Source organism: Labeo rohita, chromosome 24, assembly GCF_022985175.1.
Source record: "Labeo rohita strain BAU-BD-2019 chromosome 24, IGBB_LRoh.1.0, whole genome shotgun sequence".
Lineage (NCBI taxonomy): Eukaryota > Metazoa > Chordata > Actinopteri > Cypriniformes > Cyprinidae > Labeo > Labeo rohita.
The window spans coordinates 5,137,668-5,281,846 of record NC_066892.1 but is presented as its reverse complement, the minus strand read 5'-3'; the positions used below and the strand labels follow the sequence as shown (position 1 = coordinate 5,281,846).

The window sequence follows — 144,179 nt, the reverse complement described above, 5'->3', positions numbered from 1 at the left end:
CACCTCTACCTCCACCAAAACTTTGTCCACTCTCAGTTTAAAAGCAACGGACTGCCAACCCCTGGCGCTTCCTGGTCCCTTGGAGGACCTATCACCCGACAGCATCGATGCCCAGACCTTTGACTTTGAAACCATTGGGCACCCCAATATGGATCCTGTATTACAGCAAGGCTCGTTGGACTTGGACTCGCTAGCAGAAAGTCCCGAGTCGGACTTCATGTCAGCAGTAAACGAGTTTGTTATTGAGGAGAACTTGATGTCACCTAATCCCATCAGTGATCCCACAAGCCCAGAGATGATGGTGGAGTCTCTTTACTCTTCCGTTATTAATGCAATCGATAGCAAGCGCATACAGGACACTACTACACTTGAGAAGGAGAATTCAAAGATTGCAGTGCTCAAGCTGTCAGCGGACAGGTATCGTTCTGCTGCGGAAGAGTCCCAAAACAATTTGAGAAAAGTTAAAGATGACCTTTACCACTTTCGAGGTCTTGTTTTGAAGGAGCAACGAGACTTTGGATTCGCCCTGAAAACAATGACTATTGAGGTTCGAAATGCTCTCAACAGTGTCAGATACTGTCATGAGGAGGAGCTGAGAGAAACTCAACAAACCAGTCTACAGAGTTTGAAGGACGATCATGAAAAACAGATACAAACTCTTACGGAAGAGCTGGAAGGCAATCGGAAGATTGTTCGAGACGTCCAGCGAGCAATGCTGGAGTTGGAGGGGCTCGTAGAGCGCAAGGAGAAGGAAATATCCCAGCTGGAGAGTGAGAGGGAACGCTCTATGCAAGAACTTCAAGATCTTCACAAGCAAACCACGCAGGATCTTGAAGAGAAGATCTTGAAGCAAAGCGAAGAGCTGAAAGCTGCGTTGCTGGCCAAGGACGAACTCACTGGGCAGCTGGAGAACCTGCACTTTGAAATCGAGCAAAGCCAGCAAAAAATCAGACAGGAGATGGAGAAGGCAGAGAAGGTGCACCTTCAGGAACTGGAGGAGCGGTTAAAACAACACCATCAAGCTGAGCTTGAATCTCTCAGATTGGAAAAAGAAAGTGCACTTGACAAACTTGTCCAGGAGAACCTGGTGAAGCTAAGAGATCTGATGGATTCCCATTCTGCCGAGCTCAAGGAACGCGATGGACGCTCGAAAGACTTGGAGGCTCGCATTACAGAACTTGCGGACGCCCGCTGCAAACTGGAAGTTGAGATGGCTCTTAAAGAGGCTGAAATGGAGGACATGAGACTCCAGTACGAGGAGGCTAAAAGCACCCAGGAGGAGGTGTTGAAAGCGGAGCTTGCTAGTCAGACAACCACCTTGCAGAGGCAAATCGACACGTTAAATCAGCAGCTCCAGCAGAAGAATGAAGACTACGAAGTCGGCCTGGCCGAGCTCCGAGCGCTCATGAGGTTAGAAAAAGACCACTGCATCTCTGAACTCGTGGATCGCCACGAAGAGGAGAGCACCTTGCTCCGCCAAGAGTTTTCAACTCTCAAGCAAAAGTCGCAGGATGCAGAGAAAGACTGCGAGGAACGGGTCCAGAAGATTCAACGCGATCACCAGGATAAGCTTGATGCCTTACAGAGGAAAAAGAAGGATGAGGAGAAGACTTTCCAGGAGAAAGAGCTAGAGCTAAAGACTGATATCGGAGACTTGCAGGCGGAAAATGCACTACTGTCGGGAAGACTGGAGCAGGAGCGAGTGGAGGCAATGGAGAGGGCGGAGAAGGAGAAAGAGGAGGCAGTCAAAACTGCTTTACAAGAGGCCTTAAGAGACTTTCAACTGCAAAAAGAGGAGATTGAGACAAGACTGTTAAGACAAATTGATCTACTTGAAAATCAGCTCAAAGACAGACAATCCACTGACATGTAAGTAAATGCAACTTTTCTAATCAGATCTTCCGATGAAAATCATTCTAAGATTCTAATTTAAAGCACATAGCTGTTCATTTATAAATGGTGCTTATACTTAAAGGGGTGGTTCACCCAAAAATGGAAACTACCCCATGATTTACTCTCCCTCAAGCCACCCTAGGCGTATATGACTTTCTTCTTTCAGAAGAATACAATCTGCGTTATATTTAAAAATGCCCTGGCTCTTCTAAGCTTTATAATGGCAGTGAATGAGTGTTGAAATTTTGAAGCCCAAAAAAGTGCATCCATCCATCATAAAAAGTACTCCACATGACTCAGAAAGGTCAATAAAGGTCTTTTGAAACAAATCGATGCGTCTGAATAAGAAAAACATTCTTATTTAAAACTTTATAAACTGTAGTCTCTAGTTTCCGCTAATTATCATACAAGCATTCATGGCATTCCAGCAGGATAACTTAGGATGTAGGCATAGAGTAAGAAAAATGCTTTTCTTTTGAACTCTTTATTCATCAAAGAATCCAAAAAATTATCACAGTTATCTGTTTTTCAACATTGATAATAAGAAATGTTTCTTGAGCATCAAATCAGCATATTACATTTTTTTCTGAAGGACAGTGAAGACTGGAATAATGACGCTGAAAGCATTGCATCACAGGAATAAATTGCATTTTAAAAAATTTATTTAACCATTCATTTATTTATTCATTCACCGTACTGTTATAAATGTATTCACTGTAAGTTTTATTTCATACTGAACAAAAATCCATTTCTTTGAAAAATTAAAATCTTTTTGACGCCAAACTGGTGAATTTTTGGATGGGCTCTTTTGACCCAGAACACCGAATCACATAGCAAACATCCACAATCTTAGCATTATTTCAGTAAGTTTTGCAGAATCAAACACGCCACACATTTTGTTTAAAAAATTTAAAAATAAAAGTTTTTAACATGGATTTGTTATTTCTGTTGGTTTGTTTGATAATAACCCCAGCTTCTTATTGGTTTAGTCATGAAAAACTCAATAAATCTTGCACTTTTGTTTGAGGAAAGCATCTGCCGAGGACACAAATGAAATGACATTGAAACAATGCCACTCTAGTCCATTAAAACGAAAGCTTCTACCTCTAACTTCACTGTTAATTAAAAACAGCAAACACACACAAGCTACATGCATTCACTTACTCTTTTCTGATTTCATTCACTCTTGTGAATAATTAGCACATCAAAAAGAACCAACAAAAACTGTGAACCGTTTCATTAAAACATTTCTTAAGTAGAAATTAGCAAGAAATGTGATAACCCTGTTACATGTGCCAATAAAATAGGGATTAATTAAAAACAGAAAACAGATTTGTGTTCAAGTCTTAAACCAATCCCAGCAAATTGGAGGTTTTTGAATATTTATTTATTTATTCTGGCGACTAATGTTTTACCAGCAAGAAACACTTTAAAAAAAGTGGTTGTCGCCAAGTGGTTAAAGCTCTAAGCTAGTAATAAAAGGTTGTAGGTTCAAACCCTGCACAAAGCAAACAATGACCACCTTTAGAGCTCTAGAAAGAGACTAAGTTGTTACTATTTGCCTCATTTGCACGTTAATGTCTTATTGTCAATAATTCATCATTGCACAACATGCAAAAAAAGGTTGTTCAGAATACAACGAGGAGATAAATGTTGATCTCCTGTAAAATAGGGTGAATTCTCACTCCTGCTTCTGTATTTCAGAGTGGCATCTACTGTAGAAAAGACAGAGACTGGTATGGAGACCAGCGCTGCATTGTCATTGGACAGTGGCCAGTGGAATGAAGAAAGGGCATCGCTTTTGGCCAAACTAGAGATCCTGGAACGCACAAAGAACGAGGAGATGCAGAACCTAAAGACCTCTCTCATTGCTGAACAGCAGGTTAGCAATATTAGAACTGAAATAAGCTGACATCAAACCAAATGTTGCATTTTAAGTAATATTTAAGTTGGGTAGGAAGCTTGTGGTAGATATTTTAATTTTAGTAAACTCAGGTTTTAATTACTTGATGACTGTTTAACATAAGGCAGTATGAGGGAGTTTTCAGGCCAGTTGGTGATACCATTGGGTTGTCTTTTTATGTCTTTTTATACTTCTTAATATTTAATAATTCAGTTAAATGTCAGTTAAATTGTTGATTTAAATGTCACCAAGATAAGATTGTCATTAAATTAGTGGCTGACATTTATAATAATACAAGGGATGAGAACACTGGATGAGAAATTAAAATTAAAACAGTAATTTCCAGCAAAAGTGTGTATTTAATTTAGCTGTCATGGACTTGCATAATTCAAATGAATAGAATTGCTTAATAGCTGTATATTTTCCAGCTATTATTAAAAAGAACCTATTAATTTGTTCGCAAATAAATGTTTAATGAAAATTTGTAGCTGAAAATAATTTATTTCTTAGTAAAAAATTGTCAGGACAAGTTTAAAAAAAATCCTAAACTAAAAAAAGGTCACAGTTTATTTTAGGGTACAATTCTTACTATTAAAGAAGTAGTTCACTTCTGGAACAAAGTTTTAACGATAATTTACTCACCCCTTGTCATCCAAGATGTTCATGTCTTTCTTTCTTCAGTCGTAAGTTTTTGAGGAAAACATTTAATGATTTCTCTCCATATAATAGGGCTCTAATCCCTCTAAAAAGGGTCTTATCTAGCAAAACGATTGGTTTTCTACCAAAAATTTACAATTTGTATACTTTTTAACCTCAAACTGTTGTCTTGTCTAGCTCTGCGTGAACTCTGTGTATTCTGGTTCATGACAGGGTATGTCGAAAAACTCCCATCTCGTTTTCTCCTCCAACTTCAAAATCCTCCTACATCGCTGCAGAAGAACCGACCCAGTGTTTACAAAGTGAATATGCAAAGAAGATCAAACGCTCTTTACAAAAAAACAGCGATGTAGGACGATTTTGAAGTTGGAGGAGAAAATGAGATTGGAGTTTTTCAACATACCCTAACTTTCATGAACAAGAAAATAACAGAGTTAACGCAGGGCTAGAAGAAATAAACGTTTGAGGTTAAAAAGTATATAAATTATAATTTTATTTAAAAAATACCTAATCATTTCGCTAGATAAGACCCTTCTTACTTGGCTGGGATTATTTAGAGCCCTTTGAAGTTGCATTTAAACTACATTTTGGAAGTTCAAACTCGCAGGCGATTACTCGCATTCAAAATAAGTTTTTGTTTACATAATATATGGGTGTGTACTGTGTATATTTATTATGTATATCTAAATACACACACATGCATGGATATATTTGAGAAAATATGTTAAATTTATATAAATATAAATATACATGTAAATACATGTAAATATTTTCAAAATATATACTTTATGTGTGTCTTTATATATACATAATAAATATACACAGTATACACACATATATTATGTACACAAAAAACCTTTATTGTGGATGTGATTAATCATGATTAATCGTTTGAACAGCACTATTAATAGCGATTAATCGTTTGAACAGCGCAATTAATTGTTTGAACAGCACTATTAATAGTGATTTAATCGTTTGAACAGCACTGTTAATCGCGATTTAATCGTTTAAACAGCGCGATTAATCGTTTGAACAGCACTATTGATAGCAATTAATCGTTTGAACAGCACTGTTAATCGCGATTAATCGTTTGAACAGTGCGATTAATTGTTTGAACAGCACTATTAATAGCGATTAATCGCTTTAACAGTTCTTTTAATCGTGATTAATCGTTTGTACAGCACTATTAGGGATGTATAATATGGTTATGCAGAATATGTGCTATATAAGTACTAATAAACAGCCAATATGTTAATAATAGGCATGCTAATAAGCAACTAGTTAATAGTGAGAATTGGTCCCTATACTAAAGTGTTGCCAAAAACAAATCACAACAGGCTGAAATTGTAGGTATTGTGACATTTTTTTTTATTTAAAAACCTATTAGAATGTTGTTAATTTATTCTAAATGTACCCTAAAATTGCTTGTTTTAATTTACTGTTCACTTCTAGACAAATTTCAATACTGTTCTGACCCGGGAAAAACTAAAGAAAGAACAAATCATCAATGATCTCTCTGAGAAGCTCAAAAACTTGACGCAGCAACAAGAGAAAGATAAAGGTATAAAAACCATTTTATTTTATCATATAATTTTCACTGTGATCAATAAATGTTAAAAAAATGACCACTCATGATCCTCTGTTTTGTTGTTTTAATCAAGGCCTGATTGAAACGCTCTCCGAGGACCGTGCCTCCATTCTTCAGGAGAAGAAGAAGATGGAGGAGGAACTAAACCGTCTGCGAAGCACCGTCCTTGTATCTTCATCCTTCTTTCCGCCCAATCCAATCCCGGTCATCACGGAAGCTCACGGCGCCTGCGGCCCCGTCCACGCGGAAGCGCTCTCGCCATCCACCCCTGATCCAGAGAGACTGGCGTCCATGGCTGCGTTCAAGGATGAGGAGAGAGTAGAGTCAGCTGTGGAGGCCAGCATGATGACAGTGCAGTAAGCATCTGGGCTGAAGTTCACATGCCCCATATTTATGCTAGAGCTACATTAATAAACCCTAAAAAAGTCAGCAGCATGCTGAGGGCATGTCTTTATTCAGAAGATGTTTTGAAATGACTGAATTTATTCTAGCAGTACAACAAACTGTTGTTGGCCTGTGTTTGCACTCAGCAGCATTCATTACTGTAAAATAATAACCTGAACAGCCAGCTTGAGTATATAATGAAGTGCTAAAAATACTGTGTGACATAGCTGAATGAGCTGTAACAATACACTTGATTTCACATGCTCTTGTAGCAACAAAGTCAAAGTTTTGAAGTTTGTCTCAGTTGAAAAGTTCAGGAGTAGTTATAAAGTTAGTTATAAAGTTTCCCAAAATACACACATTTACATGTCAAAAACTTCTGTTTATTTTCCTCAGTTAATTTTTTCCCTGAAATATCTTGTTACAAGAGAAGTAAAACAAAATTTATTGTGCTAGATTTAATAATTTCATAAGTTTTTTTAGTTTGTAGTTTCTGAACAGAATTAGTGGTTAATAAGCTTTTTGTAGTCAAACATCTATAAATTTATTATAGATTTATTGATGTATATCTACAGACAGACTCTACAGACAGACTTATTCGAAAAATTATATATTATATAATTTAAAAAGCAAAACATTTTCAATAATAAGAATTAAGCAGTTATATAGTTTGTAGTTTTTGAACAAAATTAGTGATTTACATCTATGAATTAATAGTCATACATCTATAAATTTATTATAGATTTATAGATGATATCTACAGACAGACTTTAAAAAACATTTATAAAAAATAGCAAAAAAATTCTATAAAATAACTATACATCTATACAAAAAAAGCAAAATATTTTTAATAATAATAAGAGTTAATAAGTTATATAGTTTGTAGTTTTTGAACAAAATTAGAGATTTACATGCTTTTTGTAGTCAAACATCTATAAATGTATTATAGGTTTATTGATGTATATCTACAGACAGAATCTACAGACAGACTTATTTGAAAAATTATATATTATATAATTAAAAAAGCAAAATATTTTTAATAAGAATTAAGCAGTCATATAGTTTGTAGTTTTTGAACAAAATTAGTGATTTACATCTATGAATTAATAGTCATACATCTATAAATTTATTATAGATTTATAGATGATATCTACAGACTGACTTAAAAAAATAGCAAAAAAAATTCTATAAAAATATCTATACATGTATAAAAAATAGCAAAATATTATATAGAGTTGTATAGAGTTAATAAGTTATATAGTTTGTAGTTTTTGAACAAAATTAGTGGTTTACATGCTTTTTGTCAAACATCTATAAATTTATTATAGATTTAGAGATGGATATGTACAGACAGACTTATTTGAAAAATTATTCTATAATTATAATATATAATAATATATAATTAAAATAGTAAAACTTTTTAATAGTAATAAGTTAATAAGTTATATAGTTTGTAGTTTTTGAACAAAATTAGTGATTTATGTGCTTTTTATAGTCAAAAATCTACAAATTATAGATTTATAGATGTATATCTACAAACAGACTTATTTGAAAAATTATATGTTATGTAATAATTATATTAAAACATTTTTTATTGATAACAGATTGGAGTTAACTTATATCGTTTGTAGTTTTTGAACAGAATTAATGATTTATTTGCTTTTTGTAGTTAAAAATCTACAAATGTATTATAGATTTATAGATGTATATCTACAGACAGACTTTTTTGAAAATTATATATTATATAATTATTATATTAAAACTTTAATAATAACAACAGAGCGAAGTTAATAAATTATATAGTTTGTGGGTTTTTTTTAACAGAAATAGTTATTTATATGCTTTTTGTAGTTGAAAATCTACAAATTTATTAGATTTATAGATGTGTATATATACAGACTTATTTGAAATATTATATATTTATTATATTAAAACATTTCTTTAATAATAATAATAATAATAACAGAGTGGAGTTAATAATTATATAGTTTGTAGTTTGTTGAACAGAATTAGTGATTTATAAGCATTTTGTAGTCACATCTACAAATTTATTATAGATTTATAGATGTATATCTGCAGACACATTTGAAAAATGGTATGTTATATGATTATTAAAACATTTTTAAATAATAATAACAGTGGAGTTAATGAGTTACATAGTTTGTAGTTTTTGAACAGAATTAGTGATTTGCTTTTTGTAATTAAAAATCTACAGATTTATTATAACATCTACAGACAGACTTTTTTTGAAAATTATATATTATATAATTGTTATATTAAAAACTTTTTGAATAATAATGATAATAATAACAGAGTGAAGTTATATAGTTTGTAGTTTGTGAACAGAATTAGTGATTTATAAGCTTTTTGTAGTCAAATCTACAAATATATTATAGATTTACAGATGTATATCTACAGACAGACGTATTTGAAAAATGATATATTATATAATTATTATATTAAAACATTTTTAAATAATAATAACAGTAAAGTTAATAAGTTATATAGTTTACAGTTTTTAAAAAAAAACGAATAACAGTGAAGTTAAGCAGTTTTTGAGCAGAATTAGTGATTTATTTTCTCCTTGCAGGCAAAAATCTACACATTTATTATTGATAAACACACACACACACACACACATATCATTTTATTATTAGTCATTTTTAATATACATGTCTAACAGAATGCCAGCAGTTGTTAGAAAAAAAATCATTTTTACAAGGAGGATCTGTTTGTGGAGAAAGACAAGATCATGTTTCGTAGATCTTGTTTCTTTAAAGAAGCTAAATTGATGTATTTGTGACCGAAAAGCAGAGTAGATCAGATAGAAGAGTCAAGCACGTGCTGTAGGTGAGCAGTCTACAGCAATTTCCTTTTATGAACAAGAAATGTTGTTTTCGGTCTTGTCACATTAATGAAGTTCACAGCTCTGTGTTTTTATTGCCTTTTAGAAAATTGTCCTTTTAAAGCTTTGCTGAGTGTGGTTTGTGACATTTATTTTCTGTACTTCAACAGCTGCAGCGACAACCCTATGCTGTCTGAGGAGAAACAGCGCATACTGATTTTGGAAAGGGTAATTTCATTTTCACATACACTTAGATGTTTATATTGAATTGTAATTCATAAATATTTCTTAAATATATTTTTCTGTGAATTATTTACTGTTTCAGACCTTACATATGAAGGAAGAAGAAAACAAAAGACTTAGTCAAAGATTGGTAAATATATTTTAGCTTACTTGTACATGAATGTGTGTGTGGTTACAGTTTCAGCTCTTATATTTCATCTAAATAAGTGTTAATTGCATGAGAACGCCATTTAACATCGTTTAAATTGATCGTCTGCATTTGTGTCCCTCGTGCTTGATCTCGGTTTATAATAGACCACTTGAACGGTCAATTAAAAGCAGTAATTAGTGATGGTAAATAGAACAATACACTCAATTAATGCAGGGTCAGCGACTGACACGGAAACGTTAAAGGCATGCGTGTCATTTTGAAAACAAAACAATCTTGTGATATAATAGTTTTTAATATCTATAAGCAAAATACTGTAGATATCACTGTAGTTCGTATACATTACAATCCTGTTGTTACGACAGTAACAACTCGCACATTATCAGCAGTTAATTAAAACATGAGACTGATATAATTTAATTACATTTCCCCTGAGACTATTTCTGCAAATAGGTTTAATCTCTTTAGCAAAATTACAATCGCCGTCTTATTGGCCGCGAGACGCATCTTATGAGACGCGTAACCCACACTTTAGAGTCCTGACAGCTTGGGGCAGATTCACAAGATGAATTTAGTCTGAAAAACAGCTCTGAAATGTGCCCGGGTAATTAAGCTAGGACTGAATTTCAGCTCTTTTACACACAAGCCTGACTCAGAGTGTTTAAATCCAACGTTCTGTATTTATTTATGTCTGTTACAATTTTTTTTTTTAGATACTTTAGATTGTTTTCTGCTCCTATTGTGTTTATCAATGCATGCTGTTTAGGAGACGGTCCTACTCCTTACCACTAGATGGCACACATACATTTGTTTTAGGTACAAAGCGATGAGATTGCAAGAGGCATTTGTGAGATTCAACAGTGATAAGCAAAACTGATTTTTGCAATACAGCATATGCAGTTAAAATTTTTATAACGGTTGCAGAAAGTGCACGCAAGCAATATATACCAGTGTTAATATCGTTAGGATCATCTAACAATTTGTTTTACAGATGTCACAGAGTATGTCGTCTGTCTCGTCACGGCACTCTGAGAAAATCGCCATTCGAGAGTAAGTATTCTGGCATTATATTAGCATTAATGATTTGAGCTGCTATTTCAGCCCTTATTTGAAAACCCCTCCTTTTGTAGTTTTCAGGTGGGCGACTTGGTTCTCATAATCCTGGACGAGAGGCACGATAATTACGTTCTCTTCACCGTTGGTCCCACCCTTTATTTCCTGCACTCAGAGTCCCTGACAGCACTGGACCTCAAACCAGGTCAGTCACATGCATGACAGGAATACTTATTAAATATATATCGCATATTTTTTCTTCAAGATCCTTTTGCATTTTTTTTGTCGCTCGTTCCCATGCATGTGTGTACTTATTTCAGTATTCTTATTTATTAATTGTATTTATTAATGCGTTTGTAAAATGAACTAGACAAAAAAAAGAATGCATTTTACTCCTTATAAAGCATGTGTAGTATATTTAAAAAATATATTTTTTATTTTTTAGCATCAGGAGCGACAAGACGGCCGTGGGTTCTAGGAAAAGTCATGGAGAAGGAATATTGCCAAGCCAAAAAGGTAAGCGTTATTCCCGTTATCATTCTATTATTATTAATGCGACTGCTCTAATGGAGTGTTTTTGTACAATTTCAGTAAATAATTTTGACTCTCACTCTCATTATATAACATCATTGATGACTAAACACTAGCTTATTTTTCCTCAAATTTACGAATCTATTTTTGGTTAATGTTGGTTATGTTTGAGACACAAATAGACACTTTTCCTTTAAAACTTTTTAATTAAGCATGAGAACATTGATTTAAAATAACACATTTAATTCAGTTTTGGATCTTAAAGTTAATTTGAGCAGAATCAATCAGCTGCTAATCATTACTTCAGGCACCTAAATGATCTATTTATTTATTTTTATGAGATATTCAGTTTTTTTTTTTTTAAACGTGTCTCTTTTGTCATTATCTGTCTCCAGGCTCAAAACCGGTTCAAAGTTCCTCTCGGCACCAAATTCTACAGAGTAAAGGCCGTGCCATGGAACAAGAAAGTGTAACCGTGTACAAATTGATCATATTGTAATAAGCTCAGTATGTTTTTATTGCTTTTTTTAAGCAAACTCGCTCATGCCTGATTGTTTTGTTGACATCGGAAGACATAATTTTTCCCTTTTTTCACCTCTGTTGCAAACCATTTTATCTCCCGTTTTTTATTACACAGAGGATTTGTAAATGTGGACCAAATGATTCTAACTTTGCGGCGTTGCCTCCACGTCCGACGGCTCCGTCGCAACAAGTCTGTAAAATGAACAAAATGTATTTGGATGTTACATATTAGTTCATCATTAATATTATGCTCGGGTTGGGGAAGGGGGAGGGGGGGCAAGCACTATCACGATCAGCTTACTTATTTCAGGAGGTTATGAAAATATAAATTTATTGTAAATGTTACCAGAGGAATGGTCATGGCATGCATATAGATAATATTTTCTTTAATTTACTTGTCTGGATATGCGTTGTAGTCGGAGGTATCGTATCAGGTAAAAACCTGCTGATTGTTACTCGCAGCACAGTACGACCCGCCTGTTTATTATGACGTACATTTGGACGGCCCGCCGCAAAGGGGCCTCGCAATCCTTCAGATGCACTTTCGGAAAAAAAAGAAAAAAAAAAAAGACGAAGCTTTCGTCAAAAGGGAGGTTTGTGCTGTGTAAAAAAGCAAGCGTCAGAAGAAAAAGCAGCACATATCTTCCCTCAGTTGTAGGATGTTGAAATATAGAAAGTAATATTTCATGTTTGTGAATGTGTGTCTTTATTGAATTTAACGACGACATTGTATATTATTCATCAGATCACAAAGTAACAAAAAATGACTGTATTGTAAAAGAATTTAGAGTTTTCAAAACAATAAAGGTTTGATCCCAAAGTCCTTGCAGTGGATTGAATTACCCACAGCGTTGGTTGCTTTTTATTGTTTTGCTTTTTTATTTGCCATACGTTTGGAAACAGATGCATCTTCGATGCATTTTAAAGCTGATGCTTGAAGATGTTTCCCATTAACAGCCGTTCTCCGGTTGAGTTGGGTTCCAGTTGCGTGTCATTTCAAAGAGCTTTCTGAGTGGGAAATACACTCTGAAAGGGTTTTTCTCGTTCAAAGATTTTAGACCCAAAAATATGCCCCCGATTCTGTCTCTCCTCCTATGCAAACGCACGCACCGCTATGATTGTAAGTACTTGTTTACATAAGTTTTGCAATCATCGCCTATTGATGCTCTTGAGTCATTGGCAACACTTCCAACCGAGCAGAACGGAAGATTTTAAAAGAATTACGCCTCTATTGTGTCAACTAAACTAATGAATAGCAAACAAGCCCATACATGTCAGGAATTAATGGGATCCATTTTATTGCTATTGTCTATCGCTTACGTAACGCGTTCCGTCTAAAATTAACCGAGTGCCGAGGTACGTCGGTTGAGGGAATTATTCCCAACTTAGACGTTTTTCTCTTTCAGCTCGGTCCTTGTCGAATGTTGGCTTTTGTGGGGGCATTAGCTACTGTCGTGTGCTAGCGTTGGCACGCTGTCGCACGCAACAGACTTCAAAAGGGCTTCGATCGGGGCCCGGGAACGGTATTACCCTCTTGGAGGAGCACGGCGCACCAACATCACTTTCCCAGTTCACAGCGGGGAGCATAGCAGCTCTCCGCCGAGCCTTCGGTACCATGTGGGCCTAGGGGTGTTTCGGCAATGTTTTGCTTTATTTGCTCCGTTTAGCATAAGTCGGCTGTCACATTTGGATGGCGTTTTCATAAATTGATGGTGTGATTCGTAGTATCTCGGGACAGGCCTGAATGACTAAACGCGAGATGCTGAGGTTGCTGGTGAAGGAGAACCATGTGGAATGGACAGCCTCTCAGTGTAAATGTTTACAGCCCCCTACTGTGGAGCCGGGACTTACCCGTGCTAGACACGACGGAGCTCGGCGCTGGTGTGACATCGTTCCAAACGGTGTTTGCTTCACCAAAAAGCTGATAATATACTGAATTAACAGTCGGATGACAATGCACGTGGCTTGTAATATTTTATTATTTGTGCTTTTTTCCACTTTTATTTGTGCAGATAGCCAGCAGAGGTAGTCGTTTTTAAACTGCACTTTTAAAAATAAAGGTTCTTCTTTGGAATGGATGATTCCATGAGGCACCTTTAACATTCATGGAATCTTTCCATTCTACATTCTTTTTTAAAGGTTATTAAAATGGGTATTTTAAGGACTGTTTAATGAAAGTGAACCAAAAATGTGACCCTGAACCACAAAACCAGTCATAAGGTTTAGTTTTTTAAAATTAAGATTTACAGATCATCTCAAAGCCATTGATGTATAGTTTGTAAGGACAGGACGATATTTGGCCGAGATAAAACTATTTGAAAATCTGGAATCTGAGGGTGCAAAAAAAATCAAAATATTCAGAAATTTGCCTTAAACGTTGTCCAAATTAAGTTTTTAGCAATGCATATTACTAATTAAAAATTAAATTTTTATATATTTACGGTAGGAAATGTACAAAATATCTTCATGGAACATGATCTTTACTTAATATCCTAATGATTTTTGGCATAAAAGAAAAATCAATACAGTGTAATTTTGGCTATTGCTACAAATATACCCATGCTACTTAAGACTGGTTTTGTGGTCCCGTGTCACAAATAGGCTTTAGCTTTATTAATTGTAATTTATTTTTTTTATTTATTTTATTTTTTATTTTTTTTTTTGCACAGAATGGAAGAACTGAAGTTAGTAATTTCAATGTTTGTTTACATTAAGACTAAAAATAAAATTTTGATATTTTCAAGCCACGTTTATATATTATAAAACATTTATTATTATTATTTTATTAATATTATTATTTTATTAAACAGTATGCAGTGATTTAAATGGAGCTTTTTTTGTAACTAGTATTACAAAACAGTTTATCCAATCCATTGCTCTTATTTCCCCTCCCAAATGATGTCACTTGCTGTTTCATAATGACTGACTTTTGTAATCTAAAGGTATTTTACAAAAAACAAACAAGATGGAAAGTGATATCCAGGAACACTTAATCAAGAATCATTAATTAAGTCAATATTTTAAAAATGTGACCCTGGAACACAAAACCGCTCATAAGTATCATGAGTATATTTGTAGCAATAGCCAACAATATGGGTCAAAATTATTGTTTTTTTCCTTCACGCCAAAAATCATTAGGACATTAAGTAAAGCTCATGTTCCAAGGAGATATTTGTAAATTTCCTACTGTAAAAATATCAAAACTTAATTTTTGATTAGTAATATGCATTGCTAAGAAGTTAATTTGGACAACCTTAAAGGTGATTTTCTCAATATTTTGATTTTTTTTTTTTTTTTGCACCCTCAGATTCCTGATTTTCAAATAGTTGTATCTCGGCCAAATATTATCCTATTTTAACAAACCATACATCAATGGAAAGCTTATTTATTCAGCTTTAGATAATCTATAAATCTCAATTTAAAAAAAAAAAAAGACCCTTATGACCCTTTGGTTTTGTGGTCCAGAGTCACAAATTAAACAAAAAAAAAAATTGATCAATTTAAAAATGTGATTGCAAAAACATTGAATATTTCTTAATAAATTTCTAGTTTTTTATATTAGAAAAGTAGCATCTGAGGGAAAAAAAACAACGTGCCATCAAACCAAAAGGTAAGCCCTTATGCTTATTTTACTGTGATATTGTAATAGCAGTAAACTAATGTGATTTCCATCATTTACTATTGTGGGTTTAATTTTTTTTAATCCAGTATGTATGTATATGTAAAATGTATGATGTATGATGGGGAAATGAAAATACTCTGCATAATAGAAAAAGATCCACTAACAGGACATCGGCTGAGAAGAACTCAAACTTGTGATGCCCATGTGAGCACCACAGCATGAACCGCTAAGCCAAGGCAAGTACATTGCTGAATTGATGCAATGACTTCTATGATTTATTAAGACACAATATGATGCGCCATGCAGTTATCATCTAAACTAACGCAGCAACTACGGCATGATTGATTTGATATCAGTATCACACTGTTTTCACTAAATCTGAGCATAGTTGAGTCAAACACATTTGTCACAGGACACATCATAGTCTATGAGACATAAATTCAGTCATAATTTAATTTTAAACTATTTTTCTGCGTATTGGTGAATTTGCATGTTGTTGACATTTTTGCCACTTTTTACAATTGCATAAACCGATGCATCTTTGTAATCAATTTTACAACAGATGTTGTGTTACGAAGTAACTACATTAAACCCAAATTATTCAGTGGTGAAAAGAATCTTTAAAACGTGTTAAATAGGGTCCGTTTTGACTGACTTTAAAGCAGATTAGGTTATATTTGGTATCTTAGTAATGAACCAAGTATAAAAATATTATCATCATTCATATTTTGCCTTTTATAAATGTCAATTGGCAACTCTGCTGTCAGAGTAGATTTGAAATGTCTGACTTCTGCAATCTTGCCCTGTTTAAGGTCTATAATCATGCCTATTACAAAACTACATAAAACAGCTGTCGACTAATATCCCGCCATTGCTGGTCGATAATAGAGATGGAGCTTTTAGGGGTTTGAGTGGAAAATGATCTGGGCTCAGTGTGTCAACACATCAAAATGAAGAAATTAAACAACATTTTATTCTTTACATAAGAGATGAGACCTGGAAATAGCTATAATTCCATCAAATTTCCTTCTTTGTGTGTGGAAATTGAGCAACAGATTTTGGCTCTGTAATATACAGCCCCTCAAAAGATTCTTTTATTGCCGCGCACATTCAAAATGATCATTAAACAGACATGTTTCATTCGCCTCGAGTGCCTCTACTCAAGATGGAGGATTGTACGTTCCCCGGTAAGAGATAAACGTTAAAGAGCAAGTGTCATGGGTTACTGAGAAAAGAAGCTTGTTTGTTTGATCATACAGTAGCCTGTGTGATATTCAGCTCTGTTAAATTGTGTATCAGAGCTATGCAAACACCTTTTTTCATCTTTAAATTATGTTTCAGATGAACCGCAAGAATCTGCGATTAATCCAAGGAATTCAGGAATTCAGATCTATATAAACTTGGACCTAATCCCCTTAGATGTTTATTACAATTATTATAAATTTCAAATAAATCTCACGCAAAATGAAGTGCTTGATTTCTATACTACTAGCCTTGTATTGCTAAAATAAATTATGGAACTGTTATCAAACAAGTTTCCTAAACATTCCCGACGTCTGCCATTGGTCAGTCTATAGATAGCCACGCCCCCAGGCTCTCGTCATTGGTTGATAGTTATTCTGCGCTGGTTAGAAAACATAGGTAAACTCAACGGGCTTATAAAACATTACTGAAAGAAATTATATGACCTTTATACAGTGCATGCCATTGTAAAGACTGTAAGTCTATCCTCACAGCCTCGATTTCATCTGTGCTAAATTGAAAATGGCCTCACTAAGGTCTCTTAACCTTTAAAAAATATAACATGTAAAAGATCCAGTTAATACATATGCCTACTTTTGAAAAGGATACCAGTAAATTTGCTAACAAATCAAGAACAATTAGACAACATTTTGACAATATATCGCGACATTTGGCTATCTGCGAATTCCGTCGAAACGAGCTCATCCGGGTAACTGAAATTGGCGCCACTTTCATTTCCTTCATAATTTGCGCAACCGCCAATATTGCGTTTCATTTATGGATTGTGGTAAAAAAAAATGACCTCAGAGGACTTCAGTAGTAATAATGCCTGTCATAATACACTGTTACGGACTATATTTTTCTCTCAGTGGAAGCTTGAGGATATTATAAAAGAAAGATTATAAAATACGACATGAACTCAATCAATCCATCGCAAAATAAACTCCTTCAGGGAGTTACGAGACAAATTCTATCTGCTTCTGGATGTTTCTCAACCACCCTGTTGTGGTTTATTTTGCAGTTTAGTGTATTCTTATAGTTTAAAGTCTAATGAAGTTAAAAGTCATCGAGTGCGTCGTTATATGTTAACCGCAACAGGATGAACCGCTGCTGGTCGCATAAACGCCACATGATTCTCACCTTTTGCGTCTTGTGTGAACGTGGCTTGTGTCCACATGATGACAGAAGGTGTAATGCCTCAGCTTGTAATAATATATCATTACAGCGTGCTCGTCAAACGCTGCAATATGTGCCGCAAATATTTATACATTTGCAAGTTAAACGTTCTATTTCAAAAGCGGCATTCACGGAGTTTATATTAAGATACTTTTCATGTCGCAGACAAAGATCATTGTGCGTGTTTGTGTGTGTGTGTCAGCCAGATTGACAGACCGTAGGATATAGCGTGATATTCGGTGCCATGGAAGAGAATAGAATATGTATTCACACCACACCAGATGATTCAGTTGATCAAACTCTGGAAAAAAGCTCGTCGTTTTGATTGGCAGCCAAAGAGAGTTTCATTTGAGTACATTCTGTACATGTTCTGTATATGCATGTTATGGCCAAGAATGTAATGTGTAAAGTTAAATAGGCGAATTGCAGATGTTTTTAGCCATGAAGCAAATAAATATTTTCAAACTAACGAGGAAAAAGGGATTAGAGTGAACTTGGCAAAAACATCTCATGTTTCATCTGTCATCATCGCTCAAGTTGCAGATATCTGCTGGTGGTATCTGGCGAAGGAAAATGGACGCTAGCTTCCCGCGTTTTTGCAGCCGCAGCGCCTGTGCGGAAGGAATGACACCAGCTTTGATGGACTGTATAGCTTTTTTGAGATGAGCCTCTTTATGCCGCTTGCAGTTCCATTATGGCTTTGTTGGAAAGCTTGTTTACCTGCTGATAACATACACTGGTGGATTGAGGAGCAGCGATCCAGAGCTCGCTGCCAGAGTCACTCAAGTCTCATTGTATGGCGGGAAGAGAAGAATGCCGTGTTTACGCGAGGGGGGGCCGCACATGCTAAATGTGAAATCAAACTATAGGACCAATAAGAGATGTGCACAACTTTGCCAAGTTTTTATTTTTAGCCGGCGGGTTGCAGCGGAAGCTTACGAGCGCTGAGGTGGATGCGTACCTCCAGTCGCCCTCGTTTTACGGTCGTTTAATCTGTACATGTCGACAGATTTTCAGGCTTTTCAGTTTTCTAATTGAAAACGTGGAAAAATTGCAAATGTGATTAAAACGCACACTAGCAATCGTTGTTCTCGGTTGTGTTTTAATAAAAATTGCCGAGGCCGGGATGATTTCAAAGCACAGTCCTACGTGACATGTTTTGTCCTCGGTAACATGCGGTGTATCACCCTTGGCAGGAAACGGAATCCAGTAGTCGTGGATGAAATGCGCTCACGAGGATTTCAAGTGCACAAAGTTGCCACTATTTTGGATTTTGGAAAAAAAATAAAAAGCATGGAACAGGCCCACAAGCAGTTTTAATTTGTAATGTGACACATTTGAAGTGAAACTAGAAATTTGTATGTAGGACAAGACTGGATTTTAAGCGTTTGGAATGAGTTGGATTGTGATTATGTGGTTGGGGGAGGAGTTTAACATAAGAGGGCTTGATGACATCATCCAAAATAGAAAGTCGTTTCTGAGGGTGTTAAGTTTTTATTGAACGATCAAAATTTTTCTCTGATACATTGTTCCCAATAAGACTAGGACTGTAGTAATTAAAGTAATTTTGGGGACAAAATGCTTTTATGTGGATTTTACATGCCAATTTTTTTTTTATAAGTAAATTTTTTACATGAAATGACACCCACAAGCGATTTGCGACACATTAAAACCAAAAATGGATTTGGTTGTATCTACTTGGAGTGAATTGGATCATGAAAATTTGGGGGAGGAGTTAAAACAAAAGGGCTTGGTGACATCATCAGAAAAGAAAGTTGTTTTGGAGGCGGAGCAAGTTGTTATATTTTAATGAGAAATTGTTTTTTTCTTACAATTAATTGTTCATAATAAGACCTAGAAAGTGTGTTAATACAGAAAATGAGGTAAATTGGGGCGCTTGGAAAAAATGTGCTTATGTGGATTTTATATACATTACGTCCTAAACACAATTTTGAAATGCATTAAAAAAAGTAACCCAAAAAGCATGAAATGACACCTACAAGCAATTTTGTTTTTCTAATGTGACACATTCACATTGAAATTCAAAATGTAAATGAAAGAAATGTAGGATAGGATTTGATTATACATATTTGGAGTAAATTGTATCTTGAACATTTGGGGGAGGAGTTAAAACAAAAAGGGCTTGGTGACATCATTAGAAAAAAAAATTGTTTTGGAGGCGGAGCAAGTTGTTATATTTTGATGAGAAATTTGTTTTTTTTTTCCTAATTAATTGTTCATAATAAGACCTGGAAAGTGTGTTAATGTAGAAAACGAGGTAAATTGGAAGACTTGTAAAAAAATATATATATGCTCATGTGGAAGTCACAACCACAATTTTGGATTACATTTTTCAAACAATCTAACCCAAAAAAGTCTACATAGAAAGGATTTGTAACACATTACTTTTTCAAAATGGCATATTTTCAAGTGAAACGGGCAGAAATTACTATCAGTTAGAGCACAAATATGTATTAAAAGGCCAATTTTGGATTTTAGGTGTAATTTTGAATTACATTAAAACAATGTACCCTAAAAAGCATGAAACTGCACCCACAAGCAATTTTATTTTTCTGAAATCATACTTTTTCATTCAATTAAAAAAAAATTTGGGGCAGGGCTTGATGTTAACTACTAACGATGAATTGGATTGTGAAAATGTGGTTGTGGGAGCAGTTAAAAATAAGAGGGCTTGATGACATCATTTGATAGGAAAGTCGTTTCTGAGGCGGAGCTGTTGTTACATTTTAATGAACAGTTTAATATTTTTTCCCCAATGAACTGTTCACAATAAGACCAGGAAAGTGTGCTAATGTAAATAAGGTAAATTGGGGGGCAAAATGTGTTCGTGTGGATTTAATATGCACAAACACAAAGCCATAACCACAATTTGGAATTACATTTTTCAAACAATATAACCCAAAAAGTGTTTGAAGTCAACATAAAAAGAATTCGCAACACGTATTACTTCCCTAAAATTACATATTTTCAAGTGAAACAGATAGAAATCACTCTCAATAAAAGCCTGAATGTGTATTAAGAAAGAAAAAAAGGCCAATTTTGGATTTTATGTTTAATCTCTGAACTTACCATTTTTGGATTATATTTTCAAAAAATTTAGGCGGAAAAATGTCTAACTACTCAATTTTGGATTAGCAGATCTTTCCAATAAGAAAGCACGTTGTTGTTCACTAAAGTGAGGCCTAAACACAAATTATAATTTAAATGTAGTTTTCTGATTATGACAAACCCTTAAAAAAGTGGTGAAGGCCGACCTGTGGCTTTATCAGTCACATGAGAGCAGTGGAGGAAGCAAACATGTTTTAGGGGTGTGTGTGTGTGTGTGAGTGCGAGAGAGAGTGTGAGTGTGGGGCTGTTGATGGCAGCTGCTAGTGCTTTGGATGTAGAAGCGGACAGATTGTGCGTTGTGTTGGTACAGCCAGTTCGCCACCTGGCACACTGTTTCTTGTTAGAACTTCTTGCTGTTTCTGTTCTGCTCAGAGAGACGCGGATGCAAGCGATGACAACTTTCGTCACACACCATGTTCAAACCGCCACCACAATTAAGGCCAAAGGGATTGTGTACAAAAAACGATTTGCATTGGATTATTTCAACTTCCACTGCCGAGACGAATTAACAGGCGATCCTTTTGACATTAGACGCTGTTATGGAACTAGATTGTCTTGTTAATTGTTGAAATGTTGGTTTAAACCTGTATATTCACAAAAATGGATGCCCAATACTGGACAAGAAGTCCTAGCAGATGAATATAGAAAGTCTGTGGATAGTTGATGTTTTTTTGCCAAGGCTTACATTCTTAGGAATAAAGGTTCCAAAAGGGGGTTTATCAGTGATGCCACTGAAGAATCATTTCAAGTTTCCCTTTCAGTTCTTAAAAGATCTATTTTGTCTTAACGTCAATAACGTTTTAATAATCTAAATAACCTTGTTCCACTATAAAGAACCTTTTGTGGAATGGAAAGGTTCTGATGTTTCAAGTTTCTTCATGGATCCATAGATGCCAATAAAGATCCTTTATTTTTCAGAGTGTATACTCTTAAAAAATAAAGGTTCCTTATTTGCATCAATGGTTCCATAAAGAACCTTTAACATCCATGGAACCTTTTTAAATGCAGAAAAATTTCTTTAGAGTGGAAAAAAGGTTCTTTAGATTTTTAAAATGTTCTTCAAAATGATTCATTTAAGAACTGTTCACTGAAAGGTTGTTCTATGGCATGACTGCAAAAACACACCTTTGGAGCCTTTTTTTTTTTTTTTAAAGTACAGTTTTAGATTTGGACCTAATTTTTAAACTTTGGTGCATAGCTTTGTGCTGTGGAAGTGAATAAAATAATGTGTCTTGTTGAGGATAAGTGGATTATTATTTTTCAAAGCAACTAAAATTACGATTTTTAAACAGGGAGTTTTGCAGCAATGCCATAGAATAACTATTTTTGGTTTCCCAAAGAACCTTTCAGTGAACTGTTCTTAAATGAACCATTTTGTCTTAGCATGAAGAACATTTTAATAAAAGAACCTTCTTCCAATGTAAAGGATCTTTTGTGGAATGGAAAGGTTTCAAGGTTCTTCATGGAACCATAGATGCCAACAAAGAACCTTTATTTTTAGAGTGTACTATCATAGTTACAGTTCTAGATTTGGACAAAACCTTGGTTTTAAACTTTGGTGCATATAGCTTTGTGCTTTGAAAAAGAATAAAATAAATGTGGCTTGTTGAGGGAAAGTGGATTATTACTTTTCAAAGCAACCAAAATTCCAATTTCTAAACAGGTGGAGGAAAACGATGAAAAAGTTCCAAAATAAAGATTCCAAAAAGGGCCTTTCACTGTGATGCCATAAAAGAAAAATTTTGGTTCCTCAAAGAACCTTTCAGTGAACCGTTCTTAAAATAACCATTTTGTCTTAGTGAAGAACATTCTAGTAATCTAAAGAATCTTCTTCCACTATAAAGAACCTTTTGTGGAATGGAAAGATTCCAAAGTTTCAAGGTCAATAAAGAACCTTTATTTTAAGAGTGTACTATCATAGTTACTGTTGTAGATTCGGACAAAACCTACGTTTTAAAATTTGGTGCGTAGCTTTGTGCTTTGGAAAAGAATAAAGTAATGTGGCTTGTTGAGGGAAAGTGGATTATTACTTTTCAAAGCAACTAAAATTATGATTTTTAAACAGGAGGAAGATAAAACTGTGAAAAAGTTCCGAAATAAAGGTTCCAAAAGGGGTGTTTTCACAGTGATGTCATAGAAGAACCATTTTTGGCTCCGCCAAAGAATCTTTCAGTGTTTTATTACTAAAGGGACCATTTGTCTTAGTGTGAAGAACATTTTAATAATCCAAAAAATCTTCTTCTACTATAAAGAACTTTTTGTAGAATCCAAAGGTTCCAAGGTTTCAAGGCTTTTCATGGAACCATAGATGGCAATAAACAGCCTTTATTTTTCATGTGTGTAAGAGGTTTAAACCTCAGTGCATAGCTTTGTGCTGTGGAAGTGAATAAAATAATGTGGCTTGTTGAGGAAAAGTGGATTATTACTTTTCAATGCAACCAAAATTTGAATTTTTAAGCAGGCAAAAGCTAAAACAGTGAAAAAGTTTTCGCAGTGATGCCATAGAAGAACTATATTTGGTCCCATTTTCTCTTAGTGTGAAGAATATTTTAATAATCTAAAGAACCTTGCAAATCCAAAGGTTCCATGAATGTTCTTTATGGAACTATTGAAACAAATAAAGAACATTTATTTTAAAAAGTGTACAGTTCTAGATTTGGACTAAACTTAATGGCTTTGTGCTGTGGAAGTAAATAAAACAATGTGGTTTGTTGAAGAAAAGTGGATTATTACTTTTTAAAGCAACCAAAATTAAGATTTTTAAACAGGCAGAATATAAAACGATGAAAAAGTTCCAAAATAAAGGTTCCAAAGGGGTTTTTCATGGTGGTAGAAGAACCATTTGTGGTTCCCTAAAGAACCTTTTAGTAATCAGTTCCTTAAAGAACCATTATGTTGTAGCGTCAAGAACATTTTAATAATCTTAAAAACCCTCTTCCTCTATAAAGAACTTTTTGTGGAATGGAAAGGCTCCAAGGTTCTTCATGGAACCATTGATGCAAATAAAGAACATTTATTTTTAAGAGTGTACTATCATACTTGGGCTTCCAGATTTGGTCAAACCCTAAGTTGTAAACATGCAAAGGTGCATAGCTTTGTGCTGTGGAAGTAACTAAAATAATGTGTCTTGTTGAGGAAAAGTGGATTATTACTTTTAAAAGCAACCAAAACGATTTTTAAACAGGAGGAAGATAAAAAGGTGAAACAGTTAGAAAATAAAGATTCCAAAAGGGCGTCTTCAAAGTGATGCCACAGGAGAACCATTTTTGGTTCCCCAAAGAACCTTTTAGTGAGCAGATTAAAAATAAAGGTTCTTTCTTGGTATCAGTAGTTCCTTGAAGAACTTTTAACAACCATGGAACCATTCCATTGCGCTGAAGGTTCTTTAAAGTGAACAGTTCTTAAAGTAACTTCTTGAAAAGAAAAAAAAAATCTAAGATATACTATAAAGAACCATTTGTGGAATGAAAAGCTTCCATGGATGTTAAATGTGCTTAATGGAACCATCAATACCAATGGAGAACTGTTATTTTTAGGAGTGTATACTTGTACTGAAGTAGAATCCTGAGCTGCATATGGGGTCCAGAATATAACATAGACTAGCAACGATCTAACAACCACCCTAGCATCATTTTTAAAGGTAAGTGCTCATGTTTTCTTAGTTCAGAAATTATAACCGTTTTCTAATCAGCCAGCTTGTTTGAGAATGCCAAAATGAGTGTGATCTTGACAATTCTGGTCTTTGTGCAAATGATAATTGTTTAGACACCCCCCCACCCCAGACCAGCCCACCCTAACCCAGCCCCCGCATCCCGCCATGTGATTGACAGCCAGAGTGCTAATGCCTCTCTCCGCTAACAGACCGACGCATCCTTCTTATTAGTTAGTCATTCCACACTATCGCACCCAGAATCTCTATCTGTCATTTCACAATTTAGCCCCCCGATGCATATGCACAGCGCCCAGACCGGCGCTCTCATCTCCTACATTTATACAACAGCAGAAATTAACAAATGTATTCCTGTCTTCTCTCTTCCCCTTCTTTTATTAGTATTACTTTATCCCGTGTGTTATTTTGTCTTTTCCGGCGTGGTGTGTCATGATGCATTTGCATAGAGGATGCTTTGGGATTTTAGCTTGGGGGGGAAAATATATTTACATGTTATGACCTGAATTCAGTTTATTTTTATTCTATAGTGTGACTTTTTATGAGAAAGTATGATTTGAAATAACTAAGAGCAACTAGTAGGAACTGAGTATTAGTGCAAGAGACAAATATGTGACCCTGGACCACAAAACCAGTCATAAGGGTCAATTTTTTGAAATTGAGATTTAAACTATTGTTAGGATTGTTATTGTTAGGACAGGACAATATTTGGCCAAGATACAATTTGAATCTCAGGAATCTGATGGTGCAAAAAAAAATCTAAATATTGAGAAATTCGCCTTTAAAGTTGTCCAAATGAAGTTCTTAGCAATGCATATTACTAATCAAAAATTAAGTTTTGATATAATTACAGTAGGAAATTTACAAAATATCTTCACGGAACATGATCTTTACTTAATATCCTAATGACTCATACAATGTATTTTTGGCTATATAAAATAAATAAATATACCCATGCTACTTAAGACTGGTTTTGTGGTCCAGAGTCACATATATGATTATGAAGCCCTAACTAAATAATACTATACAATACCATTCAAAAGTTTGGGGTTGTATTTTTTTTTTTTTTTTGAATGAAATCTCTTATGCTCACCAAAGCTGCATTTATTTGATCAAAAATGCAGTTAATATAGGAATATTGTGAAATTTTATTACAATTCAAAATCACTATTTTCTATTTTAACATATTTTAAAATATAATTTATTCCTGTGATGCAAAGCTGAATTTTCAGCATCATTGCTCCAGTCTTCATTGTCACATGATCCTTCAGAAATCATTCTAATATGCTGATCTGCTGCTCAAAAACATTTCTTATCATTATCAATGTTGAAAACTATTGTGCTGCCTAATATTTTTATGTAAACCATGATTTTTTTTAAATGCATTTTTGTTCAATAGAAGAATTATTTATTTATGTTTGTATAAAAATCTTTCTGACCCCAAACATTTAAATGGTAGTGCATAAGTTAATATGTTAAAGATCATATGACCTGCATGAACCTATGAATAGTGTGATGTCAAGTAAAACAATTTTTACTTACATGATGACCAAAAGTACAAGTATTGTTATAACAGACTAATATTAGTGTTAGATATGCTTTAACACTTACCCAGCTTTTTTTGCATGAATAGGACTAAACTGAATGTCAAGTCAATCAAGTTTTTTTCCCCCATAGCGGTTTATATGGACAGTGCAATGCATAGAAGAAAATGTGTGAATTTTTTTATGCAAATGACTAAGCAAATGTCAAACCAAAACGTCATCTGAATCTAAGCCACAATTTTTATCTTTGGTTAACATTTTAAGAGAATTATGAAAAAACTTGGACTTGGAATGAGCAGAAATTGAGTTGAATTGCGTTACATTTTCAGTGTGAGTTTAAAAATATATTTTAACCAGTAAACTTGACTCTTTCAGGAGACAACAGGCCCTCTATATCGGCTATAACGGAGCGGAAGCAGAAGCCGAGGAACGGCAGCTGTTCGAATCAAAAGCACAACTGTACAAGTTTGAAGGGGAAAAAAAACTAGTTGCAGAAGAAGACAAACTTCTGGAGGATGACAACGGCACAAAAGTTGCACTGTTGGGGGTGAGTGGTGTGGTGTCGCCCGGTGCCAGTGCGCCTGTGCCCTCAGAGCTGTTATGAGGGCACTGATGGTAGTCAGGCACACGGCCCCCACTGTTCCCCTGGCCGATTTGAATGGACAGCGTTTTCCATTGTGTTCTCCATCAAAACAGAGGACAAAGTTAGTCAGCAAGTTACATAGCTCTTCCCCGCATTCAGATTCCTCAAGCCTGTTTTGTATGACGCTCGACAATGCGTTTCGCTGGACCTGGAGGTACGTAAGCCGCCGTGTTTTTATCCTTCGCAGACGCTAATAATTCGATCATTAGCCACGTGTAGCGAGTACGGCTTTTATCTGATCTCTCCGACTAAAGTGCTTCCTTGCGAATCCCTGGCACTTTCGTGAAATTACCTGAAGGCAAACGGTACAGATTTATACAAGTTATTTACAACAGGAGCCCAGCCGCTGCTCCGGAAACTAGGCTGCAGATCAAAGGATTGTTTTGATGTCTGCTTAGCATATTTGTTTAACCTAGCCAGTGATTCTGCAAAGTGCACAAGCTTTTTGGTGATATGCAGAGTACCCTTTATCCCTCTTTCTCTTGTGTTAGCTCCGGATTTAAGTACTTTCTGTATTTAGGAGACAACTGGATTTGCCAGCTTTTGAAATTTAGTTGCCCACTGCTTGCAGTCTTGGCACTCCGAAATAGATAACTAGGTATGTAGCAGAGCTAATCCTGATCGGCCTTGTAATAGTATTTGTGGACTACACGGCACCCAATTAGGGCATAATGTGTTATTTTTGTTTCTGCTAAGTTGGATTAAATATGAAAATGTGGTTGTTTTTCCCTCTCTTGGAGAATGTTTACTTTTTAATCTGCATATTTATTTTTCCCGCTCCCCCCGCACCCCCCTTCCCGTCCTCGTTTTTTCGTTCCCGGCCAAATTCGGGCAAGCTGCATTCAGTTAGCCGAGCGTCAATCGAGATGGCGTAAGTGGGAAAGCGCTCTATGACAAATAGCCACGGAGAAGGGGAAAAGAAAAAAAAAAATACGCGCGCACAATCGCGTAATTCTCCGTTACTCCAGGTTGGCGAGATGAGCGTAGGTTTAGTGGAAGCGGAAAGAGAAAAGGGGTAGATGGCTCACAAGAGGGATAAACCTGGAGAGTCATGCTGCAAATGTGTTTTACAGAAACACAATGAAAAGAGGGGACAAAGCCATTGTGCCAAACTCCTTTGGAAAATGGCAAAGCAGCTCTCCAAGGTCCAGGACCATGGAGAAGCCGGATGAGCCTTCGGAAGCGGCAGAGGAGGCGAGTCTTTCCAATTGCACCTGCCCAAGAAAGGCACGGAGTGACCGCCGTAACCCACCTTTTCCTGCCGCTTCCTTGCCGTTATTGACCGTGACATGTTTTTTGGATGTGTTCGGAGGCCCGTTTCTCTTGCTAAACACACAAACAGCATTGTTAGCGGCGAGAATTCCTTTTGAAAGAAAGTGTTTCCCTAATGATAGGGCCTTGCCAACAAAAAAAAAACGAAAACGAGAGAGGCAGAGAGAGAGAGAGAGAGAGACAAAGCCTGAAAAAAATGGGAAAGCACAAAAACAGTCACAGGTGCTTGGGAAAAGAGAAAACATAGTGAATGGTCACTGAAGTCCCCCAGGAGGCCTTTCAGCGGAAGCCAGTGCGGTGGGTGGACTTTGTGACAAGGACGTTTGTCGTGAGCCAGGTGGAGCAGTTTACCGCGCGCGCTTCTGTAAGCCGCATTCACATGTTAATGCAGCTGCGATGTAACTTTTATTTGTCTCAGCCTGGTGCCGAGAGCAATAATTATAGAGCACTTTTGCCAGCGTTAAGACCGACAACAGAGGATCAAGCGAATGTATCATTCCCAAATGGATGAATATGGATGTTATGAATATAAGAGTGTGCTTGCTGTTGATGATATATTTTAGAGCTGTTTATGAGGAAACATTTATTCAGCCAGCACCGCTGTTTACCACTTTGCCTTCATTTGAGTAGTATTGTATTAACGTCGGCTAGCGTCGCGTTAACGTCAGCTCCAACGCCAGTTGGCAAGTGTCAAATAGTTTAGCATTGGCTAAAGCTAACAATGAGAGTGTGCGTGTGTGCCGATCAAATCGGTGAATACACCTTGCAAAAACACCTGGCAAAATGTGTGTGGTTATGATGCCTCAATAGTCTTTTACTTGTAAGGGTCCCGAAGTCATAAATAATTGTATTGTATATGCAGATTTTTTGGAGGCATCTAGTTTTAATCATGAATAAATTAAGGCATACTGCTATAAACATAACTGTTAACACTTAGGGAACACTATTTAATATTAGGAAGATGGTTCTCTCAAAAATTAAAATTCTGTCATTACTCACCCTTAAGTCGTTGCAAACCCGTAAGACCTTCGTTAATCTTTGGAGCACCTTGACACGTTCAAGGCTTAGAAAGGTAATAAGGACATCATTAAATTAGTTCATGTGACATCAGTGGTACAACCGAAACTATGAGAATACTTCAATCCAAAATATCGTTCTAGACGTTCTACATCAGCAGCACCACATGCATGATACTCTTTATGAAAGCACGTCGAAGCAAATGTAATTATTTGCATGAGTAGATTACATACAATGTCGATGCAATTACGTGAATAGATGCAAATTGTGCAGGGCAACGTGAATTGCAAGAAAACGTGCGATATCGCATCTTCCGCACAAGTTGAAAGCAGAAAATTTGCATGACGCGCAAAGCCAATCAGCGAAAAACTTACTGACACATCCAGTTTGACACATCCGGTTGTATCAGAAAATGGAGGAAAGCATTAGACGATGATTTTATTCACACGAGTGACACAAAAAAACACGCAGGATGTAATCTAGAGTAATAACGCAATTAATAAAGTCATTATTTTTGTTTGCTTTGTATGCAAAAGTATTCTTGTAGCTTCGTAAAATTTAAAGTGGACTATTTTAACGATGTCCTTACTACCTTTCTGGGCCTTGAACGTGGTAGTTGTGTCATTGTCTATGCAGGGTCAGAAAGCTTTCGGATTTCATCATAAATGTCTTCATTTGTGTTCTGAAGATGAGTAAAGGTGGAACGGCATGAGGGTGAATAATTAATGACAGAATTTTCATTTTTGGATGAACTATCACTTTAATTATTTGCTTATTACCATGCATATTACTAGCATGTTGGCTGTTTATTAGTATGTGCATATTCTATATCCCTTAACCCTACAATACCGAAACTACTACTACAACTACCTATGTACTATCAATATGCAAATCAGGAGTTTATTGAGAGAAAACTCTTAGTTCATAGTGAATTAGTGCTGTCAAATTGATTAATCGTGATTAATCGCATCCAAAAAAAAAAAACTGGGTTTACATAATACATGTGTGTATGCTTTGTATATTTATATACATGTATATGTGACCCTACACCACAAAACCAGTCGTAAGTGTCAATTTTTTTTTTAATTTATACATCGTCTAAAAGCTGAATATTCATTCCATTGATGTATGGTTTGTTAGGATATAAGAATATTTAGCTGAGATACAACTATGTAAAAGCCTGGAATGTGAGGGTGCAAAAAAATATATATATATATATTGATAAAATTGCCTTTAAAGTTGTCCAAATGAAGTTCTTAGCAATGCATATTACTAATCAAAAATTAAGTTTTGATATATTTATGGTAGGAAATTTACAAAATATCTTCATTGAACATGAGCTTTACTTAATATCCTAATGATTTTTGGCATAAAAGAAAAAATTTGACCTATACAATGTATTTTGGCTATTTATACAATATACCCGTGCTGCATAAGACTGGTTTTGTGGTCCAGGGTCACATATATATAAAAATGTACATATATATATTTATTCTTAAATATATACATGTATGTGTAGATGTATGCACATGTGTTATGTAAACAAACTTTTATTTTGGATGCGCTTAATCACTAATAACTGTTTTGTTTCTGCTTTATGTAACAAAAAAAAAAAGCATTATCTCTTTGTTTTTACTTATTCAAGCTTAAAAGGAAGATGTTTCTCACTTATCACTATTAAGTAAAATGTCGAATAGATTATGCAAACAATATGTAACTTAGTTTTCCATCAGTGCTATAATGTTTTTGTTTTTATCTTATTGCAATATGGTAACAAAATATATTTATGCATTAAGCATACACCTCAGATAGATAGATAGATAGAAACCAAATCACAGCCGTGCTGATATAGAGCGTTTTCACAAGGCTACAAGTGTGATATTGCATTTATACATCAGTTCTTATTTAAAATGAAATGCCGTTCACTGTTATTGGTGCTTCTGAGAAACAAGTTCAGAAAAATGACTGAAGAAGTATGTCCTGACCACATCCATCTTTTATTTTTTCCCATTGCACTTTATAGTCAAACTTTCTTTGGCTTCTGTCTGAAGTGGCTGGATCCACCGCAGCATATGTCCCTCCTATCACCTGGTTTGTACGTTTCTCAGAGGTCTTTCTGGTGGCTCTGGGGAGGCCTGATTCAATGCCCGGCTATCTGCTCTGCATAAATAGCAACAAAGCCATTGTCATCTGCACCTTTTGGATTGCCTTTCCGAGCCTATTGAAACTGGCTGTCCCCTGAGACAATGCTCCAGTCATTGCCATCACCCTGCATTACCAATTGTTCTGTGCTTTCAGGAGAGTTGCCTGGCTAAATCCAGGAATGGATGGCAAAAAAAAAAAGTGAACTGAGACCAGACAAACCTTGTTCTGTCAGGAAAAGATAATTCCTGAGGATTTAATAAACTGGACTATGGGTGGACTTTTTTTTTAACCCAACTTTTGTAGTGGAAATGAAAATATACAATTTAGGAAGAGAAGCATTAGCTGTTAGAGCAATGTGTTCGCAGGTCTAATGGGAAAATTATTTATATTTGACCCTGCACCACAAAACCAGTCTTCAGTAGCACGAGTGTATTTGTAGCAATAGCCAAAAATACATTTATGGGTCAAAATTATAGATTTTCCTTTTATGCCAAAAATCACTGGATATTAAGTAAAGATTATGTTCCATGAAGATATTTTTGTAAATTTCCTACCACAAATATATTAAAACTTAATTTTTGGTTAGTAATATGCATTGCTAAGAACTTCATTTGGACAACTTTAAAGGTGATTTTCTCAATATTTAGATTTTTTTGCAACCTCAGATTCCAGATTTTCAAATTGTTGTATCTCGGCCAAATATTGTCCTATCCTAACAAACCATGCATCAATCGAAAGCGTATTTTTTATTTATTCTTAATTTTTTTTTAGCTTTTATTTTTAGCTTGCAGATGATATATAAATCTCAATTTCAAAAAATTTCATATATATATATATATATATATATATATATATAGTAGTTATTTATTTAGTGCATGTATTTAGAAAATTGTTCATTTTACTTTTCATACGGCGTTAAAATAATAATGAGATGATATGTCATTTAAACTGTATATTTTTTCATAATATTTGGAATTAACTTTTTTTTAAAAAATATATTTTCTTTTTACATTATATTTTCGTTCTTTTTTTATAGTTTTATATTTTAATTTTTCATTCTAGTTTTTTTAAGGCAATTTTGTTATGTACTTTAAGTACATTTTGTAATGTAACTAAACAATATTTTCTCATAATAACGAGATGCTATGATGTAACTATGATTTTAACAATATTATATCTAATTGTGCCTGTAAAAACATTGTTTTCATGACATATGTTGTTATTACACCATAGCATCTCATTATTACGATAAAACATATCGTTTAAATAACATTTCGTTATTACAACATAATTGAGTAGAAAATGAAATTTATGTGGAAGCAATGTGCCACCATACTAAACAAATGTAAAAAATAATGATTTTTTAAATGATGTTTCTAAACACATTCACCTGAGTGCTTATCCCATCTGCCATTGGTTGGACAAACAGATTGTCCCGCCCCCAAAGTCACACTATTGGTTGAATCAGTTTTGTTGTGATTCTTAAGTTAGAAGCACAGTTTTTGCTTTTTGGGGGAAATATGAATTATTACATTTGTAGGTGGGATAGAAGATAACATCTTAATATCTAAGAAAAATTGCACATTTCATCTTTTAATAACTGTGTATGTTTTTGGGCCATTGCAGTTTTTTTGTAATATTATGACCCATGTAAAATCTGGGTTGTAAAACAAAATCAGTTTAGAGCCATTGATTCCAAAACGGACGATCTTCAACCTAAAAATTTCTGTTTATTTTATTCTTCTTGTCAGCTTGATCAGCTTCTCTGACTTGTCGACTGCCATATTGTTGTGACTTGCTCTACAAAGCGTGTAGAATCCAGTTTACTACTTCAAAAGTTACTTGCCTGACACCCTTTAGAATGGAATATTTACACAACTGTAAAAAAGTGATGCCCTATAGTGTTTCTCCAGTTTTAAGCCTGTTTGGGAGATGCAATTGAGCCATCCGGCAGTGTGAAATCGTATCCGGTCCTGGTTCTGTAATCATTCTCTTAGACTCTTGTTAAATGGTTTACTTGCCACTTTTGGCGGCATTTGCTGAAGATAGCAAAAGCATAAAGACTGGCCTTGATCGGATTAACCATGCAACAGCATGATGTAACTCTTTGTTTGTGTGGTATGTGTTCTATGTATGTCACATATGCACTAAACTCACGATTTATGCCGCTTATGACCAGTGCACGAAAAGCCAGAGAGTTGCTTAGCAGATGCAATTTTTTCATGGGTCTCTGAGCTCAGGATTACATATATCTGCCAATATATGACTAGTCATACTGAAACTGAACTTATCTGCACTGTATGGCACATGCTGTTTCAGTATTATTTATATACTCTAAAAATTTGTATCAATATTTTGAATGAGCTTTTTCCATTTTGCTTTTTGTATTTTTATATATAGTAATTTCTCGTTTTTCTTTTTGTAATTGTGTTATTGGTTTAGCTATTCATATATATGTGTGTGTGTGTGTGTGTGTGTGTGTGTTTCTTATTTATTTATTTAATTTTATTTCAGCTTTAATCATCAAAAATGTTTTTAATGTTTTTTTATTCATTTAATTTATTAGCTTTTTATATTTTCTTATTTCTATTATATTTTCTTTTTTATATATATATATATATATATATTTTTTTTTTTTCATTTTTGTAAACACGTGTATGAGTGTGTGTGTCATTTGTTTATTTATTTATTTAATTTTATTTCAACTTTAATCACCACAAATGTTTTTTTATTAATTGCATTGATTAAGTTTTAATATTTTCTTTTTTTCTGTTATATTTTCTTTCTTTATTTTTTTTCTATTTTCATTTTTCATTTTTTTTTTTTTTTTTTTTTTTAGTTTTGGTCATTTTTGTAAACACATGTGTGTCTGTGTGTCATTTATTTATTTAATTTTATTTCAGCTTAAATCACCACAATTTGTTTTAATGTTTTTTATTAATTGTATTAATTACCTTTTTCTATTTTTTCTTTTTTCTATTACACTTTCTTTCATTATTTATATTTTTATATTTTAATTTTTCCGTTATTTTTTAGATTTTTTTTTTTGGTCATTTTTGTAAACACGTGTGTATGTGTGTGTATACATATATATATATATATATATATATATATACTAATTTCAAATGTAAATATCTAACATTTAAAATATAACAATAATAATATAATAATTAAAATACTTTAGTAATAACTAAAAAAAAAAATATATATATATATATATATATATATATATATATATATATTTTTTTTTTTTTTTTTTTTTAACTTAAATTCCGGTTTTCAGTTTTAGCTCTAACTCCTTTGCTGTTAAGGCAGAATTTCTTAATTTTCATTATTTTATTTCAGCTTTATTACAATTGACAAAATCTTTCTAACAGTTTTTATTTTTACTTGTAGTAAACAAACAATAATAAGAACCCTGAAGTGACCTAAAAATGACTTGCTGTAATGCTCAAAAATGCTCCACATTCGGCATAGAAAGTTTCCAGCTGAAAGGTTGCATGTATGCAGTACTTATCTGTGCAAGATGTTTCAGTTTACATTTCATGTTGTTGTGGGTTGACAGCTGTGACCATAGCAAGCCCTATTTCGCCTCTGTGTTCGAAAGAAGAAGAAATGTCTGCATTTTACTGGAGGTTTAGATGCTTGTTTATCACTTTTAAATACCATCATCTTTGCCGAAATCCCCTCTCAAAAGAACCTTTCACTTGCTGGAATAAATTCAAATTAAAATTTAAATCCCTCTTTGCATTCCTTCAGCCTCTTTTAAAATAGCTGGCTCCTTTTAGAAAGCTGTTTATGTAGTGATCTCTTCATAATCCAGTTTGTTTCTCAACAGCAAAAAAAAGGGAAAAAAAAAAAAGAAACACTGAAATCGTATTATCAGTGTCTTGGAGAGATGATGCGAGAAGTCAGAGAGACTCGCTCGTATCTGGTGGGGGTGAGTTTTCAAAGTACTAAATCTGAGAAAAACGCTCGTCGCAAATGCTCTTTGATGGAGTACTTTGATGGAACACGTGCATTTGACTTGCAAATGCTGATAGTACATTGTATCGGCCCAACTCCGATGCATCCGATGCCTTCGCGCCACAATGCGAGCCTAAACAAATAGGTGAAACGCGTGCCCGTGCGCCGGTTCCGAACTTTACGCGCCATTGTGATTCAGACATCTCGCCGTTCATCTTTTCAGTCTACTTTTCTCCCGTATTAGGCTCCATTCTGTTTGGAAATACTGTCGAAGCGTATTTCAAACAAACAAATCAACACTGTCAGGAGCCCGACCTGTTTTTTTCCCCGCTCTCTTCAGATGTATTCAGTTGGCTGTTGAAAGGACAAATAACATGGAAGACCTTATTAAGGTTTTCTTTGAGCACGCTAGATTGGATTTATTGTTAGCGAACAAATTATAATTGTATCTCCTGAAAAGTTAGCAAAGATCTAAACAAAGGGAAATCAATGGCACAGGCCGATTAATCACACCAAGCGGGCTACTTGTGCCGAAGAAACTTACCTCATAATCAATGTCTTTGTTTTGCTCAAAGGGCATTTGCATGCTGATTCAGTGTGCCATATTGGATGCAATCAAAACATTGTCATCCACATTAATAAGAGGGTTATTTGGACTCTCAAGTATGCCACTGAATAGCACGGGCACGTTGTTGCGCTCCAGTATTAAAGACCAATCTCGACGTGATAGAGAGAGACACGCTTTGCCAGAAGAGTTTCGGGCTTTTGCCGTGTGCCTTTTAATATCGCCTGTGTATTGCGCGTGTAAAATGCTGTACAATGCGTTTAAGACAGATTAACCTCTGCTGTTCCGAAGTTGAGGAATCGGTAAAGAAAATCCCACAGTAAAGAAAATCTTATCCCATCCCACACAGTCGACATCAAAGTATACTCATTTACATGCGTTAATCCTTGACGTCCACTGCGCTCGCATGCACTTCTGTTATTTATTGTTTTAAATAGGTGCGGAAGGTACCGTTGCTATGGGGGAAATGCATTGCTAAAGTATTTTGATCATGCATATTGATCATATTGATAACATGCTGCCTTCTAACAGAGCTCATTTTTGGTTCTTGGAGAAGGCAATAATCGCACGCAATGTAAGAAACTGACTATATAGTGTATAAAGTCAAAATGCGCACTGTTGAGAAGACATTTGGTAACACTTGATTTGAAGCCTATACTCTGGTGATAATGATAATAAATGTTTCTTTAGTTCAGCATATTAGAATGATTTCTAAAGGATCATGTGATACTGAAGACTGGAGAAATGATGCTGAAAATTCAGCTTTGCATCACAGAAATAAATTACATTTTACAATATATTTAAATAGAAAACAGCTATTTTACATTGTAAAAATATTTCACAATATTATTGTTTTTATTGTATGTTTGATCAAATAAATGCAGTCTTGATGAACTTAAGAGGCTTCTTTCAAAAACATTCATTTTTCCAAACAGTGCAATGCATTACAAAAGTATTTTAATGCATTGGTTATGACTTGTAAAGCAACCTATAATGCATTGCATGATCTCATAAATAATCATAACCACAGTTATAATACATTATAACACTTAGCTATTCATTGTTATAACCTTTAGAAACTATAATGCATTAAAATGACAAACAACCAACTTCAGATGTAATCTGTGAATATTATAATGCATTTTAACTTTAGTTACAGGTATTTATGACATTTAATGAGCTGAATTAATTTAATGCATTACAACATTATGAATAGCTTAATAATGCATTATACATAAAGATTTTATTGATGTTTTTGAAATACGTACCTGATTTGAAGCTTTAAAATGACTTTTGTTATATGCTTAGTCAAGTTGTTTCATTCATGTTAAATAATATTTTGATTTTTAGGTTAACACAAGTAACATTTTTAGTTTACCTGTTGTTCTATAATGTAATATAATACTAAAAATAATTTGAGTTGTTTCACTCAAGTTAAATAATATTTTTAATTTTTAGGTTAACACAAGTAACATTTTAGTTTTTTAAATTTTTAATAATCTAATCTAATCTAATATAATATAATATAATACTAAAAATTGTTTGTTCTTATTTTAAAATAAACTATTTTACTATACATTGTACTATAATACTAATTAGCCAATATTTATATACACTGTAAAAAAAAAAAAAAAAAAAAAATTACAGTATTCTTCTTTTTCTAATATAACATGATATAAAATAAATGTAATATAATATAATATAATATAGTTCTAAAAATAGTTGTTTTATTCAAGTTAAATAATATTTTAGATTTTTATGTTAATATAAGTAACATTTTTAGTTTACTTTTTTTGTTATATAATAGAATAGAAAAGAATAGAATAGAATACTAAAAACAGTTTGTTCTTATTTTAAAATAAAGTATTGTACTATAAATTTTACTATAATACTCATTTAGCCAATATTTGTGTGGTATTCCTGTTTTTCTACTTTACAATTTCACATTTGATTCAGTGTGTAACTTGACATTTCTTTGTAATTATTTGTGAAATTTACTAGCAATTTCTAAGTGAAAATTGTTTCTGTACCATTTTTTTTTTCTAGTGCATGCTGTGTATTTTTATCTATTTGAATATCAGGCTGTATTGGATTAGCAGCATACTGCCATTGAGTGTAAGGAATTAACTGAGGTTTTGTAACAGAACTACAGAATGATCACGATTATGAAAATATGATTCATTCATTATCAGTATGACATACCTTAAAGGAGACCTATTATGCCTGCTTTTACAAGCTGTAATATAAGTCTCAGGTGTCCCCAGAATGTGTCTGTGAAGTTTCAGCTCAAAATAGCCCACAGATCATTTATTACATCATTTTGAAAATGCCTGTGTTGACTGCAAACAATCAAATGCATGTGTCTTTAAATGCAAATGAGCTGCTGCTCCCCGCCCCCTTTTCCAGAATAGGGCTGTGCCTTTACAACTTTGCCCAAAAACATCTGTTTGGTTTTGATTATCATGTCTATCCCGCTGAAATCATGTATTTCAAAGCCACATTAGGTTAAACTTCTGATGTAGTGTTTTCTGAGCGCACACATCCGAAGGACGTGCACAAAAAGTAGCTGTCACACGGGACGTGAGTATAAACTAAGTTCTCTTTCATGTCTTATTGTGCTTAAACTGTCAAATACATAGAAGTTTATGTTAAAAACACACAAATAGTCGGTTAAGTCTGTGAAGGTAAACAGCTCAGAAGGAAATTGCATGTTTCTATTAGATCTGAGTGGCAGCAGTGTAATATACTCTAAATAAATCAATAAATCCACTCATCTGTGCAGCCAATGACAGAACAGTTAGCATGCTTTGCTCGAACTTTTGCCATGCTGTTAGAACTGGTACGCCGTTGTCACTTGCGAAAACACAATTGCAGTGCCATTCTTACATTATAAGAAGTATATATTGTAATAAATCTAAGCGGCTCGTTTTTTCGCAAGCTTGCAGAGGAGGGCTCACCAAAAAAAAAACCAATAACAGTATCCATACAACTTGTATTCCAATTATCCTGATGCCTTACTCATAAATTTGTGTGAGAAACAGATTGAAATGTATGTTGTTATTCACTGATAATCACTAAAAATTCTTCTTATGTGTTTCATTCACAGAAGAAACCAAGTCATCTATGTTTGGAACAACACAAGGGTGAGTAAATAATCACAGTTTTAATTTTTGGGTGAACTATTCCTTTATTCCTCCATGATATTGGTTATATTGCGCAGATGGGTCACACAATGGAGTGATCCCGCACTGCATCTAGACTGACTTTGGATTTGTGTTACCCAAATATGAGCACACATCTGCTATTCTGCCCACAGGTCCATGGAGGCACCTAGTTAGGAAGGCATAGATAATCACTTCAGGCGATGCTGGAGACCACCTTGTTAACAAGAACTACAGCAGCAAACTGCATACATCCCTGGAGGACTTTAGGTTGTTGCACCTGTGAGTCCTATAGTTTCCAAACCTTATAGATTCCAAGAAGCAAACCTCGAATCCAAAATGCAGGAAGGTCAGTGTCGTTGACATTTTCATACATGTCCGCTGATCTGTGAATCATTTTAATCCGATCAAGCTGTTCTCCAGGTATCGGTCGGCATCCTATAATTAGACGCTCTTGCTTTGATTGAGAGAGCAGACACGGACAGGTGAGTCTCTCTCACAGGTGTTTTTAAACCATTTGACACACTATCAGTGGACACAGATGGAGTCCATTCCACTTATTATGCGCCTTGTTAAGACAATTTGCTGCACCTGAGCTAAGCGGAGTTTGTCATGACAATGGCGCCGAGCGCGATGCAGTTCTTTTTAGGCCTTTATAGTTCACCCGAAATCAAAATTCTGTCATCATTTACTTACTCTACTGTGTTTCTTGCGTAGAACTCAAAAGGATACATTTTGAAGAATGTTCACGCTGCTCACGAAGTCAAAATGGATGGGGAATGGAGCTGTCGAGGTACCCAAAGGACAAAAGAGCACCATAAAATTAGTCAATTAGTCTGTAAAATCTGGGCTGTAGATCAAGGGTTTTCAAACTGGGGTTCAGGGCCCCCGGAGGCCTCGAGAGTGTTTTGAATTATTTTTTTAGGGCTGTGAAACTGCTCTAGAATTATATTTTTCTAACAAGGGTTATACAAATATTTAATTTGAGTTTAATTAAAACTGTTTTTCTTCAGGTTTATATATGTGACATTATATAATAGTGCCTAGAAGATTTACACTACTATTCAAAAGGCATTTAAATTATGGTAACACTTTAGTATAGGGACCAATTCTCAGTATTAACTAGTTGCTTATTAGCACGTCTGTTATTAATGACCATATTCTACATCCTTAATCCTACCAACTACCTTACTAACTATTAATGCTTATTAACAAGTTAGGAGTTTATTGAGGCTAAAGTCATAGTTAGTGGTTTGTTAATAACAAGAATTGGACTTTAAAATAAAGTGTGACCAAAATTATTTTAATGTTTTTTAAAGAATTTACACTCACCAAGGCTGCATTTATTTGATAAAAAATATTATGAAATATAATTGCAATTTAAAATGATTTTTCTATTTGAATATATTTAAAATGTAGCAGTTTATTTCTATGATGACGTCTGATATTGGTAATAGAACAGATTGATCAGTATAAAAATAGTAATTCAGACATTTCTTATTAAATAAGAAGTGCAACAATGTCATCAGATATTAGATATTCTATTATAGGTATTCAATATTAGATATTCTATGAAGTTTCTAATGTTATTTAAAGAAGTTATGATCACCAAGTTCACCAGGTTTATTTCTTGAATAAAAATGCAGGAATATTGTGAAATATTATTACAATTTAAAATAACTGTTTTCTAGCATAATATATTTTAAAAATATATTTTATTCCTGTGATGTAAAGCTGTATTTTTAGCATCATTACTCAGTGTCATTACTCAGACTTCAGTGTCACATGATTATTCAGAAATCATACTAATATGCTGATTTGCTGCTTAAGAAACATTACTTATAATTATTAGTTTTGAAACAGTTGTGCTGCTTTATTTAATTTATTTTATATACATATTTTTTTTTTCTCTTCTTTTGAAACAGTTTTTTCAGGATTCTTTGATGAATAGGAAATTTTAAATGTTCTTTTATAACACTATAAGTGATTTGCTGCTTAAGAAACATTTCTTATTATCAGTGTTAAAACAGTTGTGCTGCTTTATTTTATTTATTTATTTATTTTTATTTTTTTTCAGGATTCTTTGATGAACAGGAAATTTAAAATGATCTTTCATAACATTATAAGTGATTTGCTGCTTAAAAAACATTTTTATCATTATCAGTGTTGAAAACAGTTGTGCTGCTTTATTTTTTATTTTATTTTATTTTTAAACCATGGTACTTTTTTCAGGATTCTTTAATGAATAGGAAATTTAAAATGATATTTTATAACATTATAAATATCTTTACTGATACTTTTGATCAATTTAATGTGTTCTTTCTGAATAGAAGTATACATTTTTTTATTTATTACTGTATTATTATTTTACTGACCCTAAATATTTGAAGAGTACTTTATTACAAAATCATTATTATTATTTATTTATTTATTTTACTGACCCTAAATGTTTTAAGAGTACTCTATGACAAAATCAATATTTTCCAGACTATATTTTATTGATTTGCTTTGGCAAACAACATAAAAGCAATTTATTTTATTGTGCAAGCAATGCCTTTATAATATCACACAACACAAATGGGATGCAGTTAAATGTCCTTTATTTTTATTTATTTGCTTGTTTATTTTTTAAGAGAATCATTAATTGAATATCCTTGGCATCAAAGCTTTTGATGATCCCAGATCTATATTCCAAATCTTTTCGAACCATATGATATCTGTTCAGAACAGTCAAAAATGTAAAGGTTTATTGTCTAAAAAAAAAAAAAAAAAAACTCTCTTAGTGCTCTTACATTTGTGTAGTTCATCATTTATGATGAACAAATACTTAATACTCACAGTATTAAGTATTTGTTCATCATAAATGATGAACTTGGCTCTCACGTCTTGTAACGAATCATGACGCACCAAATATGAACATGCAGAAGTTTGAATTAGATAACAACTATGGTGGAGCTAAAGTGAGTATTTCAACTGAAAAATTTCATCTATTTCTTAAACCAAGCTATTATATGAAGTGAAACAGCTGTGTCCTTTTTTGACACTACATACTTCGGTTGTGCAACTATTGTATTCCACAAAAGAAAGAAAGTCACACTGTGTTTCGAGCAACACGAGGGCGAGTAAATAACATATTTTTCAGTTTTTGTGAACTATTAGGTGCTAATAGCCTACAAGAAATAAGTGTACATCGTCACGTTTTTATTTTTCAGCACGTTGGATTGGAGCGCTGTAATTGAGCTCTCAAAATGTTTGGAACGGTCTTTAAAATACAGCAGCAAATGTGGCACTGTAAGCATTTCTGTCTAAAGTATAGAGTTGTTCGTCACAGCGCGTGTAGGATTGACTAAGGCACATAAACAACAGGGTCCAGATGCATTTAACTTTGCTTACATAATTGGCGGACTAATGCAAAAAGCTTTTAGACATTATGTGTGACCCAGTGTGATACTTTTATAAACGCAATCAAACATTTTCTCCAAACATGCAGTGTACTTTGAAAAACGCAGACCTTTGTGTGACATGTCATTTCATTTCGCCCACTTTAGCTCTAATTTTCCCTCTAATATACACCTATTGTGGCATGTGTGTTTTTTTTTTTTTATAAAACCCCAAATCAAACACCCAGAATGCACTTTTATTCACTTCCTGATGCTCCGCACATCCTCGAATGAAAGAACGTGCGTTTGCATTTAATATTCTGTTTTCGACAATATTCAAGTGATTCATCATCAAGACTGTTGTAAAAAAAACTTGATCCCTTTTAAAACTTATTTATGTCTCATGTTCTTTTCCGTCGCCAGCTGTCTGGGAAAATTACGTCTTGACCGGAATCAGATTGTGCAGTCTTTGGATCTTCCAGACAGGTTTTCCATTAAATAAGACGCTTGTAGCGACAACTCCTCGCTTGTGTCGTGGGAGATTACGGAAGAAAGAAACATGTCGTTTTATGTCGCGAAAGCATCCAATCTGTCCGCTCGCACGTATAGAAGTGACAAACCTCCCGAAAGCAGTTGCGGTATTAGACTTTCAAATGAAATCTACAACAAGATCAACCGCCAAACCTTTTGTAATGACTTGCCCTTCTGTCTCTGTTCCTCAAAATTCACGCTCGGCTGATGAAAAACTCGCCGGACATTGTGCTTGCGCCTTATCCTCTGGAGAAAAGAACAAAACAGATATGAGCTTTCGCCGAACCCGTGAAAGGGGGGGGTTGAAGGAAGGGGTCTTGGCAAGGACACGCGCGCACGCACGCACACACGCGGAGACGCATCAGATGGGAGCATCTTGTGGGCCCCTCGTGCGTTTTCACTCATTTTGAGCACTTGGCCATGGGCGTCCCCCCCTCCCACCCCTCAAACCCTCTCCTCGCCCCTCCAGAAGTGTGGCGCTCTTTGTCATTGTAATCCGGCCTGTGTTTGTTAAAGGCTCACTCGCTGTTTGCTCTCGCTGATGGGTGTAGGTTTGCGCGCGTGTGTGTGTTTGCAAAAGTCAGCCGGCTGAAGGAGTGCCGTGACATCATTGCCGTCGGGGTTTTTTTGTCACACCCTGTAAATTCGACGTCCTCCAGACGGGCCCCCCCTCACCCAACCTTTCCCAAAAGTGACAGTCTACAGGGAGGAATTACACCTCATCACTCCCGTAATTACTAGTCCTGCTTCTCTAAGTCACCAAACAACATCAAACCCACAGACGGGGTCATTCTACAAAACGGCTGCCATTTGTGTCTCTCATGTATGCGGTTTAGCGGATTTTAGGATCGCTGGTGCCTAATAGCTAAAGCTTTAGTATGTGTTAATATAGACGTTTTTCTAAACATATCAGGAAAAATCCAGAAACTTCGTTCTTCACTTTTTAAAATTGTATTTATTTATTTATTTTTGTGATATTTTTTTTCTTTTTGGTCAGAAGTGGCCCACCCCACATACCTAATATATACCATGTTTTACATTTTAATGATTTGATTTAATTTGATTTTAGATATGAGTTTATTTGCAAAATTTTTCAAAAATCATGTTTTTTTATTGTGCATTCCAATTAATCTCATACTGCAGTTGGGTTATTTTGATTAAGTAAAAATAACTAAAAAATAGAGCTAACTAACAATAAAAACATGATTTTTGAACATTTTAAAAAGTGGATTTATCTGTTTTTGCAAATAAACTTCAAAAATATATATTATTTAAAAGATTTCTATTTCTGAAAAAGTTTGTCACAATGATATCATCCTTTTTAAACATTTTAATTTTAGTTGTTATATTTTTTGGGATAACACTTTACAATAAGGTGTCATTTGTTAATATTAATGTATTAATTAACGAATGAACAATGAACAATACATTTATTAGACTTTATTAATCCTTGTTAATGTTAGTTAATAAAAATACCCCATTGTTCATGTTAGTTCACAGTGTAGTTCAACACTACTTTTAATAATTGATAATAAATATTGATTTTAATAATGCATTAGTAAATGATGAAATTAACATAATTAACATAACATATAAGATTAATGCATGCTGTGTTCATTCTTAGTTCATGTTAACTAATGTTAACTAATGAACCTTACTGTAAGTATGTACAGTTAATATGATACACAATTAATATGAAATCAAAAATGATAAGTGATTTTATTTATTTATTTATTTATTTATTTTATTTTTTGTAAATTCCATAAATATTTATTTAGTTAGTTAGTTAGTAAATTCCAAACTGGAAAAGTGCACTAATTTCAAGTGATTTGTTTATTAATAATATATATTTTTAGCTTTAGTTTTTTTGTATTTTTATTTGTATTTATGTATGTATGTATATATGTATTTTTCCATTTCATTTCATATAATCTCTACCAACTGACATCAACTCTGTTCATATTTTTAATTCATAATTAATATGAAAAGTTGCTAAGTGATTTTTTAATTAATAATATATATTTATATATTTATTTTTGCACATTCTAAATTGGAATAGTGCACCCATTTCATATAACCTCTACCAACTGATCTAAAAATGCCAATTATGTTAATATTTTAAATTCATAATTAATATGAAAAAGTGATGTGATTTTTAAAAATTAATAATATATATATTTCAATTATTTATTTTTATTATTTATTTATTGCAAATTCCAAACTGGAAAAGTGCAGCCATTTCGTATAATCTCTACCAACTGCTCTTGAAATAACAATTATGTTTTTTTTTTTTTTATATTTTTAGTAATATAATTCATAACTATTCATAATTTTAACGTTTTTAATTTGTAGAAATATCTACTCTTGCAATAAGTTGTTTGTCATGGCAATATTACATAAGACTGTACTTTTATAGTTTTTTCCCCCTATTACAATCATGATAATTAAGTTTAGGGATTGAATGAGAGGTCAGGCTTTATGTTAATTTAGGTTTAGTTTTAGCTCATACGGTTTTTGCACAACCTAACTTGCACAATTTCTTATGAATTTGGCGTCTTTTGTGAATCATTACCACCGGGGTGGAAATATCACCATTAGAAAAAAGCATGCAAATTCAAATTAAACTGTAAAGCTGTCGAGCATGTTACTATCAATCTCTCTGAGGGCATAATTTTACTGTATCATAAGATGACAACACGAAAACACATTTATCTAATTGAATTTTTAAAAAATCCCACAAATTGATGCTATAAATCACCTCATGAAGAAGCATCCGTTTCCTAGAATGACCCGGCAGCACTCGTGCAATACGTAAAAACGGCATAAAAACCAGTTAAAACTCATTTCAAAAAGGGCACGGAGTGCAAATAAGAAAAAAAACATTCACCAGGCCGACCTCTCATTACATATACTTCTGGTTGTTGTTTCCGTAGCAATAAAGTGGCAGACATTGGAACTGGTCTGTTGAGCCATTGTTATCATCTCTGACCATCTGCTACCGAAGGCTGACATTCCATCTCATTTGCATGGTAACTGATATGGGGGGAGGAGAGATTGTGGGTGGAGTGGGATGGGGTAAAGGGGGTGGGGGGGTGGTGTTCGGAAGGACATATGCCCAAACACCCATCACAACAATATACGAGTGAAAGTTTAGTTTATTTAAAGCATGCAATTCCACGCACATGCAACGCACATGTTGGAAAAAGCAGGGTAAATCAGTGTGTGCATGTGGAGAGTGATGGGAGAGGAAAAAAAACTGTCTGTTCCTCCCCTCCGTGCGCTGGTTTTTATGTTTTGCGGATGTGGGAGTGGAGTGAAGTGTGTGTGTGTGTGTGTGTGTGTGTGGTAGTGGAGGGGTTGCTGTTGATGTGCAAATGTGCATCATATTGAGAGCTTGTGAATAGGGAGGTGTGACGTAGAAAGAGAGCAGAACGCAGGTGCTTATCTCGGGGCTGTCACAGACATAGTGTGTCATATTCCTGGGGACTACCTTTCAAAAGCTACCGGCTCCAGCGCTAGAGCATCAGCCGAGCAGGGACCACAGAATCCGCAGCTAACTTTCAGCAGCAGTCAAGTAGGTTGGTGTTCCGCTTGTTTTTTTTGACGTGACAGTCGCTGTTGCCGTCTGTGGTCGGTGTTTGGGTAGCAAATCGAGCTGTTTGTGTTTGAACTGAGAGGATGCGTTGCTGTGACAGTGCAGAAAAAAAAAAGTTTGGAATGCGAATTCGAATTTAGAATGTTCACTGTAACAGTTCACTTTGTGTTTAAATAAAAAAGAACTCTTTAACATTTTTTTAAAATTTTAAAATTGATTTATGTTTTACTTTTTCACTTCTGTTTTTAATTGTAGCGACTTTTGCTCAATTTCAGATCTAGAGCGCAAGGGCAGATTAGACAGCTCAAACTGTGTGTTTGAAGAAGAATGACCTATTTTTTAATCACACAGATAACAGTAGATGTTGTCTACCTAAATTAAAGTCCCTGTGCGTGTGCCGGAGGGTTTAAGCGAGTCTTAGACGTGTTAGCATTGTGTGTTAGCACAAAGCTCGGGCTTTCGATACAGCAGCTGAGCACACACAGCCCTTCCTGTCTTTCATCTCAAACTTTCAGGCTTCGGGCTGCGTTAGCGCTGCCTTCAATCTGCCGTCTTTAGGTCGCACGGCGTTTGCCGTTTTCTGTTTGCTTTCTGTTTAGTTTCACAGTCCAATCCTGAAAAGCAAGCTCAGATCTGTGCTTATGCGAAGTCACGGATAAAACAGAGTTTAGGTTTGTTAGATGTTAGATGAACTTTGATTTGACTGCTTGTTTTTATAAATTAGCAACATGAAAGCATGACATTATGACACAATATCTCATTGCAAAATGAACCGAATGACATTTTAAAATGTTTGGATGTGAGCTGAATTTTTCAAAGTAGAAATCTGAGTCATGCATGTCAACAGGTTATTTTTTTTTATATTTTTGGTTGTTGATAAACACATTCAGCTCAAGTACTAAAAATGTGTGTTTTTTAAAAAGCTATTAAATAGCATCATCCTGTTCTAAAACGGCTTAAATAAGTTGTCTATTTTTAGGAAATTAATCATTATCTGGTTAGTACATATATGTCAAAACTGTGTTTTATCAAAAAGTGTGGTCTCAAGTTAAATCTCCTTGTAGGCGTTGTACAAAATCAGATATTTCTTTGATAAAACCTAGTCTAGATTATGCATCTCACATCATTTTGTTTTATCGTTCGCCGCTGGCGAGTTAAACTCGGCAGAATTGCTTGTCGGATGTTTTATCCTCTTGTCTGTCATTGAAATGTCAAGAGTTGCATTACACGAGCGCAACAGTTTCGTCCTGAATTGTAGTGTTAGAGTTTAGGGAACTGTCCATGGTGCTACTCAGCAAAATGAGTCCTGAACAGACTCTTCCTCTCAAACGCAGGCCCGAGGTCATCCGAGTTCGGCTTTAACCTTCACGACCTTTTATTAACCCGCTCGTTTACAGCTGTTCGGCTGGGTAAAACTCAAGCACGACACAAATTAGCGAACACGCTGCCATTTTGGCTCAATAAATCACTCAAACGCTCACGTTGTAATTGTGTATCCGTGTAACATCTTGTTACCTGTTTTTTTTTTTTTACTCCTCAACCCCCTTGCACAAAGCCATCCATGCACAAACTTCACTTGGTTAATCCAGGCAAATGAATTTTGTGGGTTTAATTCAACAAGGTTTTAAAAATGTTCCATCTGCTGTGGAGCAGCTGGTGATAGACTGAATGTAATTAATTACTTAACTTTTGAACAGTAGTCCAGGAAAACAGAGCGCCGTGTGAGTGTGTGTGTGTGCGATGGAGAAAAGCGAGTGAAATCAAGAGCGTGGCAGGAAGATTACACACAATAGAGCGACGTTTGATTTTTTGGAAATATTCGCAATTAACCGAAAACGTTGAGATTTAGGCGACGCGTCGAATGAGGAGATACGGACAGATCGAATGCGATTTGAACAAGTTCCAGAACGAGGAGCGAGCTGAAATAGAAGTAAAGCAGGAAAAGGCAGCGAGCCACGTTGTGTAATTAAAATTACATGGCCTTTTTTGACACTTTTTTTTCCCTGTGAATATATTTGAGCATCTACCTTGATAGCAGTGTTACCTCATTGGCTGCGGGTGTGTTTGTTGGCCTAACTATAAAGGATCTGCCTGCACCCTTGTGGGTTGGGAAGAATTAGGATTTATGAATTTATTTCCTCTGTTGTATTGTTTAAACAGCTTTGGTTCAGTTTTGATCCTTTCCTATGCCTTTGAGGCTGTTCCATGGTGTCAGCTGTTGACTGATAGTAAGAGAACTGCCGCACAGTATGAATGAAAGAGAAGTAGCGGTTGGTAAACACTGATAAGGGATAAATAGAAAGCGGTCAGGCAGAGATAGTTCAGTGGGAGCCCAGATTGTGTGCGGTCTGGTAAAATGAGATTCTAAGCCTGTCCTTTTTTATTCTTCCACCACCTCCCTCCCCACCACCACCCCTCTCTCCTTTTTTAACCACACCATCCACCACCCCTTCACCACACACACACCATCCAGCACCCCTCCGGATTGCGTTTGTCTGGAAAATCTCCAGTGACCTCGGCTCGGCAAGTCCTGGGCTTTAGAAATCTTTTTTTTTTTTTTTTTTTTTTTTTTTTTAATGGTGTGTGTGTGTGTGTGTTTGTTTTGTCTACTGACATGGGTCAAGTTAGCCAATAGACATGTCCCTGCTGATTATGGACAGCTGCCACTGGTGTGAGTCCCACCTTAATGCATTTTACATGGAATTATGAGCAGAAAGACAATATGGAGTCAGAAGGACACAGCGGCCTGTGTAACCTTACTAAACATTTCTGTTCGCTTTCAATAGTGATTTTGGCAATGCACTCTTTATCGTTTAGCAAAACTTTAAGTACTGCTTTAAAATTTTTTGTTACGGTCACGGTAGAAATAGTAAGGAAATGTAATAAGATATTCATTAGTATTTTTTATATTTCATTTTCATTAACTGTTTTATTTTGTTTTTCTAAAACTCTGGAATATATCATATAACAATAATCAAAAATGTACATTTTTTTAATCATGGTCATTAAATGTCATTTTTTAATTAATAGTTTTATATGCTTTATCTATTGTTTTTTTTATGTTTACGTCACTTTGATTAAACAATTTAAAGAGTGATATTGGCAATAAACTCAAAAAATACAAATTTCACCTTTTTTAAGTCATGGTCATTTTTCATTAATAGTTTTCTATGCTTTATGTATTTATTATTTTATATTTACATCACTTTGGTTTAATTTTTTTTCTTTTTCTTTTAAAAAGTGGTAATGGCAATGCACTCTTTATTTTTTGAGATTTAATATTTTTTAAGTTTGGTCATTTTTTATTATTAGTTTTTTATGCTTTATCTTTTTATTTTTTATATGTTCACATCACTTTGATTAATACAATTATTTTTGTTTTGAACAGTGATATTTGCAATGCACTAGTTTTGGATAAATAAAAATAGTACAAATTTTATATATTTTTAAGTCATGGTCATTTTTCTATGCCTTATCTATTCATTTTTTATATTTACATCACTTTGATTTAAAAAAATGTTTCTTTTTATTCTAAACAGTGATAATGGCAATGCACTCTTTTTTTTAATAAATAAAAAAAATAGCACAGATTTTATATTTATTAAGTCATGATCATTTTCTATTAATAGTTTTCTATGCTTTATCTATTCATTTGTTTTATTAAAAATATTTATTTTTGTTTTAAAGAGTGATATTGGCAATGCACTCTTTATTTTTTAATCAGTAAAAAACAGTACAGATTTCATATTTTTAAGCCATTTTTCATTAACAGTTTTCTGTACTTTATCTATATTTACATTGCTTTGATTTTAGGGTTTCTTTTTGTTTTGAAGAGTGATGCTGGCAATGCACTCTACTTTTTGATAAAATAAAAAATAGCACAGATTTCGTATTTTGTAAGTCACCGTCATTTTTAATTAACAGGTTTTTTTATGATTTATCCAAACGTTTTTATATTTTCATGCTTCATTTTGTTTTGAAAAGTGATATTATTATTTTTCGATGAATAAAAAAACAGATTTCATATTATAGTTGTGGCTTCTCTATACATAGTAAATAAATAATTTTTCAAAAATATTTTACTTAATTATTAGTTTATATTTTAATAGCATTTTTATAAATGACTTGTATTTATGCAAATGTTACACTTTGCATATGTATGCAAATAAATACTAAAATTTAAATAACATTAATTGCATGCACTATATTCATTTATTAGATTATGCCTAAATATTTCAAGACACAAAGTGATGTTTTATTTAAGTTCATATCTGAAAGCATTCTCTCCTTTATTTATTAATTTATTTTGTGACCTTTGCTTGAGCACCCCTGAACCGTTTTTTCTTTTCCAATCCATCTTTTATGAGATTAGACAGACCTTCATAAGTTATACCTTGAGGGTCACCATGTGGTATATTTCTACCGAAAATAGTTCAGCCCATTGTGCGTGGCCGCCTAATGAGATTGGTCGTTAAATGAATGACACAAAGGCTGAAGGGGGGCAAACGGGGGGGATAGAGACCCAAAGCGCTCTCGCGTTCCCCTCTCGCCACGCGACACAACAGCAAGACACGGCGTAACCCCGACCCCACCTCCTCTCTGCTCTCCACTAACAACACCTTTCATGTCGCTGTGAAAAGCTAGCGTGGACGTGGTAAGTCAGGTGGTCCTTCACTGCCCCGCTGACCGTGTTTGTGTCCGTGTTTGTTAAGAGAGAGAGAGGAGAGGGAGAAGCCGAGAGGTGGGTAGAGGGTGAGAAAGATGCTTGGCTGGATGGAGGGTTTGATCTGTGAAATGCATCAAGACAAGTGCAGTGCTTTTCGTAAGCTGTCATTTCCAGGGTCGTGTTTGAGAGGGGTGATGCTCCCGCGAGCATCTTTCGCAGGCAGAGTTGAGACACTCTTCTTTGGATAAAACTCTTGACTGTAATTAACGCATTGTTTGTCTTTCCGTACGTACTCTTTACTTTTGTGTCTGCCGCGTACTTCTTAAATTGCGCTGTTTGAGGACTTGTGCTTTTGGTTTAGTTATGCGTGGCGTTTATGTGAAAACTTAAGCAGGCACTTCCAAAGATGCAGATCAAGAGCTTGTGTTTGCTTGTGTTTGGACTTTTCGCTACACGCTCGATTGTTTCAAGACTTTGTTTTTCTCAAAGTTTGATTCTGCACAGTTGCATTTAAATAAGTGTCCAAATTTCATGCCTAAATACTTTTTTATTTTTTATTATTAATATTATGGTAACAAGGTTCAATAGTTAACATTAGTTTTAGTTGAACAATAGCTCTACAGCATTTATTCATCTTAATTTCAACATTTACTAATGCATTAGTAAAATCACAAGTTGTGTTTGTTAACATTAGTTAATGCCGTGCGAGTTAACGTGAAGAAACAATGAACGACTGTATTTTTATTAACCAACATTAACAAAGATTAATCAATACTGTAATGTATTGTTCATTCATGTTAGTTAATACATTAACTAATGTTAACAAATTCCATCTTATTGTAAAGTGTTACCATTATTTTTTAATTGTGTGTTTTGGTTATTTTGAATGTATATTCTTATTATAATATAAAAAAGTGATTTTGGTTTTGCATTAATAATATTTATAAATAAATAAAATACTTATAAAGAAATGAAATAAATATTAAATATGTGTATATATTTTTATTTTATGGCTAGTTATTTTTAAAATTATTTGTTAATAATTAAACAAATATTTGTGTGGTTCAGAAATTATGCACACTGTTTTTTTGTTTTTTTTTAATTATGGCATTTAGTTGTTTGTAATTATATTTCTATTATAATATAACATTGATTTTGGTTTCCCACAAATTTGGCATAAAACTATTTTAATTAATATTTTATAGTTAGGCACATGGCTAGATTTTTTTTTTTTAACTATTTGTGTGCTCTAGATGTGATGCACACATTTTTTTTGTGTGTGTCACTTTTATTTTATAGTTATTTTGAATTTCTGTTTCTATAATAATATAACATTGATTTTGGTTTCCCACAAATTTGGCATAAAATGCATAAATGTTTTAAATTAATATTTTATAGTTATGCACATGGCTAGATTTTTTTTTTTATTATTTGTGTGCTTCAGATGTGATGCACACAGTTTTTTAATTTGTGTGTGTGTGTGTGTGTGTAATTTAGTTATTTTGAATTTATAAAAAAAGCTTAAATGCATAAATATTGTAAACTTATATTTTATAGTTTGCCACATGCCTAGTTATTTTTTTTATTTTTATTTGTTATTATTTGTGTGCTTTAGATGTGATACACACACAGTTTTTTTTTTTTTTTTTTTTTTTTTTTTTTTTGGTGTGTGAAATTTAGGTATTTTAAATTTATATTATAATATAGAATAGTAATTTTGGTATCCCACAAATTTGGCATAAATTTTAAAAATAGCATAAATGCATAAATATTGTAAACTAATATTTTATAGCTTGCCACATGCTTAGTTATTTTTTTTACTATTATTTGTGTGATTCACGTGTGATTCACACACACAGTTTTTATTTATTTATTTATTTATTAGGTGTGTGTGTGTAATTTATTTATTCTGAATTTATATTATAATATAAAATAGTGATTTTGGTATCCTGCAAATTTGACATGAATTTTAAAAATAGCATAAATGCATAAGTATTATAAACTAATATTTTAAAGTTTGCCACATGCCTAGTTTTTATTTTTTTATTTTTTATTATTTGTGTGGTTCAGATGTGATGCACTCACAGTTTTAACATTTTTGTCAATCTGATGAGTGTTCACGGAGAGTTTGAAACAACTTCAATTTATAAAATAACTATTTTGCCGAACATTTGGTCCTTTAAAAGATGCATGTCTTCCCCCCCGCCGCCTATGAGAATATGGGTTAAGAGTGTTCAGAATCCATCCTCTTTATTAAATCCTGGGGTTAAGTCAAATTTACATTTGGTTAAAGATTATTCATTTTATTGATGCACATAATCATGTTCAAGTTCCATCTGCTGGTCTGGGAAGCTTGTTTTAAACTCGTAATGTGCCTTTTTTGACCTTTTAAGTAGAAAATAATGTGACCTCAATGTAGGGTCACAAATGAGTGTGTGTGTGTGTGTGTGTGTTTGCTTAGCTTTGAACTTCTCTTTTAGGATGTTATCATTTGAGGAATTTAAATGTCATGCATAAAATATCTTTTTTATTCAACTTTTGTCTCTTTGGGAACGTCATTTGTAATTAGCTTTATGTAGGAGTGATGTGTGTGCTTGTTTGCTCTAAACTTTTGCAAACACAAGCATTGTTGTTATTAGCATAAAATGACGTTTATTTGCTACACTAGACATAATTTATTGTAAGGGCCTTAAAAGCAAGTTGTAAACACAAGTTTATGACAAAAGTGTGCGTGCATCCATTCTATTTATTAGAAGATTACTGCATGAGACTTCCTAAATCCGTGATGCTGATCCCTCAGCTCTTCTGGCCATTTTAGTTAAATCAGAATTCCCCACTAGTCCTCTTTTTTAATGCATAAAATACTTAGGCGCAACTCTTTCCAAACAAAGCTTACTCGGACTGGGAATTCCTATGCCAGAGGTAAATCCGAGTTAACATGGATTTAGACTGGCATGAGTTAAAGGACTAGAGTTTGTAATCCAGGTGGCCGGGGGATTTCGCCACACACTGGCAAAAATCACTTAAAACTCCCCGAACAGGCTGAGCTGCGGTATCCGGCCTGCGCCGCATCTTCCTGAAATGATGACAGCACAGCCGGAGATGTGCTGAAGCTGAGGTCCGTGCTGCTGGTGTTTGTGCAGATGCCAAAGAGGACTTTCCGCCGTGTTATAGAGCGGCTCGTTTTGGGTTTATATAGGGATTTGACACCGTTTGAGTCCAATATGTCGGTTCGGTCGACTCAGCTTGTGTGAAGTGTCACGTATTGCAGTGTTTCCCAACCAGTGTTTTTTTTGTCACATGTACCCCCATAACCCCATTAACAAGACCTCCCTCATATTCACTGTTTCTGTTGTGTTCATATTAACTTTATCATACAGCATTAGTGTTTATAATTAATACTGAATATTTTCCATTAATAATTCTCAGTATTATTATAAAAGTTACTTAAATAAAAAAAAAAAACTACCGTGGGTGGCAGGCAAACTCAATAAGTGGATATAGTAAATATATTCTACTTTAGGTGTAAAACTTTACAGATTACACATTATTATATACTGAAATAATTATTTGTAGTTTTAATTTATTATCATCATTTATTTATTTATTTGATTATTATTAATATTATTATAAGTAGCACATTATTATAGAACTGAAATAATTATTTGTAGTTATATCTATTATCATTTATTTTTATTTATGTGATTTTAAATTGATTAATTTTTATTAGCACATATAATCTACTTTAAGTGTACAGCTTTACAGATAACACATTATTATATTTTTATATATTTTTTCTTGTAAAGAAAGAAATAATGACATTACTCATAATTATTTGTAGTTTTAATCTTGTAGAAATTTACATTCTTATAATTTCTTATTTAATTTATTTTATATTGATATTATTATTATTATTATTATTTATGCATAATGCATATATTGTACTTTGAGTGTAAAACTTTATAGATTACACATTATTACGTTTTTGTCCATATAAATAAACTGAAATTACAAATAATAATTATAATAATTATTATAATAACTATAATAATTATTATTTGTTTTTAAATTATTATTATTATTATTATACATTATGTTTTTGTCCTTATAAATGGTCTGAAATAATAAACAATAACACAGTTATTGCTGTGATTTTAATCTATTAATATTAATTATTAATATCATTATTATTTTTTGTTTTTAAATTATTATTATTATTATTATTAAAGTAGTGCATATATTCGACTTTAAGTGCAAAACTTTACAGATTACACAATAATATTTTTGTCCATATAAAGGAATGGCATTAATCGTAAGTAGTTGTGTTTCTGATCTATTTAATTATTTATTAATATATATATATATATATATATATATATATATATATATATATTTTAAATTATTATTATTATTATTATTATAAGATTACACATTAATTACATTTAATATATTATTATCTATATTGATTATTATCTGTTTTTATAAACAATAACACAGTTATTGCTGTGATTTTAATCTAATAATATTAATTATTAATATCATTATTTTTTGTTTTTAAATTATTAATATCATTATTTTTTGTTTTTAAATTATTATTATTATTATTATTATTATTATTATTATTTAAATCATTTTACAGGCTGTTCAATCTGAAACTGAAACTGCATACGTTTTCAAAATATAAGCATGTTGGGGAAAAAAGTTTTTACATTTTTCCCTCAAATTTTGCAGAAAGCAATTTCTGCAAAGTGAATCTAAATTTCGAGTGTAATTCACCCTCACTGGCGTTGCCAGATTGTTTTGGGGTTCGATTTCATAATCAGAGCTCAACACTGTCAGCGGCCGCCAGTTTCCAAACATATGCCACGGAGGGCAACCTTTCCTTTTTTCTCTCTCTGTCTCACCCCACCCCAGCTGGAACAAGTGAGCAAACAGGAGGGACAGTGTTTGTGGAGGATGAAGAAGCCATGGTGAAGTGGAGTTGTTTAATGACAGGAACAGCTGACTCATTAGGCAAGTGCAGTGAAAGGTAATTAACCCTGGGAAAAGTACAGCTGCCATGCGAGCTGTTCATTTCAATCTTATTAGGAATCAGGAGTTTAAAGGGTCTTCTCCTTTCAAACCCTGCCCGTGATATACTTTTCCCCCCCTCTCTTGCTTTCCATTTTTTTTTTCTGAACCCAAGGGCTTCGGAGCCTGGAGACCTGCCTTTTGTGCTCCAGGATTTAGCTCGAATGGTAGCCACGGCTTCAACAAATTGCCGACCACCTGGTAGTACTCATGCGTCCTCTCTATTGAGATACCTTCCCGTCCTGAAACAATGGGCCGGATCAGTGTGCGCTGATAACGGAGAACGGGCGTGGAAGTTGTCCCTGCTAACACCTGGCCATCTCATTTCGCTTTCAGATGCCCTTTTATGCTCCCCCAAACCATATTAAAGGAGGCGATATCTCAGCCTTTGAATTGAAGATGGAGAGACAATGCAATTGTTAGCATAAATAAATAAAGGCTATTTGCATTGCTCATATTTGTGTCCTAAAAGGATTTGGACTAACTTAAACTAACTAAAAGTTCAAATGGGATTTTAAAGGAGCTTCAGTGGAAAGGGAGAACTTCACATCTAACTTTAGCCATTATTTTAGTTATTTACTTACTTACTTACTTTTTTTAACATTATTTAGCTTTTATCTTTGTGACATAACTAACAAGTAACAGTGTGGAGCTTTTGATTATTAATAATGATTATTATGATTATTATTATTAACATTTTTATTTTTTAAATTAAAATGTTTTTATGTTTATGATTTCTTTTAATAAGGATTGACAATGATAAAATATGTATATATTTACCTAAAATTATATAATTTTATTTAAAAATGTTAATTATAGAAAGTTTCATTTTAATAATTGTATATATTTAATATAATTACGTGATTAAATTTCTTTTTATTTATTTATTTTTTTAATTTCCAAAATTAACCGTTAATTTCACTGTGTAGTACATTTTAATCCCAGTGTGTAATATTATAAAAAATATAGATATTTTTATATATATTTTATGTATTTAATTATGTCATTAAGATTAAGTAAAGAAAATATGAATCCCAGTGTGTGTGTGTGTATATATATATATATATATATATATATATATGTATATGTATGTATATATATATATATATATATATATATTATGTGATTAGGATTAAGTAAAGATATAAAATACATTTTTTAATTTATGAAATATCAATATTAGTTTTAATTGTAATAATTCTATATATTTATTAGATTAGATTTCTTTTTATTTAAAATTAGATTTTTATTTTCAAAATTAACTGCTATTTTCAATGTAGGAAATTTGTTGATATTTTTAATATATTTTTAATGTATTTAATTATGTGATTAAGATTAAGTAAAGATATAAAATATTTTTTTCTAGATTTATGGGATATAAATTTAATTTTAATTGTAATAATTTTATAGATTTAATTTAATTATGTGATTTTTTTTTTAATTAGCAAATTTAGCTGCTATTTTAAAAATAGGACATTTTAATCCCAGTGTGTAATATTATTAAAAAAAGATATATATAATTTATTTAATTATATGATTAAGATTAAGTTTATGTAAAGAAAATATGAATCCCAGTCTGTAATATTATAAAAAATAGGTATATATTTTAATTACGAGATTAAGATTAAGTAAAGAAAATATGAATCTCCAGTGTGTAATATTATTTTAAAAATAGTGATTTATATATATTTTATGAATTTATTTATGTGATTATGATTAAGTAAAATTTAGCTGCTATTTTCAAAGAAATTTGAATGTCAGTGTGTAATATTTTTCCTTTTTTTGTGTTATAACAAGTCATAATCTAAACTTGTAAACAGTTGTGTTTAGTCGTCGTGAGTATTTTATCTATTTCCGTGCTCCTCTAAATGTCTGTAAAGTTTTTGGTGCGTGCATTTATTTAATCTGGTCACTTTAGCAGAACAGTTTGCACGAGCTTTAACTCTCTGCGAATCTCGGCGACGGCCTGTTTTCCGTCGCAAACAAGCGTGTTTCTTCATGATCTGCGTTTGCTGGCAGATTTCTCCTCGAATAATTTATCAGATGCGAAATGCTTTAAACAGTTGGAAACAAGTGTATCTTTGAAGTTCCTCCCACATTAGACCTAGGGACAGATGATGCACTTTAAGGTAATTATACTGAAACTAATTATGCTTGCCCTAGAAAGAAAACATAGCCTCATATTCCAGGAGCTAACAGAAGTTAAAATAGCAGCTTTTGAGTTCTCAGATTTCACAGTTTAAAGTCTCTGGCATCAACTACGCGGAGACTGATATCTCGCGTTTACACACACCCGCCCCTTCTAATCTCGAGCGCCTCTTTTCTTCCCATCTCTCCGGCTTTGTTTTTATGCAGAAGGCCTACGGAGTCAGCTTTTTTATCACGTTTAGACTCGACCGGTGCGCGTTTAATTCGTTTTCGCTAATAAAACCTAATGGATTGCGCCGGACTCCACCCAGTTTGTTTGTTTGACGCCTCCGCTCGCTTTTTCTTTCAAAGAGCGTGTAAACAAAACCCCCGTCCGCCCTTTCGGATTCGCATTCAGTCGCAATTATTTTCGTCCTTTCTTCTTCGTTTCCCCCTCTTTTGGGTTACAGTAAGAGATTCGGCGCAGGGGGAAAATGAAAGTAAAACGCCACTATCTCTGGCTTTGCGCTTTATTACGCGGCAACAGAAAAACACTTAGCATGTAAAATGAATGTGGAAATTATTCCTGGGGTAAACTATAAACACACAAGTTACCCCTCCCGCCCCCCACCACCATCCTCCTAGATCAGAGTGTAATTGCCAGTAATCAGGTCTGTTTGCAGCTGATAAAACCTCTCTGAATGCGTGGAACCCTCTTTGTATGATGACTCAATTACGCCCGAAGTGGCTCATCAAACCTGGACCATCAGCAGCTTTAATAAATAAGGAGGCACAAACTTGCTGCAGGCGCATTGTGATTCCATTCATTCCATAATTAAATCCATTCCTGGCTTAACCCTTTTCCAGCCAGACGCTGCAGACGAACAAAAAGCGCGAGGGAGAGAGAGATAGAACGAGAGCGGGTGACCTTGCGATGAGACCCTGTGTCTTCATAACTCTCTGTGCGCGATACGAGCGCAGACAGGTGATATGGAGAGAGAGGGAGAGAGAGAGAGAGGAGAAGAAAACGGGGAAAGGTGATTGGAAGGAGAGAGAGAGGGAGAGAGAGAGAAGGAGGGAGGGAGGTGTCTGGGTGGAGATAGAGCTGGAGGTCTTTATTTATTCATTGTTTAGTGCCACATAGTGCTTATTCCGTAATTACACTGAAAGTACAATCTAATCATAACAGTCATTCAGGAAGGACAAGGGCACTGAGTGCGCTTCGAATGTTTGCTACGCTTATTTCTTTCTGATTTTTTAGCCTTTGTCGTTTCACAAAGTCTAGATGCAAAAACAGATCTTAATGCAAGGGAAAAAAGACTTTTAATACGAAAAAAAGCATGCATGTAAAGTTGTAAAGGATGTAAAGGCATATTCTGGATTACATGCTATGTATTTAAATAGTTAAATGCACATTAAATGCAAGATAAATAATAATATCATAAAAAAAGAAGAAACAAATTGAAAAACAAACATTTTTTTTTACTTGCAATAAACATTAACATTTGCTTGCCAGGTCAACATTTTCTTTTTCACTTAGTTTAACTTACTAAAATAACTAAAAATTAAACAAATATTAATAAACACTATATAGACATACTAAGAAAAGGTAACACTTTGCGTGTCATTAATTAATGCATTAACTAACATGAACAAACGAGGAACAGTGCATTTACTAATCTTTGTTAATGTTAGCTAATGTTAGTTCACAGTGGTATTGAACAACTTTTGAAAAATGCATTAGTAAAGTTAAACTTAACATTAACTAAGATTAATAACTGCTGTAGAAGTATTGTTCATTCTCAGTTCATGTTAACTAAAGAACCTTATTGTAAAGTGTTACCAGTTTAACTTGATACTAAAATAAGTAAAAATGAAATAAATATTAATAAACACTAGACATACAAAAAATTGTAACACGTTACAATAAGGTGTCACTTGTTAACATTATTTAATGTATTAACTAACATGAATAAACAATGAATGATGCATTTATTACACAGTCTTTGTTTATATTAGTTAATCAAGTTCATAAGTTAGTAATCAAGTAATTAGTAATCAAGTTAATAAGTTCACAGTGCATTAACTTATGTTAACAAACAACTTTTGACAACTTAAAAATGCATTAATAAATGTTGAAATTAATATAAACTAAGGTTAATAAAGGCTGTAGAGGTATTGTTCATTCTTAGTTTGTTAACTAATGTAGTTAACTAATAAACCTTATTGTAAAGTGTTACCAGTTTAATGTGATACTAAAATAACTAAAAATTTTAAAAATATATTAATAAACACTATATAGACAAAAAAATGTCAACACTTTACAATAAGGTTCAGTTAGTTAACACAAACTAAGAATGAACAGTGCATTAACTAATGTTAACAAACACAACTTTAGATTTTAATAACGCATAAGTAAATGTTGAAATGAACATTAACTAAAACTAAGAAATGCTGAAGTATTGTTCATTCTTAGTTCATGTTAACTAAAGTAGTTAACTAATGGTAACTAATGAACCTTATTGTGAAGTCTTGTCAGTTTAACTTGATACTAAAATAAGTTAAAATGAAATAAATATAAATAACGCTACATAGACATACTAGAAAAATTATAACACTTTACAATAAGGTCTCATTTGTTAATATTAGTTACTGTAGTAACTAATATAAACAAAAATTAACAATGTATTTATTACAGTATTTATTAATCTTTGTTTATGTTAGTTAATGTTAGGTCACAGTGCAACAACTTAACTTGATTTTAAAAATGCATTACGGTAACACTTTACAATGTGTCATTTGTTAACATTAGTTAATGTATTAACTAACAAGAATTAACTAACAATAAACAACACATTTATTACACAATCTTTAATGTTAGTTCATGTTATTTCATAGTACACTAACTTATGTTAACAAACAACTTTTGATTTTAATAATACATTAATAAATGTTAAAATGAATATTAACCAAGATTAATAAATGCTGTAGAAGTATTGTTCATTCTTAGTTTGTTAACTATTGTAGCTAACTAACGTTAACTAATGAACCTTATTGTAAAGTGTTACCAGTTTAACTTGATACTAAAATAAGTACAAATGAAATAAATAATAATAAACACTATACAGACTAAAAAATGGTAACACTTCACAATGTGTCATTTGTTAACATTAGTTAATGTATTAACTAACATAAACAAAAATGAATACATTTATTACACTATTTATTAGTCTTTGTTAATGTTAGCTAAAAAAAATGCAGTTGTTAGTTTATGTTAGTACACAGTGCATTAACTAATCTTAACAAACACGCCTTTTAATTTTAATAATGGATTAGTAAATGCTGAAATAACATTATCTAAGATTAATAAATGATTGTTCATCAACAATTTCATTACACCAAAAATTAATGAAAATGACAAAAACACCCAAACTATTAAAATATAAAAACCAAAAAACGAATTCAAATATTAATAAATATATTACTGTTATAAATTAATATAAAATATTTTATTTTTTTTTTATTTTTTATTTTTTATTTTTTTTTAACCATCAGTTTCTAACATTTAAACAGAATTAGTTTTTACTGCTATTATTTGCAATCCTTTAATTTTGGATAATTTGCATCCTTTTTTCCTACATTCTCAAGTTTAACATAAAAATCAATAGTGTTTGCAAAATCAAAAAAATGCATCTATGACACTGGTTACTAATAACCTAAAATGAACTGAAATAGCTAAAATCAATTAAATTCTTGGTCAAATAGAAGTTAAAACTCAACTTTGCATGCTTCCCCGATAGACCGTCAATGCATGATTTGTTTGTTTGTCCTCAAAATCATGTTCTAATCAACAGGATACTACAAGTGTTGTCTCCAAACTTGTAATTTAACCCATTTCTGCACGTCGTTATAAAGATAAAGATGATTTGAGGTTTGATTACTAGTCGTCCCTTGAGCGGTTAAATCAGATGAGCGATTGTGATGCTGATAACAAACGAAATTACCATATGCATTGTGCACTTGTCTGTTTGTTTGTCTTATTTTGGGTGATGCTAGCATTCATGTGTTAAAGACTAGAAATGCTGCGTCTTAATCATAGCGTGTGTGCGTTTCTGTTTTGACCACAAAATGTCATTCATTTTTCGCTACTAAGAAATCATGTTAACACTAATCTCCTTTGTATGTGTGTTTTTAAGGGTCGCCGTGTCGTTTATTTGCAACGCATCCCGCCCATTGACGCTTAGAGGCTGTAAAGTGAAGTCTCGTTCGGCTCAGACGGGGCTTTGAGAAAAAGAGCAGATGGGTTAGGGCAAAGTGCACCGGCCGCGTACACACGCGCAGATGCGCGTGCACGCCGAATCAGGAAGCGCTATCTCCTTGGAGACCGCGAGGCCATGCACATTAGCGGCCCGGCCCTCAGAGGGACGCTGGCTTCGTGCAGAAGGGGCCGAGAGAAACCCCCTTATAATGATTCAGCAGATGACGGGCCGCTCAAGGAGTGGGCCGTCTTTCTTCTTATGCTAATGAGGGGGCCCCTCCTTGTCCCGGGGCCCCGCACGGCGGTGGGGGGGAGCGAAAGATGCTGGGAGTTTTTAGCCATAATTAACACAAAGCTCTCTCTTTCTCTCTCTCAAAGCCAACAGGCATGAATGGCTCACCAATAGCGGAGCTCAGGCGTTGTGTAGCGCAGCGTTTAAATTGTCCCGATGCGCGCAATCACACAAAACTCTTCCCGGATTAACCATATTAATTACACACAAGCTATTTGATTTCTGTCAAGCAATCAATTTGCATCTTGTTAAGAAAGCCACATGAGGTCTTGTCTGTTAATTCGCTCCCAGGTTTCTCCACGCCGCCGTTTCAAACGTTCACAGTTAGTGTTTCTATCCGAACAACTCCTAAATGTAGCCGTCCAAGCGGAAGCGAATTAAATAATGAACTGGGTGTCTTGAAACGCAGTGCACTGTAACCTAAAAATATCAAGAGCAACCTGACTGTATTAAGTTTTTGTGTGTTTTATTTTTACAGTGAGTCTAAAGCATGTTTTAATGTTTATTATTTAATATAAAGTAACCTGAGTGTATTGAATTGTAATTTTTTTACAGATAAAAATAGTTTTTAGACTAAACACTGCACGTTGTCATGTTTTACAGTGTCATATTATTTATTTAATATAACTAAAGCAACCTGAGTGCATTGAGTTATAGTCATTTTTTACAGATATAAATCTAATTTTAGACTAAAAACTGCACATTTTCATGTTTTACAGTGTGTTATTAATCATATTATTTAATATGACCAATGCAACCTATGTTCATTGAGTTATAATGATTTTTTTAACAGATTTTAGACTAAAAACTGCACTTTTCATGTTTTACAGTGTTATTAATCGTTATTTTTTGCATAAGTTATAGTATTTTTTTTACAGATAGAAATCCATTTTTTTAGAATAAAAAAAAAAAAATGTGTTATTGGTCATGTTATTTATGCAATATAACTAAAGCAACCTGAGTGCATTAAGTTATAGTGATTTTTAACAGATAGAAATGTATTTTGACACTAAAACTGCAGATTTTAAAGTTTTACAGTGTGTTATTAATCATATTATTTAATATACCTAAAGCAACCTGAGGAAAATCAGAAATCTGTTTTTAGACCAAAAACTGCACTTCTCATGTTTTACAGTGTTATATATCATATTATTTATTTAATATAACTAAAGCATCATGAGTGCATTAAATTATAGTCATTTTTTACAGACAAAAATCTATTTTAGTCTAAAAACTGCACATTTTCATATTTTATAGTGTGTTATAAAGCATATGATTTAATATTAAAAGCATTTTAATACATTTTAATATACTAAAGCAACCTGAGTGAATTAAGATATAGTATTTTTTTTTACAGATGTAAATCTATTTTTATATCTGCACATTTTCATGTTTTACAGTGTGTTATTAATCATATTATTTATTTATTATATCTAAAGCAACCTGAGTGCAACAGTGTGTTATTAACCAGATCATTTAATAGACTGATGCAACCTGTGTGCATTGTTACAGTGATTTTTAACAAGTAGAACTAGCTTTTTAGAGTTAAAATGAATGTTTTTACAGCATGTAATTAATCATATTAAGATCACTAAAGCAACCTGAATGCATTGAGTTACAGTGATTTTTAACTTTAACAAGTAAAAACTGCACATTTCAATAGTTTACAGTCTATCATTAATCTTTTCAACCTGAATGCATTGAATTACAGTGATTTTTAGAGTACAAACTGCACATTTAAATGCTTTACAGTGTCATTAATTACAGAATTGAACATGACTCTTAATCATATTATTTATTTTGAGTAAAGCAACATGAATGCATTGAGTTACAGTGATACAAATAGCGTTTTAGAGTGATAACTGCATGTTTTAATGTTTTACACTATGCATTAATCAGAATTGCCCATAACCTCTGTTTTTTTGTGAGCATGTTTTGACTTAAGGACACATTTGTGATGTAAAAAATGATTTCACACTAGCGATTCAAAAATACTCTGTAAACACCTTGAGCGTAATTCAACTTGTCACTGACATCTTTTGTCGTTTCTTGCCCTCAGAGCATGAATGTCACACTTGCATCTTAGAACAGCTGAAGAAACGTGTGTGCAGTAACCGGAGCGGCCCGTGGGGACCTCGCAGAACATCTTATTCATTACAGGCCAAACAAACAAAGGTAAAATTAGCCATTGTTTCTGTTTGATGCAGTCAGAGTATCTCACATGTGCATGTTTTTCATACGCAGCATAATCATTTATGAAAGCATAAAAGTATTGCACCAGAGTTAAACAGGTTGGATGCAACATCTGTTGATTTAAAACTGGCAGTTTTTGAATGCATAAAATGTTAGTTTTTATTAAGCCACTTTTGCAACATTTTCTATGTGAGCTTTTGACAATAACAATGAAAATGCACCTGCATTTGCATTCTAAGTGCGTAACTATTAACATGTGACCTTGGACCACAAAACCAGTCTTAGGTAGCATGGGTATATTTGTAGCAATTGCTAAAAATACTTTGTATGGGTCAAAATGATTCTTTTATGCAAAAAATCATTATGATATTAAGTAATGTTCCATGAAAATATTTTGTACATTTTCTACCGTAAATATATCAAAGCTTAATTTTTGATTAGTAATATGCATTGCTAAAAATTTCATTTGGACAGATTTAAGGGTGATTTTCTCAATATTTAGATTTTTTTTTGCACCCTCAAATATTGTCCCATCCTAACAAACCATACATCAAAAGCTTATTTATTCAGCTTTCAGATGATAAATCTCAATTTCCAAAAATTGACCCTTATGACAGGTTTTGTGGACCTGGGTCACATATTTTCTGCTTGCAAAAAATCAGTATAAATTATTTTTGTGATGCATAATAATTTAAAAATGATTGCATCTGTGCAACAAGGCAAAAATGTTTTGTTTAAAAGCCTAAATGTGCACTAAACCAAATTTTATTCTGATCAAATATATCATTTAAAATGAATAAACAATGTTCTAAAAGGTTTCACTTGTGGAGTAATAATTACAAAAAAAGTTGTTTCAACTTAAAATAATTTGTTACCCCACTGGCTTAAAATTTTTTAGTTTAGTCAACTAAAATATTCCAGTTGTCACTTAAATTAACATTAAGTGACTTTCAAGTTAAGTCAGCGGGGTAACACATTTTTTGAAGTTGAAACAGCTTTTGTTTTACAGTGTAGTTTGTGATTTGGCTTTGGAAGCACTCGTGCCATCATTTCCAAAGTTGTTTCGGTTGATTTTGACTCGTTACCTGAGGTTCTCGGCGCTTGTTGACATATGGTTGGATTTTGCAAGGTGGCGACGGTGTAATTTAAGGGATTGTTAGCAGCCAGCTGTTGCCTGTTCTCCTCCTCTCATCAAAGTTTCCGCTCAGAATATGCGAAATATCAAATTACGTAAGCCTGGAAATCTGCGCACCCTTTGTTGCAACAAACCCCAGCTTGCGAGGCTAATAAAAGATTTCTTTTCACTCTCGCAGCGCAACAATACCCGAAATCAGGAAACAAAACGGGGCTCCGGCGGTTTTTAATAGTTGGGGCTTTCAAGAGGCGTTCAGAAAAGCCGGTTCGGAAGCGACGGGCCACTTCTGGCGTGGCGTAGCGTTAGCGCGCGTCTATGTGTACACGAGCGAGCGAGTGTAATGAACTAATCAGGTACATTAGTTTTTACAGAATGTAATCTATAGTGTTTGGGAGTTGTTTGTCTCAATAGGGGCCCCCAGTAATCAAAAGTAATGAAGCTATTACGCGTCGGGAGCCGGGAGAGGGCCGGCGTGGCATTAAGAGTGGGCCACATAAAAGGTTTATTAAAGGAAATTAAGGTCCATCAATGCCACACCTGCTCCCCCTATTATAAATGTATGACAGGTCAGTGGCTTCAATCACAACAGCCAAGCCGAGAGAAGGGGAGATAGGAGTCATGTTTCCCATTATAAGCGAAGTAACAGCCCAGCCAGTGACTCACCGAGCTCACCAGACCCTCCGACCGCTATAGAGCGCCATCAGCCCAGAATAATTACATTTAATAGGTTTTATTTGGGATCAGCAAGGCACTGCTGGCAGAGAGAAACCGAGAGAGAGAGGGAGAGAGGGAGAGTGAGTAGGTGCAGCGGTATTAACAACTCTTTTTGTCTAAACACACACACACACACACACACACACACACTACTACTTTTGTTTGTCGCTGGTTTTTGCATTATTATATTTGCGCTCGCCCCTGTCTCACCCTCTTAAAAGTGAAGGCCTGTCTGGCTGTTCTCTCTCTGCGCTGGCAGTTTGTCGCTCTACTTTCTAAGTCAATTAAATCAAGCCGAAATATGAAGCACGCCACACAATGCACGTAATGGAGCTGATCTGCCGTGTGAAATTCCCCCTTTTTTAATTTGTCGTAAAGTTCACTGACCTTTCGTTTCTCGTGCTGATGCTTCGCCGAGTTGATTGGATTGGGTTTTTACTACTGTTGTTTACTGTAATCCTGTCATTTGAAACTTATTTTTTAAGATCTCAAGTTGGGATGGTGTGCAGGTGTGCTGTTTGCCAAATGAATAAAATGCACGCAATGCGATAAACTCTTTGCGTGACGCTAATCTGGCTTACTTATTAATAGCCTAAACTGACAGGAACTTAGCCGTCACTCTGATGATGAGATTCTGTCGAGATGAGTTATTAAACAGGATTTATGAATCTCTGAAATTGAAAAGTGCTATTTGTTATTAACTTTTTTTTTTCTGCTTTTTTTGGTTTGTTTTTCCAGATGGAGTCTGACAGTGAAGAGAATCGCAGCGAAACATGTGATGGTAAGTGCTTTAATATAATATAATATAATAATATTTTTAAGTTTTATTTTTTTAGCTTATCAAATTTTAGATATTTTTAGATATATAGTTTTATATTTAAAATGTATTGAAGTAAAAAAAAAACTGTTTGCTGTAACTAAATCAACCTGTCTATATTAGGCTATTATTATTTTTATTTTATATTTTATAAGGTTCAATATATTGTTTTGACTTTTCATTTTTTACATTAAAATATCAGTTGAATATCAGTTATATTCAGTGTTGGAAAAAAAAATATATATATATATATATATATATATATATAATTATGTGTACTAATTTATAGTCAATTAGTTAGAAATGTCATCTTTTATTTACATTATATAAATGTATTTATATAAATGTTAATTATTTTTAATTATTTTATTTATCAAATTAAATTATAATTATATTCGTTTATTTTAGTAAAAAATAATATTTATTATAATAGAATATTATATCACATCATATATATAACATTTACTGTTATATCTTAAATCCATTTATATATAGTTTTATATCTAAAATCTAGTGAATAAAAAATATTATTTATTATGACTAAATCCATCTGTCTATATTAGGCAAACACATTTCGATTAATTGATTTTTAAGATTTAAATCAAGTATTTTGTTTTGACTTTTTACATATTAATAATTATTATATATAAATGATATTATAATGTATATATATATACATATAATATATACTTAATAGCTTAAAATAATATTAAAATAACTGAATAAATATATTTACTTTATATAATTGTTAAGATCAACTGGAAATTATGTATACAGTATATTTATATAAATATAAATACATATATATAAGTATATATATATATATATATATATATATATATATATATATATATATATAATTTTATATATGTACTCAATATACTCAAAATAACTGAATATAATATATATTTATTTTATATAATTTTTAAGATATATATATATATATATACACACACACACACACACACACACAAAATAACTGAAAAAAATATATAACAAATTAATTATATAGTTTTATATATGTACTCAGTATATATATAAAAACTGAATATAATATAAATATATTTACTGTATAAAATTAACACTCAGTATACTCAAAATAGTATTAAATAATACTCAATATACTCAAAATAACTGAATATTATTTATAATATAGAAACGTTAACTACTGATCTGTTTAGCATTATATAAAGTTTGATGTCATAATAAGTGTTTCATATCATTGTAAAGTTGTATAAGCCATTACCTCTGCAACATAATATTTATTTTAAGCACTTGTTATGAAACATAATCTCATAACACTCTTTAGAGCGCATTATTGCTTTGTATAAACATGCAGGGATGCATTATATTTGCCCCGTGCAAAGTTCACATAAACAAGGTGAACGCATTTCCCATAATGCCTCAGCGACGGCCTTCTGACAGGCTGGTTTCCTCACGCGTGCGCACGCCCCCTTTTTCCTACGCACATTTGATCTGAAGTGTTAGTTTAACGGTCTCACATCAGATCTGTCAATTTTAATATTAATCCTCTTTAGCTGGAGAGAGGTGCGGTTGCCGCGGCGATGCATTATGCAGAGACAGTGACTTCATTATGTGGCAATATTCTTTCAAACGAGTTAAGGAGGGCGTCGTGAATGGAAAGAGCGACTAAAGCATGACAGGGGACATCATTATTCAAGTGTTTAGAGCCGCGTACTGTACCTCTCATGAGCGCCTGGCCCTTTAATGTGCCGGTAAAAATTCATGATGGTGTTTTATTGAGTCTTCACCATGGGATTGAGGTGAAGCTGTGAATGAGATATTCTCTCCCACTGACACACATTCCTTCTCTCTCTCTGTCTGTCTGTACATCTCGTGAGACTAGGTTCACAGCGAGGCTTTGAATATATCATGTTGTCAGAGCTGTGATTGTTAAACGCTGTTTAGTAAAGTGAACCAGCTTTTTCCTCATGCAAATCCGGATATGTGTATTGTCTTACACTGTAATTGGTTGCTAATTTCGCCCCGAGAGGAAGTGCTGTGCATCCTAAACACGCTTTATGAAGTGTGTAACAATTCATTCCTGTCAGAGAGTTTTCATTTTACCTTTGCTTTCATTTAGTCCTCAAAACTGTAAAAGGACATGGTGATGATAGGAAAGATTATGTGTCAATGCTTTTGTGTTCGCTTGCAAAACTTTTGCTTCTGCTTGCAAATACATTGCGTTTCCCTGAGGAACTCTGCATTCACTTGCAAAACTTTTGGAGAAACTTTTTTGGGTTGAACACACCACTTTTGCGAGAGAATGCATTGTTTTTGGGGGGAATGCAAAAGTTTTTTTGAGAGAATACAATCATTTTGCAAGTGAGCACAAATGTTTTAATACTTTCAAGAGAGAACACAAATGCTTAGCAAAAAAAAGCAAAGCTTCTTGGGGAAATGCAAAATTTTGGCAAATGTTTCGTGAGAGAGCAAATGTTTAGTGAAAGATTGCAAATGTTTTACGAGAGAATGTGAATGTGAAAGAATGCAAAGTTTCTTGGGGAACGCAAAAATTTGACAAATTAGAAAAATGTTTCACGAGAGAACAAATATATTTTGCGAAAGATTGCAAATATTTTATGAGAGAATGCAAATGTTTTGTAAAAGATCGCAATGTTTTAAGAGAGAATACAAAGTTTCTTGGGAGCTTGCAAATGTTTTGCAAAAGACTGCAAAAGTTTCATAATGCAAAGATTCTTGGGGGAATGCAGACATTTTCATGAAAAAATGCAAATGTTTTACAAAAGAATGCAACATTTCTCGGGCTAATGCAGAAATTTTCATCAGAAAACGCAAATGTTTCATGAGAAAATGCAAATATTTTGCGAGAGAATACAAAGTTTCTCAAGGAACGCAAAAAAATAGGAAATATTTTGTGAATATTTAAAAATGCAAAAATATTTAGTGAGAGCGTGCAAATGTTTTGCAAAAAATTGCAAATGTTTTAGGAGAGAATGCAAAGTTTCTGAGAGAAATGCAAAAATTTGACTACAAAATGCAAATGTTTCATGGGAGCTTACAAATGTTTTGCAAAAGATTACAAAAGTTTTACGAGATAATGCAAAGTTTCTTCGGGGAATGCAGACATTATCATGAGAAAACGCAAATGTTTCATGACAGGAATGCAAATGTTTTGCGAGAGAAAACTTTCTCAAGGAACGCAACAAATTGCCTAGAAAATGCAAATGTTTCGTGAGAGCGCGCAAATGTTTAGCGAAAGATTGCAAATGTTTTACGAAAGAATGCAACATTTCTCGGGCTAACGCAGAAATTTTCATGAGAAAACGCAAATGTTTCATGAGAGAATGCAAATATTTTGCAAGAGAATACAAAGTTTCTCAAGCAACGCAAAAAAAATTGAAAATATTTAGTGAATATTTAAAAATGCAGAAATATTTAGTGAGAGCACGCAAATGTTTTGCAAAAGATTGCAAATGTATTCTGAGATGCAAAGTTTCTCAGGGGAATGCAGTATTTTTCATGAGAAAACAAATGTTTTATGAGAGATTGCAAATGTTTTGCGAGAGAACAAAAAAAATTTCTCAAGGAATGCAAAAAATTGTCTAGAAAATGCAAATATTTAAATTCGCAAATATTTTGCGAAAGATTGCAAATGTTTTATGAGAGAATCCAAATGTTTTGCGAAAGATCACAAATGTTTTACGAGAGAATCCCAATGTTTTATGAGAGATTGCAAATGTTTTACGAGAGAATCCAAATGTTTTGCAAAAGATCGCAAATGTTTTTTGAGTTTCTCAGGGGAATGCAGTAATTTTCATGAGAAAACGCAAAGGTTCCATGAGAGAATGCAAATGTTTTGTGAGAGAATACAAAGTTTCTTGGGAAATGCAAAAATTGGCTAGAAAATGCAAATGTTTCATGAGAAATTGCAAATGTTTTATGATAGAATGCACAATTTCTTGAGGAACGCAACAAATTTCATGAAAACACAAATGTTTCATGAGAAAATCCAAATGTTTTGGAAGTTTATTGGGGAACGCACAAATTTGTCTAGAAAACACATTTCGTGAGAATGCAAATTTTCTTAGGGGAATGCAAACATTTTTGTGAGAATATGTTTTGCAAGAGGATGTAAAGTTTGTTGGGGAAATGCAAAAATTTGGCTAAAAACGCAAATGTTTTGCGAAAGATCACAAATGGTTTACGAGAGAACTTAAAGTTTCTTAGGGAACACAAAACTTTGGCTAAAAAACAAAATTTTCATGAGAGAATGGAACATTTGTGCAAAATGTTTTACAAGAGAATGCAAAGTTTCTTGGGGAAATGCAAAAATTTGGCTAAAAAATGCAAATCATTTATTAAAGATCACAAATGTTTTACAAGAGAACGCAAATGTTTTATAAGAGACCGCAAAGTTTCTTAGGGAATGCAAAAATTTAACAAAAAAAAATTGTTAAATTGTGAAAATGTTAAATTTGTGAAAATGTTTTCTGAAAGAACACAAATGTGTTACAACAGAATGCAAAGTTTCTTGGGGTAACGTTTTAAGAGCAAAACATTTTTGCAAAAGATCACAAATGTTTTACAAGAGAATGCAAATGTTATACTTTTGTTATACATATTGTTTGATGAGAGAACACAAAGTTTCTTAGGGAATGCAAAAATGTGTCTAAAAAAACGTACATTTTTTCATGAGAGAACATTAATATTCTCCAAAAGACTGCAATTTTAATGAGAAAACGAAAATGTTTAATGAGAGAACACATTTTAAAAGAGAGTGCAAAGTTTCTTCCATTCAAATGATTTGTGAGAGAACGCAAAAAAATTTGCGAGCAAACGCAAAATCACTGAAATATAAAATAATCCATTACAGTCCATACACTGTAAAAAGATTTTACCAGTTTCAACTTAAAAACTTAAGTTTAGCAGTTGCCAAAAGTTGCCTAAGTTAAATCAACTTAGTGAGTTAAAATAACTTGTGCTTTTATGTTGATTTAACAAAAAAAATTTTAAGGCAGCTGCTGAACTTAACTTTTTAAGTTGAAACTGGAAAAAAAAAATTTACAGTGAAAAAATGTAGTGTAAAAAGTACATCATGTTGGAACATTTAAATGACCTGATTTTATTCAAGTAAAAAATTTATCAATTATATACTGAAAATTATATCATTAAATAAATGCATACATACATAAATGTTGTATATGCATGTTAATTTATTATAAAATTGTATTTTTATTAGACTAAAATCAGTCAATCAATCGATACTTTGTGTTGCACCAACAAAAGTCTTATTATAAAATTTCTGCACATTTTTATTTCTTTTAGTCTTTGTATAGTCTTATAATGAAGACTAAACTAGTTGCTATTGACTGTTGACTGTTTTTTAACAGTCAGGGCTTCGTCCTGAGACCTTACACAGAATGCTTGACCTTAAAGGAGCAATTCACTACTGAATATTTTGCCAAAAATGCAGGTTAATCAAACCTGCATGCTGATACTGGTGTGAACTGAGTTTGTTTGTTGTTTACCCATCAGCATCACTACTCAATCTCAAAATCAGGTCAGCTGATACTGGACAAGCCCACATCCTCTCTCACATGTGGTTTAAAAACTACCCGAAGCCTTATTTGCATCTGTGTTTTGTATGGATTTGCATCTTTTTTGCTAATATCCATAGCTATACTTTCAAAGCACAAGAAGGAGGTTTATGATGTATGTCTGATGTTTTGTATGCGACGCGAGCCGCATCCTCAACATAAGCGTCTATCACCGAGTCAGCGGGAGCCTTCGTCATTGTGTCCGTCTGAGTGTGACATTAAAGCGAGAGGTGTGTGAAGGATCACAGGCAGGTGCTGGAGGGGCCGGTCGCGCTGGTGGAAATGTAAACATGTGTGTTTACTCTTTCTCTCTCTTTTTCTGTTTGCAGTTCTGCCTGACTGCATCGCTGAGGCGCCCAGGTAAGCCAGAGTTCACTACCTGCTTCCGAGTGTCAGTTTATGGCTTTTCTGACGGCTTGTACAGCATACGTGCAGTTGTCAAAAGCCGCATGTTAGATTTCAGTATTTGGACACTTAAGTCACACTTAAAAATAAATGAATTGCATCGGATGTGAACTATTAAAGTCATGTTTGCACACAAATCAAGAGTTTTTGTTTTGCTCAATGTCTTTTAATGTGGTTTTTAGTGGCTGAATTGAGTCAGTTATATATATAAATGTGACCCTGGACCACAAAACCAGTATTGAGTATTATTTATATATATATGTATATAATATATATATATATATATATATATATATTTTTTTTTTTTTGCTTTTATGCCAAAAATCATTAGGATAGTTTGAGTAACGATCATGTTCCATGAAGATATTTTGCAAATTTCCTACTGTAAATATTTCAAAACTTAATTTTTGATTAGAAATAGGCATGGCTAAATCATCTGTAAAATATTTAGTGTTTTTGAGTAAAGTCTTGTTAATTTATTTAAAAAATATACAGTGAAATCAGTAATATTGTAAATATTGTTACAATTTAACATAACTGTTTTTTGTTTGAATATATTTAAAATGTAATTTATTCCTGTGATAAAAAGCTGAATTTTCAGCATCATTACTCCAGTCTTTAGTGTCACATGATCCTTCCGAAATCATTCTAATATGCTGATTTGCTATTATATATGCTAATATGCAATTGCGCTGTGTAATATTTTTGTGGAAACATGATACGTTTTTATTTTTAGAACAGCACATATTTAAAACAGAATTTTGTAACATTATAAAAGTTCACTTTTGATCAATTTAATGCATAAAAATACTTTGGAAAAAAAAATCAAACTTACTTAGTTTTGGACTGTATTTTTATAATATAATATAATATAATATAATATATATTTTTATTTTTTATTATATTTTTTCTTTTTATTTTATATTCTATTTTTTCATACATTAAATGTGTGACTTGAGTTTTCAAATACTATAGTTTTGTTGAGTTTTTGCATGCTTCTTTTTATGAAACCGCGTTATATTGTCTTTATTTTAATGCAGTGCAAGTTGTTTTTGTGCATTTCTTTGTGCATTTTGTGTCAAACGCCACACTAACCTTTTTCATGATATCGGCCTACAGCAAACATTTGATTCTCTGTATCATTGCTTATTATGCAGCGTGATAGCTGATAATAGCAACAGATTTCTCATTGAAAATAATGAGCCAGTTCATGCTTGAGTGTTTTGGACTCTGCGTTCACACATAAGTTCACACATGAGGATCTGCGATGCTGATTTTCTTAGTCACATCTTGCAGGGAATTTCAGATGCTGCCCTGATGAGTTTTGTAACAAACTCGCTGCCCCAAAGAGCACAAAATGCTTTTTTCCACCCATTTTACTTCCTCAACATATTTTTTTGTGCGAAACAGGATGTTCAGTGAGACAAAATGCAGGCAGAGGCTTGATTTGTTCCATCGGGAATTGATTGGATGGTGAAAAGTGGTGTTTAATAAATGGTTGGGGGGGTGGGATTGAAAAATAAGAAGGCCGAAATGGAAAGTCGGTTCAGAGGTGGAATTATTAGTGATTATATTTTTGCCCAAACTAATTATTTACGGTAAGACCAGAAATGTAAATTAAGAAACACCAATATGTTTTTTAAAAAAATATACAGTAAAAACAATAATAATATTATTACAGTTTTAAAGAACTGTTTTCTATTTGGATATATATGGATATAAAGTGTAATTTTTTCCTGTGATACCAAGCTGAATTTTCAGCATCATTATAGTCTTCAGTGTCACATGATCCTTTAGAAATCATTCTGATATGCTGTTTTGCTGCTCAATAAACTTTTTTTTTTTAATCATTATTAATGTTGAAAACAGTTGTGCTGCTTAATATTTTTGTGGAAACCATGATACATTTTTCGGAATTTTCAGAAAGTTTAAATGAACAGCTCTTACTTAAAACAGAATGTCGTAACATTATTTGTAACATTGTAACAAAGCTCAGTCTCAATCAGTTTAATGCATAAAAATACATTTGTAAGTCTTTTAAGAAGTTCCACAAAGAACCAAAACACTGATCTGAAGAACATCAGGACGTCATTTTTCACTCTCTAAAGAACCTTGAATGCTCAAAGAACCACTGAACTACTGTTTTAGACTTCCAAGTGTCTAAATAGAGCTTTTTCCATTTGTGGAAACCATAATACATTTTTAGAACTTTCAGAATTCTTTCAGAAAGTTGAAAAGAACAGCACTTACGTGAAATAGAATGTTGTAACATTATTTGTAACACTGTAACAAAGCTCACTTTCAATCAGTTTAATGCATAAAAGTGCATTTGTAGGTATTTTAAGAAGTTCCACAATGAACCAAAACACTGATCTGAAGAACATCAGGACATTTTTTACTGTCTAAAGAACCTTGAGTGCTGAACACAGCTCTTACTTCAAATAGAATGTTGTAACATTATTTGCAGCATTGTAACAAAGTTTTTAGCATCACTTTCAATACATTTTATGAATGCTTGCATTTGTAAGTCTTTTACTGAGTTGCAAAAAGAACCAAAACACTGATCTGAAAAACATCAGCAGGACATTTTATACGCTCCAAAGATCCTTGAGTGCTGAAAGAACCATCAAACAACTGTTTTAGACTTGTGTCTAAACAGAGCTTTTTCCTTTTGCGGAAACCATGATACATTTTTCGGAAATTTCAGAATTTTTCAGAATTCCTTCAGAAAGTTGAAAGAACAGCACTTACTTGAAATAGAATGTTGTAACATTATTTGTACCATTGTAACAAAGCTCACTTTCAATCAGTTTAATGCATAAAAATACACTTGTAAGTATTTTAAGAAGTTCTACAATGAACCAAAACACTGATCTGAAGAACATCAGGACATTTTTTACTCTCTAAAGAACCTTAAGTGCTGAAAGAACCATCGAACAACTGTTTTAGCCTTCCAAGTGTCTAAACAGAGCTTTTTCTTTTGTGGAAACCGTGATACAATTTTTCAGAATTCCTTCCGAAAGTTCAAAAGAACAGCATTTACTTGAAACAGAATGTTGTAACATTATTTGTACCATTGTAACAAAGCTCAGTCAATTTCCACAACAAAGCAAAACTTTGATCACATTGATGAAACGTGATTTTTTACTCTCTAAAGAAGCTTGAGTGCCGAACGAACCGTTGAACGACCGTTTTAGCCTTCCGAGTGTCTAAACAGAGCTTTGACCTCCAGCACCTCACGGGTCAGATTCATTATATCTTTGCACCTCAAGCGCTCACACACTCGGTTGATTTGTGACACGACGCGTCCATTAATTGACCCTCGCATTCCGCTTTCAGCTCGCATCTCGGAGCGGCTAAAAAGCGGGCGTCGGCGGAAGGGGCCCGCGGGGCGCCAGTCAACAAGAGGAAATCGCTCCTGATGAAGCCCCGCCACTACAGTCCCAGTCCCTGCCCCAGCGAGGGGGACGGCGAAGAAGACCTGGCAAGCGCTCAGGACAAAGACGCGCCCAGGAACACTGACACTCCAGCAGGTAGACAGATGTCCTGTTGTTTTGTCTGTTTTGATGAACAATTGACGCTGAATTTTAAACTACCATCTGTTGCATTCATATATTTGTTTCCCTCCTCCTCCTCCTCCTCCTTTTCCTCCTCCTTCGTCTCCTCTCCCTCCTCCCTCCCCTTCCCGCATTCGTCTATTCGTCCATCCCGGGGAAGTTCACGACAGGCCGTTTTTTCCAGCGCATCCGGTGTCCAGATTAAGGCGATTTCCTCCGCTCGACTTCTTTGAAACCCGGATTAAAAACTCACGGCGGCGTTAAAGTAGCTGCCGCCGCCGGCTTGATTATGCAGCTTGGAAAAGTGCTTTTTTATAAGCAAGTGTGGTTGCTTGCATAATTATGCAAATAGGGTAACTGAGAATAGAATGCACCAAATTATATTGTGCCTCGTTGACAAAAGAGAGTGATCATACACTCCAGCAACAAAACATTTTTGGCAACGAAGGCACGGAAACGTTAAAGTCGATATTACGTTTTAAAGCAGTCTCCTTTCTAGAAACAAAATGCTGCCATTTCCTAATGAATCAAATTATGAGCATGTTGGCAACAATACCCATGCTTTACATGTGTACCTCCACACCCCTATAATCTGCACTTATTTGGTATATTTTTAACGATGTAACCAAGCAACAAACGTAATTGTCCCTTTCGAAAGCTTTTGTTAGACCATCGAACGCAGCCCAAATATACATAATTAGGCATAATGTGTGCGCCTCATTATTGGACACATGTGGGTTGTTAAATGGACAACAAAATAGCTCAATAAATTGAACAGCATCATTGGAAATGGAATTTATTTGTTTCTCTGATTTCATATTACCCACAATAATCATAACCTTTTTTAACCCCCCCTCCTCCTTCTTTGAAATGTTCCGAAGTTGCAGTAGCAAAATCTCATTTGTCATATTTCCCTGCTGTCTTGCAACATGTTTGCTTTGCGTTTTGCCAAAGTGCACTACCGAAGAAGTGCTGGTGGAAAAAAAAAAAATTAAAAGACATAATGCGCGGGGTGTGACTGGGAGTGGATGGCGACTGGGACCGTGGCGAAATTAATGGATCTGTAGGGGGACGAGAGGGGTATGTGAATTTCGGGAGAAAAAAGGGAAAAGGAAAGGCAGGGGAGAAATTAAAGGGGTGTAAGGCTTCCATTTGGTGCTGTTGTGTGTGTGTGTGTGTGTGTGTGTGTGACTCCAGCCAAGCTTCTGGTCTCCATACACACAATGGTAATGGTTATTCTGGAGTATAAACCATTCACCTGTTCCAAAACACAAACCACTCTCTGCATCCAAGCATTTTTCGCCCTGTTCGCTCCAGTCTTTTTTTTTTTTTTTTTTTTTTTTTTTTTTTTTTCGCTGTTCTGTATTTTTTTTTTTTTTTTTGGTCAGGGCTGTATCTCCATCTGGATGGCAGAGAACTCCTAATCATCTGCTCTGTTAATTGTGTCTTAGCATAACTGGCGAACTTTTCATCTGCGCTGGACCGCTTTGGGTTTTCACACCTCAAACTGCTGACAAAAGCGACAAAATCAGGGAAATCGGACGCTTTTAAGTGCATTCGCTGTGGAATCTATTCGGTGCGGCCGTCCAGATGCTTGTTTTTTGTTTTTGAGATACGAGACAAAACGGCATTAGAGATTAAAAATATTAAAGTTTAAAATTAAATATGTTCAGTATGTACATGTTTTGGTGCAGCCTCTTCTTCTATTTTCTTACAAAAAACTGCTTTTTTCCTTCTCTGTTCACACCGTCAGATACAAACATAATAGGTGCTGTCATTTTGGATATTTATAATAAATAGAGCACTCAAAAAATCTGAAATCTTATGGTGTTGACAAAATAATCACATGTAGTTACAGCTGTTTTGTAGCCATTTTGTTTTTCTGAAGTTGCTATTATGCAGAAAAATATATCATTCAGGATGAAGACTAACTTGTCTGATTTTAATATTTTATTAATAATAAACAGTTCGAAAGCTGGTCAGTAAAGTGTATTTTAAGGTGTATAAAAACACACAAAAAAATAATTTTCTTGCTTAGTATTTTTGTCTTTTTTTCCAGTACAAATTTTGAAAAAATTAATAAAACTGATATACATTAACTTGAGAAAAAAAAGGATTATTTTCATTTTCTTATTTTGCTATTTGTGTCATTTTTTAATTAAATTAATAATTTTATTCTATTCTTTTTTTGCTGTTTACTTATTAAGATATTAAAATTAAGATATTGAAATAAACTTAATTTTAAGGAAAACCAATTTTCATACCCCCACTGACATATTTTTTTTTTTTTAAAAAAAGCATAAACTCACTTAATTTTGATATATTTTACAGAAAACAACACTTAATATTTTAAGTTGTTTGGCTTTTTGCTTCTCAGGTGAAAAGATCTTGATTTGTATGAATATTTTAATATTTGTACTGAAAAATAAAGAGAAAATGAGATATTAAGTCTGAAGAATTTTCTGAAAAATTTCTCAAGTTTATGCTTAAAAAATGTCAGTAGGGTAAGAACAACAAACTTAATTCAAAGGGAAAATGATTATTTTTCCTACCCCCACTGGCAGATTTATTTTTTAGGAATAAAGAGTAAGGAAACTATTTTAAATCAATATACATTAACTTGAAAAAAAGATATCTTGAAAAAGATATCAAGTCTCATTTTCTGAAAATTTTATCAAGTTTATTCTTAAAAAATGTCAGTAGGGTAAGAAAAATAAACTTAATTTAAAGAGAAAACGCTAATTTATCCTACTCCCACTGGCTGATTTGTTTTTCTTTTTTTTAAATCATAAAGTCACTTAACTTTCATACATTTCACAGAAAACAACACTTAATATCCTAAGTAATTTCTATGAATGTTTAAATATTTGTACTGAAAAAAAGACAAAAATACAGAGTAAGGAAATTATTTTAAATCAGTATACATTAACTTGGGAAAAAAGCTTATCAGGATATGAAAATTAAGATATTAAGTCTCATTTTCTTAAAGAAAAAAAATATCAGTAGGCTAACCCTAACCTAACCCTAACTTAATTTAAAGTGAGAACTATTAGTTTAGGAAAACTTATTAAGATAAAAAGTTTCATTTTTGAAAAAAAAAATTTCAATCTTGATTTCTATGACTGTTTTAATATTTGTACTGAAAAAAGACAACAATACAGAGTAAGGAAATTATTTTAAATCAGGATATATTAACTGGAAAAAAAAAACCTAAGATATTAAAATGAATATATTAAGTCTCATTTTCTGAAAATTTAATCAAGTTTATGCTTAAAAAAATGTCAGTAGGGTAAGAAAAACAAACTTAATTTAAAGGGAAAATGATTTTTTTTCCTACCCCACTGGCAGATTTATTTTTATTTTTTTAAAGCATAAACTCACTTAATTTTGATACATTTTACAGAAAACAACACTTAATATCCTAAGTCATTTCTATGAATGTTTAAATATTTGTACTAAAAAAAGACAAAAATACAGAGTAAGGAAATAATTTTAAATCAGTATACATTAGCTTGGAAAAAAAAAAGTTTTGTTTAAAAAAAAATGGTAGGGTATTAAAAAGGGAAAATTAGGATATTTTTAAGTCTCATTTTCTTTTACAGAAAACAAAATTAAGTCATTTCTAGAATTTTAAATTTTGTAAAAAAACAAAAATACAGAGTCAGTAGGGTAAGAAAAACAAACTTAATTTAAAGGGAAAATGATTTTTTTTCCTACCCCACTGGCAGATTTATTTTTATTTTTTTAAAGCATAAACTCACTTAATTTTGATACATTTTACAGAAAACAACACTTAATATCTTAAGTCATTTTACTTCCCAGGTAAATAGATTTTTATTTCTGTTGAAATATTTGTACTAAAATTACTGTGAATATAAGTCATTTTTCTTAAGTTTAATATATTTTCTTAATCTATATGAGAAGTGCTAAGTGGTTTGGTAAGTGAAAATGAAACCAAACTCAAATGAAATATATAATTTGTGTAAAAAACATTCTAGTGATCCGTTCAGATTAACATCAATGTTTCATCTCAAGAATCAGCGCTGTAACGTTCGCCACGCGTACAATGGGATGCAATTCCAAAAATAAAAACGGACGAGATTAAGCAGCCTTTTCCTCAAGCAGCATGCATAAAAACTATAATTATCTGCACAAACAGAATCAAAATTTAGGTTGTGCGCTAGCATTATGCCTTCGCATTCGTACGGCGCCAAAGTAGACCTCTGCGACATTATGCCGGAGTTTGGCATGGTACGAACGCATCGGCAAGCACACTCTAACCCCTCAAAGCCTGGTTTCCATTTTTGGCAAGAGACGGGTGAGATTGTAAATGCCACTGAGCTCTCTATCCCCCATTTAGGGATGTTTTTGGGGGGATTAAAAGCAGGACTACTTTATATGCTCTTTAAGACTAGCAACTGTTTGTTAAGGCAGTATGATCCCATTAGAAGCCCCTGAAAGCGCAATGTGGCAGCAGCCAAAATGCTCTAATATCTAATCAACTCAGTGGTTGCATATGGTTCGGAGGGTGGCATAAGGCTCTCTAAGAGGATAGATGCATCTCGCGCTTACGCTGTATTTTGAACTTTAAACCCCGCTGCCCAAAGAGCTTTAACCCCGGCGGGTAAGTTTCAGGGAGATCAGCGGTGGATTGTAAATCAATCCAGCTGATAGTTTCTTTTGTTAATCATTGACTCGATTACTTAATATAATCGGGTCTGTGGCCATTTCGATGAGTCGTTTAAAGGTGATTTTAAAGGATAAAAGGTCTGAGATTTGTCAAAAAAGGAATTATTCATCATGTAAACCCCAGTCAAATAAGCTTTATGGATTTATCAAAAGTAGTACAGTAGAACAGCGAATCATGCTTCCTTCTGATTAGCGTTTACAGCTTTATATCATTCAGTTTTATATATCCATTGTGGATGTGGAAACATTTTTTTTTCAATGCGTATATCATTTTTAGCAAGTTGGTTACATAAGTTGTACAGATGGGAGATTCAATTATTTATTTATGGATATTTGTACATTTAATATATGTTATTCATTTATTTTTTAAGGTCAAGTTATGTGTATATTTCAGTCTATCTGTCTTCTTATTGATTAAGATTTGTCATATTTTGTGCTTCGCTTTCCCATTTTTTTCTTTACATTATTTTTAATTTTCAAGTTTTTCCATTTATATTATTTTAAAATTAATTTAATACGGTTATTGATTTTATTTGTTTTTTATTTTAACCAAAGAATAACATTTGAATTGGGTTTTCTTGACAAGCTTTAATTTTTTTTATGCACTTATATATGTAAAACTCTCATGATGTTTTGTAAAAATATGTTGTAGTTATATTCTAATTTTCCCATTTTTATCATTTTAAATTAATTTAGTAATTTTATTTAGTTTATTATTATTACGGTTTGTCATATTTTGTGCTTCCCTTTCCCATGTTTGTCATTTTTAATTTTCCCATTTATATCATTTTAAAATTAAATTTAAATTACAAATTTTGTTCATTTAACCAGAAATGCTTTTTCTTGCCAAGCTTTATTCTATTTCCTTTTTTTTCTAAAATATTTTTAAGCACTTGGGATACATGTAAAATGTTGTGATGTTTTTTTTTATATGTTTTATTCTTGGTTATCTAATTTTCCACTTTTATCATTTTAAATATATTTAATCTTTTTTTCCCCTTTAACCAAAAAGTCACATTTGAAATGCTTTTTCTTGCCAAGCTAATTTTTCCTCCTTTTTTCTAAAAATTTTTATTTTTTTCCTTTAAAAAATCACATTTGAAAATGGTTTTGTTTCCAAGCTTTATTTTTTCCCTTTTTTTCTAAAATATTTTTATACACTTGGGATACATGTAAAACTATCATGATGTTTTTTAGTATGTTTAATTTTTTTGTTTTCTAATTTTCCCACTTTTATCATTTTAAATTAATTTAATAATTTGATTTATTCTTCCTTTAAAAAAAAACACATTTGAAATGCTTTTTCTTACTAAGCTTAATTTTCCCCCCTTTCTTCCTTAAATATTTTTATGCACTTGGGATACATGTAAAACTGTCACAGAGTTTTTTTTTTTTTTTTTAAGTTTTTTTTTTAATTATTTTATTTCAATTTAATTTAATAATTTTATTTGTTTTTCCTTTAACCCAAAAATCACATTTTCAAATGATTTTTCTTTCCAAAACTTATTTTTTCCCCTTTTTTTCGAAAATATTTTTTAGCACTTGGGATACATGTAAAACTGTCATGATGTTTTTTTAAATATGTTTTATTTTTTGTTTTCTAATTTTCCCACTTTTATCATTTTAACTTAATTTAATAATTTTATTAGTTGTATTTGTTTTTGAATGAAGCCTGCATTTACTTACTTATTAGGGTTTATAATATTTCCCTTCATTTCCCTTAAGTTGTCATGTTTGTCACAAATTGTGATTCTGAAAGCTTTGAAAACCATCTGTTAGTATTTTCCCTCCAAACACAATCATGTAATGAGCTCTTGCTTATGATCCATCAATTTAAGCCCCATCCGTTCTTCTGTGTCTCAGATGAAGACCTCAACGGCGGTGATGTTCTGGAAGACGCTATTTATCACAACGCAAAGTCTCACCACTTGTTGTCTTGGTCAGAACAAACGAGTGAAGGTTCGCCAGACCTGGCGGCTCAGATATCCGAACACCAGAATGAGCAAGAGGAGGAGGAACACAACCAGGACTTTGAAGACAAAAACCAAGAAGAGATCAGAGCCAGTTATCACCTGTCTCCAGACAGAGAGGCAGATGAAGAAGAGTGGAGCGCTCCTCCGCCCTAACGAAGGTCAACGGGATCCATCACAGCCCCAGTCCGCCTGCGGACGACGCTCTTATGAAGAGGCTCCGGATCGGACAGCAGCTGCACGAAGACGCTCTTTCTGCTTACATGAACCGAAACAGTGCAGGGAGCTTGATGGAGGAGTATGGCTCTGCGAGAGAGTTCAGCGATAGTGAGGAGGAGCTCCAGACACCCAGGATGGAGGAGCGAGGAGGCGTTTGGGGTCCAGGTCTGGTGGCCAGACGTCTGGAGCTGGACAGGGCCCGACTGAACCTCAGTCTTCTAGAGCAGGCCATGGTGCTGCAGTCTGAACACAGACAGGTCCTCCACAGTGCCTACAAAGACATGGACCGCTTCCTCCTGGAGCAGATGAACCACGAACGGAGGCAGCAGAGGATGCTGGAGATAGACGCTCGGACCATGTACCACAGCAGCAAAGGTGAGATTCTGGTTCCTCATTTACAATTCAGTTTACTTTTCTTTAAAGGAATGGATATTTCGAATAAAGAAATGCAGTTCCACTGCCAAATGATTTCAATAATAAATACTTCTAAACAGTTCAGTTATGTGTTTGAACAAACATTTAATTAGATTTTGGAGGCATAAATAAATTTTAAAGTCTAATAAAGGCAATCCAATATCAATCCAGCAGTGCTAAACAAACAAAGAAAATATAGTAATGTATTTCATTCATAAACTTCATTTAAGTATTTTTTAAACGCATGTTATCATATGAATAACCAATCAGTAACTCACAGTTAGTTCTGTGTTTTTGATTCACTGAAAGGAACCAGCTCATAAGAGTCATTTGTTTGCCAATTGGACTATAGTGTTTGCATCGTATGCTTTTGATTCACTACAATGACTCATAAGAACCATTCAATCAGGAGTCTGTTTGTGATTCACTAAAAAAGAACAAGCTCATTAGAGTCATTCATTCTGAAATTAGACTATACTGGTCGCGTTGTATGTTTTTGATTCATTAAAAAGATCTGACGAGTAATTCTGTAAGCAGTCAGATTTGTTGCGCTGAACATGTATCTGATTCACTGATAAATGGCTCTTTAGAGTCATTCATTCAGCGGTCGGACGCTGCGCTGTGTGTTTTTTTTTTAACTAAAAAGAACCGACTCCAGCTGATAGTCTTGATTCGCTTATAAATGGTAAATGGCTCTTCAGAGTCATTAATTCAGTGGTCGGACTTTACTAAATGCGCGGTATATGTTTCAGAGTCACTGAAAAGAACTGACTCGTTAGAGTCATTCGTTCAGCTTAACTAGTTGCGCTGTACATGTTTTTGATTCTCTTATAAACGGCTCTTTAGAGTCATTTATTCAGTGGTCAGACTTAACTAGTTGCATGGGATATGTTTCCAATTGGCTGAAAAGAACCGACTCATTAGAGTCATTCATTCATTGGTCAGACTTAACTAGTTGCACTGTACATGTTTCTGATTCGCTTATAACTGGCTCTTTAGAGTCATTAATTCAGCGGTCGGACTTAACTAAATGCACGGTATCTATTTTTGATTCACTGAAAAGAACTGACTCATTAGAATCATTCATCCAGTGGTCACACTTAACTAGTTGCATGGTATATGTTTCCGATTGGCTGAAAAGAACCGACTCACTAGAGTCAGTCATTCAGTGGTCACACTTAACTAGCTGCACTGTATGTTTCTGATTCACTTATAAACGGCTCTTAAGAGTCATTCATTTAGTGGTCGGACTTAACTAGTTGGGCTGTATGTTTACGATTCACTTACAAACGGCTCTTTAGAGTCATTTATTCAGTGGTTGGACTTAACTAGTTCTGCCACATATGATTCTGATTTGCTTAAAACAACTGACTCATTAGAGTCATTCATTCAGTAGTCAGACTTAATTAGTTGCACTGTATGTTTCCGATTCGCTTACAAATGGCTCTTTAGAGTCATTTATTCAGAGATCCGACTTTACTAGATGCACGGTATGAAAAATAATGTATGGTAAAAATAAGTGACTCAGAATCGTTCATTCAGTGGTCAAACTTAACCAGTTGTGCTGTATGTTTATGATTTGCTTACAAACGGCTCTTTAGAGTCATTCATCCAGTGGTCAGACTTTACTAGATGCGTGGTAGGCCTATGTGTTTCTGATTCGCTGAAAAGAACCAACTCAGCAGAGTAATTCATTCAGTGGTCTGACTTAACTAGTTGTATACATACTATATATATTTGGTAAAATTGTTGCGTTGTATATTTATAGCAACCGTTTGGTGCTGTAGGCTATAGTAAGTTAAGTCTTGCAGGAAACTCTGTTTGTCTGAGTGTTGTAGAGGTTTGAGCGTGATATTTCATCTACATTGGTGGTGCAGTGTTTCACTAAGAACAGCAAATGTTTTCTTGTGGCTTATTACTGTAAGTATTGTTGTTTACAGTATTAATGCTAATTTTAAATTCTTATTAAAATTCTCTTAAAAAGGTTCCATTAGTTAACTACATTAGTACTGCTAACATACTGATCAGTTGTATTTTTTATTAATTAACAGTAAAGTTTAATATATACTGCAACATATGTGTTGCTTATTGATAGGCAATGTTATTTAATGCATTAACAAATGGAATCTAATTGTAAAGTGTTACCATATCTTGTTGTATTTGTATAAAACGTCTTTACATTTATATGTGTTGGTGGTAGGTTTTATATTAGCCTATATGCAGTTTCGCAATAAGACTGGCATGTTGCAGTATCAACACATAAAAAGAAAGAGACTCTAGCCCAGAGGGATAGATAAATAAAATCCTCTTAAGTGCTAAAAACATGTTGGCAACAAAATATTTAATAGTAAATAACCAACATGTTTTATAAAAAAAAAAAAAAAAATACAAGTACAAGAAGAAAATCTTCTGATGACATCTCTGGATTTTTTATCGGTATCAGCCAGATATTTTACCATGAGCATAAATTAAGTCATAAATCCTAGTAAAGTATCTCTGATGTGAGCTTTAAGCACTTTGATTCTTGCAATGACTGCTGTTTAATGGGTAATCTCTGAAGATAATCTCTCTATGGATCAGCGCTAAGAAACCGGTGCCCTGAGTAAGACCGCAGCCTTAACTAATGTCACGGATGAATACATACACAGCCAACATGCTTTTACAGGACGCGCTTCAGCTTACACAGAGAGAAACGTGACAGGATGTGATTAACTATAGCTATACGTTCTTGAAGAGCACTGTTTTACCATTCGTTTGTGTGTGTGTGTGTGTGTGTGTAATAGATTCTCCTCGGACGGAAAAGAAAGACATCAAATGTCCGACCCCGGGCTGTGACGGGACGGGTCATGTGACGGGCCTCTACCCTCATCACCGGAGTCTATCAGGATGTCCCCACAAAGTCAGAGTGCCCCCAGAGAGTGAGTCTGTTCTCGTGTTACGCATCACTTCCTGAGGACATTAGACACATTTCCTCCCTTCACAGCAGTACAATACAAACAGAACAAATACAATTAGTGATAACAACACTGTGATCATTTTCAGCCCATAAATATTCATGCTATACTAATGATCAAGGTTTAGTCGTACAAATACTGAGGGACAAAAGATTACACGGTGATTGCTTTACTAACCAGCCTCTATTATGTTCAGCGCATTTCTGCATGGAGACGTTACATGACGTATATCAATTTAAATGCTTGCTATAAAAATATCAAATAATTATTTCGTTTCTGAGACAGAAAATGGAAGATTTTTTCCTTTTCATAGAACATTTTTAAATATGCATATTAGTATTAAAGGACGTATTATTTTCGCTTTAACTAATTTATTTTTAACTGTTTAACTGTTTTATTTGTAACTTTTTCCTAAATTTTAAGAGTGACAAAGTGCTACATTTGCCACTTAAGTTAAACGTTAATGATTTTTTAAAAAAGATTTTTCAGAATTTAAAAAAAAAAGAATTTTAAATCAACAATAAATGTAAAAAAATGTATTCAGTTAATTAATTATAATTATCAGTTTATATATATATATATATATATATATATATATATATACATATATAATTTATAAAAACCTTTGTCACTACAAACTTCACAGAATTTATAATTTATATTGCACTATTATATTACTTTATATTTTAATGTGACTGTAAAACTTTATAAAATTATACAAGTATTATTTGTTTATTTTAAAATGTATGTATGTATGTATGTATATATATATATATATATATATATAATTATATATACATTTCTAATATATATATATATATATATATATATATATATTAAAAAAATAATAATCTTTAGTTTTAGAATTTCTAAAAATTAGAATTGTAATTTAAAATTTTCTAAAACAGATTTTATATTTTATATTGCAATATTATATTCATTCATTCATTCATTCATTCATCTATATTATATTCATTTATATTTTAATGCAACAATACATTTATAAAAATATACAAAACATTTATTTTATATTTTAAATTAATTTTATATATATAATATATATTTCTATAAAAATAAGTTTCTATATATATATATATGTATATATATATATATATATATATATATATATATATATATATATACATATATATAGTATAAAATATATATAAAGTTATACAAAAATGAATTTTATCTTTTAAATTAATTATTGTGTGTATATATATACATATATATATATATATATATTTATATATAACTTTAGATTTTATTGCAACAATAAATTAATAACATTATACAAAATATTAATTTTATATTTTTAATTATATATAATAATACTTAGTTTTACATTTAATTTTAAGAAAATAATTACGTTTGTCTGCGTTTTTACTTAATGATATGAAATTATTTTTATTGCCAAACAAATCACTGGTAACAAATTTACGGTTATTACCAAACTGTTATGGTATTTGATAATTTTAATTCAGCAATCCATTTTTATTTTTGTACGTTCAAAGCTAATTGCCCATTTTTCCTGCAAAAAGTAACAAATTACCATTTTTTATTATTGGAGATGTGATATATATTACAAACATACATTAAACATAATTTGAAGTGTCATTTCTCGACATTTCAATTAGTCAAAAATGTGTCTAATTAAAAAAAAAAAAATCACAGATTATGAAGTATGTAATTTACATGTCAATTATGTATTTACTCCTTATCTTGAGCCTTCCAGTGGAACCCACGTAGTGTTGCACCAAGCTGAAACTTAAAATAAAAAAGCTTTTTTTTTTTTCAAAGAAATTTTTAAGTCATCAACACAAGTGAGGTTTGATTTCCTGTGAATTAAAAATGCATTCTGGAAGCAACTTTTCACTTGCTGTTTTCTCCATTTGAGAGTAGCACAACAAACATTCGCCATTAAACAGTGATGTGACAAAAGGAACAGAAAATGTAATTAAGTTTTTTTCCCTTTTTTTCCCTCCAATATGAAAGCATGTACTCCTAAACCAGAGGCAGCATTCTGCGAATCAAAGGACCCGCGGATGCAGCCTAAATAGACGGGCACATCCTCCAAACTAATTATGAACAGAGCCAAAAGTTACTAAGGATAGGACTTCAACAATATGTGTGTGTCTCTTAAATGGTAATCAAAATGCGTTTGTAGTCATGATGTTTGTGCATGTTCATATTTGAAGCGAGACGCAATTTTAAATGGCAAAGAATGGCATGGGAAACTTTACTTAGCATGAAATGTTGAAACAGCTGCAGTACATGCTTGAATTACTGTTTCTTTAATAAATTATCCATTTTATACAACTGTTCTTTTGTTAAACATTATTCTGTTGTTTCTTACAGTCCTCGCCATGCACGAAAACGTCCTCAAGTGTCCGACACCTGGCTGTACAGGAAGAGGTCATGTCAACAGTAACCGTAGCACGCATAGAAGGTCAGCACAATGAAAACAGATGGATTAATCTAGTATCATTAGGATACTATTAGAGCCTGTACTAATATTATAAATTCGTTTTTATTTTTATATTTACTGTTTTAATTTTCATTTAAAGATTTAGTAGTTTTGTTGTTTTTTGTCTTTTTATTTTTATTATTATTTTGAAATATGTCTATATAGTTTTTTTTTTATTTTTTTTTTTTTTATAGAAGCCTGTTTTTGCCAAGGAATATTTTTATTCTTTCTTCCTATTAAAATCAATATATATATATATATATATATATATATATATATATAATGTTGTTAATTTAATTTAATTTATTTTCATTTTAGTTATTTTAGTAGATCAAGTAACACTAAATGAAAATGACAAATGTTGCCGTGGCTGAACCAGCTGTTTTTTTTTTTGTTTTTGTTTTTTTAAATATTTATCCCATGCCAGAAATGAGATTCCATTGTTTTATTTTATTTTATTTTATTTATTTATTTTTATTATTTTATTTTTAGTTATTTTAGTACATCAAGTTACACTAAGTGAAAATAAAAAATAAATTGCCTTGGCTGAATTAGCTGATTTTTATATATATATATATATATATATATATATATATATATATTTACCCCATGCCAGAAATGAGCTTCCATGTTTTTTTTATTTTATTTTATTTATTTATTTATTTATTTTTTAAATATTTTTTATTGTTTTATTTTTTGTTTTTTTTTAAGTACATCAAGTTACACTAAATGAAAATGAGAAATGTTGCCTTGGCTGAACCAGCTTAATTATTTTTTTTTTTTTTGGAATATTTATCCCATGCTAGAAATTAGCTTCCTTTGTTAATTTAATTTAATGTAAGTTTTAACAATATTTTGTTTTAGTTAAAGTGTATTTTATTTTAAGTAACAAAAGCTTTACTCAACATTAAATTTACGCTATTACACTCTATTAATTTGTTTACAAACCTCGTTTCTCATCATTGTAAGCAGATTTGCATAGATATTTAGCAGCAGGGAAGCAATTGCGGGGGGAAAATGAAATGACGAGTGGTTTATAATAACATTTGACTATATCCAGAATTTGACACAAAGAGAATGCAATGTTACTCTATTTTGCACTGTTGCAGTGATTTGAACCACCTTAAAGCAGCAGACCTGTTAATTTACCCCCCAAAAAAGAGATGCGCTTGCAAAGAAACTTGGAACATTGCTTAAAAAGGAACATGAAGTTTCGCTTTATCAGGAAAAATCCAATGACACTTAACTAGACTATAAAACACTGTGATGTTTATTGCATAGAAATTACTGGATTCTTCTTAATTGTACAATTAATTCAATGCATCCAAATGCAATTAAAATAAAGTTAACAACCCAAAGGAGACTTAACTTCTGATATCTTTTTTCACCCAGTCTCTCAGGCTGCCCGATAGCTGCTGCTGAAAAGATCTCCAAACCGCAGGAGGATCCCGCAAAGTGCAGACAGACGGCAGAGAGGATGACGAGGTAAGAAACCTTCATCTAGGAGCTGCTTATTCTTATGCTAAACCTGTTTTAAAAACATGAATGCAATTCTGAAGTCTTGCTGTTTTCTTTTTCTCTCTTCAGACCTTTAGGAAACATGAAGAAATTTGACTTCACGTACAGATTTGCACATCCTATGGCAGCGTTGCAGGCCAGCATGGCCAAAGACATGGACAAGTACACTAAAGGCCATTTCGACTACGCCAGTTTTGACGCCCAGGTCTTTGGCAAGCAGGCTCAGATGGCATCCGACCAGAGTCACGAATCTTCACACTTTCCTGACTGTGAGTGTGTGTTTTGTTTCAAATCAAAGGTTACCCAGCATGCACTGACATTACTGTTTAAAAAAAAAGTTGTTTTCAGTGTCATCAAGTGTGACTTCGAGCAGTATATGCACAGTCACCTGTTACAATCTGCTCTATACAGTCTATACCAAGCACTCTGATTTCGGCCAATAATCAACCACCTAAAAGGCGCCCTAGCAACCACATAGCAACACTGAAAACACTCAGAACATCTTAGCAACTGCATAGCAACACCCTGGCCTCATGTCAGTAACGTTGCATGTGAAAACACCATTCACATTTTCCTTAGAATTTTTTTCCATTAAAAAAAAAAAAAGTAAATGTATATAAATATTATTTATTAATCATATTTACACATAATTCTAAATGTAATAAATTATATAATTTTACTATAGATTTTTATTACATATTAATTTAGAAATTTTATAAATATTACAATAATTAAAAAATATTTATAAATGTAATATATTCTAATATGAATTCTAATGTATATTTAATATATATGCATATACTTTTTATTGTATTTTAATTATATGTATATATTTAATATATATACTATATTTACACATATAAATACATATAACTAATAAAATAATTAAAAAATAATAATAAATATAATAAATTATTTCTATATTTTTATTACATATTTAGAATATTCATATATTCTAATATGAATTCTAATATATTATATATATATATGTTATTTTAAATATATATTTCATATGTATATTACATATATTAATTTAAAATATTCTAATATTTTAATATGAGCTCTAATGATATTCATTTAAATCATATGTATACATTACTGTTTACATTATATATGTAATTTATTACATTTATATAAATATATATAATAAATAAAATAATTAAGAATATATAACTAATAAATAAATAAATAATAAAATTATATATATTAATTAAATAAACAATTAATATATATAAAATATAAATATATATCTAATATATTTTCTTTATGGTTTAAAAATAATCTATGAAATATATTTTAATTAAGTATGATAAAATTACAATAATATAAAAATAACAAAAAATAATAATCAATCATATTTACATATACATTATTCAAATATATGTATATTATAAATTAATCAATAATAAAATCTATTATATATATATATATATATATAATATAAAATATAAATATGTAACTAATACATATAAAATGTAAATATATAACTAATAAGTATATATAACAAAATTATATATATATATATATATATATATATATATATATAAAAATATAATATATTTATATGTATATACTAATGTATATATGTGTATATATATATATATATATATATATATATATATAATTTTACATTTTCTTTAGGATTTAAAAAATAAAATTTATAAAATTTATAATATTATTTTTTATAATCATATATACATATACATTATTGTAAATATACATGAATATTGTAAATTCATCTACACTAAAATCTATAATAAAAATGGTAATATGTTATTATTAATAATAATCGAATATTAACATTATAGAATTAATTTGACATATTTTTGTCATGTATATGTAATTAAATAATAAATACAAATGTGTAATAATATTGTTTATTAATTGTACATTCAATACATGTATAGTATTTTTTTTAAACCTGCTTTTTCTGAGTACTAACTACGACTACCGTTTCTAGCCGCTCAGTTCCCCTGTTTTCTGGGCTCCGGTGGTCGCATGATCATGGCCGGAGACAACAGCCCGAGTCGCCATAAAGCCCAAAGCAACGCCCTCCAGTCCAACATCGCATCCGCAGCCATCCTCAACCTCTCCACCCGTTGCCGGGACAACGCCGAGGCCCTGCCCCCCAGCCGGCCCCTGGCATCATCCACAAAGGTAATCAAATTAGAGCACTCAGAAAAAGGTATTTAATGTGGTCATTCTGAAACAACTGTGATTTGTGTATGAAAAAGAGGAGTAACATCAAAAGACACTTTTTGGCACAGAGAACTGCGTTGCCTCTGGTGGCACAACAACAAGAGAGTGGGAGCTTTTTTTTTCTTGTACCCACACTGCCCCTAAAGCTTTAATGTACACAAAGGAGAATTTGTGTAATCACATCAAAAAGAGTTGGGAGGAATACAATCACAGCTTCCTTCTCCATGACAATTATAAGGCTTTTTGTAAAACATGTGGCCGTGCATTTGATTTCTACTTGTGCTAATGGTAATGTTGGGTCTTTCTCTTGTTTGCAGGAGAGAGCATGCTTTTTTTTTTTTTTTTTTCAGTGCAGATGGTCGAAGACATTTTGCTAAGTAATATATTATCCTAGATAAGCTCGCACAGATCCTTTGGCGTTGATCTCTAACAGACGATCTATGAGAAGTTGGATTAAATCAATTGGTTGGGGGATTAATAGACATCACTCTTTTATTTAAATTAAATAAGGAAAGTCTACACAGGCCGCCAGGTTATCTATGTTACAGTGTGAAAATAGATATGTTATGTTATGATATAGTCATGTTCTTTTTTTATTAAAAACAACAAGCATACATAAACAAAAAATGGAAACCATAAACAGTGTGTATACAGGCAAAGCATGTGTGAGTCCAGATTATGATATTTCCTGTATATTCTCTCAGACAAAAGTGGAAAAATGCCAAAAAAGCAAGCTATTATAATCATAAATATTAGGTTTTCTAGCTTTATATGTTTATGAAACTACACAAGCTTCTTATTAAAAATAAGCACTCGTAATTTAACGTAATTTAGTCAAAATGCATAATCAATTTTAATAAAAAAAAAAAAAAACATGATAAAAAACTACAACACAGGGTCCTAATGTTGTGTTTTAGTAATAATTGATATTACAGTATATTGTATTTTTTTTTAATTTTCAGGCCCTTTTTTAATAGAAAAACAAACACATATGATACACATATATTAATAAAAGTGGAAAAAAACAATCAAAATGGGAAAAGCAAGTTCGAATCCAGCTTGCAACATTTTCTGTATTATTTCTTCTTTTCTCCAGAGAAAAAGTGCCAAAAAAGTGATTAAAATCTTTAAAAAAATGTATGAATAAAAAAAGTGTGATTAATATTAAAAATTAGAAAAATATAATATATATTTTTTTAAAAATTCACATTTGTAAAACTATGAAAATCTTTTTATTATGAACATTTTTAATTAAAACAAATGTATTTATTAATAATATTTATATATAATTTGTTTAACTATGAGATTGTTAGAAAAAAAATTAATTTAATGTAATTAATGTGAATTAATAATGTGAATAATTTAAACTTTTCTTATGTGTTAATATAATAAAAAAACAGAACGCTGTTTATTTTTGTAATAATTAGTAACATATCATGTAGTTTGATACCTTCAATGTTCAGTATATTGTTTTTTTATATTCAGGCCCTTTTTTAATAGAAAAACAAAGTGTTGATACTCATGCTAGAGTCGTGGCCTAGTGATTAGTGCATAAGGGCAAAACAAGTTTGAATCTGGCTTGCAACATTTTCTGTATTTCTTCTTTTCTCTCAGACAAAAGTGGAAAAGTGCCAAAAAAAAAGCGAGCAATTAAATATTAAATATAAATATATAAAAAAGTTTTCTGGCTTTATGCATTTGTAAAACTATGAAAATCCTTTTCATTAAAAAAAAAAATAATAATCATAATAATAATAATAATAATAATAAATGAATCACATTTTTTTTTATTAAAAAGTAAATACACACACACACACACACTTATAAAACATTAATATTAATACATTTTACACAAAAATTGTGTAATTTAATGTAATTAATATATTGAGCTATATGACAAACAAATTGAGCTATTAAATATTAAATATAAATATATATGTATAATAAAATAATAAAAAACAAAAGTCAGAAAAACTACGAAAATCTTTTTCTTCATAGAAACTTTTCTTATGTGCTAACATAATTAAAACAACAATCCAGAATCCTAATGCGTGTATTTTTTAATTAACTAGAAACATCACATCCAGTTTGATACCTTCGATGTACAGTATATTATATATTTTTTTAAATATTCAGCCCTTTTTTTAATAGAAAAACAAAACTGTTGATATGTTTATAAAAATGTCAAAATGTGTTAAAAAGCATGCTGGAGTCATGACCTAGTGGTTAGTGCATATGGGCAAAGCAAGCTCGAATTCGGCTTGCAACATTTTCTCTATTATTTCTTATTTTATTATTTCAGACAAAAATGGAAAAGTGCCAAAAAATTGCTATTAAATATTAATTCTAAATATAATATAAAAAATTTAATGTCTTCTGGCGTATATATTTGTAGTAAAACTAGATAACATATTTTTTCATGAATAAAATTATATACAGATACAAAATATGTATCAATATTATTTATTAATAATTATTAATTTGATATTATTTATATGTAAATTATTATATATTATCTTTTTTTATATTATGCTAACATAACAAAAGCAATCCAGGATCCTAATACTGTATGTTTTAGTAAAAATTAGAAACATATAGTTTGGTAGCTCAAATCAAAGCAGGTCTTCCTCTTAAACACGGAGAGATAAAACTGAGAGAAACTCGCAGAAGTATGGCGTGAAACGCTTCACACACCTACACACCACACAGGCCGTTCGTAGTCCCAGCACTCAGTGGGCAGAGAGCAGGTATACTGTACAAACTGAGCGAATGAATAAAACAGTGTTAGTCGATCTGTCATCTGCTGATGTCTGCGTCGAAATGTCTTTATGCATGTTAAGTATCTTGATTTCCCTGTTTGTGCCAAGTCGCTTGTGTTTTTTTCTAAGAATATGGCTTATCGTCTTGCAGCGTTTCATGGAAGTGTGGGAGAAAGATGTCACCTCACTTGTTTCTGAGGCTGGAGTGAATGTCAAGAGACGAGAAAAACTCACATCCTGCACAGGGATGAACTCGATAGGTGTGCTGTCGGTCGGTTCTAGCTGCTTCAAAAAAGAGAGCCATATTTGGTTTGCACGATTATCACGATTAGTTCCTGATAAGCTCTCTTTGTTTGCTACCGTGCGAAATGTGTGCGGAATAATTGGTGCGTCACGTTTTAAGCAGTTAACGAGTTGCATGAAGACTTAACACTAGAACACAAATTCACACACAAGCACATCTGTTGGTCGTAAAAGTTATGATATTAAGCAACGCAAAGCTTTTAAACTCAGCATTAATGATTGTGACCTAAAACGACTGTGGGTGACATCTAGAAAACTACCTGTCACTGGGAAGAAAATGGTAGGAAAATGAATAAATAAATAACCATATCGAAGTCTATTAACTAGAAAACGTACATATATTTAATAGAAATTGACATTATTAATCATCTGAAAATAAAATACTAAGTACTAATTCAAAGTAAAAAAAAAAAAACAAAGCTTGATAAGATTTTTTAAATAATCATTTTATGCTCAAAAATACAAATAAATTCTATATATATAGATAAAATTCTCAAAAAATGCTCAAAAATGCAATAAAAACAGTATTATTGTGAAAAAAATATTACAATTTAAATTAACTTTTTCTGTTTTAATACTTTTTTTTCTGTGATGCAAAGCTGAATTTTCAGCATCATTACTTCAGTCGTCAGTGTCAAAGTACAAAAGAACAATGTATTTGAAATATAAATCTTTTGAACTTTTTTTTTTGGAAACCATAATACATTTCTTTTTATGATTCTTTGACATATATGAATCTTTTGTAACATTATAAATGTCTTTACTATTACTTTTGATCAATTTAATGCATCCTTGCAGATTACAAGTATTCTTTTATTTATAAACTATCTTGAACTGTAGTATATTAAACATTATGTTCAAAAATGCAATAAAAACTGAAATATTGTGAAAAAATATTACAAATTGAAATAACTATTTAAATACATTTTATTTTTAATAAATCTTTAATGAACAAAGTTCAAAAGAACAATGTATTTTAAATATAATTCTTTTGTAACTTTTTTTGGAAATAATAATACATCTCTTTTTATGATTCTTTGATAAATACATGATACATTTTTAAATTTAAAATCTGTTATAAACGTTTTTCCTATCACTTTTGATCAATTTAATGTATCCTTGCATATTAAAAGTATTAATTATTTATTCTTTTTAAAAAATTATGCTCAAAAATGCAATAAAAACAGTAATATTGTGAAAAAATCTTATAAATGTCTTTGTCATTTATGATCAATGTAATGCATCCTTGCTGAAAACAAATATGAATTTTCCTGAAAAAAAAAAATAAAAAAAATATTCTAGAGAAAGTAAAAGCATATGGTTGGATAACTGTAATATTCACGCTTAGGGATTTGTTAAAGTCTCTAACCCCAACTATGAGCAATAATAGTGTGATTTTTTTTTTTTTTTTAGCTTGGAAAACAAGTTAAAAACATTGAAAAGTGCTCTGGTTATCAAAAGTTGGTTATCAACAAGATTTTTTATGCTTCTTTATCATTCAGGACTCGCTCATTGAGGTAGACGAGAACGGAACGCTTGATTTAAGTATGAAGAAAAAGCGAGAAAAAGCAAGGGACTCTCCTGTGATGCCGACATTAGGAGACGCTCTTTTCACCCCACCTGAACCTTCTATAGCCAAAGCAGCGGGTCTCCAGATCTCCCCGGCCATCTACCGCGTCCTCTACGAACAGAATGCCTGGGACACGCCGCTGAATTACAGCAAAACACCTGTGCAACAAGACAAAGAGGTGAGAGAGAGTTCTTTCTCACTACTTGTGATTTTTTTGGTCTCTTAAGCTCACTATAGCTGCAAAAAATACAATAAAATCTGTAATATTATGAAATATTACTACAATTTAAAATAACTGATTTCTATATGAATATGTTTTAAAATGTAATTTATTCCTGTGATGCAAAGCTGAATTTTCAGCATCATTACTCCAGTCTTGAGAATCACATGATCCTTTAGAAATCAGTCTAATATGCAGATTTACTCAAGAAACATTTATTATTATTAACCATGTTGAAAACTGAACAAAAAGCTGCTACAGTTAAGGTCAAATGTTTACATCCCCCTTTCAGAATAATTAAAATTTGAATTATTTTACCAGAAAAATTTTACAAAATGCATGTTATTGATTATTTAGTACTGACCTGAATAAGATATTCCACTAAAAAGATGTTTACATATAGTCCACAGGATAAAACAATATGAAACAAGTTGAATTTATAAAAATGACCCCGTTCAAAAGTTTACAAAAGTTTAGTTGATTCTTAATACTGTGTTGATACCTGAATGATCCACACCTGTGCTTTTATTATTTAGTGATAGTTGTCCATGAGTCCCTTGTTTGTCCTGAACAGTTAAACTGCCTGCTGTTATTCAGAAAAGTCCTTCAGGTCTCACAAATTCTGTGGTTTTTCAGCATTTTTGTGTATTTAAACCCTTTTCAACAATGACTGTATGATTTTCAGATCCATATTTTCACACTGAGGACAACTGAGGGACTCATATGCAACTATCACAGAAGGTTCAAACACTCACTGATGCTTCAGAAGGAAACACGATGCATTAAGAGACGGGGGTGAAAACTTTTGGAATTTGAAGGATTAGGGTAAATTTAACTTATTTTGTCTTGTGGGAAACATGCAAGTATTTTCTGTAGCTTCTGAAGGGCAGTACTAAATAAAAAAAAAAGATATTTAGGCAAAATAAGAAAAATGTACACATCTTCATTCTGTTCAAAAGTTTTCACCCCCCGGCTCTTAATGCATTGTTTTTCCTTCTGGAGCATCGGTGAGTGTTTGAACCTTCTATAATAGATGCATATGAGTCCCTCAGTTGTCCTCAGTGTGAAAAGATGGATCTCAAAATCAAACAGTCATTGCTGGAAAGAGTTCAAATACACAAAAATGCTGAAAAACCAAAGAATTTGTGGGACCCAAAGGATTTTTCAGAAGAACAGCAGACAGTTTAACTGTTCAAGGAACTCATGAACAACTATCACTAAAAAAAAATACAGCTGTGGATCATTCAGGTAACAACACAGTATTAAGAATCAAGGGGGTGTAAACTTTTGAACGGGGTCTTTTTTTTTTTTTTTTTTTTTTTTTTTTAATAATAAATTCAGCTATTATTTTCTCTTGTGGACTATATGTAAACATCTTTTATGTGAAATATCTTATTCAGGTCTGTACTAAATAAACAATAACATGCATTTTGTATGATCCCATATACATATATATTATATTTGGAAACCATAATACATTTCTTTATATTATCCTTTGATAAATTCGAAATACAAATCTTTTGTAACTTTATAAATGTCATCACTTTTGATCAATTTAAAGCATCCTTGCTAATGAAAAATGTATCTATTTGAAAAATCTTGAATTGTAGTACACAAAACTAATAAAATGGGTGGAAATTAATAACGTCTAATTATAATATTGTCCTGAGGAAACCACATTCAGCGTCTAAATGCACTTTGGCTTTGTCGTATGCTACATTAACAACATATTCAACTTAAAACCCTTAACTTTCTATTTATTCATCTAAATTATCTCGCTCAGTCAGCCGTGACCTTAGGCGCGCTGTCTCCTGCGATGTGCTGCTGTGACACGAAAACCAAATTGAAAAGAAATTGCAGAAGAATGTTCTTGAAAAGCCGACAATTTCTCATCTTCTTTAAGTCAAAGAACAAACCCAGACAGTTGTATGTTTGTCTGATTCTCCCTCTGACATCTGGTGCTCAAAGATACTTACCTTATAAAAAAAGTAAGTAAATCCAAAGGTTTTACACTCATCGTAAATACTACGAGGGATTATACTGGAGTTTAAATGGATGTATGTTTTACTAAGTATACTTAAAACCTCTCACAGATTATTAGTGCGCATGTACAGAATGCCATTTTTTAAGTGACCGTCGTGATTTTCTTGGAAAACTGAACAATGTTTTGACCTTTTGTCTCTTGTCTTGTAGATGGATCAGTTGGATAAGGCGTCTCTTGAGGATAAAGCGTACAATGGAGATGCAAACATGGCAAAAAACAAGATGCTCATAAGAGACAGCAAGAAAGAGCTGATGAGGTAATAACATTATTTGGGCTGCTGTTTTGGGGTTTCTAGGTCACACGTTAGCATGCTAGTATGTATAGTAGATCAAGAAATCATAGGCTGTGTGCATCTGGTCATTCATCTGGCCTTTTTTTCTTTGCAGTTGTCCGACACCCGGTTGTGACGGCAGTGGTCATGTGACAGGAAATTATGCGTCACATAGAAGGTAAAAAGCCCTAACCATATTTTTCACCCTCTATATTTTTTAAGCAGCAAAATAATCCCCCCAAAATATACATTATATCTCTTGTTTAGTTTTTTTGTTTTTGTTTTTTTGTAGTGTATCCGGTTGCCCATTGGCCGATAAGACCCTGAAATCACTAATGGCTGCTAATTCTCAAGAGCTCAAGTAAGAATTAGCAAAATTTCAATTAAATAAAAGTATGAAATGATTTTAAAGTTAATTAATGTGTAGAAATAATGTAAATAAATGTAAATATATATTAAATATATAACTAATAAGTATAATTATAAATATTTATTATTGTTATTATTATTTATGAATTTTATTATGAAAATATTTTATGGAATATTGACAAAAATATTGTTTTAATTATAAAAAACGTAAATATGTATTTGAAGTATAACTAATAACTATAATTGTATTTTAATTATAAATATTATTGTTGTTATTATTATTTATGAATTTGATTATGAAAATATTTGATGAATTATTGACTACAATATTATTTTAATTGTATTTTAATTATAAAAATTTATTTTTTGTTTTTATTGTTGTTGTTATTATTATAATTTATTAATTTTATTATTTATTATTAAATCCTGAATTATTGAATAAAATATTACTTCATTATATTTGAATTATAAATATTTATTATTTGTTATTATTATTTTAGGAATTTATTCTAAATGTTTAAGTACAACTATATTACAGGTTTTAGTGATTTTGTTGTGGGTTTTTGTGATTTTTAGTAATTTTTGTTTTTATACATATAAAACTTCAACTAAATTTGTATTTTAATTATACATATTTCATGAATTATAACTAATAATTATAATTGTATTATTGTTATACATATTTATTGTTGTTGTTATTTATGAATTGTATTATGAAAATATTTGATGAATAATTGATTTAAAATATTAATTGATTTAATATATAAATATTCATTATTTGTTTTTATTGATATTATTATCATTTATGGATTTCATTATGAACAGTTTTAATAGACTAAAATATTATTTAAATTGTATTTTAATTATAAATATTTATTATTTGTTATTTATTTTTAATATTTGTTATTATTTTAGTACATATATACATATATATATATATATATATATATATATATATATATATATATATATAGTGATTTTGTTGTGGGTTTTTGTCATTTTTAGTATTTTTTGTTTTTATATATAAATAACTTCAACTAAAATAAAAAAAATATATTAAAATATTATTATATTAAAATATTTAATATGTAATGAAAAATGTACATGTGATTTAAATCACTAAACCCTTTTATGATTTTAATTAGATATACATTTTTATTATACTAAAACCTTTTATGATTTAATTTAGATATACATTTTTTTATTATATATATTTTTAATTTTAGTCAATAAAATAATTAGTCACAAAATATTCATAATAAAATCCATAAATGATAATAAAAATAATAATAATAAAGATAAATATATATTTGTAATATTCATCTAATTTGAATATGATTAATATAATAATGTATAAATGTATAATGAATATATTTACTATTAATATGAACATGATGTATATAATTTTGTATAATGAATATATTTACTATTAACATTATATTTAATACATTACTATTATTGCTATTATTATATGAATTAATTATAAATATTAATACACACACGCATATATATTCATCTAATATTGCTCATATTAATTTTTAGCCTTGACATTTCTATTTATTTTAAAGGTGCCCAACTCCTGGCTGTGACGGCTCGGGTCATGTGACAGGAAACTATGCATCTCATAGGAGGTGAGCTTCATTAGACAGGAAATCTCTATTAAATATTTTTAGACTTCAATGAAAGAAGAAAAAAAATGTAAGTTTCTGCATGACATAAATGGTCATGCTTTTCATTATAACACAAATCCTCATTTTTAACCCAGTGTGTTGTAGTTCTAGATGTTACACTATAATAGATTTTAGACATCGGGCCACACAAAGGCACTCAGCGGGTTAAATCATTTGCATTTAAACCCGGGTAATCGCCAAAGAGTAAATACTTTGTGGCATTTCACGCCTGTTGAGGTAATGACCCCTGTTCAATGGCAACACGACAGGTGTCAAAGCTTGAAACATCACGCCGTAAACGCAGCGGCCGTATCTTTCCCGCACACGCGTCTGCACGCTTGAACTTCTGAAAGGTTCGTCACATATGTCATGTTCCTTCCCAGTCTGTCAGGTTGCCCTCGTGCCAGGAAGGGAAGCTTGAAGCTCACGCCAAGCAAAGAGGACAAAGAAGAGCCAGAGATGAAGTAAGACACCAACAAAACAATGGCAACCCAAAGCTTGCTGTTTTTATTTAGACTAAACACAAAGGTTTTACTTTACACTTAAATGCATCAAAATTTTACATTAAATTTATTTTTTATTTTATTAAATAATAGTTAAATAAATGTGCTTTCCATGAATAGGGTACACTTGGGAATTTTTTCTAAAGAATTACAGGCACAAGTCACTTTTTGTGGTGAGAACTGTTAGATAACTTTGAAAGTAATTATAAAATTAAATAAAATTTAAATTAACTTAACCAAGCATGAAATGTAGCTAGGTTTAAACATATTAAATATAAAATGGTTCTGTTAATATATTTTAAAATATTTAAATTATAAACTGAAAAATTGTTTAAATTGAAAAAACATATTTCGCCATATCCAACATTTTTTCTCATTAAATTAATAGGGAAAAAGTCCCATTTTTTTGTGGTGAGAACTATATTTTAAATTAAAACATACAATTTTCCCAATTTTAAAACTGAATATTAAATTAAAATGACGTTAAACTAGCATGAAATGGAGCTAGGTTTGTGATTTGTTAATATATCTAAAATTGTTATAAAACTGTTTATAATATTTTAAATTAAAAACAATAATTAATTGTATACCACATTTTTTTTTACATAAAATTATTAGGGAAAAAAAAATCTGGAAGGTTGTGCACCTGCTTTCATTGATCATTTATTGAAAAAAAAAAATGGTGATTTGTTAATATATCTAACTGTTATAATATTTTATAATATTTTAATTTAAAAACATCAATTTACATCATTGTAACCCACATTTTTTTTTTCATATAAATTAATGGGAAAATATTTTTGGAAGGTTGTGTACCTGCTTTCACTGATCATTTGTCGAAAAATAAATTGTATTTTTTTTTTCATATATCTAAAACTGTTATAAATATTTTAAACTAAAAAAAATTATTTATTGTGTCGCACAATTTTTCTTACATAAAATTAATGAGAAAATATTTTTGAAAGGTTGTGTACTTGCTTTCACTGATCATTTGTTGAAAAAAAGTGTTATAATATTTTATAATATTTTAAATTAAAAACATCAATTCATTGTATCCCACATTTTTTTTCCTATAAATTAATTGGAAGGCTGTGCACCTGCTTTCACTGATCATCTGTTAAAAAAATACATTTGTAGTTTATTAATATATCTAAAACTGTTATAATATTTTATAAATATTTAAAATTAAAAATATTAATTAATTGTATCCCACAATTTTTCTTATATAAAATTAATGGGAAAATATTTTTGTAAGGTTGTGTCTACTTTCACTGATCATTTGTTAAAAAAGTGTTATAATATTTTATTATTTTTTAAATTAAAAACATTATTTCATTGTATCCCACAGTTTGTTTGTTTTTTGCATATAATATTAATGGGAAATATTTTTGATAGGTTGTGCACCTACTTTCACTGATCATTTGTTGAAAGAGATAAAATAAAATGGTGATTTGTTAATATATCTAAAACTGTATATTTTATAATATTTTAAATTAATAACATTAATTCATTGTATCCCACAATTTCTCTCAAATATATTTGGAAGGTTGTGCACCTGCCTTCACTGATCATTTGTTGAAGAAAAAAAAAATATTAATTAATGTATTATAAAATAATAGAAAGTGAAAACATGTTTATCAGTATGCATATAATTTTAGATTTTTTTAATCAAAACTACCTGTACAAATAGCCTCTAAAACAATTATTTTAAATATAAATAAGACATAAATGTCATTTTAGGAAATTCTGTATGCCAGAAAGCTAGATGAAAAATAATTTTTAAATAAAAATAGAAGATAGTTCATTGCATTTCCTAGAAATGCCGTACAAAAAATGATCGGTTTAATTCAGGGAGCTCAAAACTCTTTCCTCGTTTTCCCGTAAGATCTCATTTAATTACAATTAACGCAGCAGTTTGCTCTTTAAAAACATAATACTATGGAGGCAAAAAAAAAAATTAATTGAATTGATTCCAGCCTTAAATCCGAAGTCTAACCCAGAGTGACAGGGCTTTCCTACTTTTGCATCTGGGCTAGTATTTCATTTTTAATTACTAATGCAAAGACGAGAGCTTAGGAATTAGACGGTAGCAGGTCGGCGGCGCACATTAAAGGAGGAACGGAGAGGCAGAGAAATGGACGGGCGGAGAAACAGAAAGTACATCTGTAATGTCGCTAGATTATTGTAAATTGTCGGCCATATGGTCCATCTCTGTTGTCCCGCGGTCAGGAACGCCATTCCCGGAGCCGGACGCGGTGGCCAGTGTCGGAGTCGTAATGTTGTCTTGTTTTAGTCAGCGTATTAGAGCCAAAACTGCCGTAACAACCTTTCCCATATAGGCCCGCAGACAAGCTATTTGTACTATCCCAGATAACCTCTCACCTCTTCCAATATGGGCTATCAGGGAAAGGGTCAGCCACCTCCAAATCATGTGCTTTTTCCCCCCTGTGGAGGACGCGCAACAATTATGTGCAATTTATGTCATTCCATTACTGACCTAGGGGGAAAGTGAGCAGCGAAATAAATTGGCCAACTCCTCACCACTCTAGTCTTCAACTTGGTAGGGCTTATGTTTTCCATCGGCGGCACGTTAACCTCCCTGCCCGTAATTATTTACTGGAGTGCGTTTCCGACCAAGTCCGCCGTGTGCCGATAGAATTATTCCAGCCCTTTTTCTCTGCTTTGAATACATTTTTAATCAGCATTTCACAGGATTAATCTTCTTAATGGTATTTGAAAAGTCTTCCAACTCGGCAAATTGGGGGTGGGGGTGTTTACGGACACACGGAATGACAAAACCACGCAAGATTCTGCCATCAAATTACCGAGCGAACGTATACGGGCTCGTTTGTGTTTACGTTGCGAGCTCGGAAACTAGTTCAGTCTCAAATGAGAGATTATCTTTGACAATCACTGTTACTCTGTCGAGTTTAGGACAACAAAAGAGGGCTGCGCAGGGGGTTTAATTTAAGCACGTCGAGGGGTCGGGTCACATCTGTGTGGGTTTTGGCATGGTGACCCAGAAATCTATACCAAACAACCTTTGTGATGCAAATTATGACCTCGTTGCCCCCATCTAGTATTGTTTTAGTATCACTGATGTGCTATAACAGGGTTTTTTCATTTTATTTTTTCTGTTTTTATTCAGTTTAGTTGAAGTTTGAACTATACACACACACACGCAAAATATATATTTCTATACAATTAAATAAAATTAACATAACCTAGAATTAAATGTAGCTAGGTTCAAATGTATCAAATGTCTTTATCTTTACTATAAAATGGTGATCTGTTAATATATTTAAAAATGTTACATTATTAACTGAAATATATTTTTAATTAAAAACTGTATTTCACCATATCCCACAGTTTTTCTCATAAAATTAATAGGGGAAAAGTCCCTTTTTTATATAAGTTTTATTATCAAATGAATTCAAATTCAAAATTCTTTAAATTAAGTTCATTCAAAAATTCAAACAAAAAATAATTAACCGAACATGAAATGTTTAAATGTATCAGATGTCTTTGTCTTTACTGAAATGGTGATTTGTTTATTTATTTAAGAATGTTAGAAATATTTGAAATTAAAAACATACAATTTTTCTCATAAGATTAATTGGGAAAAGTCCCATTTTTGTGGTGAGAACTATTAGATATGTTTGAAAATTATTAGAAAATGAATTTTAAATTAAATTAAACTATCATGAAATGGAGCTAGGTTGGTGATTTGTTGATATATCTAAAGCTGCTATAATAGTTTAGAATATTTTTAATTTAAAACATATAAAATTCATGGGAAAATATTTTTGGAAGTTGTGCATCTGCTTTCATTGATCATTTGTTGAAAAATATATGGTGATTTGTAAATATATCTAAAAGTGTTATAATATTTTATAATATTATAATATAATATTGTAATATTGTATCCCACAATTTTTCTCACATAATATATATACATATATATATATATATATATATATATATATATTGTGATTTTGTTTTTGTCATTTTAGTAGTTTTTGTTATAGAAATAAAACTACAACTTATATTAATTTTACATTTTCTGTTTTTAATTAATTTTTATCAAAATCATAAAAGGTTTTGGTGATTTTTTTTGTCATTTTAGTAGTTTTATGTATATATGTATATATATAAATTAATTTCTTATTAAAATCGTAAAATGTTTTAGTGATATTGTTGAGTTTTTGCCATTTTTAATAGTTTATATATTGTGCCTGTATAGTTTTTATTCCTTTTTTAGATTTATTTAGTTAAATGAGAATTGTATCCTTGGTAGCTAGCTGAATTAAAAAGTTTTTATATATTTTAATTAATGTTTATGTTTATTTCAATCAGTGAAAAATGAGCAAAAACGTGATATAATTTTAGTTAACTATAAAAACCTTAAAATTATTTAAAAATGTGAAATCTAAATATGTGCATTGCATAAATTCAGTCTAAAAAGTTCAATAATATTATAACTGTGTTAAAACTATCAACTGAGAAATTTTTAAGTTTTAATTTTATAGTAGTTTTCAGTGTTAAAAGCATAATATTTAGCTGTATCCCACATTTTTCTCATTAAATTAATAGGGAAAACAGATTTAGTTAGACCTTCTGATGTTGATGATCCTACTACCACTGATCATTTATTTTATTTTAAATAAAAAGTCTTAATTTATCTATTATATTAATGGACAGTGAAAATATGTTTACCAGGATGCACGAAATCAGTGTGCATTGTCCCATTGTTAATGCGATAGTAAATATATATTTCTTTTCTCGTGCACCAGGTGCCCAGTGGCAGGTTGTGACGGTCAGGGCCACGTGTCGGGTAAATACACGTCGCATCGCAGCGCAGGAAGTTGCCCCATCGCCACCAAGCGGCAGAAGGAGAGCTCCGTGAACGGATCTGCCTTCTCCTGGAAGATCTGTAAACAGGAGCTTCCGCACTGCCCTCTGCCCGGCTGCAATGGCTTGGGTCACGCCAACAACGTTTTCGTCACACACAGGAGGTGAGGAATTAACAGAATAACCTGGAACTTCAGTTCTGATATTAAACGTTAAACCTCAAAATTGCTAGTACTGATCTTTTGTCCCGTTACAGTTTGTCAGGATGTCCACTAAACGCCCAGAGTATCAAGAAGAAACTCTCAGATGAGGAGATGATGACCATCAAACTCAAAACCAGCAGCGGTGAGCAATTCAAGCGCTTAAAATTAATGAAAGAGCATAAAATGAAGCCAAATGCCTAATGTCTGGTATCATTGTACTGGCTTTAAAGTTACAACAGCTTTCTCAAGTCATTTAGTTCAGATTAACATTGCCTGGTTTTGTCTTCCGTCAATCAGGTATTGAAAACAACGAAGACATGCAGCACTTGGATCATGAAATAAAAGAGCTAAATGAATCCAATCTGAAGATAGAAGCAGATATGATGCAGCTCCAGACACAGGTAAATTACCATTTCATGTGCTAAGCATTATGGGTAATGTAGTTTTTGAACTAAAGACCTAGTTTTTCTCGTTTTAAAACAGATTTCATCTATGGAGTGCAACCTGAAGACTATCGAGGAGGAGAATAAAATAATCGAGCAGCACAACGACAGTCTGCTGAAGGAGTTAGCACGTCTCAGTCAAGCACTTATCAACAGCCTCACAGATATCCAGCTGCCGCAAATGGTGAGACGGACCTCACGCTGAAACAGATAAACATGCAAAACATAATCTGATCTGGCAACAAATATTATTAAACAGTTTTGATCACTGCATGAGGTCCGTTAGAAAAATTAGTCACGGTAAATACCTATACTAAAAAAAAATCAGGTTTTCAAGTAATGCATTAAAAATATGTTAATACTACACTTATAAGGTTTTTGCAGGTTGTAGGAAGGCCAATTTAAGACTTTTTTAATGATTTAAGACGAAGTAAAGAAAATAATAGTTTTCATACCTTATTGAGAGATATTTGTTATTGTTTAAAGAATAAAATCACTTAAATTTGTTCAATTTCTCAGAAGACAAGACTTCAGCTATCTTCACATTGCATTTCAAGTAAATGTAACAAAGCAGTATGTATGTATGTATTTATTTATTTATTTAGTGCAGTGCATGCAACATTGAATTTAATCACATGACTTCATACAGTTAAAACTTTGATTAAGACCTTTTTAAGGCCTCTTAATTTGTGGTTGACCCGCAAAAACCCTGTTTATATTAGTTAACTACATTAGTTAACATGAACTGACAATTAAACAAAGCAATTAATGATCTTAGTTAATGTTAATTTCAAAATTTACAACATTAAATATTATTACTTTAGCAAAGATTAATAAATACGGTAACAAATGCTCATTATTAATGTTAGAAAAGTTATTAACTAAATTAGTATTATTTAATATTTAAAAAAAATGATTTAATATGACCAAATCAAACTGAATAAAGTATATTTCACTAATGAAAGTCAATTTTATCAGCTATAAATATTTCCCCAAGGAACCAGATAATGTTTATTTCAAAGTTTATAAAATTAAACAAAAGTTAGCGCTTTAACAAATGTTCATTGTTAATGTTAGTTAATCAGTAGCACTTTACAATAAGGTGTCATTTGTTAACATTAGTTAATGTATTAACAAACATAAACTAACAATGAACAATACATTTATTACACTATTTATTAATCATTGTTCATTTTAGTTAATAAAAATACAGTCGTTTATAGTTCACGTTACGCAACTTGTGATTTTAATAATGCATTAGTAAATGCTGAAATTAATGTAAACTAAGAATAATAAATGCTGTAGAAGTATTGTTCATTCTTAGTTCATGTTAACTAGAGTGGCTAACTAATGCAAAGTGTTACCACTACATTAGTTATCATGAACTAATAATTTAAAAAATATATTTCCAAAGCAATTAATAATCTTAGTTTACGTAATTTTCAAAATTTACAAAAGTTATAGCTTTAACTCATTATGTTAGTTAGTCGGTAACACTTTACAAGAAGGTTACTTTACAACAACTTTTGATTTTAATAATGCATTACCAAATGCTGAAATTAACATTAACTAAGATGAATAAATTCTGTAGAAGTACTGTTCATTCTTAGTTCATGTTAACTAAAGTAGTTAACTAATGTAAACTAACGAACCTTCTTGTAAAGTGTTAGCAGTTAATCTAACTAAAATAATAATGGTAACACTTTACAATAAGGTTGTTAACATTAGTTAATGTATTCTATAACATAAACGAACAATGAAGAATACATTTATCACACTAATAATCTTTGTTAACGTTAGTTAATAAATATACAGTTGTTTAGTTCATGTTAGTTCACAGTGCATTAACTAATGCTAACAAATGCAACTTTTAATTTTAATAATGCATTAGTAAATTTGGAAATTAACATTCTTAGTTAAATTTAGAAATTAACATTCTTAAATTAACATTCTTCATTCTTAGTTCATGTTAACTTAAATTTCTTTGCAAATAAATATAACAAGACAGTATCTATCTATTTATTTATTTAAGGCCCTTTTAAGGCCTTTATTTAAGGCCTGTGTTAATATTAGTTAACTACATGAAGTTACCATGAACTAACAATAAAAAAATGCTTCTGAAGCAATTAATAATCATAGTTAATATTAATTCAAAATGTAAGCATTTAAACAAAAGTTATAGCTTTAACAAAGATTAATAAAAACTGTAACAAATGCTTACAGTATTTGTTAGTAAATGTTAGTTAATCTATTACCTAAATTAGTAATATTTAATATTAAAAAGATTATTTAATATGACCAAATCAGACTGAATAAAGTAGATTTCACTAATGAAAGTTAATTTTATCAGCTATAAATATTTCCTTAAGCAACCAGCTGCGTGTTTAATATTTACGGTGTATTTTCTAACAAAGTAAAACTGTGGTAATTTCAGATTAGCCACTATTGTGATTAAAACAAGATGATTTAATAGCCACATGAGTCTTAAAGCTTGTTTTTAGGCTGATTTATAAATGTTTTAATTTGGTGATTTATAGGTATTAATTCAATATGATTTTAATGTTGCAACAATAAACGTAGTAATTATGGTATTTTGAGGTAAACTTAAAATGGTGCATGTTTGTAAGGGTTTAAGTTACATTATGAAACGTGCATTTTAGTGTCCTGAATTAAATGTTCTCTCGTGTGTTTCAGGGTCCGATAAACGAACAGAACTTCGAAGCGTACGTGAACACGTTGACGGATATGTACAACAATTCAGAGCACGAGTATTCACCCGAATGCAAAGCCTTACTGGACAGCATCAGACAGGCCATCAAGGGCATTCACGTATAAGGCCGAACTCTCGTTCACAAGCGTTTGATTGTCCGCAGAGGGCTGGCTTTGTCATCTGTGCAAGATATGTGTCGTTTAAAACAACAACAACAACAACAACAACAACAACAACAACAACAACAACAACAAAAAAAGAGTAACTTCATTCCATGACAGATTCATTGCACTGAAAATTACCAGCCACATTTTTACAGCTCAATGTTCCTTTTAGTGAGATTTTACCTCCTTTTGCACTTATTTATTTCCTATGGTTTGCTTGACTTTATTCCGTATTGTTCTTTTGTGTGTTAATTATATTATTGCTACATATGATCTTTATTCATCGGTACTATTTATCTCACAGTAATCTTATTTATTGATTTATTTATTTATTTATTGCGACCATTTTTGCTGCAACTCCAAAATGCAAGGCCAATCTTACATATTGTGAATTTTATTTTGCATTTCTTGTACAATAACTGGGAGTTCTAGTCGTTATATCACAATGACTTTTTCCTTCATAACTGATGTCAAATGTAAGAATAGTCCACTTGCGCCACCTGTTGGTGAGCGGCCGTTATTGGTCTATCAGAGCCGTATGCATCCCTAAGTTATTTTTTTAATGTAGTTAATGTACGCCACTTGAATGACATCATTCGTTTTCATGCATAAAGTGAGCAAAAAGAAAATATTTTATCCGATTAGCTCTCCAAACGACTGTACAGCGAGTGTACAGCGAGCAAAAAAAAAAATCAAATCAGCATCCACACACACACAAACACTCACACACAGACAAAAAACAAAAAAAAAAAAAAAAAAAAAAAAAAACATATTTCCGTTTCTGTTCATATGAACTGCCTTTGGTGTGCACATCCATGTGTGCATATATGTGCCTAAATGTAAATGAGTACATGGAATATGATATGTTTTGTGGTAGAGCAGTATTACGTGAATGGTGATTCATTTTATTCTGCAGTATATTTATTTTCTGAATGAAAAGCCTCTAAACTCTGTTTACCTACTGTTTATACGCCATTTTAAGTATGTAACGATATTCTTGTAAAAAAGTGTTTTACGATCAGGCACAATACGGTTTTTATTCTTTTCCGTGAGACTGAACTCCTCAACCTTTGGCTTCTTTTGTGCGACAAACGGTGGGCTCTCAAATAGGTTTTATGGATCTCAAAGCACTTCATGTCTTCAAGCCACTAAAGTATAGAAATTGACAATTTACAGCAAAAGCACGGCAATAGAGAATGATCTTTCCATTATGACTGAATCCACTTGATTTTGCGTTTAAATGCATGGCCGAGGTCACCTCAGCAGATCTAAGTGCTGTTATTGCTGCGTTGCGATCATAAGCGGCCTCGTCGCAGCACTTTTAAAGCTTTCTCCAACACTAAACGTACCCTTTTGCACTTTTATTCTGTTATTTAGTGTTTATTTTGAGCGTGATCGGATTATCACGCCAAAGGAGTTTAACCTTAGGTTTACGTTGTCCATTGATGATGTCAAAAATTGTGTTTCACAGGTCACCCAGAGGGAATAAAACACTATATTATCTGACCAAATGAGCATAATGAATTGTATTCTCAATAAAGCAAATCAGCTTTTCTTTTCGTTTTGTTCAAATCCTAAATTACTGTATGATTCATGAGTAATTCTGTTTAAATTATTTGTAATTCCTAACTTTTAATTTATAAACCACAGATTGTTTGCTCAGGAAGTTTTGTGAGGAATATTTATTTTTTCCTTTTTGTATTTGATGTTTTGTAATGTGATATGGAATTTTTTGTGTAAAAGAAAAAAATAGTATAATACACAGTACTGTAAATGATTTAGTTTGTTTTTGTTTTTAAAAATGTTTTTTTTTTTTTTCAGTTCGAGTAGTTTGTATATCAGGATTTCCTTACACTTTTAAAATTTCATAAGCAGTACTGCGCTGTGTTGTACAGTTTGTGTATGGTAGAAATAAACTATTGAAATGATCTGCACTCATTGTACAGTTGCTCATATTAAAGTCCTATAAAAAAAATAACAATTTATATTAAGGCTCATATAAAAATAATACACTCACACAAACACACACAAAATTGGTGGTTTCTCATGGTCTCTACGTCTCTTTTTTCCCCAATAATTATTTTTATTGTTTTTAATATTTATTTTTAATATTCTTTTTCTTTACTAGGTCATTTGAAATACTTTAGTGATGAGATCGTTTATTTTTAAAATTACATATATTTCATAATCTCATATTTAATTCAAGAAACTGCAAAAATATACTGTAGAAATTGGAGAAATGTATGATATCTTCATGAAATCATAAGAAAGCACTTTTGCTCAAATAGACGTTTAGTGTTGAATGGCTTCCCGATTACATCAAAACTCGAAACCAAAAAAAGTCATTTTTTAAGTATAGATGTTCCAAATAATCTTGTATTTAATTCATAAAACTTTGTAAAAAATACTGTAGAAGCTGTAAAAAAAAAAAAGTCTGATCAGGTTGAATCTCCATTAAATGATATGGTAGCACTTTTGCTCCTCACAGAAGTTGTTGTTGTAATGGTTTTCCGATCATAACGCTCAAAACCAAATCCAAAATCCTAAAAAAATATATGATTTTGCAAATCAAATTTGACAACGTAACATATTAAATGTTTCTGATTACTCAGCTTTCATTCTGCACTCAACTTTTCACTCACAGTTCATTTTAAGTGCTCTTGTGATAGGAAAATTAATTTTGTACGTACAGATATTTCATATAGTCTCGTATTTAATTAAAATACTGCAGAAATATACTGTAGAATTTAGAAAAATGTCTGAAATCTTCATGAAATCTTAAGGAAGCACTTTTGCTCCTCACAGATGTTTGTTGTTGTAATGGCGTCCCAAAACACTCAAAACCAAATCTAAAATCCTAAAAATGTATTACTTCGCAAATCAAATTTGACAGCATAACATTTTAAAGGTTTCTGAACACTCAACTTTCATTTTACACTCAACTTTTCACTTACAGTTCATTTTAAGTGTTCTTGTGATGGGAAAAGTCCTTTTTATAAGTATAGATATTCCATATAATCTCGTATTTAATTAATTAAACTGTGTAAAAGATACCGTAGAAGCTGTAAAAAAAAAAAAAATGTCTGGAAACACTGAATCTCCATGAAATGATATGAAAGCACTTTTGCTCCTCACAGAAATTTATTGTTGTAATGGCGTCCTGATTATATCAATGCTCAAAATCAAATCCAAAATCCTAAAAGTGTATTATTTTGCAAATCAAATGTGACAACCTAACATTTCTGACTACTCAACTTTGATTTTACACTCAACTTTTCACTCACAGTTCATTTTAAGTGCTCTTGTGATAGGAAAAGTCCTTTTTATGAGTATAGATATTCCATACAATCTTGTATTTAATTCAAAAACTGCAAAATTATACTATAGAAACAGAAAAAAAAATGTCTGAAGACTGAATCTTAATGAAATCATATGGAAGCACATGTTGTTACAATGACTTGCCATACAAAACACTCAAAAATAAATCAAAAATATATTATTTTGCCAATCTAATCTGACAGTGTAACTTTTCAATTAAAGTTTCTGACTACTCAGCTTTGGTTTTACACTCAACTTCTCACGCAGTTCATTTTAAGTGCTCTTGCGATGGTAAAATTACTTTTCTAAGTATAGATATTCCATATAATCTTGTATTTAACTCAAAATCTGCAAAAATATACTGTAGAAACGGGGGAAAATATCTGAAAAGACTCCAAAGATCTCCATGAAATGATATGGAAGCACTTTTGCTCCTCACAGAAGTTTGTAGTTGTAATGGCTTGCAGTACAAAATGCTCAAAAACAAATCCAAAATCCTTAAAAAAAAATATTTTGCAAGTCAAATTTATTAACGTAACATTTTAAATGTTTCTTAAAACCTTACTCAACTTTCATTTTACACTCAATTTTCACTCAGGTAATTTTAAGTGCTCTTGATATGGGAAAATCACTTTTCTAATTATAGATATTCCATATAGTCTCGTATTTAATTCATAAAACTGTAAAAGATGTTTGAAAGGTTTGAATCTCGATGAAATGACATTGAAGCACTTTTGCTCCTCACAGTATTTTGTTGTTGTAATGGCGTCACGATTATCAACGCTCAAAACCAAATCTAAAATCCTAAAAATTTATTATTTCGCAAATCAAATTTGACAGCGTAAACTTTTAAACGTTTCTGAACACTCACTCACAGTTCATTTTAAGTGCTCTTGTGATGAGAAAAGTCCTTTTATAAGTATAGATATTCCAAATAATCTCGTATTTAATTAATTAAACTGTGTAAAAGATACCGTAGAAGCTGTAAAAAAATGTCTGGAAACACTAAATCTGCATGAAATGATATGAAAGCACTTTTGCTCCTCACAGAAGTTTGTTGTTATAATGGCTTGCCATACAAAACACTCAAAAACAAATCCAAAATCCTAAAAAAAAATATTATTTTGCCAATCAAATTTGACAGTGTAACATTTCAATTAAACGTTTCTGACTACTCAACTTTGGTTTTACACTCAACTTCTCACGCAGTTCATTTTAAGTGCTCTTGTGATGGGAAAATCACTTTTCTAAGTATAGATATTCCATATAATCTTGTATTTAACTCAAAATCTGCAAAAATATACTGTAGAAACCGGGAAAAATATCTGAAAAGACTCCAAAGATCTCCGTGAAATGATATGGAAGCACTTTTGCTCCTCACAGAAGTTTGTTGTTGTAATGGCTTGCAGTACAAAATGCTCAAAAACAAATCCAAAATCCTTAAAAAAATATTTTGCAAATCAAATTCATTAACGTAACATTTTAAACGTTTCTGACTAACATTACTCTCATTTTACACTCAACTTATCACTCAGGTAATTTTAAGTGCTCTTGAGATGGGAAAATCACTTTTCTAAGTATAGATATTCCATATAGTCTCGTATTTAATTCATAAAACTGTAGAAGATGTTTGAAAGGTTTGAATCTCGATGAAATGACATGGAAGCACTTTTCCTCCTCACAATAACGTATTTTGTTGTTGTAATGGCGTTGCGATTATCAACGCTCAAAACCAAATCTAAAATCCTAAAAATGTATTATTTTGCCAATCAAATTTGACAGCGTAACATTTTAAACGTTTCTGACTACTCAACTTTCACTTTACACTCAACTTTTCACTCACAATTCATTTTAGGTGCTCTTGCGATGAGAAAATCCCTTTTTTAAGTATAGATATTCCTCATAGTCTCCTATTTAATTCATAAAACAGCAAAAATACACTGTCAAAATTGTAAAGGTTGTCTGAAAAGTTTAAATCCCGATAAAATGTACGTTATATGGAAGCACTTTTGCTCCTCACAGTAACGTATTTTGTTGTTGTAATGGCGTCGCGATTATCAACGCTCAAAACCAAATCTAAAATCCTAAAAATGTATTATTTTCCAAATCAAATTTGACAGCGTAAACTTTTAAACGTTTCTGACTACTCAACTTTCATTTCACACTCAACTTTTCACTCACAGTTCATTTTAAGTGCTCTTGTGATGAGAAAAGTCCTTTTATAAGTATAGATATTCCAAATAATCTCGTATTTAATTAATTAAACTGTGTAAAAGATACCGTAGAAGCTGTAAAAAAATGTCTGGAAACACTGAATCTGCATGAAATGATATGAAAGCACTTTTGCTCCTCACAGAAATTTGTTGTTGTAATGGCGTCCCCATTATATCAATGCTCAAAATCAAATCCAAAATCCTAAAAGTGTATTATTTTGCAAATCAAATGTAACAACGTAACATTTTAAATGTTTCTGACAACTCAACTTTGATTTTACACTCAACTTTTCACTCACAGTTCATTTTAAGTGCTCTTGTGATAGGAAAAGTCCTTTTTATGAGTATAGATATTCCATACAATCTTGTCTTTAATTCAAAAACAGCAAAATTATACTATAGAAACAGAAAAAAAAAATGTCTGAAGACTGAATCTCAATTAAATCATATGGAAGCACATTTTGCTTCTCACAGAAGTTTGTTGTTATAATGGCTTGCCATACAAAACAATCAAAAACAAATCCTAAATCCTAAAAAAATATATATACACTACCGTTCAAAAGTTTGGGGTCAGTAAGACTTGTAATAGTCTTTAAAGAAGTCTCTTATGCTCATCAAGGCTGCATTTATTTGATTAAAAATATAGGAAAAAAAACAGTAATATTGCAAAATGTTTTTACGATATAAAATAATGTTTTTTATTTTAACATACTTTAAAATAGAATTTATTCCTGTGATGAAAAGCTGAATTTTTATCAGCTGTTACTCCAGTCTTAAGTGTCACATGATCCTTCAGAAATCATTCTAATATGCGGATTTATTATTAGAATGATCAATGTTGGATAATATCAACAGTTGTGCTGCCAAATATTTTTTGGAACCTGTGATTTTTTTTTCAGGATTCTTTCATGAATAACAAGTTTAAAAAGTATAGTGTTTATTCAAAATATAAATATTTTATAACAATGTAAATTATTTATTATTAACTTTTAATAAATTTTTAATTATTAACTTAATACATCCTTGATGAATAAAAGTATTAATTTCTTTAAAAAAAAAAAAAATAAAAGAATACTGACCCCAAACTTTTGAACGGTAGTGTATATATATATATATATATATATATATATATATATATATTATTTTGCCAATCAAATTTGATAGTGTAACATGAATTAAACGTTTCTGACTACTCAACTTTGGTTTTACACTCAACTTCTCACGCAGTTCATTTTAAGTGCTCTTGCGATGGGAAAATCACTTTTCTAAGTATAGATATTCCATATAATCTTGTATTTAACTCAAAATCTGCAAAAATACACTGTAGAAACAGGGAAAATATCTGAAAAGACTCCAAAGATCTCCATGAAATTACATGGAAGCACTTTTGCTCCTCGCCGTATTTTGTTGTTGTAATGGCGTCGCGATTATCAACGCTCAAAACCAAATCTAAAATCCTAAAAATGCATTATTTTGCAAATCAAATTTGACGGCGTAAACTTTTAAACGTTTCTGACTACTTTCATTTTACACTCAACTTTTCACTCGTAGTTCATTTTAGGTGCTCTTTCGATGAGAAAATCGCTTTTTAAGTATAGATCTTCCATATAGTCTCGTATTTAGTTCATAAAACTGAAAAATATACTGTCAAAACTGTAAAAGATGTCTGAAAAGTTTAAATCTTGATCAAATTAACGTTATATGGAAGCACTTTTGCTCCTCACAGTAACGTATTTTGTTGTTGTAATGGCGTCGCGATTATCAACGGTCAAAACCAAATCTAAAATCTTTAAAATTACTACTTTGTAAATAAAATTTGACAGCTTAACATTTGTAAAATATCTCTTAACATGTTCTAACCTTAGATATTCAAAAACAAGTTTTATATTTACCAGCAGATGGCGTATGGATGCAACTTTGAGGTACCAACGGCCTTCATTCCTGGATTCAAAACACTGTAAGTATCCAAAAAGAAAGAGAGAGACGCTGATTTCCGTTCTAGCAACTGCACGAACAAATAAACAATAAGTTTCGACCAGTTTGACTGGTTAAATCACTAAACAATGAGGTTATTAAAGCTAAAGATTTTACCCGCGTTTTTTCCTCAGACGCCTCACGTGACGGCACTGCTATGAAACCTGCGCCGTGTAAATATGCTGTTCGGTTTGTTACCCTTTGTAATTATCTTTTTATAATTATCAGAGCAATTTATCCTTGCCTTTGATGAGTTGATGCTGATGCAAATTACATCTAATTATCGGAAATGAGGCACAGCTTTCCTGTTACACGTCACCTACAAACAAAACCAACAATTATTTAACGGTCCTGCACAGCATATTTACAGTGTTTGATTTGATCAGTGTAGATTCACCTTAATCTGCAGTGAATCTCACAGTGGGATATGCTAACATGCCAAGCTCATGGCCATTTAAAGGCATCTCATGAAAATCAGAGAAATAAGCAGAGATGCTGTTGGCTGTGTTTGTCCCACTGCGCGAGTGAACTTCTACAGCCACCTCAGGCCTCACTTTAATACTAGCTGCTGTCCTCATTAGCAAATACTGCATAGAAATGAGTCATACTTAATTTAAGAAAGTTTAAACACACCAATAATGCTACTGTATGCATCAAAATCAATTTTTGGTATATTCCCATCTTAATTTTCTTAAGTTTATCCTTAGGTCTGTCTGATCTTAACCACACAGGGACATACCAGGAACTTCTTTTGATGTAATAGAAAGCTAATTATTAGGGGCTGATCAATATGTGTTTTTCAGTGCCGATGCTGATACCTATTATTACAGATCAAGTAGACTGATCACCAATATTTTGAACTGATATATACGTCTGGTGTAAAAAATTAATGTCAAAATTGATGTCAAAATTAAGAGTAACAAGGGCTCTGTCAAAAACTTTCTTTAAATGATTTTAAAGTATTTTATTGGCAAAGTGGTGTTGACAATTACCAATAACGATAATTATAAAAATGCTTAATATCAGCGTCGAAATTGGCCAGGCCGATAATCGGTCGACCACTACTAATTATTACTACAGACTAACCATAAATTAAACCTTACTCCTTAAAGATAAAAAAATAAAAAATAATAAATAATAATAAAAAAATTAAATAAACATACAAACTTTAGTTAATATAATAAATTATGTGTGTACACACACACACAGACATAATAGTTTATATAGTAAATAAAACCATTTTATTATTGTTTTGATATAATCAATTATTATGAATGTCATTTAAAAAAAATGAATAAATAAATTGTGTTTTTGTGTTTTTTTTTGTGTTTTTATAGACATTTATTATATTATAAATTATATTAATATATTTATTATTTATGTATTATATAAATTATTTTAAATATAAAAAAATTATATTTAATGTAAGTGATTAATTAATTAATTAGTGATTAATTAATACAATAAATTATTACATTACATTGTATATTACATTATGCTGACTATCTGTCATATAGACACATTATAGTTTATTATATAAATAACATATATATATATATATATATATTAGCATGTATTAATATAATAATAATTCATAACAATCTAATGAATTATTAATATTAATATGTAGTTGTTTTCATATAATAAATTATTGTTTAGTACAATAAATTATTTATATATTCATCATAAATATTATGTTTTTCATATTTGTCCTTAAATTATTTATAATAGTATAATGGTTTAATAATAATAATAATAATTTATATATATATATATATATATATATATATATATATATATATATGTTTTTTTAGTACAATAATTATTATTATTATTATTATTATTATTATTATTTAGTACAATAATTTATATTTATTGTACTAAACAGTCAGATTATCCTCAAACTATAAACTCTTGCTTTCTTACACAAGCAGCTCATTACAATATAACCAAATATTTTTTTTATAAAGAATTTACATCTAATTCCATCTGTGTTTTTTGATCTACATATGCATTCTAGGAAGGAAAAGTGAGCTATGTGTTTTAGGGTTAATGTTGAGTTTGATATGACCCTCTCTTGTTTTGAGATCATTTTACCCATAATTCCACTGAATGAGCTCGCTGTTACATATTGCATATGTCACAGAGTTATTTTTAGGCACTTGGTACAGTGTTTGAACACCATGACCTGATGTATGTGGAAAAAGCATATTACCCAGTCAATCCTGTAGGAGCATCGTCCTCTATAGTTGAAACATAATGTCCACTTGTATAAATGGACACTTGCTAATTTTAAACTGGTTTCATAGTGCTAATTTCCCAGTAGAGTATGACTAAGTGGATCTTACCGGGTCATGAGGGGTCAGCAGGGTAGTGTGGCCTATGGGAAAATTAAAAGATGTCACCGTGGTAAGTGAATACTGTTTTCCAGTCGGGCCGAGAGCACTGGCATATGACAAATGCCACCGACAGACCAATTAACCAGGTTGATATTTATGCCAGACAGCAGTATGCTTGTATTCAGACTGATTTAGCATGCAGTGATGCAACCCTATAAGGCACATGGTGGGTGTTTGGGATGTAAACAAGAAGGCATGCTTGTTCCTTTCCAAGAGTAACTGTGGATTGAGTGCTTCTGAATGAGACACTGTCAACAGATTTAAACACCAAAAATAATCATAAATCAGTCTGCTAACACACAGACCCTGACCTCAGCTGCTCACAACCACCATCACTGACACAACCACTGATTCACAGCTAAACCTAGTAAACACTTGGTACTGAGTGTTTTAAAAGAAAAACGTGAGATTTAAATGCCTTTACAAGACTATTTGTAAAGGCAGCCAGACAAACATTATTTTTTAGATTTTTCCACTCATGTCCCGCCTTCTCCTAATCGCTATTTGCTATTCTAGCTACGTTAATATGAACGACTCCTAAACTGTCCAATCGCTGACCGCCTTTGTAGTCTACTAGCCAATCCTGTCTTAGGAGGCGGGGCGTAACCGCTGTCCACATCCGATTAAAAGAGAACAAAACGGGTAGAATGGCATTCAGACGACGCTGGCTTGTGTAGTGGGCTAGACGTTGTGTCTAATTACCCATATATTGAGGATACTAAGAATATTTCTCATATTGTAAACATTTTTGGAATTTCTCGCTATTTTTAATGAACCGCTCAGACGCTATTTTGTCACGTAGTACGTGTTACTTTTATCAGCGCTGGTTTGGATGGACCAATCACCTTCTTTTGTGATTAATCGATTAATCGGTCTTCCCTGTTTTTTTTTTTTATAGATTTACAAAGCGTATTTGTATATGCATCTCAGAGACAAATCCTCAGTATGTGTAGATTCAAACGATTATGGATTTGCGATTACAAAAGCCTCCAGTATTTCAATAATCGAGCTGATGTTTGAATGCAGCTCTATGGGAATTTCGCTTTTTGGGCCTCTGCGAGCCCCCTGCAGGACTATCATAAAAACCAGTTATTAGCCAGCAGCATTTGCAGTCTAATGTCCGCAGCCTCGTTTCTGCAAACCATGTGACGGTGTGTTTACATCCTCTCAGCTGTTCCTCAAGAAAAACAGCGCTGGATCTTCAACGCCACGAAAATCTATATATCACACAACAGCAGTGCGTTCAAAAACACCAACTCTCATGTGCATCCAGTGCGTTTGGTTCGTGCAAATTCTGAGACTGTTTCATGGCTTTACAAAGGTCAGTGAACACTGTTATTCCGCAAAGATGATGCCGACATTTTTGTTTTGTTGCTTTGCGTTGATCTGAGCAAGCTGAGGAAGAGGTACATGTGGCGGACATTTAAATGCAAACCTGCTAACTTGGTTTAACACATGCGAAAAAGGCCAAAATGGCTATTTTGAAGAATGCACAAATGTTTTATTGTCTATTTCGTGGTTTGCCGTGCCAGGTCAAACACAATGCCACCGTCTTAACTGGTTTCCCCAGTCCTGCAGCGTTTAAATGTCATCTAACAGCATGGGTTTAATGAGAAACCGAATAGCTAGAGGTTTTTCCCCCGTCTATTTTGGCTTATTTTCATATTCAAATTAAAAAATTCAGATGTGTTTTAACCAGATGCTATAAGTTTACTGATACTTATATGAAAAATAATAACAATAGCAGTGCAACAACTGTCTTTGAATCTTTGTTTGTTTTTTAACAACTTCCTTTTTCAGTCTTTTAGAATATTTTTCTCCATTACACAACACACACAATAACAAAGGCCAGATGCACGACGCACCGGGAGTTCTTGGTCATAAATATTTTAAATGTCAAGTGTTATTGCATAACATAAATCTGTAGAGTTACAGAATTTAATATATGCATGCAAGTCCTGCTTGAGAGATTATGGCGGATCTAAACATGCGAAACGCTTACATTTTTTTCTAGCCGCTTCCTTGATTTTTATTTGACAACCACATCTTACTGTCTCACATATGTACTGAATAAATTGAATAAACACTGCACACGTCTCCAAACTCAGTTTGGTTTTAACGCAGTGCGGATATGTGGTGTTTTGTAAGTCCTTTAGCTCGACTGCGTCGTGAACTGTAGATCTGTACGCATATGGACAGACCGCAGCGGTCTACGTCACGCAGTACGTCATTATCCACATTGTATGTACGTCGAACGTAAACAAACAAACGACCGAAAGCGACGCAAATGCGTTTTTTATATTCATTATCGACAAAAACATCAGCTGGAATACCAAACTGATTATTATATAGCATTCTGGCTTCATGTTTTTTTAGAGACGAGTGTTGTTGTTATCTTCTTCCAGCTGCTTGAATGTTTATTCCTTATAAGTAACTAGTCAGGCCTGTTTTGTAAGTTACTAGTATCTATTTTATAATTACTAGTGACCAGTCTAACAGTGACTGTTATATATTTTCAGTTTCATGATAATTACTTATTAAATACCAGTCGTTATTCATGTAGCCTACTTCTAGGCCTTTTTTGCTGTTCAGTTGCTACTAGTTCAACATTTTTCACAACAAATACTTGAAATAGTTGCTTCACATTATAATTACAAATCTTACCTATCCAAATACACACTTGAGTCACCAGAAATATTGGATCCAGCCGTGTTGATCTTCTCTCTCTTCCGCATTGTTGGTCTTGATGTAAGCAGAAGGTGAATTTTTCACAATTTTTCTCCATTCTGCTATTGTGAAAATAATTTGATGCAGTTTATTGAATCTCATTTCGTCTTTTTCTCTTCCTAGTCTGACTTCGTCTGGCCAGCACAAATGTTACCAAACTGCTTCACAGCCTCCTGTGAAACCTTGAAATGGAAACATTTCTTATCTGTAACTTGTGAAGACACAATCATAAGATTTAACCATGAGAGCAAGCACTGCAAGAGCATGCAAAATAATGAGTAAATTATAAAAAGGAATATTAATGAAAAAGAACAAATGATAAATTAATATGGGAGAAAATAAAAACGCAGGTTCCCTTTAGAATGCAAATCTTTGACACTAGAGTTTTAACTAGTGTCTATTTGTTTGCTGCTAAGAACTGGAATAGATACTATTTGAATAGTTGTAACAATAAAAAATTGTTTTATATATAGTTTTTTTTTTTTAGTTTTACTATAGTTTAATAGTTTTATTCCTTACAACTTACTAGTTTGTAGTTTTTACTAGTAAGTTATTATATTTTGCCACATGAACTTGGGCTTTAATGCACATAAAGTTATGTCAGGTAATATTATTTTTATTCTTTGAATCTTACAAAACATGTACAGGTCATATTTGGCCACATAATCATAAACGGGGAAAAAGTATGAATACTATATATATACACTTCAGGAAGGGCTAAATGCATACTTTGCTTTAGTCAAACTATAATTTCTATAAAAAATAATGTAAAAAATGTGTAATTTTTTTTAAATTATTATTCTTTGAATCTTACAACACATGTAGAGGTCATATTTCACCACAAATATTCAAAAGAAATGAGAAATTATGAATACTAGAGTTTTGCACGTCAAGAAGGCCTTAATTCTTACTTTTCTTTAGTCAAACTAATTTCTGTTTTTTAAAAAATAAATAAAAAGATGTTATTTTTATTATTTTTTTTCATGGAATCTTACATAACGTGCAAAGGTCATATTTAACCGCAAAATCAAAAAGAAATGAGAAATTATGAATACTACAATTGTGCACTTCAGGCCTTAATTCTTGTTTTTCTTTAGTCAAGTTATAATTTCCATAAAAAATAATTAAAAAAAATATTAGTTTTATTATTATTCTTTGAATCTTACAACACGTGTAAAGGTTGTATTTCACCACAAAATCAAAAAAGAAAAAAAAAAGTATGAATACTATGTTTTTGCACTCCAGGAAGGGCTTAATGCATACTTTTCTTTTGTCAAACTATAATTTCTGTTTAAAAAAAAAAGTCAAATATTATTTATTATTATTATTTGAATCTTACAAAATGTGTAAAGATCATATTTCACCACAAAATCGAAAAGAAATGAGAAATTATGAATACTAGAGTTTTGCACTTTAGGAAGGCCTTAATTCTTACTTTTCTTTAGTCAAACTAATTTCTATAAAAAAAAAAAAAAAAAAATGTATATATATATATATTCTTACTTTTCTTTAGTCAAACTAATTTCTATAAAAAAATATATATATATATATATATTTTTTTTTTATATATATATATATATATGTGTGTGTGTGTGTGTGTAATTTTTACTATTATTCTTTAAAATTCTTTAATTAAAATAATAATAATAATAATATTTTATATATATATATATAAAATATTATTATTATTATTATTATTATTATTAATTTTACAAAACATGTTATTTACATTTACGATTACAATTAACATTTATTAATATGTCCAATAAATAAACATTTGTTAGTAAGTTGAATAAATAATACACTTTTTTTTAAATTGCTTCATAATAAATGCTCACCTTTTGATTATTGCTGATGCCACTACTAATGTGTCTGACTTTTAATTTACAACCTATTTTGGGTTAATTTTAACCCAGCCATATAGTAATTTTTAAGCAATAGTTAAATAAAACTACCCAGACGCAGCATTTCTTAGAATATATTATTATTATTATTATTATCATCGCTCAGTGAATCTCATGAAACAAGTAAAGGTCACATTTCACCACAAAATCACAATAATAAGTGGAGATATATATAGTCTGAGGTGAAATATGAGCTGAACATTTATAATTAGTGTTATTATTGTTATATGCCCTGCACGTCGGGTCATGTTTTGGTTTTCTCTCTGCGATGACACAGTTCTTCTTACTGAGGCCTGGAATGAATCCGCTGAGAGTTTGTGGCTTCCGCTTTCACTGGGTCAGACAAACGGTGCAGGAGTCAACATGAGGACATCAGCGTCCATTAAAATATAGACTATTTACACACTCCACGTGTGCTTGTGAATCACCGCAGTCTGAGACTGACATGACAGCTGTGCATTATAACTGGTAGCTGACATGAAGTTTCAGCTTGAAGGTTTTTTAAAATATAAAGAAGACTATGGAAATCATACAAAATAGGCCTGTTTTAATTTAGGTTTTATCTTCACTTGAAAAGCACAGAGGAATTGTCAACAGATTTGTTCTGGCCGAGCATCAGCATTATGTGATAATGTTGCAATTATGCAAGCAGCAAGTTTAAACATGTTAATGACGGATCAGCCTGTTCCAGTTCATTGTTCCAGTATTAACTCCAGTACTTACTAAACTTGGTAACAAAACCAGTTAGCGATGGCATGAAAACCAGCCACCTATGCTTATATCCAGTATTAATGACTTTATTGGTTTATGTTGTTATAAACAGCACTTAGTTTCTGTCTGTTAAAAAGAACAAGCGCTCATATGTCGTTCTCTTTTGTAAGTTGTATACTGATGTACAGAGAGTCTCTGTAGGGTTGCAATCAGGTCTTGTACAAAACAGAGTAGGAGGTTTGACCCAGATCCCTCTCTGCAGTATTTTTAGTGCAGGAGACTGAAAGGGCAGCGTTACAGGAAAAGGCTGAAAAGGAAGACAAATGCGGAAAAGAAAAGCAAAAAATGAGGATGTCGACATAAATATAGACATTTAAAACCAAATCAAATCAAAACATGAGTTTTGTGGCTTTTAATCTATGTCTGTTAGTGTTTAGGTCATCAAAATATGGACAGAAGTTACTTTATTTAAAAATGTGCAGTAAAATTGCATTTACAGTTTACAGGCTTTCAAGAGCAAGAATACTGATGACATCATGTTGCACTAATGGGTGTGTCCAAATGTTTTGGCCAATCAAATGCTCTATAGAATAAACATGCATGAAAAAAACCATCATAGGTACATTGAAATCTCTTTTATTTTTTAAAAATTCTTTTTTTTTTTTTTCGTTTTAATTTTTATGGATTGTTTTTTTTTTTCCATTTTAATTTTACTAGGCTCTGTTTTAATGGTTAAATTAAAAAATATTAACATATTAAAAATATGACCTACTCAATTTAACAGCCATTTAGTAACAATTATGGAATCTATTTTAATGGTTTCATTCAATTTTAAAACTTTTGAAAAAGCATGTCAAATTATTTTTTATTCAAAATGTATTGTTATTTAATTTAATTATTTTAGTTTTTATAGGATTTAATAAATAGAAAGTGCAAAAAACAGCATTTATTTGACATGGCAAATTTTTGCAACATTATAAATGCCTAGGGCCCTGTGAAATCTGTTATTTTTTCTTCCAAATTCTATTTTTTTTTTTTTTTTAATTTATTTATTTATTTATTTATTTATTTTTTCAAATTCATTTTTTCCCCATTTTCATTTTTTATGGATTCTGGGTTTTTTTTTTTTTTTTTTTTCTAAACTCTTAGACGTAACGTTTTAATGGTTAAATTAAAAAATAATAATCAAATAGCATGTCTAATTAAGTCAAATCATGAAAATTACAGTTAAACAGATTTGAATTATCGAAAGCTTGTCCTATTAATTGATTTTGATAAAAAAAATTATTTATTATTATTATTATTATTATTATTATTATTATTATTATTATTATTATTCAGAAGTGCTGTGTATTTAAAATTTTCTGGTAAATAAATTCTGATAAATATTTTTTTCTTGTAAATATCCCTAATAAAATTCCTTATTTAATAATTATTTTAGTTTTAAGTAGTAGTACTATCATTACATCATTTCAAGTTAAACCAAACTTTTATTTTGACAGGTAGCTGTGAAGACCTTGAAGTTTCTGTCTGTATACATACTATATGCATCACAAAAACCATAGGGCTCTATAAATTCCCTTGCTTTCACTTATGATCAATTTAATGCATCCTTGCTAAATAGCAGTTAGTTCAAATAGTAATAATTTTTCACATTTTTACTGTTTTACTGCATTTTTGATCAAATAAATGCAGCCTTGGTGAGAATAAGAGACATTAAAAACATTAAAACATTTTTTAAAAAAATATGAAATATAAATAATTGCACATTTTTGCATAGGCAGTGTACATAAAGCCCTGTTTTCCTGCGCACTTTGGAAAATATTCTCGTTTGCATGTGAAAGTCTCTGGGTTTTCTTGCAAATCTGCAGTTTGACATCTGTAATTGTCACTTTGAGGGCTCTGTAAGAGTGAGAACAACTCATCCTTCTAATCCTAGCTGTTTCTGACCAGCAATTTCAAGTAGAAAATCATGATTTGTTGGTCGTGATGTAAACTAAAGCCTGTTTGCTTTTTAAAAGCGATGTAAAAATACATACATTTAAAAAAGGGATGAGCTGTCCAATCTCAATAGGAAGTATGTCAGCACAGAAAAAGAAACCAATTTAATGGGTTCTTTTTAGATGGATGGTTCTTTGCAAAGCCATCCCTAATTGGAGTGGAGAATGGAGACGTTTCGATGTACAGTAATTGGGCTTTTCTTGAACTCACTGAACCGTTGTAAGTAAATAAGCCTCGTGTTTGTTTGTTTAAATCCAGATCTAGTTCAGGTTCATGAAAACCCTTGAGGTTACAGCACTTCAGCTTAACTCAATTACCAAACATGCAAATTCTGACACTTTCTTAATGTCCTGTCTGCAGCTCAAATGCCACTTTTAGACTTACTTTGCTCTTGCTTTCAAAGCCTATTCAGTTGTTAAGTGCACAGTATTTCTGGGAAGCAGACGTTCAGATGTCCTGATCAAAGGATTAGTTCACTTCCAGAATAAAAATTTCCTGATAATTTACTCACCCTCATGTCATCCAAGATGTTCATGTCTTTCTTTCTTCAATCGAAAAGGAAGTTTTTGAGGAAATCATTCCAGGATTTTTCTCTATACAGTGGACTTCAATGGGGATCAACGGGTTGAAGGTCCAAATTGCAGTTTCAATGCAGCTTCAAAGGATTCTGTACGATCCCAGCCGAGGAATAAGGGTCTTGTCTTGCGAAACAATCTTTTGAAGTCCACTATATGGTGAAAAATCCTGGAATTGTTTTTTTTGTCCAAAACCTTATTTTCTTTGCGACTGAAGAAAGAAAGACATGAACATCTTGGATCACATGGCGGTGAGTAAATTATCAGGACATTTTTGTTCTGGAAGTGAACTAATGCTTTAAATGATTCTTTTTTTTTTTGCCATTTATTGTAGTATCATTTGAGACACATAGTACGTTGTCAGGCTTAGACTTCTGCTGCTTTCTGCAGTATTAAAGCTGCTTGCATCAGGCAGGTAACATCAATAGTAATTGCATTCTTGAGTCATATCAAGAAAATATCTTTTATTTACATCACTGTTATTATTCTTGCTCATACTTATGTTTAGGGATTTGAACAAAATTTATAAACCTGGAAAATTGGCACGTGCAGTTGAAGTCAAAAGTTTACACACACCTTGCAGAATCTGCAATGTTAGATTTATTTTACCAAAACAAGAGGGATCATACAAAATGCATGTTATTTTTATTTAGTTCTGACCTGAATAACATATCTCACATAAAAGATTTTTACATAGAGTTGACATATAGTTGAATTTATAAAAATTAAAAGTTTGATTCCTAATATTGTTGTTACCTGAATCATCCACAGCTGCTTTTTGTGTGTGTGTGTGTGTGTGTGTGTGTGTGTGTGTATTTAGTGATATTTGTTCATGAGTCTCTTGTTTGTCCTGAACAGTTAAACTGCCCGCTGTTCTTTAGAAAAAACCTTCAGGTGCCACAAATTATTTGTTTTTTCAGCATTTTTGTGTTTTTGAACCTTCCCAACAGTGACTGTATGATTTTGAGATCCATCTTTTCACATTGAGGACAACTGAGGGACTCATATGCAACTATTACAGAAGGTTCAAACACTCACTGATGCTTCAGAAGGGAAAACAATGCATTATGAGCCAGGGGTGAAAACTTTTGAAATTTGAAGATCAGGGTAAATTTTACTTATTTTGTCTTCTGGGAAACATGTAAGTATCTTCTGTAGCGTTTAAAGGCAGTACTAAATGAAAAAAAATAAAAGTATATATTTCGGCTAAATAAGAAAAATGTACACATCTTCATTCTGTTCACCCCTTAAGTTTTCACCCCCCGGCTCTTAATGCATCGTTTTTTTACTTCTGGAGCATCAGTGAGTGTTTGAACCTTCTGTAATAGTTGCGTATGAGTCTCTCAGTTGTCCTCAGTGTGAAAAGATGGATCTCAAACTCATACAGTCATTGTTGAAAAGGGTTCAAATACACAAAAATGCTGAAAAATCAAAGGATTTGTGAGACCTGAAAGGATTTTTCTGAAGAACAGCAGGCAGGACAAACTATTAAGGACAAACAAGGGACTCATGAGCAACTATCACTTCAACTAATATTTTCTTTTGTGGACTATATGTGAACATCTTTTTTTGTGAAATATCTTATTCAGGTCAGTGCTAAATAAAAAAAATAACATGAGCTTTGTATAATCCCTCTTATTTTGCTAAAATAATTAACATTTTGCAGATTCTGCAGGGTGTGTAAACTTTTGACCTCAACTGTATATTGACTGATATATTTATTTATTTATTTGTTACATGCATTAAGACTCAGGCTTGTGCTTCAGCTGCTTTCTGCAATATTAAAGCTGCTTACATCAGGCAGGTAACATCAGGTACATGCAACACCTAGCTGTAGAATCAAAGCCGGCAGGTATCAGGTGGCACGGACGCTCGCGCAGCACGGCTCCTGTTTTCAGGAGAGAAGGTAAACTGAAATGTGTGAGAGAGAGATCTTAACCGTCACCTTTTGTTTTTCAATCCTCAGATCTTGCCGTAGCTGAGAATGGTCTGAGGTGATTTGTGTGGGACACAGGCATCACGACTGGGCATCCCTGCGGAGAATCGCTCCAGCACTTTCATCTGAATGTGAAGACCGGTCTAGTTATCCGTCTCTCACTTCCTCTGCATTTTTTTTTTTTTTTTTTTTTTTTTTGTTTTGTTTCTTTTCTCGGAGGGGAACATGGGGGGAGCAGTCAGCGCTGGCGAGGACAACGACGATTTGATAGACAACCTGAAGGAAGCGCAGTACATCCGCACAGACCGCGTCGAGCAGGCCTTTAGGGCCATCGACCGTGGAGATTATTACCTGGAGGGCTACAGAGACAATGCCTACAAGGATCTGGCATGGAAGCACGGGAATATACACCTGTCAGCGCCGTGTATCTACTCTGAGGTGATGGAAGCCCTGAGACTCCAGCAGGGTTTGTCTTTCTTGAACCTCGGCAGCGGCACGGGATACCTGAGCACCATGGTGGGCCTGATTATAGGTGAGAACCACACTTACAACTAGGAATACATGATATTATCGGATCGTTATCAGGAGAGTCAGCATTACTAGTATGTGCTCCTAATGCCCGTCTGGTAGGGCATTTTATTTACTTAGGGGGGCGCTGTTGGACTACTTGTAATAAAATGAAAGTAAAATAACATTAAGATTGTGTTTCTGATTAAATAAATCAGTAATTTGTCATAGAATCACAAGTATGTTTTGATTTAAAGGTCAAAAGCTGTAGTTTGCATGAGTAAAAATCACAAACATGACATTTGTAAATAATAATTTTATTATACATACAGATTTATTCATCAATGTGTATTTTTTTTTCCAAATGGATTATGAAAACCTAAATAGAAGGAGGTCTTACAATTTTTTTTTTTATTAACCATTTACAAATGTTAAATCTATAAATAAAATGTTAAGGTTTCCACTGCATCCATCTGAAAAAAAAAATCTGTGATTGATAGTTATTTTCAAAACTTTCCGTGTATTTTCACTGTAAAAGAACTTCATTATTAATTATAACTAATTATAACTAAAATACAAAATGATTTGTTTATAATCTCTGCACAGGAGAGACTTGGTATTGTTTCCAAACAAATTGAAATATATTGGTTATCGTCCAAAATGAGTTGAATAATATCATCATAAATTTATTGATTTAATTATTTTAAAATAAAAATAAATAAATAAATAAATAAAAAAGAGAGTATTAAATAAAAAAAAAACTAGAAATTATTAGAATAAATAAGATAAACAATACATATTTACATATAATTTATTATATAAAAATATATATATATATATATATATATATATAAAAAAATTAAAACATGAAAATGTTATATTTTTTATGTTTATATGTAAAACATAAACAATGTATATATTTTTAAATATTTATTACATTTTGCATATAATTTATTATATTTTTGGCCATCCACATATTCAACCAGAGGAAGTGTTTTTTGACTTTTGAGTTACTTGTTGGACATTGTACCTAATATTAATTTCACCTTTGAAATTACTTCAGTAAACAAATTTTTTGGCACTACATACATAAGTGACTCAAATCATGCAACCTGAGTAGAGAATTAAAAATTATTTTTATAAGTAATCAGATTTATTATTTTTAGTTGGATATAAAGTGTTTAAAAATCTCACAAATCTCAAAAGTTTTTTTTCAAAATAAAAGTCACAATTTTTTGATTAATATTGCGAAATATTACAATTTTAAATGACTGATTACTATGGTAATATATTTTAAAATAAAATTTATTTCTGTCATGCAAAACTAAATTTAGCATCATTACTCCAGTCTTCAGCATCACATAATCCTTCAGAAATCATTCTAATATGCTGATTTGCTTAAGAAACATGTTTTTATTATCAATGCTGAAAATAGTGCTACTTCATATTTTTTTGTGGAAACCATATACATATTTTTTATGATTCTTTAATAGTTAAGTGAACAGCATTTATTTTAAATAGAAATATTTTGTGACATAATAAATGTCTCTACTGTCACAATTTAATGCATTCTTGCATAATAAAAGTATTAATTGTAGTGCTGTGCAACAATTAATCGCATCCAAAATAAAAGTTCTTGTTTACAAAATATATGCGTGTGTACTATGTACATTTATTATGTAAATATAAATACACACTCATGCATGGATGTATTTGAGAAAAATATGTTAAGGGTATATATTAAATATATTTATATATAATATGAATTATTTCAAAAACATATATATTCAGGTTAATATTTTTAAAATATATACTGTATGTGTGTTTATTCATATATAAATAATAAATATACACCGTACACACACATTATGTAAACAAAATTTTTTGGAAGTGATTAATCGCAATTAATTGTTGCACAGCACTAATTTCTTTTAAAAAAGCTATGCAAGAAACTGCATATTAGCACACCTTTGCACATTTTTATCTTTAAAATCTTCAACTTTTGGTGAGTTATTGGCTTCAAATGTTAATATTTCAATGTAATATCTTTGTATATGACTCATACAAACAAATATAGTATAGTATCAGTAATTCTTATTTATTCTTATTATTATTTGCAGGTCCGTTTGGAGTGAATCATGGTGTCGAGCTGCACAAGGATGTGGTGGAGTATGCAAAAGAAAGACTTGATGACTTCATTAAAAACAGCGACAGCTTTGACAGGCATGTTCAGCTCTCATTGTGCATTGTTTCTGTAAATCTAAGTATGAATGCAAATATTCTATTTTTAAAAAAGCACCTAATTTTACACCTATAGAAACAGAAATTGCTTAAAAGCATTTTGTTTTAGCTGGCAGCAACTTCCAGGAAGGCAAACTGAAACTGAAGCGAGCTACCGCAGTTCTGTGGTTAACTTCAAAGATCGCTTTGATTTGAACTTTGATTTACTCAGCCTTGCCCATTAATCTTCCATGTGACACGGAGGATGCATTAGCTAACCCCGAACCACGGTCTCAATGAATAAATACTTCAAGCGGCCGTCAGCTCTCTGCGGTCTGCTGAGCGATTCGCACACCTGCGGGAACACCTGTCACTAGCTCAGACGGTCCACTTCAGCAATGCACACACAGCGCTTTCCCCGAACGCCTTCCCCGGCGTTTGCCGCTCGCAAACATCTGTTTTCGTCATGCACCAGAGCGAGCAGCGTTATGGAGGTCAGGAGAGAGCCCTAATGACGTATCAGACAAAGCATTGGCGCTATTAAACAAGCCATAAAAGCGTGTCTCGAACAGAAGGCCGTGTGTCCAAAGGTTGCTTAATTAATGTAGGTGAGTTTTGGGAGCTCCGTATCTGTTACACGTCTTGTCAAGTCTATGACGGGTTAATAAAACTGCTGCTAAGCAAATAAAAACACGTTTGGGCTGATGCTAATAATATGCTCGGTATCAGACTTCTCTTGGCCGCGTATCAGTTCTCTAGCAGGGAAATTGCTTTTTATTCATCCATGGAAATAGATTCGTACATTTTCTGAAGGAAATGTGAATATGCTTGCCCATGCAAAACTCTTTGGCGTAATGCTAGGCTGTTGTTGGTGCATTGCTATTTGGTTGCTATGTGTTTTTTTTTTTTGTTGTCACGTCAGTGATAACTTAAATTATATAGCTTGTTGAAAAGAGGTGTGCTATTACTTCTAAGCGATTTGAAAAGCAATTTTTGCCTGGCGGACATTAAATTTTGCAAAACACCTGCACATATAGAGGCCAGAAAATTGTGGAGATACAAGATGGACTTTTTTTGTATAATAAAATTTAAAATAATCTTAACTGTTATGCCTATAAGTAAATGTATACAAAAAAAACTTTCTATATTTTATTTATTTATTATAAAAAGAAATATATATATATAGTATATAGATATAGATATAGATATATATAGATAGATGGATAGTTATTCGTATGTGCATGTATATAATGTGTGTGTATGTGTTTGTATAATTATGTATAAATAAATTATATTATTAATATATATGTATTTATTAAGTATATTTATTTAAACATTACTCTTTCTAAATTCAGTAATTTTGCTCATTATTTATTAAAATTTATTTAAATCTTATTTTTTCATGCCAATAAATAAATGTATTAAAAAGAAATATTATTATTATTATTATTATTAAAAAAAAAAATAATATATATATATATATAATAGTTTTTATTCTTATGCCTGTAGATAAATGTATAAATAAATATAATAATTAATTAATTAATTAAATATGTGTATTTATTAAGTATATTTGTTTTTAAAAAGTATAAAGTAAATATTTGTTGCCTATAAATATAAATATATATATATTAGTACTATTTATAAAATATTAATTAATTCAGTAATATTCATACTTTCATTTTTAGTTTTCATTAGAATTTTAATTCATTTTAATTTTGTTATGTGCTTTCGTCATTTTTATTGGTTTATTTTTTATATTTTTATTTAGATTTAAATGTAATACTTTTTAATACTTGAACCTATTTTATTTAATATTAATTTTAATTTTGTTATGTGTTTTGTATTGTATTGTATTGGTTTGTTTTTAATATTTCAATTTAGATTTTTTTTTTTCATTTTTATTTATTTATTTTTATTTTTATTATATATATATATATATATGTATGTATGTATATATGTATATAAAATTTAATGCTATATATATATGCTCTTTATTTATTTAAAATAATCTTAATTTTTTATACTTATAAATAAATGTATAAATGTTTATTTATTTATAAATAAATTATATATATATGTGTGTGTTTTTGTGTGTAGACATATATATGTACATTTATTATTATTAAGTATATTTATTTATTGAAGTTACTTAATCATTTTACTCTTTATTTAAAAAAAAAAAACTCTTAAAAAAAACTCAAATATAATTGTGGTTACTTAATATATTGACACTTCCAGTTTCTGTTAAAAAAAACATTTAAACATGCAGTTTTTTTAAATTACAGTAAAACATGCTGGAGGAAATATTGAGCTTATATGAAATACTGTGTTGGACAATAGGGGGCCTGCAAGTCAAAAAGGTTGAAAACTTCCTCAAAACCATGTAGTAACACCCTGCAAACGCATATTAGCACACTAAAATCAACTGGAGCTCATTAGCAACCACATAGCTGTGAGATGTGTGAAAACAGAGCAGAAAACGTGGAAATTGTGTTGTAGATGTTGTAGAAATGAATGTCAGTGTTATAAATGTGTCGTTTCAGGTTTGAGTTTTGCGAGCCACACTTTGTGGTGGGGAATTGTCTGGAGATTTCCTCAGACAGTCACCAGTACGATCGCATCTACTGCGGCGCTGGAGTTCAGAAAGACCATGAGAACTATATGAAAATCCTGCTGAAAGTCGGAGGGATTTTGGTCATGCCCATAGAGGATCAGGTAAAACACTGGATGACACTTTATTTATTTATTTTAATTTTTATTTATTTATTGTTTTAAATATAAAGTCAGCTCTCCTCAATTTCACACTAGTGTTATTGCTAAATAAAAATCAGTTAAATTTTTAAAAGTAAAATTAAATAAAATTTGTTGAAACTGTTACAAATTGTTTTTGTGAATTGAAATAAAGCTGAAATAAAATATAAATATTAGATGAAAAATACAAACTTAAAATCCTTGAATGAAAATTAATATGTTTAAGTTTGTGTTAAAATAAAATAAAAATAATAAAAGAAATTAATAAAAAACAAATCTTAATATAAATATAAAAATTAACAAAAATAATAAAGCACATAACGAAATGAAAATGAAAATTTAATAAAATAAGTTTAAGTATTAAAATATAAAATATAAATGTTAAAATAAACCAATAAAATGATGAAAGCACATAACAAAATTAATATTAAACAAGTAATACTTATTAACATTAATAAAATAAATGACTACAATTAAAATAAAATCTAAATCTAAATATTAAAAATAAACCAATTAAAATGACGAAAGCATGTAACAAATTTAATATTAAAATTAAAACTAAAATTAAATTAAATTTGTTAAAACTCTTAAAAATAGTTTTGTTAATTGAAATAAAGCTGAAATAAAATATAATTATTAGATGTAAAATCCAAAATTAAAATGCATAAATGAAAATTAGTAATGTTGCCTTGGTAGCTAATTAAAAAAAAATAAAAATAAGTTTAAGTATTAAAATTACTAAATCTGAATTGAAATATTATTACAAATAAACCAATGAAAATGATGAAAACACATAACAAAATTAAATTAATATTAAATAAAATAAGTTTAACTATTAAAATGTATAAAATAAATGAATAAAAATAAATCTAAATTGAAATATTAAAAACAAACCAATACAATTTATGAAAACGCATAACAAAATTAAAATGAATATTAAATAAAATGGGTTTAAGTATTAAAATTACACTTAAATCTAAATATATTAAAAATAAACCAATAAAAATGACGAAAGCACATAACAAAATTAAAATTAATATTAATAAATGGATATTATTTTAATGTTAATTTAAATAGTAATTAAAACTAAAATTCAGATGAAAACTAAACTAAAAAGGAAAGTATGAGTACTAATTAAATAATTCATATTATATAAATAGTACTAAAATAAGCAGAGTAACCACAGTTGTGGTTCATCATGTTAAATATCGACTTGTTCCACTAAGAACAAACAAACAAAAAGCCACACAGTACTGACTGTCCTCATTTTACACCGTTTTATCATTTCAAGCCAAACAAATGTCATTTAAAGTGTGCAAATACACTTTGGTGTGATGGAAAGTGGTCTTTTAATTCTAGAAATGTCAGTCGAGTAGAATGATGTTTTAAAACCTTGACTAATCTACATTATAAGACTATAAAAATGCATCTCTCATTGCCTATATTTGGCATCTATCAAGTTCTCGAAGAGAAAATGATTAAAATCGCTCTATTAATGCAGTATTTGTACTGTTATATAAATGCATGCTGTTGTAGAACAGCATCTGTGGTCTTGCATGAAATGTTTGAGCTGGTTATGAGCCTGACGTGTCTCTCATCGAGTGTTTGTGTTGTTGTTGCAGCTGACTCAGATCACCAGAACCGGTCAGAGCTCCTGGGAGAGTAAGAATATCCTGGCGGTGTCATTTGCTCCCCTTGTTCAGCAGAGCAGGACAGACGGCTGCAAGCCTGAAGCTGTGGTGCTCCGTGAGTCTCCGCCCCTTTTATGACCTCACACCGATCCGGCCAATCGGCTGCCACCAGGGACAGTGTTACAGGCTGATTTACTGCAGATTCCATTACTAACCTGATTCTTTCAGAACAGTAAACATAATAGACAAATGAGTTCTTTTCTCATGTAGTCATTCAGAAATCTCCTCTTTAGTAGCGCTTACATCAAACTTTAGATTTATTCCTATTTACATTCTGAAGAGACAGTTCATATGTCATTCATCTGATTTATATAACATTTCATTCCTTTTATTCCTGGATGTTGATTGTATTTTCTGGATTGGTAACATTTTTTCGCAATAGGAATCTATAGCGGTAATCTATTTTGAATTCCAAATAAGTCAACAAAATGGAACATTTTGGAACCTGCTCTATAAACTTATAGAATCTGCTCCGTAGAAAAGGTAACAATTTGAAAATTAGTTTGAGTAAAGACTTCCTAAATGTCAAAATGTTACCCAAGTAATTACTAATAAATGTGAGTAATATGAGCTCATGATTCTTATTGTATGCTTAGAATAGTTTATTTAGATAGTTTTTAACGAATATTAATAATATACAAGTTTGAAGTTAGTCATACAATCTAACCACAAGCTCTACATTTCTTTGTAATTATGTGAAATTTTCTAGCAATTTCTGAGTGAAAATAGTTAAACATTTAATCAAAATTGTAACCACACAAACTTCAGTGTAACAAAAACTGAATTAATTGTCAAATATAAATGAACTAAAAACTAACAGGTCTCTCCTTTTACTCAAAAATACATAAGAATACATAAAATAATATTTAATTTAATTTAATTTAAAAGAATTGGAGTATGTATTTCTCTTTACTCAGAAATTCATAAAATAAAAGTTCATTTCAACATTTACTTTCTTAGTTTAACCCTATGGAAACTAAAGATCCACTGCCCCGTTAAATTTTTTTTTATTAAGTTAAATTAAATTAAAAATTAAATTACATTAAAAATTAAATTAAAAATAAAATAAAATTAGATTAATTTAAAAATTAAATTAAATGTAATTAAATAAAAATTAAATGTAATTTAATTTAATTTAACTTAAAAAATAGTATTTAAAAATGAAATTAAATTAAATACATTACAAATTAAATAAAAAATTAAATTAAATGTATTTAAATAAAAATTAAATGTAATTTAATTTAATTTAACTTTAAAAAAATAGTATTTAAAAATGATGTATTTCTCTTTTAATTTAATTTAATTTAATTTAATAATTTAATTTAATTGAATAAAAATGATTAGTAGTACTAATTCAAAATAGAAAAAATAATAAAAATTGATGCAACCCTATACATAGCATGCTGGGAACTAAAAAATCAATTGCCCAATTTAATTTATTTATTTATTTTTTTTAAATTGGAGTATGTATTTCCCTTTACTCAAAAATACAGAAGTTAATTTCACCATTTACTTTCTTGATCCAACCCTATGGAAACTAAAGATCCACTGCCGTTTAAATTAAATTAAATTAAATTAAATTTATTTAAATTTAATCAAATTTAATTTAATTTAATAAAAAAATAGTATTTAAAAATTATGTATTTCTCTTTACTCAAAAATACACAAAATAAAAGGTAATTTCAACATTTACTTTCTTCATCCAATCCTATGGAAACTAAAAATCCACTGCCCAGTTATTTAATTTAATTTGATTTAATTTAATTTAATTTAATGCAACAAAAATGAGTAGCAGTACTAATTTAAAAAAAAAAAATTAGTAAATTAGTAATTAAGTAAACTTCTGTTTTATATTTTTAAGTAGATTGGATTTCCGTGTTTTAATTGCCATTTCTTCTGAAATTCTGAAATTTCTGAGTGAAAACACTTTTTTCAGAACAGTCAGCAATTTAAAAAAAAAAAAAAAAAAGACTGGACTGGACATAAAGTACACTTGAAGTTGTAAATAAAAATTATTGGAGGAAAATTAGTGTTACTTGCAGGGTTTTTTTAAATCTGATGTTACTTGCCTTTTTTTCATAATATTAGTAAATTTGACAGTTTCTGAGTGAAAATAGTTTCAAAATAAATCCTGAAAGCCTTTTTTTTTTAGTGTAGACACCAGACTCAATTTAATTATTTAACAACCTGCAAAAAATATTTTTTAAAGTGTGGCTTTATCCAGTATTTAGATACAAATGAGTGCATATTTAATTAGCATATTTAAACAACATTTTAATCGTTTTAATGTACTGTGAACAATCAGCTGGCGCAGTATAAGCGATATCTATTAGTGTGCACACAAATGAGATTTGAGAAAAACCCTTTGTCCTTAACCTGTATTATGCGTCTGTTCCTCAGCGCCGCTGTCCGTGAGGAGTCTTCAAGACCTGGCGCGCATCTACATCCGCCGAACCCTCCGCAACCTGACCAACGAGGAGCACCCGGCCCGCAACAACACGCAGCGATCTTCCCAAAAACGCAAACGTAGACGCTGCCGTCGCCGCCGCCGCATCAACACCTACGTGTTCGTGGGCAACCAGCTGATTCCTCAACCCATGGACAGCGAGGAAGACGAATGCATCGAGGAGGAGAGCAAAGAAGACGAACAGGAAAAAGACATTGAGCCCGTCAAACCCGAAGAGCCGCGGGTCAACCATCTGAGAGACAAAATCCTCAGTCTGCCGCTGCCCGAGTCGCTCAAGGCCTACCTGCTGTACTACCGCGAGAAATAACACGTGCCCGTCCCGTAAAAGCGTTAATCGGCGCTGCTGGTGGTGGTTTTCTTCTCAGACTACTTCTGATCCTCAATTTCATAGTTTTTTTGGATAATGTAGCATAATTTAAAGATTTAAATGGGACGTTGGATTTGATTGTGCTTGCTGTGTTTGTTCATAATATTGTAATATTCACATTTCGAATGTGATTTTTCACTTCGGAGGACCTTGGGGGTTTAAAAGCTTCCTTGTTTGTATTACGAAGATGTGATGGAAGCTCTTTTTCACAAGCTTGTATTGTAAGACCAGCTGTTTGATGAAACCAGTAATGACGTTTTCTTTCTTTCTTTCTTTTTTAATAATTGTAGGGAGAAGGAAACACTCGAGTCATTATTTCGGGATTGATTTTTGCCTTCTCCGATTCTCCGCTGTTTATGATGCTAATGCTTTCGAAATATATCTCTTTGGACTGTTTTAGTGAGGTTCATCTAGAGATGTTTTTTTGCATTTTTGTTTTTTCTAGTCACATTTGTAAGTACTGATATTGAGCTGTCACTTAATTTTTTTGGTTGTTCCTTTCGTCTTCGAGTCGACCTGAAGACCTAAGACTCCACTTTTTCTGCTTGTGATCATAAAATGTAAGAGACGTCACTGTTTGTGTCGGTTTGTAATCGGTGATTTCTCACTGTCGTAACAACTTGTTTGCAATATATTGTCAGCATAAGAAGTCTGTGGCTTAATTTCAATTTTTCAGTCGATTGTAGATTTTGTTACATGGAAATGGAATATTATAGAATTTACATTTGTCATGTTTGTCACACGTCCTAAAAATACAGAGACGGATTGAGATATTGAAAAAGAAGTTTGTTTACATACACCTCAGAAAATCTGAAAAATCTATTATTTTAAATTTCAAAAAAATTATTTAAATTCTAAAAATATCGTTTTAAAAAATTAGGGCTATGAAACGATTAATTGCAATTAATCGCATATAAAATAAATGTTTAAGTTTGCCACATTCTATATAATACATAACAATATATATTATATTATATTATATACAATATATAAATAATTTATATTATATACATAATAATTACACACAGTACACACACATATATTAGGTAACTTTTATTTTGTATGCGATTAATCGCGATTAATCGTTTGACAGCCCCCCAAAAAAAATCAGAATCATAAAATTGTTCTGCCCTGATGATGCTATGTGGCATAACGTACAGTACTAAATAAGTGAGTTTATATAAATGATTTTGTTGAAATGTTCTTAATATTGTGTTGCGTCTATTACTGTTCTTAGTCTTTTGAGATGGTTGTGCATCTCTGGTTTTGTCCCACAAAGTCCTCCAGATTCTTTTGAGCTCTTCCTCGTGGTGGCTATTGGATGTTGAGATCCAGTTTTACCGCTCAGGGACTGACAAAACCATTATAAAAGACTGAAAACAGTCATTGATGCTTGAGGAATATACACAAAATCAAACTTCTCAACAGGATCTTTTGTATAATTAAAATTACTTTGTGTTCTGAATTATATGTACATATTTTTTTGAAGCATTTTCAGGGCAGTACTAAATATAAACAGATTTTACCTGAATTCTTTGTTTTGTTTTGTTTTTTTTACTTTTTATTTGATTATTTTTATTTTACTTTGTTTTTATTTTACATTTCTATTTTATTTTATTTTATTTTTATTTTACTTTATTTTTTATTTTATTTTTTATTTTTATTTTACTTTTAATTTTTTTATTTTGTTATTGTATTTTGTTTTATTTTACATTTTTATTTTATTTTATTCTTATTTTATTATATTTAGTTTTTATTTTTATTTTATTATTTTATTTTGATTTTACTTTTATTCTATCCTTATTTTATTTTATTTTTATTTTTAATGTTAATTTTATTTTACTCTGTTTTTTATTTTATTTTATTTTACATTTTTATTTTATTTTATTTTTATTTTACTCTATTTTTTATTTAATTTTATTATTTGTTATTTTACTTTTATTTTATTTTTTCATTTTACTTTTGAATTTTTTTTTTTTTTTTTTTTTAAATGACTCCATGTAATGTATTTTAATCCATTAGGGTTGGGCACATTAATTTTAAATAGCCTTAGTTATGCCACAGCTATAAACCACAGTTTGCTAAAAAAAAAAAAATGGTAAGCTAATGAGTTGTGTTTTTTTTATTATTATTATTACTAGCACAGACATGGACTAAAAGCCACAAAAATGTGATTTTATGGCTACTTTAAGCACCTTAAGTCATTGCCTAAATCATCTCCTGTTATTTGAAATAATGGTGAGAGGGAAAATAGAATGTAAAGTTAAAAACCAAAATCATGTTTCATATTTGGCCTTGCAGGTTAAGGTACAATATCTCTAATAAATCTACACCAGCACAGTCTACAAACAATATTTTGATCTTTTTAAACAGTATTGCACCAGCTTTGAATTAGAAACGACTTAAAACTCATAAAAGAGAGATTTGTGTGTTTTGATATTGAGAAAGCAGGATGACACATTTAAGTGTAATATTTTATTAAACAAACTTTAGTAGGTTACATTTCCCTCCTAAGTGTTTGAAATATTGAAACTACAGGAAAGAAAGAAACTACAGGCCATTCAGATTCTACATGAGAGGATCTTGTAATACTTTTCATTATTTTTCATATTGCTTATTGACTGTAAAGCGGACCGTTTTTCAAGGTAAGAGCAGCCTGTTTATTGA

The 144,179-nt window shown here is 31.8% G+C and overlaps 3 protein-coding genes across 3 annotated transcripts in view; all 3 read left to right on the top strand.

Annotated features, from left to right (window-relative positions):
* Positions 1-12,610, top strand: part of rb1cc1 (RB1-inducible coiled-coil 1) — a 26,553-nt gene extending 13,943 nt beyond the window's left edge. The window contains exons 14-23 of the mRNA XM_051098158.1: positions 1-1,869; positions 3,598-3,775; positions 5,906-6,014; positions 6,115-6,397; positions 9,441-9,498; positions 9,596-9,643; positions 10,653-10,711; positions 10,792-10,919; positions 11,160-11,230; positions 11,641-12,610. The exon at positions 1-1,869 is cut by the window's left edge and continues 68 nt beyond it. Of these exons, the coding sequence (XP_050954115.1) occupies positions 1-1,869; positions 3,598-3,775; positions 5,906-6,014; positions 6,115-6,397; positions 9,441-9,498; positions 9,596-9,643; positions 10,653-10,711; positions 10,792-10,919; positions 11,160-11,230; positions 11,641-11,718 (2,881 nt within the window). The 3' untranslated portion in view covers positions 11,719-12,610. The remainder of the gene's footprint in view (positions 1,870-3,597; positions 3,776-5,905; positions 6,015-6,114; positions 6,398-9,440; positions 9,499-9,595; positions 9,644-10,652; positions 10,712-10,791; positions 10,920-11,159; positions 11,231-11,640) is intronic.
* Positions 12,611-26,847: 14,237 nt separating this feature from the next.
* On the top strand, positions 26,848-113,676 carry st18 (ST18 C2H2C-type zinc finger transcription factor). Its single transcript, XM_051098361.1, is given in 25 exon segments — positions 26,848-26,944; positions 38,862-38,898; positions 39,072-39,709; positions 64,895-65,010; positions 67,616-67,658; positions 73,606-73,636; positions 77,021-77,214; positions 83,791-84,036; positions 84,039-84,491; positions 87,314-87,448; positions 89,843-89,933; positions 91,344-91,436; positions 91,539-91,738; positions 93,430-93,626; positions 98,233-98,478; positions 100,714-100,820; positions 100,951-101,013; positions 101,128-101,196; positions 102,773-102,835; positions 103,258-103,338; positions 108,171-108,392; positions 108,485-108,573; positions 108,729-108,832; positions 108,915-109,058; positions 111,569-113,676. Coding segments are annotated over 23 exon segments (3,153 nt in total). The 5' UTR covers positions 26,848-26,944; positions 38,862-38,898; positions 39,072-39,684; the 3' UTR covers positions 111,710-113,676.
* A 9,080-nt stretch (positions 113,677-122,756) lies between these two features.
* On the top strand, positions 122,757-141,908 carry pcmtd1 (protein-L-isoaspartate (D-aspartate) O-methyltransferase domain containing 1). Its single transcript, XM_051098580.1, has 6 exons — positions 122,757-122,973; positions 131,537-132,038; positions 134,134-134,236; positions 136,780-136,951; positions 138,610-138,733; positions 141,079-141,908. The coding sequence occupies exons 2-6, from the start codon at positions 131,732-131,734 to the stop codon at positions 141,450-141,452; spliced, it is 1,080 nt and encodes a 359-aa protein (XP_050954537.1). The 5' UTR covers positions 122,757-122,973; positions 131,537-131,731; the 3' UTR covers positions 141,453-141,908.
* The last annotated feature ends 2,271 nt before the right edge of the window (positions 141,909-144,179 follow it).

Excerpts from the sequence above, each read along its gene's own strand:
- pcmtd1 (XM_051098580.1), top strand. The coding sequence starts at position 131,732 with ATGGGGGGAGCAGTCAGCGCTGGCGAGGACAACGACGATTTGATAGAC. Across the intron at positions 134,237-136,779 it reads AACAGCGACAGCTTTGACAG|GTTTGAGTTTTGCGAGCCAC; the intron begins GCATGTTCAGCT and ends GTGTCGTTTCAG. Across the intron at positions 138,734-141,078 it reads GCCTGAAGCTGTGGTGCTCC|CGCCGCTGTCCGTGAGGAGT; the intron begins GTGAGTCTCCGC and ends TCTGTTCCTCAG.